Consider the following 102,521-nt stretch of genomic DNA (forward strand, 5'->3'; position numbering starts at 1 on the left):
GTGCCGTTCCCCTCACAGCTCCGTAGGCAAGCACCATGGTCTTGTAGCGGATGCGAGCTTCAACTGGAAGCCAGTGGAGAGAGCGGAGGAGCGGGGTGACGTGAGAGAACTTGGGAAGGTTGAACACCAGACGGGCTGCGGCGTTCTGGGTGAGTTGTAGGGGTTTAATGGCACAGGCAGGGAGCCCAGCCAACAGCGAGTTGCAGTAATCCAGACGGGAGATGACAAGTGCCTGGATTATGACCTGCGCCGCTTCCTGTGTGAGGCAGGGTCGTACTCTGCGGATGTTGTAGAGCATGAACCTACAGGAACGGGCCACCGCCTTGATATATATAGTGTGTATATATATACATATATATATAGTGTATATATATTGTGTATAAATATATATATATATATATATATATATATATATATATATATATATATATATATATATATATATATATATAGACCCATACACTATATGGGACTTCTATTAAAACGCATTATAGAACTCATGTAAAACATGAAGAAAAGGTCTCAGATCAGGTCACACTTTGCACCTGTTTTTTCAGTAAGGGATTTAACACCTAAAACAAGGCTAAAACGTTCTTAACCTTTCTGCAACTGTAGTAATCTTTCTCTTAATCCTTAACAGTCTATTGACGCACCCAAGCATCAATCAAAGTAACATCATGGGGAAGAAAAAAAACTTTAACATCAGTCAGTTTAAAGGTTTAGTTAACTTTTCTGAAATGTAAGAAAATGAACTGTAACTTCAAGCTTTATTTTATGTTTTTGTTCTGTCCTTAAAGCTGCAATATGTAACTTTTTGGGCGAACCGACCGAATCCATGTAGAAATGTGAGTTAAAGATCTGTCACTCATTGAAAGCAAGTCTAAGAAGCGCTATTTCTATGCCTCCCATTCTTAAGTTTGTTTTTTGCGTCTTTTACTTTCGGTTTTGTACACCAGCTTGAAAATGATACACCACACTTGAAAATACGACATTTGTGGTTCTGGAAAATATATTTCACAGCGGTTTAGTTGGATCAATGATTCTCAACACAAGTTCTTATTGATTTTATTTAACCTTCATTTAACTAGGCAAGTCAGTTAAGAACAAATTCTTATTTACAATTACGGCCTACTTGCTCACATAAACTGAAATTAGGCGAACTATTAGAATTATAGCAACCAGGAAATGGCGGAGTAATTTCTGCATAGTGCACCTTTCATGTTTATTAATTCCATTATGAAAACACAGGTGCAAAGCAGTTGCAAATGCTTAGCTAAACCAATCTGACCCACAGTCTTTAGGAATTCATGGAATTATACAGAGGGATACCTCTTTCATCAAGCTGTTGAAAGGGGTTGTTTGTGAGCAAACTGTACCTCCAAAATGAGGAGCAATGTCATTTAACTGTTTGGATGGTTGTTGTGTAAGCCACTTTAAAGTTGGGATGTTTTGCATACTGCATTTCTCGTTCCTCAATCTTGGTATAACAATGGCACCCGGTGGCAGGGGTTGTAATTGCAGCAGAAGTAACCAAAGCCATGAGTTCAGAACATGAACATTACACACTACAGGCTTTTGAACAACTAAGTGCACGTTTATTTGAATTAGGGGATTTAACTAAATCATTAAGGAATCCTTTCTGTCTGTTTCCTATGGAGCCCAGGAGGTGACATTGATTGAGATCTTTTTTTAACAAGCTCACAATATTCCTAAAACGTGCATGAATTGATAATAAACATGCTCATGATTTATAAAACGAGCTCACGAATGATGAAACATGCTCACAAATGACTAAAACCTGTGCATGAATAGATATAAAACGTGCTCATACTTTATCAAATCAGCTCACGAATTGTGAAACGTCACCCAAGAGGCTAGGGAGACCATCTCAACCACCACCACCCATTCCTGAATTCTGACCAACAGGAACACACACAGGACAACTGACACACAACACAGACACACAACATGCATGTGCTGCTTTCCAAGGTAAGAATTTGCGGTCGGCTATTACATTGAACCTTCCATCTAATGTTATCCATTGAAAAACGTAAGTCCCGAAAGCAGCTGCTTCATGTTCTTATTAATTTGCTATACTAAGTTGAGTGTGGCAGTGGTGGTACCTCTCCATCCATTTCCTGCTCCTTCAGTAATCAAGGTGCACATCTTAATCTTACGAACTAGCTACATGGTTTCTCTTTATGATTATGTCCATTGTGTGGCTCTTACTAACTCCTTTGTGTTGTATCTGTCACACGGACTGACGCTGGAGAGACGAAGCAGGTACGGAGAGTTAACATTTAATAAACAACGGACATTGACGAGACAGGAACAGCGTCATAAACAAATAGAAAGACAAAGACAATCAATGCAGCAGCGGGGAACAGAGCAGGGAACTGACAAATATAGGGGAGGAAATAACCGGTTATAAGTGAGTCCAATAACGCTGATGCGAGTGACGAGGGAAGGCAGGTGTGCGTGATGCAGGGTAATCTGGCGCCCTCAAGCGCCAGGGGAAGGGAGGAGCGGGAGCAGACGTGACAGTATCCACTCAATGGAGAGACTCTGTGTGTGTGTGTGTGTGTGTGTGTGTGTGTGTGTGTGTGTGTGTGTGTGTGTGTGTGTGTGTGTGTGTGTGTGTGTGTGTGTGTGTGCGTGCGTGCTTAGGATGCTCCTCCATTGTCCATTCATTCACTCACAAATACTCAACATATACAATGTCCTCCACCTGAACTCAGCCATGTTGATGCTGTCCTCTAATGATTTGAGCATGTTCTTTATTGAAGCTGGGTCGTGCTCATTAGAGCACAAACCATAACAAAACCGGTTGCAACAACAAGAAAAAACATTTGATATTGCAGTTGAGATACTCTTCTACCTCCCCGTGACACCGTGTTGTCTTTTGTGTTGTGCCTTGTGCACATTACCCTGTCCTTTATTGACTTCTCCTCTGTCAAAGCAAACCAACAATCAAATCAATGAAAATGGTCTTGGTTGTACACATGTTTAGCAGATGTTATTGTGGGTGTAGCGAAATGCTTGTGTTCCTAGCTCCAACAGTGCAGTAATATCTAACAATACACACATCTAAAAGTAATATAATGCAATTGAGAAATATATCAATATTTGGACATGCAATGTCGGAGTCTGGAGTATAACTATATATATATATACAGCGTGTACAGTACCAGTCAAAAGTTTGGATAGACATACTCATTCCAGGATTGTTCTTTATTTTTACTATTTTCTACATTGTGGAATAATAATGAAGACATCAACACTATGAAATAACACATGGAATCATGTAGTAACCAAAGAAGGATTAAACAAATCAAAATATATTTTATATTTGAGATTCTTCAAAGTAGCCACCCTTCGCCATCCAGGCTGTATCACATCCGGCCGTGATTGGGAGTCCCATTTGGCGGCACACAACTGACCCAGCGTCGTCTGGGTTTGGCCGGAGTAGGGCGATAAGAATTTGTTCTTAACTGACTTGCCAAGTTACATAAAAGTTATAAAAATAAATAAATGCCTCGATGACAGCTTTGCACACACTTGGTATTGTTACCTACCTTCACCACCTGGTGGGCGGCCCGTCAGGAAGTCCAGGACCCAGTTTCACAGGGCGGGGTTCAGACCCAGGGCCGCAAGCTTAATGATGAGCTTGGAGGGTGCTATGGTGTTGAAGGCTGAGCTGTAGTCACAAACAGCAATGAACAGCATTCTTACATAGGTATTCGGCTTGTCCAGATGGGATAGGGCAGTGTGGAGCGCGATGGCGATTGCATCATCCGTGGATCTATTGGGGCTGTATGCAAATTGCAGTGGGCCTACCATTTGAAAGGAAACACTTTGAAGTTGTGTGGAAATGTGAATTGAATGTAGGAGAATAACACTATAGATCTGGTAGAAGAAAATACAAAGAAAAAAAAAATCAACCAGTGTTTTTTTTACCACCATCTTTGAAATGGTTGTAATTTCAAGTGTCCACAAGATGGTAGCAGTGTATGTGCAAAGTTCCAGAAGGATAACTTGGATAATGACGGATTCTCAATACTTTTACTGTGAATTCCCCATGTACATTTGGTCAAATCGTGAAGGACACAGTCGCATTCATATTCCATTTTTCTGCAAGAATATCGTCAAATCTGTATACTTGGACTTTGATTTAGCTTTCCAAGTATTATTAGCAGCCATATTATAAGTTCAACAATAGCAAAACAACCAGTTTTCATAACTTCATAACTCTGAGTATCCTTATAATTTTTGTCCAAAATGAAAAGGCATGCTGTTGTACAAGGTTAGAAGCTACATTTGACAAAATATACATTGTTTCCTAGTACTCCCGTAAAGCCCAGCTCATTGTCTATTGATACAGTCGTTCAAGAGATGGCCGCCCGGGTCATTGGCGTGCCATTAAGGCGTCGCTCTCTGACCAAATATTGTGTCCAATAGGATATACCACACCCCTAATGAAATTGTGAAGTCTTGTTACCTTATAGGATCTCTGAGGAATAGATAGATACGTACTGTACATAGCACGCTGGGTATGTACATAGTCAATGGTAGGCTTCGAGGGGACTCCTATGGTAGGTCACTGACCTCAACCCAGATTCTCTCAGAGCGTTCACAGTCAGCCCACTGACATATCAAATCACAGTCTACTTGAACAAAGCAATACTCAATCATGAGGCATCAAAGCCAAAGGAACTGAGTAACATTAAGAAATGCTATAGATGGAAGGAATGCAGTTTGGAAACCTACCAAAAAACAATTAGGCAACAACAAATTCAATCCCTTTTAGACAATTTCCTGGGTAAAACGTTCCACTGTAATAGTGAAGGTGTAAACTTGGCAGTAGAAAATCTCAACAGTATATTAGACCTCTCTGCTTCTCTGTCAAATCTAAAAATCTCAAATAGAAAACTGAAGAAAATGAACAACAATGACAAATGATTTGATGAAGAACGCAAAAATCTAATAAAGAAATTGAGAAACCTGTCCAACCAAAAACATAGAGACCCAGAAGACCTGAGTCTACGCCTTCACTATGGTGAATCACTAAAACAATACAGAAATACACTAGGAAAAATGAAGAAACAGCACATCAGAAATCAGTTCAATGTAATCGAAGAATCCCAAGACTCAAAGCACTTCTGGGAAAATTGGAAAACACTTAACACAAATAATTATCTATCCAAAATGGAGATGTATGGGTAAACCACTTCACCAATTTATTTGGGCTCTATAACAAAGAACAAACACCAAAAACATATACATGACCGAATACAAATCTTAGAATAAACTGTTAAAGACTACTAGAACCCACTGGATTCTCCAATTACCTTGAATGAGCTACAGGATAAAATAAAAACTCTCCAACCCAAAAAGGCATGTGGTGTTGATGGTATCCTCAATGAAATGATCAAATATTCAGACAACAAATTCCAATTGGCTATAGTAAAACTCTTTAACATCATCCTTAGCTCTGGCATCTTCCCAAATATTTGGAAACAAGGATTGATCATCCCAATCAACAAAAGTGGAGACAAATTTGACCCCAATAACTACAGCGGGATATGCATCAACAGCAACCTTGGGGAAATCCTCTGCATTATCATTAACAGCAGACTCGTACATTTCCTCAGTGAAAACAATGTCAAATTGGCTTTTTACCAAATTAACGTACTACAGACCACGTATTCACCCTGCACACCCTAATTGACAAACAAACAAAACAAAAAAGGCAAAGTCTTCTCATCTTTTGTTGATTTAAAAAAAAGCCTCAATTTGGCATGAGGGTCTGCTAACAAATTGATGGAAAGTGGTGTTGGGGGAAAAACATACGACATTATCAAATCCATGTACACAAACAAGTGTGCGGTTAAAATAGGCAAATAACTCACATTTCTTCCCACATGGCCGTGGGGTGAGACAGAGATGCAGCTTAAGCCCCACCCTCTTCAACATATATATCAACGAATTGGCGCAGGCAGTAGAAAAGCCTGCGGCACCCGGCCTCATCCTACTAGAATCTGAAGTCAAATGTCTACTGTTTGCTGATGATCTCGTGCTTCTGTCACCAACAAAGGAGGGCCTACAGCAGCATCTGTATAGATTCTTCCAGACCTGGGCCCTGACAGTAAATCTCAGTAAGACCAAAATAATGGTGTTCCAAGAAAGGTCCAGTAGCCAGGACCACAAATACAAATTCCATCTAGACACCGTTGCCCTAGAGCACACAAAAAAACTATACATACCTTAGCCTAAACATCAGCACCACAGGGAACTTCCAAAGCTGTGGTGAGCGATCTGAGAGACAAGGCAAGAAGGGCATTCTATGCCATCAAAAGGAACATAAAATTCAACATACCAATTAGGATCTGGTTAAAACACTTGAATCAGTTATAGAACCCTTTGCTCTTTACGGTTGTGAGGTCTGGCGTCCGCTAACCAACCACGAATTCACAAAATGGGACAAACACCAAATTGAGACTCTGCATGCAGAATTCTGCAAAAATATCCTCTACAACGTAGAACACCAGATAATGCATGCAGAGCAGAATTAGGCCGATATCCGCTAATGATCAAAATCCAGAAAAGAGCTTTTAAATTCTACAACCACCTAAAAGGAAGTGATTCCCAAACCTTCTCAAAGCCATCACCTACAGATATGAACCTGGAGAAGAGTCCCCTAAGCAAGCTGGTCCAGGGGCTCTGTTCACAAACACACCCCACACAACAACACAATTGGACCCAACCAAATCATGAGAAAACAAAAAGATAATTACTTGACACATTGGAAAGAATTAACAAAAGAGCAGAGCAAACTATAATGCTATTTGGCCCTAGAAGAGAGTACACAGTGCCAGAATACCTGGCCACTGTGTACAGACTCAGTGAGCATAGCCTTGCCGCCGTAGGCAGACCTGGCTCTCAAGAGAAGACAGGTTATGTGCACACTGCCCACAACATGAGGTGGAAACTGAGCTGCACTTCCTAACCTCCTGCCAAATGTATGACCATATTAGAGACACATATTTCCTTCAGATTACACAGATTGTAACGGCAGATTTCCTCCTCTTCGTCTGAAGGAGGGACAGAACTTGGACAGTGTTTTTTAAACTTGTACTTTTTTAATGTATGTCTGCCATTATCATCTCTGTATTTCTGTACATGTTTTTTTATTGTCATTATCCTTTCCCCTTGACAACATAGAAAGGATTGATTCACATACGTAACCTGCATGATCAGAGGACAGGTAGACAGGTCCTCATTGCGTGTGTGGTACCACCCATTGTGGAATCATTTCTGTACAACAGATAGTGTAACTAATACCTCACGAGAGATGGATTTACATGCAGGGCCGTTCCTCATTGTGTCACACCCTGATCTGTTTCACCGGTCTTTGTGATTGTCTCCACCCCCCTCCAGGTGTCACCCATCTTCCCCACTATCCCCTGTGTATTTATACCTGTGTCCTCTGTTTGTCTGTTGCCAGTTCGTCTTGTTTGTTCAAGCCAACCAGTGTTTTGTGTCTCAGCTCCTGTCTTTTCCAGTTTCTCGCCTTCTTGGTTTTGACCCTTGCCTGTCCTGTCTCCGAGCCCACCTGCCTGAGCACTCTGCCTGCCCATGACCCTGAGCCTGCCTGCCATCCGGTATTGTTTCCCCACCTCTGGCTGCCTTAACCTGCCTATTGCCTGCCCCTGTTGAGATATTAAACTATTGTTAATTTGATGTGGTTTGCATCTGGGTCTTACCTTCATACCTGATGCAATGAACTAAGAATAGGTCTCAGATAACCCATAGTTTTACTCCATGATGTTTTAAACAACATTCTAATCTGAAGGGGCAATACGATCCTGTTGACAGACTCTTTTGGGGGAGAATTTCAGCCGGGCTTTGAACTGGTCAAAATTTCATGACACGCTGAGAGAGCGGCCATGTACACTTTTAAAGTGGATAATGCTTGAAAAGCTCCTGTAGGAACATGAGGATGTCCCTCACAGAGCACTGAAAAAGAACACGTCCTTTAGCACCAGAGATCAAACGCTTGCTACTTATACGCATACAACCCTCTCATGGAGGATGCCTTTGCAGACTGAATGGTAGCAATAACATTCGAAGGTAAACCTCTAGCCATCAGATTGGTCCTCTTAGTGGCCAGGCCATTAGGAACCAAATCTCCAGCCTCGCTAGTCAAACCTGCCCATGTGTCTGGGACAACCGGTCCCTGCGCAACGGGAGTTTCCATGGATCCCCACCTGAAAAGGAAATGATCTCTGCGAACCAAGGCTGCCTGGGCCAATGTGGAGCCACAAGAATCAATGGTAAGCCCTCCCGGCAAACCCACTCCAATGTGGGCTGAATCAGAACAACTGGCAGAAACATTTAAAGGAGGGTCCGAGCCCACTGGTGTACCAGAGAGTCCGTTCCCAAAGGGACACTCGGATCCATGCGTAAGATCTACATCAGCCCTGCCAAAAATGTCCCATACATGGGAGAGCCTCCACTCCTGAGAGATAGGGTCTCACCTGGATACAAGTTCTGCACCCAAGTTGAGGCAACCAGGGACATGCATTGCCCAAAGGGAAAGCATATGCACACTGCTCCCCAACAATAGGGAGCGAGGTTAGGAGGGAGAGAGACAGAGCAACTCCCCATCTATTCATGCACGCCTGAACTGACATATTGTCGGTTCTGACCACCACAAGCCGGTCCGACAAAAACAGTGGGAATCGCCTGAGTGCCAAACAACCCCGGCTAATTGACATGCAGTGCACTCTGCACCAGTGTCCATACCCCCCCACACACACATTCGAGTTGCCTTCGTACAGTGCACCCCACCCTCGGGGGGAATGCGTCTGTCATGATCATCTTGCGGGAAACAACACCTGAAGCGACCAGCTTATTTTCCCTGAGGGGCCCCTATATTATTATGGGGTATTGTGTCTAGATTGATGAGGGCAAAAAAATATATATTTGATCAATTTTAGAGTAAGGCTGTAACGTAACAAAATGTGGAAAAATTCAAGGGGTCTGAATACTTTCCGAAGGCACTGTAGATAGCTGAAGTATCGCCAAATTGGAGTAGGCCAGGACATTTGTGATTCTAATTTCCAAGAGCTTAGAAAGTAATATATGCCATTTAGCAGACGCTTTTATCCAAAGCGACTTACAGTCATGTGTGCATACATTCTACGTATGGGTGGTCCCGGGAATCGAACCCACTACCCTGGCGTTACAAGCGCCATGCTCTACTGAGCTACAGAAGGACCACGTACGCTACGGTCACAAGACGCAGGCCTCCTAATTGTCCCTAGAATTTCTAAGCAAACAGCTGGAGGCAGGGCTTTCTCCTATAGAGCTCCATTTTTATGGAACGGTCTGCCTACCCATGTCAGAGAAGCAAACTCGGTCTCAACCTTTAAGTCTTTACTGAAGACTCATCTCTTCAGTGGGTCATATGATTGAGTGTAGTCTGGCCCAGGAGTGGGAGGGTGAACGGAAAGGCTCTGGAGCAACGAACCGCCCTTGCTGTCTCTGCCTGGCCGGTTCCCCTCTTTCCACTGGGATTCTGTGCCTCTAACCCTATTACGGGGGCTGAGTCACTGGCTTACTGGGGCTCTCTCATGCCATCCCTGGAGGGGGTGCGTCACCTGAGTGGGTTGATTCACTGTTGTGGTCATCCTGTCTGGGTTGGCGCCCCCACTTGGGCTGTGCCGTGGCGGAGATCTTTGTGGGCTATACTCAGCCTTGTCTCAGGATGGTAAGTTGGTGGTTGAAGATATCCCTCTAGTGGTGTGGGGGCTGTGCTTTGGCAAAGTGGGTGGGGTTATATCCTTCCTGTTTGGCCCTGTCCCGGGGTGTCCTCGGATGGGGCCACAGTGTCTCCTGTCCCCTCCTGTCTCAGCCTCCAGTATTTATGCTGCAGTAGTTTGTGTCGGGGGGCTAATTCGGTGTCCTGTGTGAATCTAAGTGTGCGTTCTCTAATTCTCTCCTTCTTTCTTTCTCTCTCTCTCTCGGAGGACCTGAGCCCTAGGACCATGCCCCAGGACTACCTGACATGATGACTCCTTGCTGTCCCCAGTCCACCTGGCCATGCTGCTGCTCCAGTTTCAACTGTTCTGCCTTACTATTATTCGACCATGCTGGTCATTTATGAACATTTGAACATCTTGGCCATGTTCTGTTATAATCTCCACCCGGCACAGCCAGAAGAGGACGGGCCACCCCACATATGCTCTCTCTAATTCTCTCTTTCTTTCTTTCTCTCTCTCGGAGGACCTGAGCCCTAGGCCACCCCACATAGCCCGGTTTCTCTCTAGGTTTCTTCCTAGGTTTTGGCCTTTCTAGGGAGTTTTTCCTAGCCACCGTGCTTCTACACCTGCATTGCTTGCTGTTTGGGGTTTTAGGCTGGGTTTCTGTACAGCACTTTGAGATATCAGCTGATGTACGAAGGGCTATATAAATACATTTGATTTGATTTGATCTTTGGAGGGAGCTGAAAGTCCGTATTGCCCAGCGACAGCCCCAAAACCTGAAGGATCTGGAGAAGGTCTGTATGGCGGACTGGGCCAACATACCTGCTGCAGTGTGTGCAAACCTGGTCAAGAACTACAGGAAACATATGATCTATGTAATTGCTAACAAAGGTTTCTGTACCAAATATTAATTTCTGAAGTATCAAAAACTTATGTCATGCAATAAAATGCAAACTCATTACTTAAAAATCATAGTGTGATTTTTCTGGATTTTTGTTTTAGATTCCGTCTCTCACAGTTGAAGTGTACCTATGATTTAAAAAAATGACAGACCTCTCTCTACATGCTTTGTAAGTAAGAAACACTGCAGATTTAGCAGGTTATCACATACTTGTTCTCCCCACTGTATCTACAGTAGCTTTGATTGGACTGATCATGTCAACATCATACTTTCACAATCTTAGCTAGCAAGTGTTGGTTAAACTTTTCTGAGCTCTGTTGTTTTCTTAACAAATAAGGAATACTCAAAGTGCATATATAAAATTAATATATTTTCATTAGAATACAGCTGTACACAGAAGATAAACATCAGACCTACAACTGATGTCTCTCCTGAGTTCTGCCCCGAACAAAAGAAAGACAGGATCTTATATACCCACCTTATGGTGTGATCTCCTATGTCAAACCCTGCATGTGCAGCTCAAAGACCAAGTTATTCTTAACACAAGGTTTCTGAGAACCTGTCTCAGTGGCATGCAAATCTGTCCTTGTTTCAGAGAGAAACCGACGCTGTCTCTGTCTCGCTATCACCCTCAGTCCCTTTTCTCAACTTCTCTCACAGACGAGAGGCTGCGGGTTTTGGCAGAGAGCTAAACACAGACCGAGGCCTCAAGAGTAAGCTATACAGTGAGCATAAAGTACAATGGCACGTAAGCAAATGAATAACAACGCAATCAATGGTGGGGGTCTTTAGAGACTCCCCCATTCCCCCCTTTAGAGACTCCCCCATTCCCCCCTTTAGAGACTCCCCCATTCCCCCCTTTAGAGACTCCCCCATTCCCCCTTTAGAGACTCCCCCTTATTCCCCCTTTAGAGACTCCCCATTCCCCCTTTAGAGACTCCCCCATTCCCCCCTTTAGAGACTCCCCCATTCCCCCTTTAGAGACTCCCCTTATTCCCCCTTTAGAGACTCCCCCATTCCCCCTTTAGAGACTCCCCATTCCCCCTTTAGAGACTCCCCCATTCCCCCCTTTAGAGACTCCCCATTCCCCCTTTAGAGACTCCCCCATTCCCCCCTTTAGAGACTCCCCCATTCCCCCCTTTAGAGACTCCCCCACTAGCATATGCTGAGTCTGAGTAGACAGTAAGTGCTTTTCTTGCCCCTAATTCACAGTCTGTTTTCAGAACTAATAATTCTGCCTGCTGCGCTGATAAATGTTCTGGTAGGGGCTGTATAACCTCAGCAAATCCTACACGTTTCTTCCCTGTGCTTTGATCTATATAAGCAGAACCGTCAACGAACAGCACCATGTCAGAGTCAAGCAGAGGTTCATCAAACAAGTCTTCGTCCAGTACACATTCCTGGGCTGTTCATTGTTGATTCTGGGGGAAATGGGAACTGTTGGTTTTCTGATTTCCCATTGGCCATGGCTGTCCTCTGTCATTAACTTGTCCTCCTTGTCCATGGGGCATACGTGGCCCCGGGTGAGCATTTCCAGCTCTGTGGCTGAGTTTCAGTGTCACGCGGGACTAGGTGTGTGTGCAGGAATCAGACGCAGAGAGAGAGGAACGGAGTAAAGTGCTTTACTATTGCACACCAAACTGATAAGCCCAATAAAATACAGGGCGCAGGACACTATACCAGACAACCCAAAACCACAGGGTGTCCAGTATAGAAAACAAAATACACCACGACCTAATATGTACACACGTAAAAAAAAGACAATCCCGCACAAAACAAGGGCGGGTCAAACTACTACATATAGGGAAGCTAATTAAACCAAAATACACACAGGTGAAACTAATAGCTGCTAGTAGGACGGTGACGACGACCGCCGAGCACCACCCGAACAGGCAGGGGAGCCAACTTCGGCGGAAGTCGTGACAGCCAGACCCAAAGTTTCCTCTGCAGCTCGTTCACACTGCGAACTCGCATGCCCCACCTGCCCACAGGTCCAGCATTGAGTGTTGTTCCAGTCATGCAGGTCTCTTGCTGGGCCCACCTCTTCCTTCAGTCCATGTTTGTGGATCCCCATAAGGTTGAGTGGTGAAAATCACATACCCTGCAAGCACCAGGTTCATGGGTGTGACTGATGTAGGCTGTGGGGAAGCTGCAGGCCGTGGTTGTGGTGAGCCTGTAGAAACAACTTTGAGCAGCCATCATATTGTGAGTAAAACCACCACTTCCTTTCTCGATCCGTGCAAGCTGGGCCTTCTTCAGTGCAGTGTCTAGCCCTCCCTTTCTTTCTCTCTGAATAGGTCACTCTTGGATGGTGGCACATTGTACTTTTCTTTTGCTTCTTTAGTCGTTTGTGGGTTTTTTCTTCTTCTTTTCTTCAGGCGGCCATATGTCTTAGGGTCTTTCAGTCTGTTCCTTTCCTGTGGAGTGAGTTTGGGTGGACCATACTTGGAATATTCCTCCCTCTTGGAACTGTGCTTCTTTTCCCCATCCAATTCTATTGTTCTCTCACGTGGCTTGTTGCTGCTGTTGTGTCGTCCACCTCCTTCATCAGAGTCCCCTTGAGGATAATTGTGGTCGCTTCTCCATTTTCTTCTGTCAGTGGTATGAGAGGGTAGACCTGTATATAGTCGCCCGGGGGTCCTCTGGGTTGATTTTCATACAGCCGCAGACTATCTCCTCATTCTGGTTTGACTGTGCCATGGTGTTCCGGCTTTTTATTTAGATAGTCTGCATGTAAATGTGTTTTCCCATTTCGTTAGGGTTATCCTAAAGTGGGTGTAATATGTATGAATATGTGCATATAAATTCTTCTCTATCCCCTTTCAGCGTGTGTTAAACAACAGTAAGTGATACTGTAATCCTAATTCTACTCTCACTTATTCCAGGCTATAGAAAATGGTTCTACTAAATTCAAATATATTTCACATACGGGCCTCACAGAGACAACCCCATGATAGACTTCAATTCCTAATATTATATCATAAGCATGAAGAGTAACAGTAATATGTTATTCACTAGTGTCCCCTGGTGATAGCATCACAAAGTCATTTTCTATGAAAATCTCTACAGAACACAACTTCCTTGTAATAATTGTACTGGTATATTAAAGGTTGTGCATCTCCTATACTGTCCTATGGTAGGAAAGTGTCACTAACGAATATGTTCAACCAAATAACTTCTGTCCTACTCCTAACTTTTTATTCCACCATTGGGCCATTACCTAATAAAAAAAACGTTCATCCACAAACAAAACAAACAAATAAAACTTACAACACACTATTCATAAACAACTCAACACTGGGTAATTCTCACAGAATTTCCTCTAGAAAAAGTACAAATAAACCAGTTCTCAGGTCATTTTCGTTGAATTACCTCAACAAAATAAAAATAAAGTAATATTTGGGTATTGTATGTTTTATAGGTATTATCTTCATCAAACCCGCCTTTTCTGATACAGTGACAGAACTCCATCCTGCCGTCTTCACTTCCAAAAATCAATTTCTTATACTATTCCGATCATTCCAATAATGCCTTTATCTATATACTGTTCCTCATCCTCCTCTTTATCAAAAATCCACTTATAACGGCTCTCAGTCCTCAGACCAAATAACCAGTTCTCGATTCGTTTATCACCTCACCCACTGCTTATTTCACTCACACCAAACACATAAGGACAGACAACATATTATTTCAACATATTATACAACATATTATCTTCCAGGTGTCGTTCTGTTATCACCTGTTCCAGAACTGTTCACGCTGGATACAGCTTCTGCTCCCTAACTAAACAATCTATCTTCCAGGTGTCATTCTGTTATCACCTGTTCTTAGTACATATAACAGATAACACACATTGACATACAGCAATTACCACACATTCATTGACTTATACATGCACATTTTTAGGTTCCTTTGTTTTTATAATTACAAAGAGGGAGGTGGTGCTTTTACATACCAGCGAAACACTCAACACCCACTTCTTCTAAATTACAGACTTCGATATAACAGGTGTCTGCTTACCTTGTATTTTGGTGATCAGAGAAGGGGGTTCAGGTTGTCGTCTTCCTCTTCTGAGGAGGAGTAGGAAATATCGGACCAATTTGCAGCGTGGTAAGTGTTCGTCATATTTAATGCACTGAACACAAACGAAACAAAACAGTCCCGAAAAACACAAGCGGAAAATAACCACCCAGAAAAAGAAACCAGGCTGCCTAAGTCTGGTTCTCAACAGTCCCACAACTAAAAAACACTGCCTAAGTATGGTTCTCAATCAGGAAAATAACTACCCACAACTAACAGGGAAACCAGGCTGCAGGGTTCTCAATCAGAGACAACAACTACCCACAACTAACAGGGGGAAACCAGGCTGCCTAAGTATGGTTCTCAATCAGAGACAACGATTGATAGCTGCCTCTGATTGGGAACCATACCAGGCCAAACACATAGAAATACAAACATAGAACAAAACATAGAATGCCCACCCCAGCTCACGCCCTGACCAACCTAAAATAGAGACATAAGAAAGGAACTAAGGTCAGGATGTGAGAGTAGTATAACACTTACACTTACACCCTTCTGGCAAGCTTGTTTCAGAGAAAAACAGACACTGTCTCTCTGTGTCTTGCTATAACCATTCAAAATTTGGCCATGTTGTCAATCCAGCATGACTTCTGCCACACACTGGTCCCTTTTCCCCTCGTAATTTAGCCTACTGTTCTGATTTGATGGTGCACATGTAGCCTATAACTTGTTTTAGAGAAATGGAATAATGTAATATTGTAAGAGCTTTCATTGTCTACTTATATGCCCCCTTTATTTATCCTCCGGTTCTGACTTAGTGTGCAGGGAGAATACTATCAGAACGACCCATGTTCTGAATCCTGTCGCTGTATATTTCAAAAGTGCTGAACAAATAGTTATATTGACTACGTCCATCCTAGCTCGCTCATTAATGTCTTAATCAAAATTACGGATTGCCTCTTATCTGATCGTCGTCCCCTATACTTTGTACATCTCAATTGTCAATAGAAACCACATTTGTTTAAGCAAGTCAGCCATATCCACTATATCATCTAAAAATGGAAAGAGCATTGACGACGGGGAGAAAAAAATCCTGCAGTTTGAGGTCATGTGGCAGAAAGTGATCAGTACAATGGAGGAGATATGGGTTGAGGCTTGTGGGTCTGGGCAAGTGTGATGTAGTGATGCTTGTATAAATGTCGTTGTTTGTATGTGTATGTTTTGTATTTTCTCTAAAATATCAAACCCAATCTTTTTAAAAAGTAGAGAAGGCTGAAAACCTAGCATGGGTGGATTTCTCAGAGTTTCCTGTTCAGCAACTTGCATCTGAAGAAACCACAGACATAAACTGCAACAAAAAAAAGAACCGCCTTTATCTTTCCACATCCAGCTCTGACAGCAGTAGCAGTTTAGTGTCAGTTCATGCTAGTCCTCCAGAGATGACTAACGCCACCTGCAACATCACCCACTACAGGTACCCTCTCTTCACGGCCACCTACAGTGTCGTGTTGGCCCTGGGTCTTCCCCTCAACACCCTCTCTCTCTGGCTCCTGTTATGCCGCTTGAGGGTCCGCTCGGTGCCCTTGATCTACATGGCCAACCTGGCCCTCTCAGACCTCCTCTTCACCCTCTCCATGCCCTTTCCGGATCCTGTACTATGCCAGGCGCCACTGGCCCTATGGACACCTGGCCTGCATGGTCTCTGGGACTCTGTTTAATGTCAACCTCTACTCCAGCTCGTTCTTCATCATGTTTATTAGCGTGGACCGGTTCCTGGCTGTGGTCTATCCTCTGCGCTCACGCCCGCTGAGGAGGATCGGTGTGGCTTGCAAGGCATGTGCGGCCGTATGGGTGTTGATTGGTGCCATGGCGGTGCCAGTGGCACTGACTCACCATGCCAGACAGAACCAGTGCGTAGGGTGGAGTTGCTTCGAGGGCTACACTCAGGACGAGTGGCACTTTGGGTTCAATATCATCTGCGTGGCTGCTATCGTGGGAAATGTCATTCCGTTCGCTGTCATCGTGGGCTGTACGGTGGTCGTGGTGCTTAAGCTGAGAGTGCAGAAGGCCTCCTCTTCTTCATCCTCTTCCTCTATGGATAAGAGCCAGATGGTGTGGCTACTTGTGATCAACCTTTTGATCTACACAGTGTGTTTCATCCCCTTTCATGTTGCAGTAGTCCTATATGGGCTCCACAAGCTACGATTCCTTCAATCCCAGTTCCCCTTCTTTGACTTCCTTATTGGAACTATCTGCTTGGCTTGTGCTAACAGCTTCCTGGATCCTCTCATCTACTACTTCAGCTCCAAGATTCTGAAGATAGGGAGAGGGAATACAGGAACTGGAGTTTAATTCCATGGTTCTGCCTAGTAGTGGAGGACTGGCATTAGTAGTGGTGAGAATGCTAGAGATGGTCTTGAACAAGTTAATGGTGGACTTTGTTGTTCTTACATCTTCTATACTGTATTCATGTGTGAGTGTGAGAAGTCAAATGGCAAATGGAAGGCAATTAGATTGGTTAGGGTGTTGACTTAAGAAGCACCCTCATTTGTCCGGTATCGCTTAGTCTCATTTTTGTGAAAACTTCTTTCTTCTTTCTATTATGAGTGTGATGGGGAACGAAATGTCAGTTGTGGTGTGTGTTCGTGCGGCAGGAAAGAGAGATGTCACTAATAGCCCCTGAAGTATCGTAGATACATAATTAATGTACCAAATGTTGTATATGACTGTTAAATTGTAGCTTCGTCCTTTGTTAGATTTTATAAAGCCGTTTTATAAACCTGTTGATTGTCTTCCTCTGAAGGGAGGATGTAGTTGAAACGTAGCAATGTTATTTTCTCTGATTATTGGTCATTGGTCTGACTTCTGTGCTTCTTCTTTGTGGATTTGCCACAATTGAATGATGGATTGTGGGAATGTTTCTTTTTATATAAGAAATATATTCAATGTTTATTTAGCCTTTGTATTCTCATCTGTCATTCTGTTTCTCTAAAACACACACACACAGGACAATGACAATTAAAAAGATAAAAGCAGTGTAGTTATAGATATGTAGATATAAGCAGTGTAGTTTAATTGTTTATTCATTAGGTACTGTGGTAGGATAAGCAAGTCAAATGACAGTACAGCATGGCGAGTCAGAAGAGAAGGGGACAGATCATGAAAATATACAACATACGGTAGGTCCCTTTAAAACAGCAACAGAATTCCTTCATATCATCCAGTATAGTTAAAAAAATGTTAAGAGAGCAAGACAGGCAAGCAATGAAGAGATAGTAGATCAGGATAGCAGGTATGGAACCTGGCTACGAGGATTCAACTGCAGACAAGAGGCTGAACCCACTAGACAGAAGGAAGAGGACAACCACGTCCCAATGCTCCACCCTTCTCCTGAAGTGTTCACTTGCACACAGAATCAGGAAGTAGCCAAAGACACTCAGAAAGAAAGAGTTGAATTCTAAAACCTGTCCCACCGTAGGTAAATTTATAAAGCTAGATCCATCCCCAAATATGCCTAAGTAACACTCTCACAACTCCACATAGCGTTACTGACTATATATTTGGTTCCGTTGGCCCATTGAAAGCACTGCTACTTCAGTCTAAGCCATGTGAGAGCCAGACAGAGTCAATGAGTGGAAGATACCACGAAGAGGGACAAACCATCGAGAAATGATCAGTCAATCACAAAACAAGTTTAGATTTAAAAAAATCTATGCATATACAGTATATATTGCTTATAGGATAATACATATACACAATTCATGATTTACATAACAGGCGAAAAAACGTTAAAATATACGAGGTATGTTTCGGGCATTTCTGGACAACAAGAAATCCTCATGGGTTCACTTTGGTTGAACCGAGAGAGCAATAAAAACACGTCTGTCTGCACAGCGCATGAAGCAGCATTATGCCCAATTGTCTTCACTGTTACGCACACTGCACAGGGTTACAAAGAGAAGAAAAGTCAAATACACAAAGGATAAACATGCCAACTCAATCTGAATAGATTGAAGTAAAAACCCGAGACAACTCATCCGATTATGCTGGCGTCGACCTCAAATTAAAGACGTATCAAATCCCAAAGAAACATCTGTGCGACATGACATTAAAACCCAAGGAACAAAAAAGCTAAGGATTCACTGCATTACCGGCATTATCAAACTATACAGACCATTGGAATACAAAAAAATAAATAAAACCAACACCAGAGCAGTAAACAACCCTTCAACTTGGGACAAAATAAGGAATAAAAGAAAACATTAAAACCAATAACTATTTGGACAAACAAAATCTTTTTAAAGTGCAATGTAACGCCTAAGGGAGGTGCGAGGTATGGTTTAAGAGTTGGCTTGGTGGTGTAGGGAGGCCATCTTGCCATCTTCTCCCTCGGAAAAGTTAGAGCCTGTCACAGATCACCGTCTCGACAACAAAGGTGTTCTCAAAGTGACGGATGCTGTGGCAGTTCCTCGCCTCGCGCTTGTCGATGCCTGGAGAGAGGGATGGAGAAGAAGAGAAGATAGGTAAAAGCTTACATGTCACGTTCAATTATGTTCTACCTTTAACAAACTTTTGATATGATATGGTTTGGGATATCTATTGTGCTATTGCTGTGCTGGGTTACAGAGGTACTGGCCACTCCCCATTTGTGTTCATATATCCACATATTAGGCGCCTAATAACCATTATGATACAGTTTATGAACAGGCATCCTCATAACACTAGATAGCTATAGCCCACTGCCTACCTCACTCACTGTTACCATGACTACCGGTACCAGCCTCATCTTGGATCAATGGAGTCGCCTATCAGTCCATATGTGTTCAGTGTCAAGGAAGCATGTTACATCAATGCTCTGGTTCTATAACTGGCCAATCACAGAGCCACATGGAGTGAATTCCTACTGTGCAACACTTCCTTCCCCACGCACGCTGCCTGATGGTGTGTTGGAGAAATGACTCACAAACACACACGCTATGTCTCTGACATGATAATCATACAAGGCTGTGTGTGTGGAAGTTTGCCAAACAACTCATATTGTGGGAGGCTAACGCCTGGCGGAGCCCACACACATACACGTATGTGCATGCTCTCACACACACACACACACTCCCTGTCTGAGCCCACACAGGAAGCTCCAATATCGACATGGCCATCTCCATTTCCTCTGCGATTATGGGTTTCACATGGAGGCTTCTTGACGTTTCAGTGTTCCTCCCACCACACAGTCAGTCAACCCACGGATTCTCTGTTGACTCAGTGACTACTGTGAAAGCACACACTCTTCTGTTCTCCTCTCCTCTGTACAGGAGAGGAAGTGTCTAACTGATAGCATAGAACTTACATGCATCTCACGTTGACAAGGACATCAGTATGGGTGTGAGTGTGAAATTGTACGCGGGTGTGTGAGATAGAGGGAAAAAGATTATGTGTGTGTGTAGTACTTACGTCGGCGTGCGTCGCGTCGGCGTTTGAGGCGGTAGGTGTCTTTGCCGTAGCAGAGCCGGTGGATGAAGGGTCCCAGCTGTCTCATGTTCCTCACCCTCCCAGTCACCACCATCTCCTCCTGGATGATGTAGGTCTGGGGCAGATACGTCCCCCTCTTTTGGAGAGGAAGACAAAACACACTTTATATCACAGGGCGTACACAGATTAAGTCAGATATGACCGCAGTGTTCTACTGCAGGATACATACGCAAACACCCAAGCAAAATGTCTTTCTGAAGGATACACACACACACACCTCTGACATACATAACACAACAGCATACCTTGACATTGACCAGCAGCTCCCACAGGTTCCGTGGTGGCATGACCAGGGTGGTGTTGAGCTCAATCACGTAACACTTGTCCAGGGCAATGTCATGGTACGCAGTCAGACCCTGGAATTAGAAATGACAGCAACATTTGTATCATCCATTCAGAGGTATTGAATAACTTTTTACCTTTGCAGAAAGTTATTTGATAACCACTCCTTGCAGCAGAGCTGGAGGAAGGAAGTGTCAGCACTCCGGTCCAGTCTGACACTTCCTAACTGAAAAGGTCTCATAAAAACTTAATTGCCTTGTAGACACATTCTTCAGAATCATATGCTCATATGTATACCAATTGGCAATGGGTGAGTCTTCTGGTACAAAATGGCTACCTTGTATCATACTCCACATTGGCTGTGTGTATTGACATAGGGATGACTGAGGTTCCCTTGGCTCTTACCCTGTGGAAGTCGTGGATGATGTCTGCTGGGTCGCTCCCTCCAAAATGGGGTACGGGCACGCTGATCTGCTCGTAGTTGTCGTCCAGGTAGATGCCCACGTTCTCCTCCAGCTCCTGTCTGCCGTGCATGGGGGCGTGCACAGAGTCCTCATACAGAACCCTGCAGTGGAACAGACTATCCTCTGGAATCTAGAACACACAGGGAGAACAGATCAGAATAGGGTTAGGATAGTTAGGGGGATATCTATCTGTGGTATATCTATATCATTGGTTCAATCAGAACCAATCTGTCTGTATGATTGAATATGTGAGGTATGATGTAGCAGGTAGTAGTAGCTACTACTATAGGTTAGCAAGGTGTGTGAGGTAGTATGTAGGTAGTATGTAAAAGTAATAATATTTGACCTGTCGTATGAAAAATAAGTGACTAGTCGTAGTTGTGTAGTATCGTTGTATTATATATATACCTGTGGTATGAAGTAATAGCGATAGACATATATGGAGGCCAGCACCAGTCCTGACATGAACACCACCAGGCCAAAGGTGGAACAAAGCAGTCCGTTCAGATGAGACTTCTTGGGCCTCAGAGGAAGAACCAGCTCCTGGTGGGAGAAACAATGCACAGGTCAGTCCTACAGGCCAATGTTAGATAAGAGTGATAAGAATTATCGGCAGGATGCTTCCACTATGAAACTGCCGTTTCCGTTTCACTCAAGTAGCTAAGCAGTGATCTTCACCCAAGAAGAAAAGCAGGACTGTGAAATCATCAAGTTCATCTGAGCAGAAATAATCAGTCATATAATATCTTAAGAGTGAACTCCTCACACAGCGACACTTTCCTGTGCTACACCCCTACCAAGCCATATCTTGCTTGCTTAGTCTCTGATGAGATGACTCTTGTCCTTGCCAAGTGGTTAGTCAGAGAGGAATTCTCCAAGACGTACTGTAGGCTGAAGATGGCTCCTCATCCCAACAGCCCACCCACAGTCTATCAGCCCTACCGTCAGTCTGTTCGCTATTAGCGAGACGCTAGTTAGAGACGGTACCCACACGCGGTTGCTAGGGACTACGGAGGATCAAACGGGATGAGACGGATTGTGTTGTGTGTGCCGAGTGACGGCGAAGGAGGCTGGCACGGTTGTCTGGGAGCTCTATTCATAGACCTCTACTTCCAAGTGCCTTATTTATAGCTGTGACAGCTGTTACATCACCACCTCCGGTAGGAGGGAGATCAGAGCGATTGCGTGGAAGAGGAATCTCAAGCCGGAGATCGTATTCATAGGCTTTATACAGATTTGGTATATACACAAATCCTATGACGCCTTTGCAAGAATCGCGTCTCCCACCCAATGTAGGCTATTTCTAAATCTGATGGAGGGTAGAGTTATCAAGCTCATAGGCCTACAGTTGCTCAGAGTTTGACAGTCCAACTGCAAAACTCACAATGCATTTATTCTGCCACCTGTAGAAATACAATTCAATGGTTGCCACAAATGGCAGGAAAACACTATACTATCCAGGTGTTCTCTAACGACACAGACCTACAACTGTGGTGTCAACGCTAACAGAAACAACACTAAGAGTCAACACTTGGCAAAGGCTTTTTTTTATGCAAATCCAGTATGGCCACCCTTTTAGCAGCTCTCTGACAGTTATGTAACCAAATGCATATGTCTTATGACCCTCTACAGTGTGACTTCATTTCTTTCCTCATCTCCTTTTCTTCATCTGGCTTGAATAAACAGAACATATGAAAGCCACCCGAAGTAAACCTATATTGTACCTACCATATTGCATAGATTAGGGTGATCATGACACAAAGACAGCAAATCACATTACACTATGTAAATAAATGCATTGCGTCCTCATTTACATTAAAAAATAATAATAATACAACAACCCCACTGCGCAGGTGGCCCTCACGCGCTACCTTCTGGATTGGCCGGGGAAACCACTTCGGTGACGTAACCATAGCGCAGCAATAACGTCCCCATTTGTATGCACAATTTGCATGGAAATTATTGATGTGATATAACTTCACAATGTCAACCTATAAACGTTTTGTCTTGAAAGCTTTTGATAAACATAACTATTATTCGACTTAAATTGTATAGGAGAGCTCACGATTCGTGGCTACATCTGTGGTGTATTCATTACGGCAACTGTTTAACGGAAGCAAACAGCAAAACGAGAGTTTCTATTGGACTAATTAAGGTAAGTCCCGTCCCATTTCGTTCAGTTTAAGAAACGTTTTGCAACAAAAATCAGCGGAATGAATACACCCCTGCAGTGTATTCCGCTAGCCTAAGAAGGTGACGTAATGTCAACATCCTCCGGCTGTGCTGTCTAGCTTGTATCGGTTTTAAAATGTTACTTTGGATCCGTGTTTCCAACGCTTTCACTGCAACAGTGTATCATTGCTGGTAACAATAGTACAAATAATGCAATATATGCGAATTGACCTACTGCCGCTTTATGTTCTGTTTTGGAAAAATAGCCTTGATATAATCTAATTATTGCATCTTGGTCAGAAAAAAAAATCCCTCTTTCTCCACAACGGTATGTCAAAACACTGAACATAGAAAAGAGATGCTGAACTCACGTGTTCATGGGGCATGAGAATCTCGGCTTTGTCTCCATCGAGCTCCTTATCTGCTTTCTGCGCCGAGACCGACTGGAAAGTAATCTTCACCATCTTCACTTTTGTCTATCTTTTTCAATACACTGACTTCCTCATTCGATGCTGGTTGATTATATAGTTGCACAGTTCTCTCGCCCCCGTCCTATCAAGATCCTTTCTGACCTCAGATAAGCGTAGCTGTGACGAACAACAGCATGTGGGACTCGAAAAAAATCATACCCTTATCACTTTTCAAAATAATTGTCGACATCCATATGAGGTTGATTCAAATGTTGCTTTTATTAGCCTGTTGTTTATGTTATTGTGTTTTATAATAATTGAGTTTGTATAGATATTGCTGTATTTATAACAGTTTGCACCTAAATGGACGTTTTTCACTGCATGAATTAGATTCAGAATATGGTGTTTATTTGCAAGATTCGTTAGGGGACCTTTATTTTGAAGGTTTGCACCAGATATGGGTATACCTTCCTCATCTTATTTTTAGCGCTTTTTCTCTTCTGATTTGCCCGAATAAACTCTGATCATCCGGAAGTCTATAATGATACGCCTATACAGGAATGATACTGAAATTATCTCTTTAATGACGTGAAATTTGATATGTGAGAGAACGCTATGTGAATGTTAACCACACATGTATAATCACTACGGAGTCTGAGTTTACACAGTGGGAAATGTACTTTGTGTTTAATTTAGCTGTTTAATTATTCTAAAGGCCATACTATAATGTATACGCATTAATAAACTATTCATATGAGATAACAACCCCTATAGCAATGTATTAGCTGTCTGTCTGTCTGTCTGTCTGTCAGATCGTAGCAATAGAGTGCAAATGGAGAAACATCTTCAATTAATTTCACAACTCTCAATAAAGATAAGCATTGGAGCCCATGTGCCAAAGGTTGAGTTGGCCTCCAATAATATATATAAACATTTTGATTTTGTAATTTTAGCAGATGTTCTGTCTGGACGTACAGTACAATCGAACCCACAACACCGGCATTCCAAGTGCCACGCTCCACCAACTAAGCCACATGGTGTTGAGAATACTTTCTTTTGCCTATTCAAGACTAAGGGTGGACGATATGTGACACATTTTCCGATTCAACTTTGGCCTAATGTCCCATTCTGTTAATTGTCTTGAATTGGGTTGAAATTGGCCTCAACTTTGGACATGACATGTATTAAGTGCAATGGCCCAGAACTAAACTTGAAATACACGTAAAGGTGACTAATTGCGCAATGTGAGAATTGTCTGTTAATGTTGAACGATTCAATAGGCTAATGGTGTTTGCTAATGGTTTTGCAATTTGCTTAAGTGTTTGTTTGAGTCAGAAGGTACAATGATGAGTACAAAATCACACATTTACAGGGCACATTCAAAATGATCCTTTAGGAATATTGTTTACTTATTGTTTTATATTTCATAATCCCATAAATATCGGTTTTATGTGTTAAATTATGATTAATTTAATTTCCATTTATCTTTCAAAGCATATTGGTCTCTGGAGCAGACTAGAATTGTGGGTTATAAAATAAAAACTTATTTCGGGCTGGGACAGAAGTCAAAGAATATCCCTCTTGTGGTCTAGCCAAATCCTCTCCCTCTGCAGACAATTTCTATGGTGCACAGAGGACAAAAGGCTTGATCAGCGATTGGCTGATTCGCAAGTGCGCTGAACAATCTCTTGCTCGCGCAGTCAGCCCCTCTATTCACATTTAAATTAGGCGTTATAAATACCTACTACTACTGGCACTATCGTTGCGCTTGAGGCTGCATAACAAATCTAGTACCCGTCTGCGCAAAAGTACAGCTCGGCTTTGTTTGCAGCAGGGACCGGCGGCCATCTGTCCCATTTACGGAGTGTAACGGTCGTGTGGATTTACCAAACCTCGGGCAGTGTCTGGGTTAAACATCAACAACATGGCCCCCACTCACAATATCAAAAAAGAACTGAGTAGAGACGAAGATGAATACTATGGCATTAAAGTGGACAGAAAGGTAGGCCAAAGTGACGATAATTGTCGTGTATTGAGTGGTCTTTGATTTGACTAAATGTAGCCTAATTTATTAATGTGGCGGTGATTTTTATTTTTCTAGATCAGAAAGCCGTTGGTTGAGAAAAAGAGACGGGCTCGCATCAATGAAAGTTTGCAGGAACTCAGAGTTCTTCTCGCAGACACCGATGTATGTTTTTGCACATCTTATGTCACTTTATATCACATGCCCCCTCTCTTTGTGTGGCCTATTGTCGTTGCATTGTAAACCAGTTATTGACATTGTAGCCTATCAATATGCCATTCACAGTTACAATCAAAGATGGAGAATGCCGAAGTGCTGGAAATGACCGTAAAACGAGTGGAGAGTATCCTTCAAAACCAAGGACAAGGTAAACTATAGGATTATGCACATTGGACATTTTCACCCAACTGGTAGAATGTTGTTTGTGTAAGGCCTATCTATGTTCAGTGTGTCTCATTTGTGCATCTCTCTAGCTCTGTTTATACCTGCCTCCAACATGCGTCCTTGATCCTGATCTGGATCTGATCTTGTCTGTTTACACTTATAAGATTTGATCACAATCAGATCACAATGCCTCTTTTAATCGTCAACACCTGTCTAAAAATGTGGGAAACATCAGAATGTGGACAGGATCAGGACAAATAATGAATGTTAGAGCCAGGTATAAACGGGGCTTCTGTTTGTGCTTTGTCAGAGGTAGACCCAGTGAACCAGGAGGCGAGTGAAAGGTTCGCTGCTGGCTACATCCAGTGCATGCATGAGGTGCACACCTTCGTGTCCAGCTGCCCGGGAATCGACGCGACTCTCGCGGCGGAGCTCTTGAACCACCTCCTGGAATGTATGCCTCTGAACGACGAGGACAGACTCCAGGTGATGCTCCAGGATATTATGGCGGACTGCTCCACTAATGGCAGCAGCACTTGGCCCAGTTCTGAGGGAATTTACGCAGCATTGGTCTCCCCTGGAGGAAGGAGCATCCCCAGCGAAAGCTCCTCAACCCTCTCCCCAGCGCCCTCCACCACCTCCAGCGATGACCTGTGCTCGGATCTGGACGAGACTGACTCTGAGCAGAGCCACATCTCTGTGGACGCTGAAAACCAGGATGTTCTGAACATGCCCAGAGTGGCCTATTCCAAGTCCATGTGGAGACCTTGGTAGAGCCAAATTACTGTAGACCTACAACTGTCAGTTACTAGAGGAATAGCCTGAAAAAGTTATTGTATATTGTGTTTTATTCTGTATACTTGAAGATACAATTCCTTGTAATCTTGTTAGACTGTTGGATGACAGATGTAGGAATAGCATGAGAAGTGGGACATTATCACTACAATGACTATACTTGGTAATGCAAAGTCTGGTTGCAAGTAGGCTAGAAGTGGCATCATTTAAAAAAGCCATTTTTGTGTCTTTTAGCCAGAATTCTAGGTTGTACAGATGTAAATATGTATTTGTTGATAGTATGGCTGTATAGAAAGTACCATGTCCTAGTACACCACACTCAGTAATGCCGTGTTGTGTGTAAATTATTTTATTTTTTATTTGTGTAGGTTTAATCAAATAAATATTTTATGTTATCTGTAACATTGTAATAACAAATGTTTTTCAGATAAATTGTCATACACTGACGTAGATCATTTCATTAAATTGATTTTCTCTTCATATTGGACTCAGTTTATCCAATTTACTCAGCTGTGAACATTTTCACATGAAGTAATGCACAATCTGTCTGTTGTTTCAGAGAAGTATATATTAGGGGGCTCCTGGGTGGCGCAGTGGTCTAAGGCACTGCATCTCAGTGCTAGAGGTGTCACCCTGCTTCAATTCCAGGCTGTATAATTGGGAGTCCTGTAGGGCGGTGCACAATTGGCCCAGCATTGTTAGGGTTTGGCCGAGGTAAGCCATCATTGTAAATAAGAATTTGTTCTTAACTGACTTGCCTAGTTAAATAAAATACATATTGCTGTAGCACACTTCAAAAAACAGGGACCAGAAATGGTTAAATGCTTTCCTGCTAAACTAGCATCAAACAGTCATTCCACAGTAATCACATCTCAGCAATACACTGTGCCGTTTGTGTGTGTGAAGGTAGGCTTTGAAGTTTAATATAGGACCACTTTAGCACAGCTGGACAAGTGGGCCTTTATCAGGTGAGAATGTCTGGGTTTGTCCTTCTTGTCTGGCCTGGCTAACCAAACTCCTTGCTCTGGTCAAACGCTAAGCCATGCCCACGGACGCTAGTTTCTTCTCCTCAATGAGTCTAGATCTGAGTTCCTCCCCAATGATTTCAACACCCTTAGCGGAGTTGCCAACAACCAGATGTATCCGGTTTTAGGGATACAGCTAATTCAACCTAGTTTCCTTTTCTACTAAAAAACGGATGTCGGAACTCCGCTCAGGCGTTTTAGAACTCGGCTAGGCATTTTCATTTTCGCCTGCCATGTTAGGTTAGAGTTCTAGAACCCACACATTCAAACCATTGTGATTGGTCCCAGAAACCGATGGGTTGGGCCAAGCCAGAACAGCGGGTAAAGCAGAGTTTTTAAATTCTCTAATTGGTTAGAAATGATTACATCGCTGATGACTTTGTTTTGTACAACACACCTAATTTTGACATCACAAACGACTTCTGGTGGCAGTGTAGACTGAAGTATGTAGGGAACATAGAGCCGTGGAAGAATTCATTTAGAGTTGTCAGGCAACTTCTTCTCAACAATGCAGTGTGAGATCTGGCACCTGGTTCATTTGATGGCCTTCATTTGTATTCTGACAGCGTTAAATTCCTCCTTGAAATGTGACAAACAGTAATACTACTAGCTACTTAGCAATTTCATGAAGTTGGCTTTAGATACCCCGGATAGGTTACATTTACATTTACATTTAAGTCATTTAGCAGACGCTCTTATCCAGAGCGACTTACAAATTGGTGCATTCACCTTATGACATCCAGTGGAACAGCCACTTTACAATAGTGCATCTAAATATTTTAGGGGGGTGAGAAGGATTACTTATCCTATCCTAGGTATTCCTTAAAGAGGTGGGGTTTCAGGTGTCTCCGGAAGGTGGTGATTGACTCCGCTGTCCTGGCGTCGTGAGGGAGTTTGTTCCACCATTGGGGGCCAGAGCAGCGAACAGTTTTGACTGGGCTGAGCGGGAACTGTACTTCCTCAGTGGTAGGGAGGCGAGCAGGCCAGAGGTGGATGAACGCAGTGTCCTTGTTTGGGTGTAGGGCCTGATCAGAGCCTGGAGGTACTGAGGTGCCGTTCCCCTCACAGCTCCGTAGGCAAGCACCATGGTCTTGTAGCGGATGCGAGCTTCAACTGGAAGCCAGTGGAGAGAGCGGAGGAGCGGGGTGACGTGAGAGAATCACCCAACCTCATAACTAGCTACCAAGAAGGCATTTCAGGCTATCAATCAAGTTAGTGTAGCCAGCTTGACTAACTGTCTTAGCTGGCATGCCTGTGGGCAAGGTTGCTAGACTTTAGAAAAACAAGCAATAACTAAATGTACTGAATCTTCTTTTACCCAGATGTTAGCAGAGATGCAGAGATTATTTTGTTTATTTAAGAAGAACCACAAGTCAGGGGGATACAGACAGCTCAAGAGTTATGCTTAGAGTTAAGCATAATGATTATGGCTCTAGATTGCAGGAAAAGCTATTTGAACATGTTTTTCAATTCTGAGATCACAGCATAGCCCCCTCTGGCCACCCTCACATATGTTGTGCCTTCTCATATTTTTGGGCTGCATGATCTCAGACATTAGTATTATTTCATTTAACTAGGCAAGTCATTTAAGAACATCTTCATATTTACAATGATGCCGTACCTTGGCAAACCCTCCCCTAACCTGGACCAATTGTGCTCCGCCACTCGGGAGCCATTGAACATGTACTTAGTGCCGAACAGGTAGATGGACACCAAAATAATATTTCTCTCTGCTCACAGCTTTTCTTCTATCCTTTCAGACAAAACTGGCACTCTTTTAAGAAGTAAACAGTTTTAACATGAAAGATGTCGCAGCAGCACACCACATCAAAGGCACCTAAAATCAATACCAAAGCCCCTCTCCTCGGTTCAGTGGCCGGCCTGTAAAGTGACATCTTGGATGTTGCTCTGATGTCCTCAAGTGTCACTTCTGACACATCGATATTTACTTATCGCTGCCCCATACACAACGCAGCGTGCGTGTTGGTTTGTGACAACTCAACAAATAGGCCTACTCTGTAACATAGTCAAGCCAAGGTGGCTCAAAAACGATTGGATAAATTGTATTTTAATTCTGTACCTGAAATCCACATTATTAGGGGACATTCACAGACTGTTTTCAGTTTGTGATGGAGCCGACTCCGGATTAGCGGAACCCCAGAGGTGGCGTCACAGCAGGAGGGGAGTTGTCCAGTTTCACACCTGATCCTCAAATTGGGAGAGGTGCGAACTGCGAGGGATGTGAATTACGGTGGTCGCTTTGATCCACGCTGCTAATAGCCGTGGGAGAATCTTCCCCACCGTCTGCCTTCCTGTCCAGTTTCCACTGATAATCTAGCCATGCTGTGGGTTTTTATTTGCAAGCATGAGGATTTTATGTGACCCTCTCCTCTTGCATTTTTAGGCAAATATTACGTGTTCTTTCTAATATATGCCATTTTCTATACTGCAGGGGGAAATGGAAATACTAAAATAGCCTACAGTGGTTGATATGCCTATTTTGAAATGGCACACATTCGAACGTGCAGGCCTAGGCTACTGAAGTGAGCATATGGCCAATTCAATCAGTAGCCCATCTGTGTGCCAGAGACTATAAACCCAGAACGCTCCGATTTAAACTCCAATTCAGCAGCTCTGCAAGTTAAAATGTCAAAATTACGTTCCTTGAACACCAAATAGAGGTTCGCTGAGAAACTATTTCCATTTACTCACTCCCATTACATACGGTATGTACATCCAAGAAAGGTCCAAAGATAAATGTACATACAACCGAAAAAATGCCTCTTCGGAGCGGTTGTAGACTTCCGACCTGTGCGTTTCCACATACGGAGTTTGGAGGTGCCGAATAGGCATTGTTTTAGGTTGCTTGTCAATTTTATATTTAGACCTTTTTGGAAGTACATACCGGTCATAACGAGAGTAAATTAAGATAGTTGCTCAGTGAAAATCCATACTTGGTGATCAAGGAACGTATTTTGACATTATAACGGTTGCAGAGCTGCTGAATGAGAGTTTGAATCGGAGCTTTCTGGGTGTCAGAGAGGTCTCTAACGCACAGATACTGGTTCAAATGGCCAATCATCTCACCAAAGGTCAATTTCTGTAACTGCTCAAGTTGTTCACACAAAGTAGGCCTACTTATTACCGAGGCCCTCTCAATTCTCAAATTAAGAGCGTGCCATTAATCATCTACCTAAATTAACCTAATTAATAAAGAACTAAAACCACGATGAAAGAGTTGCAGTGAAATTATAGGAAAATCATAAAATGGGCCTTTTCGGTTAAAGTTATAGCAGGTTGTGAACGTCAAAATAAGCACTTGGGAGTGGATCTCCTTCTTTATAGACAATAGGCTATTTCCACTGAAAGGTAATAACCACTAGGCCTAATATCCACAATGGCCTGCTTCCTGAATACACACAAACACGAAAAATGTACCCTAACATTTGGCATGAAATAAATACATGTAAATGAACCCCTACTTGATTTTATTACATTCGTCAAATTTTTGTGTTTTCATAAAGTAGCATAGAAAAGTGTGAATATATTGAAATCTTTAATTTAGAAACATTATCAACACAGCATATCCTTTTTTTTTCAGAAAGAGTAGCATAGAAAAGTGTAAATATATTGAAATTTTTCATTATTATTTTGAAACATTGTCAAGACAGAATAGAAAAAAAACATTTTTTAAATGTTATGCTTTATATTTGAAGAATAGACAGGAGTCTTGACAAATGCCTTCGACATCTGTTCCAATTGCTTTATGCCCGTGTAATAAACTACGCAGCTGTAAATGAGAACTTGTTCTCAACTGGCCTACCTGGTTGAATAAAGGTGAAATAAAAATAAATAAAAGTGCTTTGATTGCTATACAGCTCCAAGGCCAGCAAGCCTGATAACGCTACAGTCCCAGTCGGTATTCAGGTAATAATAAGAAATTCCCCTTGACCACCGCAACAAACTGACGAAAATCAACATACTTTCATATCGACCCTCATTGTAAAAGAGACAACTTCGTTGTCGATTTTTTGTTATATAACAAAAATGCTGAAAAGATGCTGTGTTGTTCAGTGTACATGTGTACATGCTCCCAGGTAAGGAACTAAATCCTATGAGAAGAGCCCTGTGGCTTCAGGCTATTCGGTGTGGGAGTCGGGGAAATGTGGGGACCTGGGGTCCATGTGGGCAGGGGCACAACTTTGGTTTTAGAAATAGGTGTGTGTATGTGGAGGGGAGGGGGGCTCATCTAAAGCTCATTTCCTGCATTTCTACACAATCCAATATGACCCTTCAGGGGTCACTTTTATTGTAAATAAGAATAGAATATGTTTCTAAACACTTCTACATTAATGTGGATTCTACAATGATTACGGATCATCCTGAATGATGAGTGAATAATGACGAGTAAGACATTTTAGACTGGGGCATTCAAACATATCTGTATCAATTCATCATCATCATCAATAGTGTCTCTCAGGTCTTCCTCACATTTTTGTTTGACATGTTTAGTGTCATTGGGAAAACCTCTATCAATTTTAGAGGTTTGTCAGACTCCCTTAAAATAGTTTCAAGCTTCTGGATTGTCCAGTTTGCTGCAAAGAGAGAATAAGAGCCAAAATATTATGCTTGGTCCGAAAATGTGTTCGGAGGCTCCGTATGGATGGTGTGACACAATTGCGAAGCATCCGAAGGCACGCAGAGGCCAAATTGCGCTCTGCACTGCATCACCGTTCACCTCTCAAATGTTGTAACAATGCAGATGGCTCCGTATAGTTCTGCATTGACACGATTGTTGACGGTAGGTGAGGGCGGGAGGTCCTGTATAAACACAAACTCACTTCCTTGACAACTTCCTTCACAACAGCTCTGCGCTGCTCTGCGAAGCGCAATAAGTATGAACGCCTGGACTTCTGCAGAGGCCGTGTCACCGTAAACTGTCACCGTAAATGCTGCACGGCCAATGCAGACATCAGAATGACTGTGCTGCACCTTTAAAGTGTAGCATCTGCAAAAGTTCACCTGAGGGTCGTCACAGACTGGCCTTCTCTGGTTGCCTGACCCTGCTGAGACCCCTGTCACCACCTGATCCTGCTCAGATGAGGCATGACAAAGAATGACCTTGGTATACCTTGATACATTATATTGTCCAAGAATAGTATCAATGGTTCAATCATTGAAATTACCATTATTCCCAGGTCCCAGACTGTAGCCTACCCATCACCTCAAGATAGAATGTTGTATCCATTCACTGGTTGTTATAATATACTGCAACAACAAAAAAATCACCTGAGCTCCGTAGACTGGCCTTCCCTGGCTGTCTGACCCTGCAGGGACACCTGTCACCATCTGATCCTGCTAAGACATGATGAGCATAGTGTTGTGTACTCACTGTGCACCATGACCGTGAAGCCTGTAACATTAGAGCTGTTTATACCAGGCCAGATAGAAAAGTAGGGAATTAGCTAAGGAAACTGACATAAATAAATAACGTAACATTGCTCTACTGACTAACAAAAGTTCACATTACACTTTCAAAAAACATCAGAATATCGGTCTTCAATTGTTTGGCTGCTGGTTTCATCGTTTGATTCAGGTCTAGTGTGATTGAGGCAAAAATAATAGCTAAAGTTAGTGAGCTCGTTAGCTAGCGAACGTTAGCCAACTTTTGGCTAGCTCAATTTATTTATGTTGAAACAGGACAAAACAAAGAGTTCAAAACATTTCCAAACACACAACAGCTGTTAGATACTGCTACCTGACAGATACAATAGATAGAGGCTAGAGCTGAACTGGCTGTGGTAGCTATTAGCTAGCTAGGTAGTTCAATCCCTTCAGACACAATTTCAGTCGAGAGGGGATGAAACATGTAACGTTAATGCATTAGCTAAGGCTGCATGTCAGTTACACTACTAACTCTAAAAAAAAATGTAACAGCAGTTGCCTTTCCAGCTACATCAGCCAAATAAAGAGTATACACAACACACACAGACAACAGCTGTTTCTACACGCTCTATGGTGTCGTGTGGTCCTAAATTAAACTGCCAAACAGCCTGCCCGACCGTTCTGAGGTGTGTGCATGGTCTTAAAGCACACCCATGCTGCTTTTTGTATCACAGTACAATGATAAAACTGGGCAGGGGACAAAAATGCAATTTCAGAAAGTGGGGTCATGCCCCCCGTCCCCAGTGAAAGTTGCACCCCTGCAAGTAGGTACACGTAGCTATGTGTGTGGCAAACATTTCATCACAGGTAAGCCATTTAGCCTGTTTAGTGTAGTCTGCTTAACTCCACTCACTACTTGTAGCTGTATAGTCTGTTTGTTTGGGTTGTTGGTCTTGGCGAGCTAGCTGTAACACTCACTCATGTGACTGCTAGCATCGTCATGAAAAGAGGCTTGAGGGAAGCCCTTACAATTTTACGTCTTTCTAAGTAGTGAGACTGCTCGGGAGCAGGCAATGTTGAAAAGTAATAGACATGTTGTACTTTCCTTAAATGTAGTTGTGTAATTGACTAAAACAAGTAGACAAGAAAATTGCGTTTGAAAAATGTCAAGTTTTCCCTCTGTCTAATAGGGTAACCTATATCCTCGGTATCCATACCGACTGGGGAAATGATTAGTGTTGTGTTTGGGAAAGCTGATCCTAGGACACTCTTTCCTCAAACGCGCAAACATTGCCGCATGAGAGCGATGCGCGTAAGTTTATGACAGAACACGGGGGACGTCTTATAGAATGCCAGCAAAAAAATACTATGTACATGTTGCTTATGAGTGCATTTCACACTACGTTTGGATTTTAAGGCTCGTATGAATGTCCTGTTTAATATTATGTTTGCGTCCTCATCGCAAATCAACTGCATTAAATGTAAAAAAAAATATAAAAAATGTTTAAAACACCACCAGTAAAATGGCTCCTTGCTTAGCTTTTGCTACAGCCTGTCAATGAGCGTTAGCATTCTAGCTAACAACTGCTGCATCAAAAATGTTTATTTTGCAAAGATCACAACCAAATATAAATTTTAGCGACTGTTCATTTAGAATTAAAACATAAATTGTAAGTGTATGAGAACCCAATAAAGTTATAAGTACTAAAAAGGTCAACCATGGCTATGTTGAATGGGCACAGATGGTGATGGCTTTCTTACTGCAGTCAAGAGTCACGCACATCTGTGCGTGATATCAGTGTGTCGTGTACTGGAAAGGGCTCTATGAGAACATTCAACCACAGGCTAGAAAGAAACTGGTGAAACAGAAAGCAACTTCTCTACAAGCCTCTTCTGCCACACCTTTTAGTCAGCCAACATAATAGAATAGAAATCCTGTAAGTGTTTTCAACAACAAACAGTTATCAACATCATCATGTTATATATTGGATATGCAACTAAATATTTTGCTGTGTGACCCTGAGTTTTATTTTGGGAGCACTGTGGGCCTAGGAAAAAAAAGAAAGAAAAGAAATTGATGTAATAATGCTTCGCTCTGACGTATTTTCCCGAGTGCCCTTAGAGTCATGGTTGCACCATTACCACAGCGAAAGCTTCCATTTCAATCAAGTGCCTCGGGTTTCCCCAAAAGCATCTTAACGTTAAATTCATCATTAGAACCATTAAGCGCCATGGTGCTAACAATGAACTTAAGTCTTAAGATTCTTTTGGAAAACCGGGCCTACGTCAAAAGATCTGAACCAGATTACCTGCGCAGCATTTTTATCTTCCCATAGCGGGTCGCTGGGACCGCATTTTACATTCATAAACCATGTCGTTATCCATTTGTTTACACTTCAGTCATGTTACCTCATTGGTTAGCTAGCTAACAACATGGGAACGTTACCAGTATATCCAAACATTTGGGGGCATAGAAAGAAAGGAAAAGGGATAGCTGCTTCAGGAGATCAGTGACAGTAGAAAATAATGAATGTCAGATCTTCTACCATTTTTGAAGAGACATTATAAAAGTTTCAATGTAATGCATCTCAATAGTGCTTTTACACAATGTAGAAACCTGATATTCCACACATTACGTTGTAATTTCGATGACAATTATTCCTTTCAACATTTTGCCAGGTTGCAGTTGATAAATGAGAACTTGTTCTCAACTGGCCTACCTGGTTAAATATTTTTAGCTTTTACAATACATTATTATCTTATATACATATTACATTATTTTCTAGGGAAAATCATGTCCCTCAAAAGTACCTTGAATTCATATAGGCCCAATATAGGCTGTATTACAATAAAACATGATATATTCTGGTGCTCCTACATTTCATGTGGTGCTCCTAACTTTTTGAAATTGGGAGCATCAGTGTTAAAATGTTGATGCTAGCCCCAGGGCTCTAAATTAACACAAATACAAGACTACTACGGTCAAAACGTTTTCAATGAAAACATACATTTCAATAAGTGAAAAAAAAACATTAATTTCAATAAATGAAAAAACAATTGATAGAACATGAACTGTGTTGTGGACACACTGTAACTCACTCTTCCTTTTACACACACACACACACACACACACACAATGAATTGACCAGGTGGGATGTAACAGTCTGTATGTTCCCTGGTCTCTCAGGCTGTAGAAGAATTTCAATACAGTTTAGTTTGTTGTAGAAAAGGTTTGTACCCGCAGGGTGCAAGCGGTACTAGGCAGTCTAATATGGGGCGGCAGGTAGCCTAGTGGTTAGAGCGTTGGGCCAGTAACCGAAAGGTTGCTGGATCGAACCCTCAAGCTGACAAGGTAAAAATCTTGTCGTTCTGCCCCTGAACAAGGCAGTTAACCCACTGTTCACCCGGTAGGCTGTCATTGTAAATAATAACTTGTTCTTAACTGACTTGCCTGGTAAAAAATTTTAAAAAATGGTCTTGTCAGGGACAGCTGAGGGTGGGACTTGGTGAATAATTTATGTCGCTTGAGAATGAGCCTTTTGCGGAGGTGATGCTGCTACAATTAACAGGGGCAGATTCAGGGGGTGGATGTGGCTGTTATGATCCAAGGCCAGAAGAGGGACAGGTGTCCATGTTAAAGGGCTCCTCGCCGGGCTTCCTGTAGGGGCTGACCTCCTCAGTCTCTGTGTCTCCCATATCCAGGCCAGGCTGCTCCTCAGACAACAACACCTCTGGAGTGTCCTCCTCACAGCCCACACTTAACAAAAAACAACACATTTCTGTTAGTTACTTTCAGACTTGCTTTTGACAAATGTGAATGGCTGCCTGTAGTGTAAAAGAGAGAGAGAAAGGAAGATAGAGTGATTGTGAGAACGAGAGCGGGGGGAAAGAGATAGAGAAAGAGAGCTCACCTTGGCATCCATGACCTTGGGCAGTCCTCTTCTCCTCATCCAGGGGTGGACCTCCCCCAGTTCTATCTGCTGCTCCCCGGTGAAGCACGGCTGGCTCTTCTGCATCACACGTAGCTTCTCTCGGTCTTCCCTAAGCACACAGTCGATGCCCCTGAGTAGACCAAGGAACATACACACTCGGTATACTGAACTATGTGACTTATATGACCAGGTGAAAGACATACAGTGCCAGTCAAAAGTTTGGACACCTACTCATTCAAGGGTTTTTCTTGATTTTTTAAAAACTATTTTCTACATTGTAGAATAATAGTGAAGACATCAACACTATGAAATAACACATCTGAAATCATGTTGTAATAAAAAAAAAAGTGTTAAACAAATCAAAATATATTTTATATTTGACATTCTTCAAAGTAGCCACCCTTTGCCTTGATGACAACTTTTCACACTCTTGGCATTCTCTCAACCAGCTTCATGAGGTCATATGGAATGCTTTTCAATTAACAGGTGTGCCTTGTTAAAAGTTAATTTGTGGAATTTCTTTCCTTCTTAATGTATATGAGCCAATCAGTTGTGTTGTGACATGGTAGGGGTGGAATACAGAAGATAGCCCTATTTGGTAAAATACAAAGTCTATATTATGGCAAGAACAGCTCAAATAAGCGAAGAGAAACGACAGTCCATCATTACTTTAAGACATGAAGGTCACTCAATGCGGAACATTTCAAGAACTTTGAAAGTGCAGTCGCAAAAAAACATCAAGTTCTATGATGAAACTGTCTCTCATGAGGACCGGCACAGGAAAGGAAGACCCAGAGTTAACTCTGCTGCAGAGGATAAGTTCATTAGAGTTACCAGCCTCACTCCTCTTTCTTTTCTCGTTAGAGACAGTTTGCACTGTTCTGTGAAGGGAGAAGTAAACAGCGTTGTACGAGATCTTCAGTTTCTTGGCAACTTCTCGCATGGAATAGCCTTCATTTCTCAGAACAAGAATAGACTGATGAGTTTCAGAAGAAAGTGCTTTGTTTCTGCCATTTTGAGCCTGTAATCAAGCCCACAAATGCTGATGCTCCAGATACTCAACTAGTCTAAAGAAGGCCAGTTTTATTGCTTTTTTAAATCAACACAACAGTTTTAAGCTGTGCTAACAATTGCAAAAGGGTTATCTAATGATCAATTAGCCTTTTTAAAATGATAAACTTGGATTAGCTAACAACGTGCTATTGGAACACAGGAGTGATGGTTGCTGACAATGGGCCTCTGTAGATATTCCATTTTAAAAAATCCTCAGTTTCCAGCTACAATAGTCATTTAACACACTAACAATGTCTACACTGTATTTCTGATCAAAATGTGATGTTATTGTAATGGACAAAAAAAAAGAAGCTTTTCTTTAAAAAAAAAAAGGACATTTCTAAGTGACCCCAAACTTTTGAACGGTAGTGTAGCTGATGTTGAACTGATTTTCAGGGTCCACTAGATATGATATCTGGAATAATTCAAAACTAGCCTTGAAGAAATCACACATTTTCTCTCAACCCACTTTGCCTGACAACTTGTGCAAGTGCCCCATCTTATACATTAGAACTGCAAGCCAGCAACAAAAGACCTCATACGCTTTCATCATCATAAGATGCATCACACAAACATACATAGATTTTTGGGATCTATTGTGGACATAAATCCAGCAGGTAAATACAGGGACAGAGTAGGTGGGAGTGGAAGGGAGTGGGTAGTATCTATGCGGTGCAATGTGTGCTGTGCAATGTATTTCCCAAAGATGCTGTGTTCCATCTGAAAAATGTGTAAATAAATAAACCAAATAAAAACCAACAAATATTTCTAACCCCAGCATTCATGGGCACTCATCATTTTGGGAAACATTGCACTAGGACTCATGCTCTGGGTAGAAGTTGTCTGTGGTCACAGATCTAGGATCAGTTTACCCTCCCCTTATCCTTCCCCTAAGCCCACCCCTTCAAAAATCCCAAACTGACCCAGATATGCATTCACAGACTACTTTCTCATATTCCAAGGCACATTGCGTGCCGCCTCTCTCCTGTCTCCTCCCACTCACCGGGAGGGCATCTGATAGGTCAGCATGACCTTGTCGTCAGCGTTGGCGGTGACTAACCACGGCGGATCCTGCAGTACATACTTGTCATATTGGCTTTCCTCTACCTCCATTGGCCGCCCCTCACTAGCGCTACCACCACTCCCGCCGCTGGAGTGCACTTTGACCTGCTGGCAGCTGTTCTGGGAGGAGTCCATGGTGCCAAAGTAGTTGCTGCTGTTGTTGTTGCTTGTGTGTCTGCTGCTTACTGTGGGGGTGAATGAACGCACAAAACAGAGTTAGGATCTCTTACCTCAGAAGCACCAGCGTGCTGGTCTCAAGTGCTTCATACATGAAGCAACAAACTGCTGGATGTAATGTCATGCTGCCATGTTAATGTCCTTCTATCTTGTGTTCGTTCTTGTTCTGCCGGCCTTGTTGATCAAATATGTAAACCCTCAAGGCAGTTACAGGAGTGAGGTTTGGTACAGTGGAAGTGACTGGTATATAATAGGAAAATAATTCTAACAAATGTACAATAAGGCTAGGGTAGGTGTGTGTACAGACCTGTGCCACTGCCAGATACTCCGCTAGCTGACGTTCCACATCCCAACGTTCTGCTGTTATTAGACATTCTGCTGTTAGACGTTCTAGCTGAGGTTCCGCAGGCATTAGAGCTGAAACCCATGGACCCTGAAGTGCCTGAGCTGGTGCCTGAACGAGAGTCTGAATGGAGCAGGATGTCCAGCAGGTCACTCGATGATGAATTGACATCGCTATGGTTACCGTTGCCCGGCGAGCCCACCTGCAAGACAGAAGTCAAAGGATAAGGTCAACAAACAGAAGCTCCACTTTCAAGTCGTATTGCTCCCTCTCTTCGGGCATCAGTCCCATCCTTTGTTTTTTTGCAAATCTCACTTCTCCCTCAAGGTCTAAGAAGCGACTCAGTCATATTTATTTAACCTTTATTTAACCAGGAAAAGCCCATTGATACCCAGAGTTTCAAGGGAGACCTGGCCAAGAAGTCATCAACAATCAATACATTACATAATTAAAACATACAACAATGTGATCCAGCCTATAAAAAAAAATCATTTACACTCCTCTGTAACAGAGTCTCCCATCAATATTTTAAATTAATTCAGTGGCACTAACATAGTTCGATGAAGCATGGATTGTAGATTATTCCATGCGTCTGGGGCACAAGAAGAGAAGGCAGTCTTGCCTCATACTGTGAATGTCCTGGGGACTTTAAGTAGCAACCTGTCACGAATTCCGCCGAAGTCGGTCCCTCTCCTTGTTCGGGCGGCGTTCGGTGATCGACGTCACCGGTCTTTTAGCCATCGCCGATCCACTTTTCATTTTCCATTTGTTTTGTCTTCTACACACCTGGTTTCTATTCCCCAATGACATGTTCATTATTTAACCCTCTGTTTCCCACATGATAGTGTGCGTGTTTATTGATTGTTCATGTCGGTTCTTAACGGCTGGTTATTGATTGCCGGGTTATGTATTTACGCCCGTTATTTTCGAGTGACCGGTATTTCTCCGCACCTTAAGTATTGTCTGTGTACTGGTGCTGTCGTGGGATGAAATACCTTGTACACTCACCTCTGCTTTCCTGCGCCTGATCTCACTGCACCAGTTACCCACCACATGACACAATCACCTAGCAGACCGGGTATGGTAACTGCTGTTGGTGAAGGAGATCAGAGTATAGAGGTAAAGAGGGAGTTTACCAAAAAGGGCTTTGTAGATGAACACATACAAATGTATCTTTATGCTCATATAAAGTGAGGTCCAACCTACCATTTGGTACAATGGTGAGTGAGTGACTTGGCATTTGTAATAAAGCGCAAGGTTGCATGGTAAACAGAGTGCAGTCTCTGTAAGACGGAGGAGGTTGCATGGTAAACAGAGTGCAGTCTCTGTAAGACGGAGGAGGTTGCATGGTAAACAGAGTGCAGTCTCTGTAAGACGGAGGAGGTTGCATGGTAAACAGAGTGCAGTCTCTGTAAGACGGAGGAGGTTGCATGGTAAACAGAGTGCAGTCTCTGTAAGACGGTGACTTGTTGCATGCAACCTCCTCCATAATCAATTACAGAGAGAAAAGTGGCCTGAACAAGCTTCTTTCTAGCCATAAGCGGGAAGAAAGCCTTATTACGAAAAGAAAAACCCAATTTCAATCTAAGCTTCGTCACAAGATAATCCACATGAACTTTAAAGGACAACTGGTCATCCAACCAAATACATAGGTATTTGTAGGATGACACTTTTTCAATGGAAAAAGCCACCAGATCCTCACTGAACTTCTGGAGAGAGTTTGCTGCACTGAAAGTAAAGGGGCTGAATAATTTTGCACGCCCAAATTCAGTTTTTTATTTGTTAAAAAAGTTTGAAATATCCAATAAATGTCGTTCCACTTCATGATTGTGTCCCACTTGTTGTTGATTCTTCACAAAAAAATACAGTTTTATATCTTTATGTTTGAAGCCTGAAATGTGGCAAAAGGTCGCAAAGTTCAAGGGGACCGAATACTTTCGCAAGGCACTGTACACCCACACAGATACACTCACACACACCTACTTCTGGCACTAATTATTTTGACTAAATACTGAACAATTTAAACATTTGCCCCCCAATCGACACATCCCCAATACTCATGTAAATATTGGACTATAAATTGTGCCTTCCTGTATTATACTTATGCTAAAAAAAATGATTCTATTCTACTGAACTATTTACTTTATGTTCGTATTCTTATCTTTTACTATTTCTTGCGTTGTGGAGAAAGAACCTGCAAGTAAGAATTTTGTTGGATTGCACATACCATGTGTATCTCGTATGACTTGAAAATGAGTATCATACCTGCTGAAGCTCCTTGACCTTCTCCATGGCTTGGCAGACCATGCTCCCTCCATTCATGTTGACGGTGTTATTCCCTGGTGTGCCAACGGAGGGCACCACCACCATGCGGTCCTGTCTCTCCAGGGAGCACCACATCTCCTCCAGCTGCAGGGGCGAGCTGCACCATGATTGGACCACTGGAGGGGAGGACGCTTGGTCCCTGCCGCCCATGGTCCCATGCGGGGAGCAGCGAGACTGGGTGGTTTCCCCAGGTGGCTTGGGAGCCTCCATGGGCATGGAGAGTGGGAAAGGCTGGGCGGGGATCGGGAAGGCCGTCAGTAGGGGAAAGGCCTGTGGCTGAGCCGGGAAAGGAACATGAGCAGGTAAGGTGAGGGATGTCTGTGGGTGGAAGGGCTGTGACTGAGAGGGGTAGCCGGCTTTCTCGGCCTGGTAGAAAGGCTGCTGTCCTGGAGCCCCGCTTCCCATTTGAGGGAACATGCAGCTGGGGAAAACCAGAGCCACCACGGGGGTCACCATGGGAGTAGAGAAGGGCGAGGGCTGGATGTTTGGTGGCTGGCATTGGGGATCCTGGTTGCCCTGGCAGTCACCAAAGCCTGCCAATGAATTCTCTGGGCGGGTAGGCATGGTGCCAGCCATGGTGCCCGCCCCAGGGTAGACCTGGAGGGGGTAGACTGGCACCACGGTGGGGTAAGCCAGGGGCAGCAAAGTGGACTGGGAAGTGTTGGAGGGGGACCAGGAGGTCTGGTTGAGGCCCTGGTTGAGAAGGTGGGGTCGGGGCTGCGGCTGTCTTCTCCTATGAGACACGGAACTGTCGGACGACTCGTTCTGTTTCACCCTCTTAGACTTGGTCTTCTTGTTGCGCCCACTTCGACGGGCAGCGGGCTCGTCCTGCGTGCATGGACGCACAGCGGGCAGAGCTAGAGAAGGGGACAGCGAGGGGAAAGGGACAAAAAGAGGGTGTGATTACATCATGTATTTGACAGTGAGAGGTTGAGTGTATTAAGGTACTGTGTGAGTCTGTGTTGAATTGCACTAGCCCAAGTCTAACGACCTATACTGAGTTTGTATTGTAATGTGTGTAGAACATGTTTGCTACTGTACCATCAGCGGCGCCCTGTCCCTTCTGGCGCTCCAGGTATTGGGAACAGTTGGCCTGGAAGGCCTGGACTCCCCTCTGTTCCCTGAAGCGACACAGGAAGGTCTGCTCCTCCTTCACGGTGTGGGCTACTAGGACCTGTTTGGTCAGACCGAGCTTCTTATAGGGCTCCCTCTCCAGGCTGGGAGGTGAAACAGCATTGGGGGGAGGCCCAGGAGTCTGGCTGCCCCACTCCACCTCAACCCGAGCCACAGATACATCTACGATGATCTCTGTACAGGGAAAAACAGACAGAGAAACAATTATACAACATATACATAAAACACCCAACTGCTCAGGACATACAGAGATGAGACGGTGTAATACCCTTAGCAAAATTGATAAACATATATACATTAATATTCATTACAGGGAAGCAGAGATGCAGAGAGAATGGTATAATGCACAGCACATTTAGACACATAGCTTTGGTGTAACATACATCATGGTATAGTCTTGAGGAACCAGACGACTGTGAATCTCTGAATATAGTAAAATACATCTGATACATTACACAACATCAAGCTACATCCATACAACACACACACCCATGTACGTACGTACGCACGCACGGACCCACACAGTCCCCACCACCACAAACTGAAGACCAAAAAGAGTAGAACAGAAGAGTAGAATGAGACATGTCAATGTCCCTGTAGTGTATACCTGACCCGGGCTGCAGTTTCTTATCTCCTACATGCACGACGGTGCTGCTGTAGCTACACTGGCTTGCTACTGACACCACGCTCTCGGCATTGCCGCACGGTGGCCCTGCGAGGGCCGCCAGGGAGGAGCCCACTGCCCCTGTGGCGGAGGTCGTAGCGTCTGTCGTTATGTCTGCGATGACGTCATGCACAGGGGTTAGACCAGGCTGATGCTTAAACAGTGCAGGGTCTGCCAGGGTGACAGGGAGAGACTGAGGGAGGGTGACTTGGAGAGTCACATGTAAAGTCCCATAAATGCAGATTATAGAGAGATAGACAAAAGAGAGTTTGGCTGTGTCTGATTCAGTTGGTGACCTGTCCAACAGAGCCTTGGTGAGACTGATAGTCTTTCAACTGAATGAGTCTTTAAACTACATGAGTATTTAAACTCAATGAGTCTTTAAAAATAAGAGTCTTTAAAAATAAGAGTCTTTAAAAATAAGAGTCTTTAAACTACAGTGGACAAAATATAAAACGCAACATGCAAAAACTTAAAAGATTATACTAAGTTACAGTTCATATAAGGAAATCAGTCAAAATTAATAAATTAGGCTCTAATCTATGGATTTCACATGACTGGGAGTACAGATATGCATCTGTTTGGTTACAGATACCTTTTTTAAAAAGTAGGGGCGTGGATAAGAAAACCAGTCAGTATGTGGAGTGACCACCATTTGCCTCATGCAAAGAGCTGATCATGCTGTTTATTGTGGCCTGTGAAAAGTTGTCCCACTCCTCTTCAATGGCTGTGTGGAGTTGCTGGATATTAGCGGGAACTGGAACACGCTGTCGTACACGTCGATCCAGAGCATCTCAAACATGCCCGACGGGTGACATGTCTGGTGAGTGTGCAGGCCATGGAATAAATGGGGCATTTTCAGCTTCCAGGAATAGTGTACAGATCCTTGTGACATGGGGCTGTGCATTATCGTGCTGAAACATGAGGTAATGGCAGAGGATGAATGACACAATGTGCCTCAGGATCTTGTCACGGTATCTCTGTGCATTCAAATTGCCATCGATAAAATGCATTTGTGTTCGTTATCTGTAGTTTATGCTATGGGGCACTCTGTTCACCATGGGGCACTCTGTTCACCATGGGGCACTCTGTTCACCATGGGGCACTCTGTTCACCATGGGGCACTCTGTTCACCATGGGGCACTCTGTTCACCATGGGGGCACTCTGTTCACCATGGGGCACTCTGTTCACCATGGGGGCACTCTGTTCACCATGGGGGCACTCTGTTCACCATGGGGGCACTCTGTTCACCATGGGGGCACTCTGTTCACCATGGGGGCACTCTGTTCACCATGGGGGCACTCTGTTCACCATGGGGGCACTCTGTTCACCATGGGGGCACTCTGTTCACCATGGGGGCACTCTGTTCACCATGGGGGCACTCTGTTCACCATGGGGCACTCTGTTCACCATGGGGCACTCTGTTCACCATGGGGCACTCTGTTCACCATGGGGCACTCTGTTCACCATGGGGCACTCTGTTCACCATGGGGCACTCTGTTCACCATGGGGCACTCTGTTCACAACGTCGACATCAGCAACCCGCTCGACCATACAACGCCATACACGTGGTCTGCGGTTGTGAGGCAAGTTGGACTTGTTGCCAAATTCTCTAAAACAATGTTGAGACAAATAAGCTTTTCGTGCATATGGAACATTTCTGTGATTGTTTATTTCATGAAACATGGGGCCAACACTTTACATGTTGCGTTTATATTTTGTTCAGTATAAAGGAGTTTAAATATAAATACTGATATTTTGATAAATTGGTATGTGTATGTGGAGCCAGACAGAATCTGCAGGGTGTTTTCCAACCAACACATTTTCAACGTTGTCACACTATATCTGTGACTATTAATCTAGCAGTATTATTTGTTTTAAATTCAATTAATCCCACAGGTATATTTAATTTGAATTAGAAGTTTGCAGGTTCCATCTAGAATGAGACATCTAATTTAAGTACAAATCACACCGGAGCCAAAGGTGTCAAAATGTTCGCGTGAGAGTAGAGAGCGTCAATACACATTAACGCGTATGCCAATTTAATTGTCACAATAATCCATAACAAACAGTCGTATTTGTTACGTTCGCTATGTAGCCCTTGTGAATTATTGTTATGTTCCTTATGACTCACCTTATATGTCCTACGGGAGCCACCGTACCTGCCTGCTCGAAACAGTTGTTATGTTTGGTCAAGAACGTGAGGTCAGGTGTAGCTAATACACCCGATGAGTTTATAAAGAATTTCGCTTGTCTCGTTCTTTCTACGTCGCAGTATTCTCTCTTAGCCTGCCTAGGCTTTATGCCTGTGATCAAAATCAACACAAGTAGGTATAACGTTATTGTTTTCAAATATGTATTTTTGGCACTGGCCGTATTGTTGTTATAGTAACGACCCATTATCAACACTTAAATAGACATGTCACAAATCCAGACGTAACAATGCACAAACAAGTTTATTTTCTGGCAATTTATCGGCTCATTTTACTAGCAATACTTCGTGTAGACGTGAGAAAAATAGATTTGCTTTCTAATTTAACGCGCGGTCCGTCTGTGTTCTCTCACTCACAACCTTGCATTCTAATTCCGACTGGTAAAAAAAAATAGTGGTGTAGAAGAGTTCACTTGCAATATAGGATACATTCAACTGTAGCAATAATACCGAAGTCAATTGTTGAACATCTTTTATTAATGGAGTGATAAAGTAAAAATAGATTACGACCAGTGGTAGAACGTACCTTCAGATAATTGCATGGGATTGTCCCCTCCTTTCTGCTTGTCCTCATCTGAGGACATAGTGTTGTCAGAAGAGTGGCACCTCCTCTTCATAGTGATGGGAACATTACAGCCATCTAGATATCTGCCCAGAGAGGGAGAGAGATGCACACAGAAGGATGAAAGACGGATTTACTTTATATCTTAATCAAAAACAATAGCCCGTGATGTAACTACTACCATGTCAATGGGTAGCAGTAAGTACATACAGAATAAGTAACAGTCTCCTTTCCACCTATCTACCCAGAAACAATGCCCATAACAGGACAACTAGATTAATAAACAAAAGACCCAAGACTATAAATAGGCTAGATGACCAGAGAGATGTACAGATACGTGATTAGCAAGATGAATAGGTGACTAGTTAGTAGTTGTTCTGACCTGATGACACTGTCCAGACAGCTGATCTGTTGGTAGGAGTAGACCGTCTGGTCGTTGAAGGCCAGCTGCTCCTCCTGTACTGCAGTCCTGCTGCTGCTGTCCTCCAGGCTCAGCCCACTGACCCCAGCACTGACCCCACTGTCCCTCCAATTCAGAGGGGCCACAGGGGCTGCGGATTCCTTGGAACGCACCCCTGCTGGACTCTTCTGGAGGAACTCTGCTGAGGGAAAAGGGAGTGTGTCAAGACTGGGATGGGCATGGATTTGTACATTCTGTATACGCCAAACTACACCCATGAACTACACCCATGGATATGTGTGTTGTCTACATCTCTTCCAACACACAGAAGTGCATTCATATCTGTACATCCACACATATGTACACTCCACAGTTCACATTATCCAATGCACATGCGAACATATCTCTATGCTTCCTGCAGACTGTAAACATTTCTGTGCTGGTTTGCTTGTTTGACTTACTGCCAGGGCTCTTCTTGGTCTCAGGCATGGCTGAGGAGGAGGCTTGGTAGATCTGCTGTTCCTGACTCTTCTGGAGGTGGATACCTTTACAGATCTCCTGGAATGACCTCTGCTGTGGAGGAGAGAAGAGACATGTTCACTATCACGGAGAGGTAGAAGAGAGTGAGAGCGAGTGATAAGACAGGGAAAAGAGTGTGACAGAGAGGGTACTTACAGGTTTGGCCCAGCTGCTCTCCCCCTCCTCCTCGATGTGTGTCCTGCTTGGGCTGCCCTCGCTGGTCATCACCTGAGATGCTGCAAGGTGGTCGTTGCTTTCCACACTACCGTAGCCACTGGAGCTAGTGTTGTGCACCGGCTGTAGTAGCAATCTGTGGATCTGCTCAGTGATCTCCTGGACTTCAGAGTCCATAGTCTCCATGAGGGCAGGGAGCGGGGACACAAACACATCCTCATTCACCGGGCCTCTAGAAGTGGGAACAACTACATGATCCTTATTCAGTCATACAGGCTTCTTATATTAGAGATTTTTCTTCTGTCTATTTCACAAAAAAAAAATGTGCCAAGATAACACAATATAGTGCTGAGCAGAGAGTAGTGTCAAGATAGAAAACATTGTGCTGGGCAGACACTCACATGCGGACTTTGTGCCTCCCGATAACGAAGGAGACCTTGCGGCTCCAGGGGTTGACGAAGCTGGACCAGCTGGTGTCGACGATGACGTACTCTCCGTTCCGCGTGCAGAACCTGATGGGGGAGTGGTCGAACGGCTGGCCAGCGTACTGAAGGACTATGGGTAGGAGAGAGGACATAGATGTCAGCAAAAGACGGAGTAACGCTAAAATGGAATATATTCTATTATTAAAGGGTCATACAGTGTGTTGTATGCAGTCCAGAGATAGAATAGCACTACGTTAATTAAGTAGTATGTTAGAAAGTGTGTTCGAGTTTCTCTTACTCTTCTTGTGAATGGCCAACATGACAGGCCTGTCATCGGGATGCATGAGAAGAAGGACTGGGGTGCCAATCAGATCCTGGGGGAAGTACCCAAGAAGTGGAACAGCTCTGAAAGACAAAAAACAATCACTTTGTGAGTCAGCCTATAGGTTTCATAAAAGCACTGTACTCTTCTGTCAGATAAAAACAAAAGTGTATGGGAAGAAAAGTGCAAATGTGTCTCACCTCTCATCCACATCCTGGAACACACAGCTAGGAGTGTGTGTGGTGGTGAAGATGCGCTTGTCACTAGGGATTCTGGGAGCTGTAGGCAAAATGAAAACACTACTGTTCCCACACACTATATTTCACATATACCTATTTCACTAATATACACTACTGAGGATGCGGTTTCAAAAGTATTCAAACAGTCACGACTCCGGCATTGTGACGGCATTATCATTGGTCCTTACCCTCGTATCCGGAGTGCACCTTCTCAGCCACTAGGAGGCAGCAGAACTGGTCCTCAGAATGGACCTTATCCTGCACCTTCATCAGGTAGGGGGTCATACAGAATGGGTAGTACTGCAGGTCCCCCTCACACTCCTTACCCCCACTACAGAACACAGGAGAGAGAGGACAAAGTCAGCAAGTCACTAAAAGCAGCAACAAAACCATGAAAATATAGTGTCCTTATGATTGTCAGCTGTGTTAGTGACTCACTTCATTAGCATTTATTTCACAGATTGAGTTGCTGCTTGGGTGTTTTTCTGCCTCTTGGGGGCAGAGTTGAGCTGTAGATCTACTTTAACGGCTAGTGTGTGTGTGCGTGTGTGTGTGCATGTAAATGTGTACGTGTGTGTCAGAGAAAAGAGCGAGAGCTTCCTATTTATGAAACCAGCCGAGAATCCAACTAATTTAAACTGGAAAGAGGGAATGAATAGAAACATGGAGAGCAGCTGACTCACGGACGCAGCCACACACACACACACACACCTGATCCGACAGAAGAACGATTTTTCCTGCATGCAGTCCGACCGGGATGACTCTGAAAGGGGAGGAGGGATGGGGATGAAAATGGTTTTAATTCAAAATATGTCTACTTTATTGGCTCAATGCTGACCCTCTTCATTCAACTGAGATACTATTTCACGAGCCACATCAGCTTTCAACAACACACCTATTCAGAGAAATTTACAAGATGAATACAGGACAAAGATATGATCAATTTAGAGTAGGAGAGAAGATCGGTGTCTTATCTGGTGCCCTTGCTTCAATGCATACACTATGTATGTTTTCCAAGCTCTGGTTAACCCCCTGTATTGACTGGTTTCGCAGGAATCTGTAATTGATTTGATTAGGGTGGGGACGACTAGACTCTTATACAGGTACATTCATGTTTTACTAGCAACGGCTTCGCTTGTGCTGTTTGAAATGGATTACTTTTCTGATCATTATAACTACATGGGATTTGACTGAAGAGTGTCTCGAGAAGCGCTATATATTTAAAATGGGACAGGCGGACCACTCTTATAGCCAGGTTTAATGGGTAAACAAGCATGTTCTCTTTTTCCATCCTACCATATGCCTTTAGTGCATGTGTGATGTAGCTCTGTTGTTCTCCTGTCTAAAACGGTTCATAGACGGTCTATAAGAGGTTATAAGTTAAGGAGTTTTCGCTACCTTCTCCAGGAGGGCAGGTGGTATGGCATGTTTAGAAGTGTTTAGATTGTCTATAAGTTGTTATACGCGCTCGTAGAGGGGTCATTACCTGCTCCGGTGCACATGCTCCAGGAGGGCAGGCGGTAGCGCGTGGTGAAGCTGTAGAAAACACTAACGTCCTGGGGAGTCAAGAACTCCACAAACTTGGCATCCTTGAAGATGCCCCGTTTACAGTTGAGGATGGAGGCGGCCTGGTCTGAGATGTAGACAATATTTCCCGTGATCAGAGATACAGCTACAGCAAAGATGTCCTGGAGGGACACAGAGGCCCATGTGAGAAACTGGCATATACAGTACACGGACAGCTGCAAGTTTGGATTACTCATACGTTACTACATCACTGGGATATCTGATCTGTTGTTGGTCAGACACCATGTCAAATTGGGACGGATGGCATGGATGTGGTAGGCATAAACTCGTGGCTGTTATAGTGTTAACTAAGCATTACTGTTGGGTTCCATTTGTTTTTGAGGATGTATTCAAGGAAATGTTTTTTTTTGTGTGTATTCAGAAGTAATACTGTACTACTAAGGAATTTACATTGTTTTTGAGGGTGTACTCTGAGGTGATGCTGTCTATCTCCTCGATGGTGTAAGAGGACACTTCCAAGCCTGATGGCTGACTGTCATTGGTCATCAGCAGTTGGTAGTACTCCTCATTGGCTGAAACACAACACAAACACACATTGGTTTCCTTGTTGGACTTTTAAGACACATTCATAATACAATAAACTATAATGTAATGATGTTAAATTCCTAATCTTCTCATATGTTCAGGACTGCCACCCAGAATGATGTGCGGTTTGGTTGTCTCTTACCTTCCACCTGTTTGACGCAGCGCAGTGCGTATTTCAGGGTGTTTAGGGAGCTGGACTTGTTGCCTTTGTTCCTCTTGTCAGCAGGCAGGAGATGTCTGAGCTGCTTGGCGGTCCTGAGCAGCTCCTTCTGGGTCTTGGTCTTAGCGGACTCCTCACTACTGCAGCCGCTGGTGGAGGGGTTGTCCTGCTCAGAATCCAGCAGGCTGAATGCATTGGAACTACTGGGAGGAGATGGGCTGTGGGAGTTAGAGCGACAAGCGAGATAATTATTAATAACACATTTCTATTAGAGAATTGTTTCACGCCACTAGAATTACATTGTTGCAAGCCGAAGCTACACTGTAACAAGTCTTCTACCGAGCTGTATACTTTTGAAAAACAATAAAGGGACTGAAAGTAGGCTTGTTATTGTTGATGTTTCAGCTACAATGTCTTTTTCTTGAAAGGTAGCCTCGACTGAGGTTAACAAGAAAAGGTCTACTTTCAATCATATTGTTTTTGTTTTCAAACGACACTGAGGCCTTTCATTAAAATGCTATTCCTCTCTTGGACAACAACAGGTGAATTGCGTTCATTGCAGGCTAAAAGTTTCTCTTTCACAATATCCGATTGAAATACATCCATTGAACACTGAAATTACATTTCAAAACAAAGTCTGAGTTTTTCATGAAATTAATGAGTTAATTTATTTGCACAGCTGCTACAATGTCTTGGAGTTCTCTACTCTTTTTGGGTTCAAGAGAGTGCAATGCTACAATGGTACATGGACACCAGAGCACTTTCGTAGGAATCTGTAATTGATTTGATTAGGGTGGGGACGACTAGACTCTTATACAGGCACATTCATGTTTTACTTAGCAACGGCAGTTATCATTATAACTGCATGGGATTTGACTGAAGAGTGTCTCGAGAAACACATTTAAAAATGGGACAGGCGGACCACTCTTATAGCCATGTTTAATGGGTAAACAAGCATGTTCTCTTTTTCCATCCTACCATATGCCTTTAGTGCATGTGTGATGTAGCTCTGTTGTTCTCCTGTCTAAAACGGTTCACAGACGGTCTATAAGAGGTTATACTTTAAGGAGGGCTTTTCACTTCCTGCTCCAGGAGGGCAGGTGGAATGGCATGTTTAGAAGTGTTTAGATTGGTGTCATATTGTGTCTTTGGGGCACAGAGTGGCCCATGCCACGTGTGCGTTTATTGTGGTTGTGAGAATTTGCAGTAAGTAGGAGCCATTGTGCGTTTTTGGGCCACGAGCATTAGCTTACAGGCTTCGCGAGAGCGCTACTACATCCAAAGGCTATAAACTGCCCCCTTAAGGCAGCCAACTCTTCGTATATAACTCAGGTGTGTTTAAATAACTAGCTTAAGTAGCTGAGAATATAAAGCGGCTTCAGAAATAGCCTCTCTAAGCGCCAATACAGATCTAATTATATCGAACAGTTCAATTACATAAAAGAGCTGTTGATAGTATCAACGGCATCTGCTATTGGGATCAACAGATTGGTTTGGCATTAGAGTGGCAAGTTAATGGTGAATTATAGAGGTTGTTAATAATAGTATAGGCCTCCTAATGATAAGAATAGGCCTCCTCACTGTTAAAGTGGAGCCCATAGGAACATACTGTATTGTCACAGAGGTGGGAGGTGGACGGGAAGGAGGAAGCGGGGGACAACTTCACCATATGTCTCAGTTCTTATCTGCCATATCTCAGCAAAGAATGACCCTGATAACTGTTTGCTTTCATTGCCAATTTTACGCAATCAAGATGTGCGTCCTCTGAAAAGAGTGTTCAAGGTGATTTCAGCCCAGTTGCTGAGGAACAAGGAGAGAAAGGGGGGGTGACAAGAGTGTCATCAGGATGAAGTGCTGCCATTCAGGGTCCTAATTGGAGCCACTCCATTGGCAGCTTCTTTAGTTTCTCACTGGGGTCCATCATTACTTTCTATGGGCTTTTCACTGCTCTCTGTGAGGGCCTCACTTCACTATGGAGCAGGCTGCATGGGCACCACGGGAAAAGACACCACAGGAAAAGAGGTGAGTGGTGGGTGAGAGACAGGGCGCCGCTGTGCATCACATACATCTATTATCTAGGGCATGTCAACTCTGACGCCGGGACAAGTGGAGGTACAGAGTAGGGATGTGGGCCAGCATGTGTCAACAGAGAGGAAGAAAGAGGGATGGGTCTCTAGAGCTTCAGAATGGGCTGCTAGTGACAGTCATATTGATGCCAACTTACCATACGTCCTAAGGAGAGAACGGGGACACCCAACAGAGGACACATGGTTTTGTACACGCATATGTGGGATATGTGATAACGTACGTTGTCGGATCAACTAGCACGGTCGACTGTATATTCTACTGGGCTGCCATCGATTTAGGAAATAGGACCTACGACTGGACTGGTAAAACTTAGTAATGGTAAAACGTAGGAATGGTAAAAAGGTACCCATAAAGAAACGTGATCTACTCTAACCCCACCCACAAACCACTTAAACCCCCCACTGACCTCTTGCTACCCCCAGACGACTCCAGGAGAGCGGAGTCCTTGCTGTTGCCGTTGGAGCTACCTGTCGACTCGTTACCATGGCTCTCGTTTCCATGGCTTCCGTGGCTCTCGTTGCCGTGTGACTCGGTCTCGCTCCCGCTGGATCCACTGCTCTTCATCTCCACGTCGTCGTGGCGGGAACGTGAGCAGACGTTCTTACGCCGGATGCTGTCACTGCCCTCTGAGGCAAGACCCAGGTCTGGACCACCCTGGCCGTAGCTGCTCATACGATGGAGCTGGGCCATGGAGCTGCACGAGGGGGCCCCCCTGGGCATGGAGCTGCACGAGGAGGCCCCCCTGGGCATGGAGCTGCACCCCAGGTCTGAATCCTCTGACATTAGGGAGGTGTGGTGTGTTGAGGGTTTGACACCAGAGATGTGCTGGGTAGAGAATGGAAGAAGCCAAACCCAATCACACCATCATCTGCAAGACGCTGGAGAGAATGGGTGGATTAGAGGCCGAGAGTTCTGTAAATGAAGAGAGGAAAAAGAGGGTCAGTTACGACTTCAAACAATAATAAAACCCTTTAGGAAAACCTTGTAAAATGAAATAAATCCCTGGAACAAAAATATTATTAGATACAGTAGATTTCCCTTTGAAGCTGTCAGACAAAAAACACAGACAAGTGTTTGCCCCTGTCTGCTGCCCTTCCCACAAAAGTGCTAGCTTTTTTTTAGACATCGAAGCTGTAGTACATGACCTTTGAAATCAACCCAGGGGAGGACCAGGCCAGCGGATGGTCCATCAAAGTGGATCCACCCAATAGTGCTCCCTACTGGGATCGCCGCCTGCCCTTTCTCCCATCTCTGGGGGGCTAAGTCCCCTTCAAAGGTTGAAGCTTTATCTTGGCTAGACAGTGCTAGAGTTAGCCCAGCTCAGTGTACAGTGCTGTACAAACAGGTAGTAGTCGAAGCGGCTGCTCCTGCTCTGTGGAGGAATGGGCACGTTGCCAGCCAGGAGTCTATGAGATGTCAAGTAATTTAACGACTGACTTTAACCGGCTATTAGTTATATAACAGAAAGCATTACACAGCAGCTAGTCAGGACTCATTATCTGACTTTAATTTGAATACTCAAATACAACTCAGAATACCTTAATGGTATTGGATTAGAAGTCAATTGAACATACTGGATTCAATTCCTCTGTGTTGGGAACAGGACAAGTGCTGTTGTCATCATAGGACAATTGTTATAGAACAAGGTTGTATGTTTACTGAAATACCCAACACTCAGACCCATTTTCTTCACAATATATTTTACTCAACTCCAGCCACTTTAATAATGTAAAACATGTATCACTAGCCACTTTAAACAATGCCACTTAATATAATGTTTATATACCCTACATTACTCATCTCATATGTGTAACGGCCGTCGTCGGTGGAAGAAGGTGAGGACCAAGGGGCAGCGTGGTAAGTGTTCATGATTTTTAATATAATCAAAACTGAACACTAAACAAAATAACAACTAGGAAGAATGAACAAACGAGACAGTCCTGTCTAGTGATGACACACAAAACAGAAAATAGAAAACAATCACCCACGAAACACAATAGAAAACAGGCTACCTAAATATGGTTCTTAATCAGGGACAATGATTGACAGCTGCCTCTGATTGGCTCTACACGGACAAGTCCTGCCCTGGTTTAGATCTTATCTGTCGGAAAGATATCAGTTTGACTCTGAATGGTTTGTCCTCTGACAAATCAACTGTAAATTTCGGTGTTCCTCAAGGTTCCGTTTTAGGACCACTATTGTTTTCACTATATATTTTACCTCTTGGGGATGTTATTCGAAAACATAATGTTAACTTTCACTGCTATGCGGATGACGCACAGCTGTACATTTCAATGAAACATGGTGAATCCCCAAAATTGCCCTTGCCAGAAGCATGTGTTTCAGACATAAGGAAGTGGATGGCTGCAAACTTTCTACTTTTAAACTCGGACAAAACAGAGATGCTTGTTCTAGGTCCCAAGAAACAAAGAGATCTTCTGTTGAATCTGACAATTAATCTTAATGGTTGTACAGTCGTCTCAAATAAAACTGTGAAGGACCTCGGCGTTACTCTGGACCCTGATCTCTCTTTTGAAGAACATATCAAGACCATTTCAAGGACAGCTTTTTTCCATCTACGTAACATTGCAAAAATCAGAAACTTTCTGTCCAAAAATTATGCAGAAAAATGATTCCATGCTTTTGTCACTTCTAGGTTAGACTACTGCAATGCTCTACTTTCCGGCTACCCGGATAAAGCACTAAATAAACTTCAGTTAGTGCTAAATAAGGCTGCTAGAATCCTGACTATAACCAAAAAATTTGATCATATTACTCCAGTGCTAGCCTCTCTACACTGGCTTCCTGTCAAAGCAAGGGCTGATTTCAAGGTTTTACTGCTAACCTACAAAGCATTACATGGGCTTGCTCCTACCTATGTCTCTGATTTGGTCCTGCCGTACATACCTACACGTACGCTACGGTCACAAGACGCAGGCTTCCTAATTGTCCCTAGAATTTCTAAGCAAACAGCTGGAGGCAGGGCTTTCTCCTATAGAGCTCCATTTTTATGGAACGGTCTGCCTACCCATGTCAGAGACGCAAACTCGGTCTCAACCTTTAAGTCTTTACTGAAGACTCATCTCTTCAGTGGGTCATATGATTGAGTGTAGTCTGGCCCAGGAGCGGGAAGGTGAACGGAAAGGCTCTGGAGCAACGAACCGCCCTTGCTGTCTCTGCCTGGCCGGTTCCCCTCTTTCCACTGGGATTCTCTGCCTCTAACCCTATTACAGGGGCTGAGTCACTGGCATACTGGGGCTCTCTCATGCCGTCCCTGGAAGGGGTACGTCACCTGAGTGGGTTGATTCACTGATGTGGTCATCCTGTCTGGGTTGGCGCCCCCCCCTTGGGTTGTGCCGTGGCGGAGATCTTTGTGGGCTATACTCAGCCTTGTCTCAGGATGGTAAGTTGGTGGTTGAAGATATCCCTCTAGTGGTGTGGGGGCTGTGCTTTGGCAAAGTGGGTGGGGTTATATCCTTCCTGTTTGGCCCTGTCCGGGGGTGTCCTCGGATGGGGCCACAGTGTCTCCTGACCCCTCCTGTCTCAGCCTCCAGTATTGATGCTGCAGTTGTTTATGTGTCGGGGGACTAGGGTCAGTTTGTTATATCTGGAGTACTTCTCCTGTCCTATTCGGTGTCCTGTGTGAATCTAAGTGTGCGTTCTCTAATTCTCTCCTTCTCTCTTTCTTTCTGTCTCTCGGAGGACCTGAGCCCTAGGACCATGCCCCAGGACTATCTGACATGATGACTCCTTGCTGTTCCCAGTCCACCTGGCGGTGCTGCTGCTCCAGTTTCAACTGTTCTGCCTTATTATTATTCGACCATGCTGGTCATTTATGAACATTTGAACATCTTGGCCATGTTCTGTTATAATCTCCACCCGGCACAGCCAGAAGAGGACTGGCCACCCCACATATGCTCTCTCTAATTCTCTCTTTCTTTCTCTCTCTCGGAGGACCTGAGCCCTAGGACCGTGCCCCAGGACTACCTGACATGATGACTCCTTGCTGTCCCCAGTCCACCTGGCCGTGCTGCTGTTCCAGTTTCAACTGTTCTGCCTTATTATTCGACCATGCTGGTCATTTATGAACATTTGAACAGCTTGGCCATGTTCTGTTATATTCTCCACCCGGCACAGCCAGAAGGGGACTGGCCACCCCACATAGCCTGGTTCCTCTCTAGGTTTCTTCCTAGGTTTTGGCCTAGCCTGGTTTCTATCAGTTTGTGCATTAATTCTTCGGTTGTGCAAACCCACAGTTTCATCAGCTGTCCGGGTGGCAGGTCTCAGACGATCCCGCAGGATGTGGAGGTCCCGGACTGGCGTGGTTACACTTGGTCTGTGGTTGGACGTACTGCCAAATTCTCTAAAACAACTTTGGAGGTGGCTTATGTTAGAGAAATGAACATTAAATTCTCTGGCAACAAAACTGGTGGACATTCCTGCAGTCATGCCAATTGCACACTCCCTCAAAACTTGAGACATCTGTGGCATGGTGTTGTATGACAAAACTGCACATTTTAAAGTGGCCTTTTACTGTCCCCAGCACAAGGTGCACCTGTGTAATGAACATGATGTTTAATCAGGGTCTTGATATGAAACACCTGTCAGGTGGATGGATTATCGTGGCAAATGGTAAATGCTCACTAACAGGAAAGTAAACAATTGTGTGCACAAAATATGAGAGAAATAAGCTTTTTGTGTGTGTGGAAAATTTATGGGATCTTTTATTTAATCTCATGAAACATGGGAACAATATTTTACATGTGTTACTATTTTTGTTTAGTATATTTAAGCAGCAGTGTTACGATGCTACGCTAATAGTACCTGCTAAATTCACATAAAGAGTTATGCAATATCCCTATTATAAGGTATTAATTAACAAATGTACTTACGCAATCATTTCCACTGGTGCACTCCATAATTTGAATATTCATGGGAACAGAATGAAACACTGGTAAATATTATAACCATTTAGTCACAAATACATTATACTTATGCGACGTTAAGTGTTGCCACTGAACATTCAAGTTAGAATGTTCTTCTTGGAGAACCATCATGTAGAATAGTGAGTATTGTGAAGCAGAAGTAGGGAAAACTAGCAGGAAGGACTCACTGTTCACATGTGTGGCCTATAATAGTGGCCTAATATGTGTTTACTGGATGCCTTTCACATGCATTTTATTTAACCAGGCAAGTCAGTTAAGAACAATTTCTTATTTTCAATGACAGCCTAGGAACAGTGGGTTACCTGCTTTATTCAGGGGCAGAACGACATATTTGTACCTTGTCAACTCGGGGATTTGATCTTGCAACCTTTTGGTTACTAGTCCAATGCTCTAACCACTAGGCTACCAAGAGATTAGATTATGTATACATCATATTATATCTAATACAAAATAAACAGGTGAGCTGAGGGCTAAAGTGACATTTCCAAATGTAGACACAGCAGCATTGACTAAATTAAATGAAGGTATTTGGTACAGTCCATATCAGGACTAGGCCAGATATACAGCAGAAGGCTAATAGCTAGGACCAGGAGTTTGATTTTCTGACCATGCAAGAACTACTCAGGGCCCTCGATCTTCACAGGGCCCCAGAGTTTCCCCCCTGGTCGTGTCCCATTGGAAAACTCCTGGCCGAAGCATGTGTTTTAAAAGATGCCGCCACAAAACTGCACAGCACAAAGTGAAAGAAGCTCTACCCAGCTCATCTCTCGCTCTGAGAACTAGCTATGGGTATCAGGTTACATGTAACGTGTTCTAACGCAACCTATGTGACCGGTCATTGTATATAAATGGATGATGCCTCTCTTTACAGATGCATTCTTTGTCAGATTGAAGATAGGAGTGTCATGCCGGATGCAGCTTGATTATGAAATTATATAGTTTGAGTATTTGACAGACAGTATAATGAATGGCAAAAACGAAAAGAAAAGTTTATTTTCACAACAGTTAATTCAAATCATTGTGTCATGCCTGCAGCTGAATAATTACATTCATTGTTATTACTCTAACAATAACAGTGCGTTAATCTGGCAAAAGGGCTGATATGCTCCATTTTTCAACAAGTCATTGCAATACATTGAAACACAATAGATCTTTGAGGACTACCATAGCCCACTGCTACATAGCCTACTGCACATGACCATGCGGATGTCAAAGTCTTCATGGCAATAGTAAATAAAGCAAGGAAAGTCAACTTAACCTAAGCATCACTAGAGAAAGGCATAACGGCCCTCTTACAAGATGACTATTGGAGGAAACAACACCAGTTCCACGTGCTGGGCTTTTTTTATGTAACGAATGTGTTATAAAACCGCACGGCACCCAGCCACTGCCTGACTTGATACAATGAAAACAGCCGCTTGCTCTGTTCATCCTCTTTTCCTAAAAACGTTTCAATGACAGTAAACACCACAATAGACTCCCCTTTCAATACACTAAGCAGTTTTGGACAGATCTGACTCATGCAATGATTGAATCATTGTTTCTATGTCTATGGCACAGGCAGGAAAATTATAAGAATATAGCTTTTGTCAAAATGAACTTTTCGTAGCAGGTTATGACAACGTACGCAGCAGGTAAGGATAATTAACGTAGCATGTTAGGAAAAGGGTTTTCAAAAATTAAACTTTTGACGTCAATTGGACAAGCTGTAATCAATCTAGACATGACCGCATAGGATCTTTAAAACAAACACTGCTGTCATGTGGGCCGGGCTGACGGAAGACTACTGACCTATTATGAACCGCACACTGACACAGTTATGCAATGCAACGTTCAGACAGACTCCTTATAAACCATTTCAAAGCTCGGTAAAACCCACAAACCGTGTTATAATAAAGATGTATATGTGCTCCCACCACAGAGTTTCGAAGATTTAGGCTTTTGCTATACAGTGGAAAATCAAGATCTAGCCAAGTCACATTATAGTGAATATGATCCAATGCGTTATACAGCATCGTTCCATAACGCACCCGCAAACACCAAACTATGTAGGAGTCAACAAAACCATGCCAAATTCACCAACCTGTCAGGTAAAGTAGTTCCTCGTATCTTTTCTTTGATTCCAAAGACTTATGTTGGTTTTCAAAAGGAATAGTTGTATCTTGCTGGAGCAGTGCAAAATGCCAGCAGGCTTTTGTTTAACACAATGCATTTGTCTCCGACTAATTCGTTTTCTTATAGACCTCTTTGCAGTAACTTTATTTTGAGCTCCGCCCTTAGCACCAGTTAGCCCCACCCTATACCATGAGGTCCTTGGCTTAGATAATTGTTTTTTCCAGGGCAAGAATATGGAAACAGCCCGAGACCCGCGACCATTGGTGAAAAACGACGACAGTCTCTTTATATAAGGACGTCATCGCCATAACCAGCGGAACACGGGGTGGTCGAATCACTACAAAAGACTGGAAAATGAATGGAGCGTCGTCAGTGGTTGGTTCACAGGGGCTCAAACGGCTGGCTGTTATCTAAACGGTTATACAAGTGTGTGTACTGTCAATGTGGGTGAATTACTTAACCATATCCTTGCATGGTGATACGCATAGGTGTTTTCCAGCATTACACGTATGTTTGGCAGTATGAACTATCCCGTTTGTTAGAAAATGATACATGTTCATAAACATTATTAGACAATGCTTTGTTTTTAGAAAAGTTGCAATTATGCACGACTGTTAATGCGTAATAATACGCTATTTTATCGTATTTCAGCATAGGGTAAAAAAACAAAAACAAGATACAAACATTATACGAAAGCATGTTGGAATGTCAAATAAATCTCCATGTCTTCTTTTAGGCTGTTGATGTAAGGTTCTGTATTTATTTTCTTAGTCAACCTTGTGTTCTGTTTCGTTGTGTTCTTGATTGTAGCCCTGTTTTTAATTTTTGCTCATTGATTTCACCTTGTGTTAGTTACTCACCTGGTCTCATCAACTCCTTATTTAGTTCAGTTCATTCTGTTTATGCCTTTGTGAGGTATTGTTCTTTTTGACTCTACTAAGCCTTTTCCTAGCTGGTTTGTGAGAACCAGTTATAGCCTTCAGTCCTAGTTGATTCACTGCCTGTTTTCCAACCTGTGTATTGCCTGCCTGTGACCACGAATCCTGCCTTCTGAGAAGGCGAAATATCCACCTGCCGCGCTCTGCGCGTGAATCTACATATTTCTCTCCCTGAATATGCATTACACTTGAAACAGTGAACGTTTATCCAGACGCAGAGCAAGCAAAGCGTTCCTAGAAAGTTGTTGGTCCATTTATCATGCGATGATGAAAATTGTCTCTGGAATATGGGCCTACTACTGTTGCACAAACGGGAGACAATCCTGCTCTTTGTCAGTAAGAAGTACCGTGTTCGCAATTACAAATGTACTATTTTCCTGTGGGCATATGTCAGCACACGCTTATGGTGCAACATAGTAGACTTGACATTGATTAAGGAGCATGTGTTGTGTACATAATGCAGTGTGTTTCAATCTCATCCTTATGTAAAAGCCTGCCATCCAGGGAGGCCAGTTGCTGTTTCTGCAGTGCAACAATGAGCCGGCAGATGCCAGGATAAGAGGAGGGAGGCATGGATCACAATGAGCTGTTTACACACTGTGGTTCTACAAGTGTAGCCATCAGGATCGCATGACCATTTCCGTTGCATCATTTGTTTAGCAATGTGAAGATAAGAAGCTCAGGGAATATGGAATTTGGAGTATTCTATGGAATATAGATGACTAAAGACGTCACATTTCCTGCATTCATTCCTACCTCTACTACATGCAAGAAAGAAAGGAGAGAGAGTGAGTCGGCACTTGGCAGCTCCTGTCATGCACCTGGTTACTCGGTCATCAGTTTGACCCAGAGGAAAGTCAAGATAAACTAATGGATTGCAATGAAAATATTCCACATTGCTCACGTGAATTGGAAAAACACTTGCTATTAGAACATGTATCAAGTGCATTTCCCTCTCATCTCCCCTCAACACTTATTATCCTCTATCTACCCTTCCTCCCACTCATCGGGGCTCAAATTAAAACGTCCCTCAGCGTCTATTCTGTTTCCATACTCCTCAACAATATTCTAGCAGGTCACTTGGATGCTATTGAGACTACAGATTAAAAATATGCAGAGCCACAATCACAGGTTGTCTCTCCATCTGCTTTAGACGAGACATGGGAATCAGAAACCATCAAGCTCTTTAAAGGTCCAATGCAGCTGTTTTTATCTCAATATCAAATAATTTCTCTGAATTAAGTATCTTACTGTGATTGTTTTCAAGAAAACATTGTCCGCGAAAAAAAAATGCTTCTTAGCAAAGAGCAATTTCTCAAACAAGAGTTTTGCTAGGACTGTCTGGGAGTGGGCTGAGTGGGGAGGGGGGAAATGAAAACCAGCTGTTATTGGCAGAGTTTTGGAACTCTTTCTTAATGATCTATTAACTAATGTGCCGACTTGGTGATGTCATCAGGCTGAATTTTCAGGCCAATTTTTAAACAGCTCTTACACTAAAAGGACATTATCATGATTTTAACAATTTCACAGTATTATTCCAACCTCATAGTGTGGAAATATATACAAAACACATAAATGTTTTGTTTTTGACTGCACTGAGGGAGTGCAGTGCAACATGAATAAAAGTCTCAAGTCAAGTTTGTCATATGCACAATATAAATCAAATCAAAACGTTATTGGTCACATACACATGGTTAGCAGATGTTAATGCGAGAGTAGCGAAATGCTTGTGTTTCTAGTTCCGACAGTGCAATAATATCTAACTATCTAAGTAATCTTAACAATTTCCAAACAACTAACTTATAAACACAAATCTAAAGGGGTGAATGACATATACATACAGTGGGGCAAAAAAAGTATTTAGTCAGCCACCAATTGTGCAAGTTCTCCCACTTAAAAAGATGAGAGAGGCCTGTAATTTTCATCATATGTACACTTCAACTATGACAGACAAAATGAGAAAAATAAATCCAGAAAATCACATTGTAGGATTTTTAATGAATTTATTTGCAAATTATGGTGGAAAATAAGTATTTGGTCACCTACAAACAAGCAAGATTTCTGGCTCTCACAGACCTGTAACTTCTTCTTTAAGAGGCTCCTCTGTCCTCCACTCGTTACCTGTATTAATGGCACCTGTTTGAACTAGTTATCAGTATAAAAGACACCTGTCCACAACCTCAAACAGTCACACTCCAAACTCCACTATGGCCAAGACCAAAGAGCTGTCAAAGGACACCAGAAACAAAATTGTAGACCTGCACCAGGCTGGGAAGACTGAATCTGCAATAGGTTAGCAGTTTGGTTTGAAGAAATCAACTGTGGGAGCAATTATTAGGAAATGGAAGACATACAAGACCACTGATAATCTCCCTCGATCTGGGGCTCCACGCAAGATGTCACCCCGTGGGGTCAAAATGATGACAAGAACGGTGAGCAAAAATCCCAGAACCACACGGGGGGACCTAGTGAATGACCTGCAGAGAGCTGGGACCAAAGTGACAAAGCCTACCATCAGTAACACACTATGCCGCCAGGGACTCAAATCCTGCAGTGCCAGACATGTCCCCCTGCTTAAGCCAGTACATGTCCAGGCCCGTCTGAAGTTTGCTAGAGAGCATTTGGATGATCCAGAAGAAGATTGGGAGAATGTCATATGGTCAGATGAAACCAAAATGTAACTTTTTGGTAAAAACTCAACTCGTTGTGTTTGGAGGACAAAGAATGCTGAGTTGCATCCAAAGAACACCATACCTACTGTGAAGCATGGGGGTGGAAACATCATGCTTTGGGGCTGTTTTTCTGCAAAGGGACCAGGACGACTGATCCGTGTAAAGGAAAGAATGAATGGGGCCATGTATCGTGAGATTTTGAGTGAAAACCTCCTTCCATCAGTAAGGGCATTGAAGATGAAATGTGGCTGGGTCTTTCAGCATGACAATGACCCCAAACAACCGCCCGGGCAACGTAGGAGTGGCTTCGTAAGAAGCATTTCAAGGTCCTGGAGTGGCCTAGCCAGTCTCCAGATCTCAACCCCATAGAAAATCTTTGGAGGGAGTTGAAAGTCCGTGTTGCCCAGCAACAGCCCCAAAACATCACTGCTCTAGAGGAGATCTGCATGGAGGAATGGGCCAAAATACCAGCAACAGTGTGTGAAAACCTTGTGAAGATTTACAGAAAACGTTTGACCTCTGTCATTGCCAACAAAGGGTATATAACAAAGTATTGAGATCAACTTTGTTTTTGACCAAATACTTATTTTCCACCATAATTTGCAAATAAATTCATTAAAAATCATACAATGTGATTTTCTGGATTTTTTTTCTTCTCATTTTGTCTGTCATAGTTGAAGTGTACCTATGATGAAAATTACAGGCCTCTCTCATCTTTTTAAGTGGGAGAGCTTGCACAATTGGTGGCTGACAAAATACTTTCTTGCCCCACTGTACATATATGGATGAGCGATGGCCGAGCGGCATAGGCAAGGTATAGATGGTATAAAATACAGTATATACATATGATATGAGTAGTGTAAGATATGTAAACATTATTAAAGTGGCATTATTTAAAGTGATTAGTGATCCATTATTAAAGTGTCCAGGGATTAGTTCTCAATGTAGGCAACGGGCTATCTGAGTTGGTGATTGCTGTTTAGCAGTCTGATGGCCTTGAGATAGAAGCTGTTTTTCAGTCTCTCGGTCCCTAGTTTGCCCGCGGTGATGCGTTGTGCAGACCGCATCACCCTCTGGAGAGCCTTGCGGTTGAGGGCGGTGCAGTTGCCGTACCAGACAGGATGATCTCGATTGTGCATCTGTAAAAGTTTGTCAGGGTTTTGGGTGACAAGCCACATTTCTTCAGCCTCCTAAGGTTGAAGAGGCGCTGTTACGCCTTCTTCACCACACTATCTGTGTGGGTGGACCATTTCAGTTTGTCTACGTTGATGAGCTTAAAACTTTCCACTTTCTCCACTACTGTCCCTTCGATGTGGATAGAGGGGTGTTCCCGGTGCGTCCTTTATTTCAAGAGGGAGATCAAGTATTCTCTCTGGTATGCAATCTGGTTTCCGCTCAGGTTATGGATGTGTCACTGCAACCTTAAAGGTACTCAATGATGTCACCATTACCCTTGAATCTAAGAAATGTTGTGCTGCTATTTTTATTGACTTGGCCAACGCTTTTTATACGGTAGACCATTCCATTCTTGTGGGCCGGCTAAGGAGTATTGGCGTCTCTGAGGGATCTTTGGCTTGGTTTGCTAACTACCTCTCTCAAAGAGTGCAGTGTATAAAGTTAGACCATCTGCTGTCTCAGCCACTGCCTGTCACCAAGGGAGTGCCACAAGGCTCGATCCTAGGCCCCCACATTCTTCTCAATTTACATCAACAACATAGCTCAGGCAGTAGGAAGCTCTCTCATCCATTCATATGCAGATGATACAGTCTTATACTCAGCTGGCACCTCTCCGGATTTTGTGTTAAACGCTCTACAACAAAGCTTTCTTGGTGTCCAAAAAACTTTCTCTGCCCTTAACCTTGTTCTGAACACCTCCAAAGCAAAGGTCATGTGGTTTAGTAGGAAGAATGCCCTTCTCCCCACAGGTGTGATTACTACCTCTGATGGAGCTTGAGGTAGTCACCTCATACAAGTACTTGGGAGTATGGCTAGACGGTACACTGTCCTTCTCTCAACACATATCAAAGCTGCAGGCTGAAGATAAATCTAGACTTGGTTTCCTCTAATCGCTCCTCTTTCACCCCAGCTGCCAAACTAACCCTGATTAGGATGACCATCCTACCCATGCTAGATTACGGAGACATAATTCTTAGATCGGCAAGTAAGGGTGCTCTCGAGCAGCAGATGTTCGTTACCATTCGGCCATCAGATTTGCCACCAATGCTCATTATAGGACACATCACTGCACTCTATACTCCTCTGTAAACTGATCATCTCTGTATACCCGTCGCAAGATCCACTGGTTGATGCTTATTTATAAAACCCTCTTTGGCCTCACTCGCCCCTATCTGAGATATTTACTGCAGCCCTCATCCTCCACATACAATACCCGTCACATTCTGTTCAAGGTCCCCAAAGCACACACATACCTGGGTTGCTCGTCTTTTGAGTTCGCTGCAGCTAGCGACTGGAACGGGCTGCAACAAACACTCAAACTGGACAGTTTTATCTCAATCTCTTTTTCAAAGACTCAATTATGGACACTTACTGACAGTTGTGGCTGCTTTGCGTGATGTTTTGTGTGAAAAAAAAGGGTGAAAAGGTGACTGACATAAACAGATGCTCTGTTTTACCATCATGTTTCAACCGTCATATGCTGTAATTGAGCTTCTTTTAATTCCCCAATGTCAACATTGATTATATTCAACGAAATGGGAATTGTCATGGTATCCGGAGAGTATTACATTGCAGAAGCCCAAATAAGGGTGTTGATCTGAGAGCAACATCCTGGCTATATCCATGTCACTTCTCCCAATCACGTCCATTATATCCTGGTAAAACATTTATTCGTGCTTTAGCCAACTCCACTGACCAAGGAGGTAATCTAGCTGTCTACCTGCTCAGACCTGCACCTTAGAGATGATTTGCATAGACTCTTTGCACACATCCAACTCTTATATACAAGCACACACACACACACCCACACCCACACAACACTTATATATACTATTTACTCAACTGTGCGACCAAGACACTATCCACTTTATATTTGTAAATGCAGTCTTACTGTACTTGACATTGCACATTCATAATGTATACTGTATCTCCTATTGTGTACATATCTGTTACGGATACAGTTATCCTGTGTGTGTGTGTGTGTATCCTGTGTGTTTCTTTTCTCTCCTTCTCCCCTCACAGGTGAAAATCATCACTCCCCAATCAGTCAACAATCAATCATCAATCAGAAGACACACCTCCTCCTATTTCCTAACCTATCACAGTTCCTTCCCCATGGTTTAAAAACCCCATCATTTGTTTGTTCTAGAGCTCAATCTCTCTGTAAATGCCATGTCTGTAGGTCTCTGTGTTTCACTCTCGCTTTGTGTCTTAACCTCTCTTTTGTTTAAGCATCTCATAGCACTTTGTCATCACCTTTGAGTATTGTTTTTGGTTATGGTGTTTGTTTGTTGCTGGTGGGAAAAGGGGGAAACCAAGACAAAATCGCCCATGGGCATACACTACCCGTAGGTGAACTTTGTTAAATACACTAGTTAGAACTGGGCGGACCACCCACTATTTTTGGTTAGTTTGTTAGCTGTTGTTAAAGTAGGCTAGTCTAGCTTAGGGGTGTTTTTGAATACTTATTGTTTCTTTCCTTGGGTCCAGCTCAGCCCCTTTTCCTGCTCCCCCCATTACCGTGTGTTTATAAATAAACCTGGAGTTTGACGGTAGATTTCTGTTGTCGTGGTTATTTCGTTCACACTTTTACTTTGTCACAATAATAACTTGCATGAGTTATGTTACGGGTCTCATTACCATCCCCCCTAGACTGTCGGGCCAAAAGGGATTCGTAACAATATCAGTTTTGTTAAGTACATACTACTATCTTCTACTACTTTTTTTATTGTTATTGATATTGATATTGATATTTGAACTGCACTGTTGAGGGAGCTTGTAAGTAAGCATTTCTCTGCAATGTTTATTCCTGCTGTAACTGTGTACGTTTCGTGACAAATAAACTTCGATTTGATTTAGTCACTGAACAGGTCTGCCTTAGGCGTTGGCTAAAGCACATAGCAACAGATCTGGAATCAGTCTACATCTCCCCTCATGTGTTCCAGGTAGCTGTGGGTGGAATAAGGAGGTCAGGGATCTAACTGGTTGCTCATCAGTATTCAGTATGGGTGTGGTAGTGGACATCAACTAGACAGCCAGCCAGCCATTGCATCTTCACTCCACTGATGTCACGCCTTGGTCTTAGTATTTTGTGTTTTCTTTAATTATTTGTTCAGGCCAGGGTGTGACATGGGGTTATTGTATTTTCGTATTGGGGTTTTTGTATTATTGGGATTGCGGCTGAGTAGGGGTGTTGTATGGGCTTGGCTGCCTGAGGCGGTTCTCAATCAGAGTCAGGTGATTCTCGTTGTCTCTGATTCGGAACCGTATTTAGGTAGCCTGGGTTTCGCTTTGTATGTCGTGGGTGATTGTTCCTGTCTCTGTGTAGTGTTCACCAGAGGCGGTAATAGGTTTCACATTCCGTTTTGTATTTGTATAGTTATTTCATGTATCGCTCTTCCTTCATTAAAGACATGAGTAACCACCACGCTGCATTTCGGTCCGACTCTCTTTTGACAAACTAAGAACGCCGTTACAACTGATTGCTGTGGTTTCATTCATTCATTGTACTCATAAGTGTCTGGAGGATAGACAATACAGGCGCTTCATAATATTTCAAATACAATTGAGGGAAAGCACAGGTTGGAAACCAAATGGCTCCTGATGAAAATACTAATCTGTCTGCTTAGGCTATAAAAAATAATTGATCAACTTCACCCCTTGTCTCTGGGCTTGGGGTCAAAGGTGATGAGTCATGAACATGACCTGGTCCTGTGGATGTCTGCTGACCTCTCCACAGATTGATAAATCAAAATCAATCCATTGATCAACTGATTGGTTGATTGCTGGAAGGAGTATGGCTGGTTTGATAACTGTGTAAAGAAAGATTAAACAAATGCTTGCCAATGGAACTTCAGAGTGGGAACATAGCTAAAATCAGAAATCCACTTGAATTTACTGATGCAGAAAAAGCATCCATGGTTTCATCACATCCCGTCTAGATTACTGTAACACCGTTTTATCAGGCTGTACCGCCTCCATTCTGAAAAATATACAAATTGTACAACATGCTGCTAGAGTCCTAACAGGAACCATCAAGTCTTAACACATTATCCCAATTCTTGCCTCTCTCAACTGGCTCCCCATACAGTCCCGTACAGACTGCAAAGCCCAGATCTCAACCCAATTGACCACTTATTCGATATTCTGTAGTGGCGCCCGAGACGGTGTTTTCCACCGTCGTGAACAAAACACAAAATAGAGTTCCAGACACTTGTCGAATCTTTGCCAAGATGCTTTGAAGCTTTTCAGGCTGGTGTCCCAACGCCTTATTAACACTGGTGTTTCCTTTATTTTGTCAGTTACCTGTAGATCAAAATACACAGCTGGATGCAGGGCCCACTCAACCATCCACCCTGTTGCGCTACCCTGCGATTCCCTCCACCTTCTTTCTGGCTATAAATGGACTCATTATCACTGCTGCCCTACTGGACTCCCTCGTGTTTTGCTGTCATGTCTCTTGACCTTGTGTGATGTCCCGGTGCTTAGGTCTTAGATAACAGAGCACAGGGACAAGAATAGATGGTCTGATAACAAATTAAGTAGCAGCACAGAATAGAATAACTTTATTTTTCACAGTCGAACTTCAGCATCTCTTTATGTAAGAATTTCCTATAATTTCATAACCATGTAATAATGTATCCTTATTATAATGGTATAACATGTAGTGTAAACAGAGCTGGCCTACAAACATACTTTCCCTTTTTTTATTTTACGTGTCTCCCTCTAACTGGTTCAGGGTGGTTGTATAGAGGATGGATGGTTTGATAACTAAGATTGAATGAAATAACAGCATAGAGTAACTGTTATTCCCTATGAATGATGAAGCTGTTCAAACAATACCTCTAAAGGTTGCTTTATAGTAATGACGTAAGGGGGGAAAAACAGTGTCCTTGTAGAAATGCTAAGTGGTGGTATGTGGATCTGAAATAGTTATAAAAAAAAAATAGGTGGTTATAGCACTACTAAAAATGAGTTGTTTTCTTTCTTTTCAGACATGGTCCAAGAGTAGACCTACTGACCTTCTCTTCCATTATGGAAAATAACTCCCCAGCGTACCACTGTCTGAGTGCCCCTAACCTGAAATAAAGAAATGAATAGAGATTGAAGAGAAAGAAAAGGTTTCCGTGAAATCAGTGCAGATATGTTTTACTGTACATTTCCACACTAATGTTCCACACCCTCCTACAATGCAACGGCCATTGTCGGAAGTGACTCACAGTCGTCTCCTCCTCCGCGATGGAGGGATCACCCTGAAACATCAGCGGATCTTCTCGGCGGTTTAGGTGGGTACACTCATCAGGGCAAGTTTAAGTGCACTCGCTCTCCCTCTGCCAATGACTTCCATGGCTATATAAGGTTAGCGTGAGGCCCTAAGACGAGGTGATGAAAGGAAAATGCAATATGCTTTCAAATTCCATTTGCATTGAATATACACGATCGTTCAAAAGTTTGGGGTGACTTAGAAATGTCCTTGTTTTTAAAAGAAAAGCAATTTTTTTGTCCATTTAAAATAACATCAAATTAATCAGAAATACAGTGTAGACATTGTTAATGTTGTAAATGACTATTGTAGCTGGAAACGGCAGAGTTTTTATGGAATATCTACATAGGCGTAAAAAGGCCCATTATCTGCAACCATCACTCCTGTGTTCCAACACCAGTGTCAACGTCAACAGTGAAGAGGCAACTCTGGGACGATGGCCCATCTTAATCTTTTATTTTTATTGGCCAGTCTGAGATATGGCTTTTTCTTTGCAACTCTGCCTAGAAGGCCAGCATCCCGGATTTACCTCGTCACTGTTGACGTTGAGACTGGTGTTTTGTGGGTACTATTTAATGAAGCTGCCAGTTGAAGACTTGTGAGGCGTCTGTTTCTCAAACTAGACACTAATGTACTTGTCCTCTTGCTCAGTTGTGCACCAGGGACTCCCACTTCTCTTTCTATTCCGGTTAGAGCCAGTTTGCACTGTTCTGTGAAGAGAGTAGTACAGAGCGTTGTACGAGATCTTCAGTTTCTTTGCAATTTCTCACATGGAATAGCCTTCATTTCTCAGAACAAGAATAGACTGACGAGTTTCAGAGGAAAGTTATTTGTGTCCAGCCATTTTGAGTCTGTAATCGAACCCACAAATGCTGATGCTCCAGATATTCACCTAGTCTAAAGAAGGCCAGTTTTATTGCTTCTTTAATCAGAACAACAGTTTTCAGCTGTGCTAACATAATTACAAAAGGGTTTTCTAATGATCAATTAGCCTATTAAAAGTATAAACTTGGATTAGCTAACACAACGTGCCATTGGAACACAGAAGTGACAGTTGCTGATATTGGGCCTCTGTACGCCTATGTAGATATTCCATTAAATATCTGCCGTTTCCAGCTACAATAGTCATTTACAACATTAACCATGTTTACACTGTATTCCGGATCAATTTGATGTTATTTTAATGGATGAAAAATGTCATTTTCTTTCAAAAACAAGGACATTTCTAAGTGACCCCAAACTTTTGAACGTTAGTGTTTAAGCATTCATATTACATTTTCATAACCCTGGCTGATATAACCAGAGAGAATGTAATCGTTTGATACAATGGGAGTCTATCCATTTCATTCTCAAAAAGGTCATCCCAGGCGTAGAACTAAACTGGAACACTTTAATGTATCTCCGATCCGAGGGCTGCACAGATCATAATGGAAACATTTATCGAGTTCAGTATTTTTACATCATCATCCTCGCCATTTTATCCCATGTGTAACTCTGTTGTTTTTGTCGCACTGATTTGCTTTATCTTGGCCAGGTCGCAGTTGTAAATGAGAACTTGTTCTCAACTGGCCTACCTGGTTAAATAAAAAAGGTGAAATAAAATAAAATCATGAATTAAAACCAAGCTGCACTTCGTGCTATTCAAGTCCTGTAAAGCGGAAGCCATAGAAATGGAATCCTTTTCCTGTATTGGCTTGGTTATGTCTACGCCCACATACCCCATTGTTATCAGCACACCCACATATGTGAATTCATGGAGATTTTCTGTAGCAAACGTGACGCAGTTGGGTTGCACGTCTCACTGGCAACCAGGCCTTGTCCCATTACTGCCTGCTGGAGGCGTCGATGCCCACTGCCAAGTCACCCACCATGTGTTAACCAGTGACGTGGATCGGCTGGGTATTTCTGATCCTCGCCATCATGTGTACAATGACTGTGGGTTGTAAAACCAATGGAAACGTCAGATGGGATGTGGAGGTGAAAAATCACTTATGGTTAACTTCACAGCAGTGCTGTTTGAGTCAGTCTGTGGAATATCAACTGGTTTACAGTGACCACCGTATGGCATAAAACACCAGATTATTAGTTTGTAGACTAGAAACTTCCCTGTTAATCACTCGACTGGAGACAACACTGTTTATGGTCAAAAATGATCCCAATAGATGAATAATTGTTGGGGGGAGTCTTTGGTGAGAACAGAAAATATATTGTGACATTTGTGGCTAATCAAAAGAGAACCATTGAATTCAGACAAACAAAGGTGTAATGGGTTGGCACTAAAAAATGTTGCATAAAGCTTACTTCATTACTACATTTTTATCAGGGATAGCGTACACGGACATTTTGGCTTTTGCAGCCTTCTTCAGTGTGGCTTTGTCAGCCTGTGTCAAAATGTCAGGACATAGACGGCGCATGATGTAGTGCACATGCCCTATAACTGTAAAGTCACTGGTTCAAGACCTGCCTCCGCTGTTCCCCTTCAATCACTACAGTAGAGTTGTCATACTGTGGCTCTGGTGAGGTTTCTAAGCAAATATCGCCCCCTTCTGGTCTGGAAATGCATTATCTGCACATTGATAGAGAGAATGATTCCATTATTGAAAATACCATATATACACATTTATTTTTCTTTAGTGATACAGACAAAAAAAATTGAATTGTGCCAATGATGCCAAGTGATGATGTGACCTCCTGGACGGTTGTGTTAAAACCTGCCCCACACCTCTAGTAAAACCTAGTGTGTAATAATCAGAACATCCACACCAGAACAGCAGGAGTGCGTCGGTCAACCAAGATCCATATAAATCAGACAAACATACACACATCCTCTTGCCCCTCAGCTTACACTATTAAAGTGACTGGTGTCATTCACAAAGAATGTATATAGGAACATAAATCACTGGATATGGGAAAGGGTCAGGGGGTAATGATGCAAAGATGATCTATTGTATTGACAAGATATTTGCCGGACTGCTCTAACAATAGAAATACATTTCCTCAACTATGGAAGACAGGCAGGAGGAGGAGATCAGGTGGGGCCATTCTAGCCTATGAGAGAGCAGATACGCATGTAACCAACAGGCAAGAGCAACTAAGTTGTTTTTGTCAAAGTTGCCGGAATGCCACGCGCAACAACTTAAATGAGTACAGTTGTAACAGCCTAAACATTACGAAGCTTCTATTAGATCAAATAAGCCTCACATAATGCAACACTCTCATAGAAGTTGATACAAAAAACAGCTTCTCACAGACAGATTTTGGGTGGAGTAAATCCTCTGGCTTTGTCTCTTCCTCTCTGTAACAGGTGTACCCCCATGGCTGGGTGGGGTCAAGCCAAGGTCTCTACGGAGCAGGTCCAGCTGGTGAAGGGGTCAGAGCCAGGTGAGGGATAAGGTGAATGGGGATACAAGTGAAGGCTCAGGGGTTAGAGGTCAGTGGTGACAACTGGCATTACCCCATGGATGAGCACGGTGGGGCCAAGCTCTCTACTGAGCAGGTCCAGCTGATGCAGTTAGGAGTATCACTGCATGTCTGCCGGTGGGCGGGGAAAATGCAGGAAACGCACGGCAGGGGGCGGGTCTCCGTGCTGGCGAATCAGATTGTTCACAGCACAGAGGTAGTTGTCTGTCAGTTGAGCGGCGTTACTGGGGATCTTCTGGCATTCGTCAAAAGTTTGGAAACACCTACTCAGGTAGCCTAGTGGTTAGAACGTTGGACTAGTAACCGAAAGGCTGCAAGTTTGAATCCCAGAGCTGACATGGTAAAAATCTGTCGTTCTGCCCCTGAACAAGGCAGTTAATCCACTGTTCCTAGGCAGTCATTGAAAATAAAAAGTTTGTTCTTAACTGTCTTGCCTTGTAAAATAAATAAAAATCTTCTTTATTTTCTACATTGTAGAATAATAGTGAAGACATCAAAACTATGAAATGACACATATGGAATCGTTAAATAAATCATAATATGTTTTACATTCTTCAGAGTAACCAGTGTCCTTTAGTAATGGTTTCTTTGCAGCAAATCGACCATGAAGGCCAAATTCAGAGTCTCCTCTGAACAGTAGATGTTGAGATGTGTCTGTTACTTAAACTCCGTGAAGCATTAATTTGGGCTGCAATCTGAGGTGCAGTTAACTCTAATGAACTTATCCTCTGCAGCAGAGGTAACTCTGGGTCTTCCTTTCCTGTGGCGGTCCTCATGAGAGACAGTTTCATCATAGCGCTTGATGGTTTTGCGACTGCACTTGAAGAAACTTTTAAAGTTTTTGAAATTTTCCAGATTGACTGACCTTCAAATCTTAAAGTAATGATAGACTGTTGTTTTGCTTTGCTTATTTGAGCTGTTCTTGCCATAAGATGAACTTGGTCTTTTACCAAATAGGGCTATCTTCTGTATACCACCCCTACCGTGCCACAGCACAACTGATTGGCTCAAACACATAAAGATAGAAATAAATTCCACAAATTCCAAATTAACTTTTAACAAGGCACCCCTGTTAATTGACTGTGACTACCTCATGAAGCTGGTTGAGAGAATGCCAAGAGCGTGCAAAGCTGTCATCAAGGCAAAGGGTGGCTACTTTGAAGAATCTCAAATATAAAATATACTTTGATTTGTTTAACACTTTTCGGTTACTACATGATTCAATGTGTTATTTCATAGTTTTGATGACTTCACTATTACTCTACAATGTAGAGAATAGTAAAAATAAAGAAAAACCCTTGAATGAGTATGTATGTATGTATGTATGTATGTATGTATGTATGTATGTATGTATGTATGTATGTATGTATGTATGTATGTTCCGGAAATAACATATTCATGTAAGTATTCAGACCCTTGACTAGGCGAAAAAAAACAAGCTATGAGGCCAAAGGAATTATCTGTAGAGCTCCAACACAGGATTGTGTCGAGTCACAGATCTAGGGAATGGTACCAAAAACTTCAGCAGCATTGAACGTTTCCAAGAACAGTGGCCTCCATCATTCCTCAATGGTTCTTCCTAGAGCTGGCCACCTGGCCAACTGAGTAATTGAGAGAGAAGGGCATTGGTCATGGAGGTGACCAAGAACCTTGATGGTCACTCTGACAGAGCTCTAGAGTTCCTCTGTGGAGATGGGAGAAACTTTCAGAAGGACAACCATCTCTGCAGCACTTCACCAATCAGGCCTTTATGGTAGAGTGGCTAGACAGAAGCCAATCCTCAGTAAAAGGCACATGGAGTTTGCCAAAAGGCACCTAAAGACTCTGACCATGAGAAAGAAGATTCTCTGGTCTGATGAAATCAAGACTGAACACTTTGGCTTGAATGCCAAGTGTCACGTCTGGAAGAAACCTGGCATCATCTCTACAGTGAGGCATCATGCTGGGGAGGTGTTTTTCCATCGGCAGGAACTGGGAGACTAGCCAGGACCCAGGAAAAAAAAAAATTAGCCAAAGAAAGTACAGAGAGATCCTTAATGAAAATCTGCTCCAGAGCGCTCACTATTTCAGACTGGGGCGCAAGTTTGGGGCAGCAGGGTAGCCTAGTGGTTAGAGTGTTGGACTAGTAACCGAAAGGTTGCAAGTTAAAATCCCCGAGCTGACAAGGTACAAATCTGTCGTTCTGCCCTTGAACAGGCAGTTAACCCACTGTTCCTAGGCAGTCATTGAAAATAAGAATTTGTTCTTAACTGACTTGCCTAGTTAAATAAAGGTAAAATAAAAATAAAGTTCACCTTCCAACAGGACAACGACCCTAACCACACAGCCAAGACATTGCAGGAGTGGCTTCGGGACAAGTCTCTAAATGTCCCTGAGTGGCCCAGCCAGAGTCCGGACTTGAACCCGATCGAACATCTCTGGAGAGACCTGAAAATAGCTGTGCAGCAACGCTCCCCATCCAACCTGACAGAGCTTGAGAACATCTGCAGAAAAGAATGGGAGAAACTCCCCAAAAGCAGTTATGCCAAGCTAGTAGCGTCATACCCAAGAAGAGTCAAGGCTGTAATTGCTGCAAAAAGTGGAGTCTGAATACTTATGTAAATGTGATCAGTTTTTTTTATCTGATAAATTTGCCAAAATATCTAAAAACCTGTTTTTGCTTTGTCATTATGGGGCAATGTATGTAGCTTGATGAGGGGAAATCACGCATCTGCAACAAGTCATTTTTCCCTTCTTCAACTCCTGTACGGACTCAGGAAAGGTGAAGGTCGTGACACTCGCGTCCCCCGAAACACAACCCAGCCGCGCTGCTTCTTGACAACGCCCGCTTAACCCAGAAGCCAGCCACACCAGTGTGTCGGAGGAAACACCGTACACCTGGGACCGTGTCAGTGTGCATTGCGCCCAGCCCGCCACACGAGTCGCTACTGTGCGATGGGACAGGAACATCCCTGCCGGCCAAACCCTCCCCTAACCCAGATGACGCATGTCCAATTGTGCGCCATGGGTCTCCCGGTTGCGGCTGGCTGAGACAGAGCCTGGACACAAACCAGGATCTCTAGTGGCACAGCTAGCACTGTGATGCAGTGTCTTAGACTACTGCGCCACTCGGGAGGCTCTCAACAAGTCAGTTTGGTGGAAACACACACTTGGCATAAAAATGTTACTTGCACCATAACAAATAAATATACATAGCACTACATCCACATTATCTGCCTGTAGTTATTGAACTCAACCTGCAGGTGGTTTGTTTGTTGTGACTGAGTGGGGAGGAAACAGCTGCGGGCAAGTTTCTGACAGATGGGTGTGTCTTGGTGGTGGCAAGGACACACCCAAGAACCCATATCAAACCACACCCCCAAGTCAACTCATGTTTGGCTTCTGTCATGGCCGCCAGCATTTCTTCAGAAGCCAAAAAACAAGGCCATATCAGTTTTCCAGATCTTACTGTACTGTGCTGTAATAGCCTAGTGGTTAAGAGCGTTGGCCTGGTAAACAAAAGGTTGCTGGTTTTAATTCTTGGTGACAAGGCACTTAACCTTAATTGCTCCTGTAAGGTGCTCTGAATAAGAGTGTCTTCTACATGACATGTACAAATAAGAGCATTGAACCAATTAAGCACTTAAAGGAATAAATGGATGACATTGGGGCTGCATAATACCCTGAGCATATCCATACCAATAAAGCAGAATGGAACAAAGTGAGTCTTTGGCTCAATTAAACACACATTTCCCAAATAACATAAGGGCTTCTCTAGAAGACCTCTGTAACTTCAGTCAACAAACCATTCCGTTTTTTGCAAAGCCAAGTGGCCTTTGAAATGGACTCTCGGTCAGTGAAGTGTCTGTTTTAAAATGTCAGGGCACCACTCTTATTACCTCCCTGATTCCTTTAGTGGGCCGAGTGTGTGAAAAGGACACTAGGTTACTGGCCTTCTTGTTTTATGTGCCCATAGAGATTTGGCCTTCTTATTCCACTTTGTCCACAGTTCTGTTCTTATGGCCACTCACTTTCCCCCAGCCGTGACGGCTTGAAGTGTTTGATGGTTGGCAGCTCTGCTCAAGGGCTGCAAATGGATCTTGGAGCTGGGCTGGAGTTGGTCCAAGTTTCTCTTGACTTATACTGTTTCTGTCATCTCATCCAGAGATATTTCTCTCCCAGCTCTTTCTTGGTGGTGGTACCGTGTTTTCTGGGAAAAGACTGGGTGAGTTCGCTTTTCATGGCCTGGTGCCGCAGGCGGGTGGAGACCTCTCTTTAGGAGGACCGATGGAAGGGTTGAAAATGAGTAAACTCCCTCCACCCAGCGCACTGGTCCATGCAAAATGAATTCCCCAGACAACACAGTGTATCAGCTTGATATGCAATGCACACATTGATTGGGACAATAGCTACTCTAGTGAAAAGGGGCTTCCTTAAAGTTCAGATGGCCAAGATATAGATTACATCCCAACGCTAGCTGCATGTTCTGCATGCTGTCAACCGTCAAACTTGAGACTGTGCCTGGTGTTGTTAGTGACAGTGATTTGATTACACTAGCTTGCTCGCTACATTACTTGATAATGCTCGTGAGTAACAAGGGGTTGTAGAACCTTGCCTCTACTTTAACCCACACACAGAACTGAATTAGCCCACATTTGGTGTGATTGAATGGCAAAGACATACCCCCCAAAAAAACACCCACATGAAACCACACCCCAAAGACAACTCGTTTGCCTTCAGTCATGGCCCGCTTGCAATTCTACATTTTAATCTCCCCCTGCTGGTAGGACAGAGGTAGTGCATGAGCAGAAGCAACATGTAGGCCTTGCTAGCTGAGCCGTAGATGGAGATCAGGAACATCACCACCAGGCAGCCCACTATGCCCCGAGCACACGTGTGCCAGGTAAAGCAACAGAACTACGGCCTGAACACAAGAAGAAGAGGTGGACGAGGATGACTGCATGTATGGCATGAGTGGCTTTTTTCTTCTTCTTTTACTTAGCCTCTGTTGTGGAGGTTGAGTTTTCAAAAGCTGAGCACAAATGTGAGCATAATGGGCTATCAATATCTAGAACATATTGTAGTGTAGTATTGGACTATTTTGTATGGTATTATACTGTATCGTATACCTGTTGGGTGCAGAGGCCCATTCCAGAGCCAGGCAGGCCAGATCCACAGCAGCATAGACAAGGAAGAAAAGGGTCACTGTGTTGGCGATGGTGTTCAGCTTCCCTGAAAACGCCACCTGCACTAGGACCCATGAGATGAGCACGGATGCCAAGGGGTTCCAAATTTGTGACTGTCTTTCTTGCCAGAGCCAGGACCCCACCTGTAAATATCAATGCAGGACGAATAGGATTGGCACCATGTAAATTAACATTACGAAAAAAAACATTGTGACACCAGTAGCAATCTTACACGTTATTTTGGGATTAAGGCCCATTTCTGTGTACACATACAGATCCTACTTCATCTACAAACTACAGATTGTGTGGAATAAACTCATCAGCTTAAGACCCCCCATTTAAGAAGTTAAAATCATGATGAACTTAAGTTGAGGTAAATTTCAGGGAGAACTCTCCCTTTAACCCAAACAGGACTGATCATGTCTGGTTAACCACACATATAGGGAATCTGATTATCTGGTTGAAAACGGCCAATGTGGCATCGATAGTTGTCCTAAACATAAATTCTTGTGGCAATATTGACTGAAAAGTGTAAATAGGAGTGCTCAGAGGATGTGGGAGGCCCCGCTAAGGTTACTTACGGCAGCAGACAGGGTAGAGGAGTACACCCCCACTGTCACCAGGGGGCCCCTCACGTCGATGTCCCCCAGGAAACTGTAGTCCCTCTGGAGAAGATGACTGGGAGAGAGGGGTACATTATCACTGCACCACAGATACAGTGCATTCGAGAAGTTCAGACCACTTGACTTTTTGGTACGTTACAGCCTTATTCAAAAATTGATTAAATTGTTTCACCCCCCTCAAGGTTCTACACACACCACCCCATAATGATAAAGCAAACACAAAAAAATGTAAATCTTCCATTTACATAAGTATTCAGACCCTTTATTCAGTACTTTTTTGAAGCACTTTTGGCAGCAATTACAGCCTTGAGTTTTCATGGGTATGACGCTACAAGATTGGCACACTTGTATTTGGGGAGTTTCTGACATTCTTCTCTGCAAACGCTCTCAAGCTCTGTCAGGTTGGATGGGGAGTGTTAATGCACAGCTATTTTGAGGTCTCTCCAGAGGTGTTCGATCGGATTCAAGTCCAGGCTCTGGCTGGGCCAGTCAAGGACATTAAGAGACTTGTCCCAAAGCCAAATATGAGTTGACTTGGGGGTGTGGTTTGATGTGAGTTTCTTTAGTTCATCTTTGCCACCACCAAGACACACCCATGTGTCAGAACCTTGCCCAAGTCTTTGAGTTCCCGTGCCCTCTGGAGCAGGTTCTCATTAAGGATCCCTCTGTACTTTACTTGGTTCATCTTTCCCACAATCCTGGCTAGTCTCCCAGTCCCTGACGCTGAAAAACATCCCCACAGCATGATGCTGCCACTACCAAGCTTCACTTTAGGGATGATGCCATGTTTCCTCCAGATGTGATGGTTGGCATTCAGGCCAAAGAGTTCAATCTTGGTTCCATCAGACCAGAGAATCTTGTTTCTCATTGTCTGACAGTCCTTTAGGTGCACTTTGACAAACTCCAAGCGGGCTGTCAAGTGTCTTTTACTGAGGAATGTCTTCCGTCTGGCTACTCTACCATGAGTTCCTGATTGGTGTTAGTTGCAGAGATGGTTTTCCTTCTGGAAGGTTCTCGCATCTCCACATAGGAACTCTGGAGCTCTGTCAGAGTGACCATCAGATTCTTGGTCACCTCCCTGACCAATGCCCTTCTCCCCTGATTGCTCAGTTTGGCCGGGCGGCCAGCTCTAGGATGAGTCTTGGTGATGGAGGCCACTGTTCTTGGGGACCGTCAATGGTATTGCCAGTAGTGCTGTCCCAAGAATATTGCTGAACTGAAAGAGCTTTGTAAAGAGGAATGGACCAAAATTCCTTCTGACCCGTTGTGCAGGTCTGATCCGCAACTTCAGAAAACGTCTGGTTGAGGTTATTGCGGCCAAAGGAGGGTCAACCAGTTATTAAATCCAAGGGCTCACATGCTTTTCCCACCCTGCACTGTGAATGTTTACACAGTGTGTTCAATAAAGACATGAAAACGTATAATTGTTTGTTAATAGTTTAAGCGGACCGTTTGTCAAATGTTGTGACCTAGATGAAGTTCAGATCAAATTTTATGAACAATTTAAGAGGAAATCCAGGTATTTCAAAAGGATTCACATACTTTTTCTTGCCACTGTATGTGCTTGTGTGTAAGCCTGTGTGTGCGCATTTGTGCTGACCGGTCACAGGAGTAGGCCACCAGCAGGCTGAGCAGGAATACTGTAGGAGATGAAGGTTAAGATGACTGCTGCCAGGGTTCCCTTGAGGATAGAGTAGCTTGGGCTCTTCAGGTCCCCTGGAGTAGAGTAAGAGAGAGAGTAAGAGAGTCCACGCATGAATAAGTCATTTTGGAAAAAACATCTGCTGAATGAGAGAGCGAGAGACACACACACACACAAAACATTAGGAACACCTTTCTAATACTGAGTTGCACCCATTTTGCTCTCAGAACAGCCTCAATTCATCGGGGTGTGGACTCTACAATGATTCTAATGCGTGCCACAGGGATGCTGGCCCACAGTTGTGTCAAGTTGGCTGGATGTCCTTTGGGTGGTGAACCCTCCTTAATACACACGGGAAACTCTTGCCACAAACAGTGCGCCTGACACCTACTACCATATGTCGTTCAAAGCCACTGAATCTTTTGTCTTGCCCATTCACCCTCTGAATGGCACACATACACAATCCATGTCTCAGTGCTTGAAAATCCTTATTTAACCTGTCTCCTCCCCTTCATCTACACTGATTGAAGTGAACTTAACAAGTGACATCAATAAGGTATCCTAGCTTTCTCCTGGGTTCACCTGGTCAGTCTGTCATGGAAAGAGCAGGTGTTCCTAATGTTTTGTACACTCAGTGTATAATAAAAATGGCTTCAGTGACAAAATATTATGTCTAAACACCAGACCGTTTTTTTTTTTAAATGGTATTTGAGTATTTGTTATTTAAATACTTATTTTCTGTGTATTTAAGTACTTTCAAATAATGTGGCCCCAGGCCGGCCAACTTCTTTTGGAAGTATTTTGAAATAATTTCCTATAAATAGCCTACTATTTTAAAGTATTTTCAAATACTTATTTTAAATACTATTTTCAAATACCTGGTTAAATGCAAGGGAGTATTTGAATTAGTGTATTAGAGTATTTTAAAATACATTCATATACTCTACTTGTCTTCTCAAATAAAAAACATATCTAAATAACAACTTCCAAATGTCTTTGAAAGTAGTTGAAATAACCTAAATAGCATTTGAACTCAGGTCTGCTAAAACACTCACATCATGTACGCTGAACTTCTGCCGATGTCTGCCCTTAGTCTCATCTGACACGTTGGAACTAGAACCATGATGCCTGTTGAACATGACAGCAAACACGGTGTAAATGTCATCATGGTGCCTGTGGTGTAGTCTCCTGTGTAGTCAGCTGGGAGGGGGAGAAGAGATCACAGAATACATTAACATCTATCAAGACAATCTCCAAAGACAAGATATTGCTGATTTGGATTTCTGAACTATTATGGCTGCGTTTACACAGGCAGCCCAATTCGTGGGGTGTTCTGTGGAATTGGAACAATTCGGAACGTTCAGATAGAAATAGGCTTTGTAGATCAAACTTATTTAGAATAAGGAAGCACGTCAGCTCTATTCATGGCATTTCTATCTGCAATGTTCAAGAATGTTTGGCATCTGAACGTTGCCCTGATCTTCATCCAATAATTGGTGTTATGACCAATCAGATCAACTCTTGAACAATCAGATCAACCCATTTGTCAAAAATTGGACAAAAGATCAGAATAGGGCTGCCCGTGTAAACAAAGCGTATAGGATTACAGGTCTACGGTGAATACCAAACCAGCCCTCATCGGTTTCATAATAAAACACAAATGAAAATGAACAATTTCCCGCTGTCATTTTACAAGATCTAAACCTCAGTAACAGATAAACATTATTTGGGAGGTATTTGTTTATTTTTGTGTTATTTTGTATGAAAAAAACATACTGCAGTGCGTGTTGGGATAGCACTTCGATCTGGAGCGTGCAGCCTTGCTGTCTCGGTCTAGTTAGCCCCTACACCCTCTAATTTGGGTAACTTGTGCATCAAATCAAATTTTATTTGTCACTTACACATATTCAGCAGATGTTATTGCGGGTGCAGCAAAATTGCTCCAACAGGGCAGCAGTATCTAACAATTCACAACAATACACACACATCTCAAAGTAAAACAATGGAATTAAGAAATATATAAATGTTAGAATGAGCAATGTCAGAGTGGCATTGACTAAAATACAGTAGAATAGAATAGAGTATACACTATAAAGCAGTTGAGTAAAGCAGTATGTAAACATTATTTAAACAGTATTAAAGTGACTCGTGTTCAATTATTAAAGTGGCCAGTGACTCCCAAGTCTATAGGGCAGCAGCCTCTAAGGTGCAGGGTTGCATAACCGGGTGGAAGCCAGCTAGTGATGGTTAACTTGTGCATATGGAGGAGGCAAAAGGGGCAAAAGAGTGGTTTGGGATGCAGCCCTAGTGAAAATGGTGTTTAGGTACTTTTGGATATGCTCAAAAGATGTCCACCAGACCTCTACATAGCCCAACCCCTGGCATGCAGCAACACCCCAACAAAACATCCTATACTCCCCCCCCCACAGGTTGTCCCTCAGGGTTGCCAGGCAATGATCAGTGAAGTTGGCAGTGCCCAGGCCGGTGGTAGCGTTGGCACCAGGAGCGTAGGGAAGCGCGATGTCCTGCGGGCCCACAGCGAAGAAACTGAGGATGAAGGTGGCCAGGACCGACATGACGATTATTGAAAATTAGGAAGACGGCCTTGGCATAGATGTGAGCGCTAATCTGAAATGACAGTATATGTAGATGTCATCATGTATAGTCTGCAAACAAAACGTAGTACATTATATAGGAAATAGGTTATAATGCATCCCTAGGAAGAGACACACTGCATCACATTTCTCTTTCCTTTCTCCCAGTGTGTACGGGCTAGGGAGTTTCCAGCATGCCTCTAAGGAAGCAGAGGAGAGAGAGAAAACTATCTTACCCGACAGAAGAGGCAGAGAAGAATGGCCGTGCCATAGAGCAGAGACCACCAGTATTCAGCAGGTAACACCTGGTCCAAGATCAGTGGTGCTAAGGACACAGTAGGCGCAGCCAGCATCCAGAGCCCCGCTGGCGATGGCACTGAACGACAGAACAGTCAAACTGATGAGGTATGCCACTATGAACATGGCTATGGACTGGTACATCCCACACTGGTACATCCCACACTGGTACATCCCACACTGGTACATCCCCCATGAACGCTACACACACAGCCCGGAGAAAACAGTCAAATACTGTAGGTGTGTGTGTGTGTGTGTGTCAGCATGTAAAGTCCCCCATATTCCCCTATTTTAATGTAGTCAACAACGCCAAACATCGACAGTAATGTTAGAATTACCACGCCGGAATCCAACAGAACTGAATTTCAATACCATTTCTTTGTAACCCCAACAACAGCATCACTTTTTGTAACCATACATCCTTACGTTCCAACTTTCCAGATCTTCAACGACACAAAACGGATGCAGAGTCTGCACCATTACTACTCTTCTTGGTTGCGCCTCCTCTGTCCATTGCAATCGAACAACAAATCGCAACCATTTCTGTTGAATATACAGATAAATCATTTGTCAGTCTGTTGCATAGATTAATGTCGAACTCAGGAAATACACCTGCATAAATACACCTGCTCCAGTCATCCCATTCATGGGATCCTTTGAACCGTCTGTATACACTGCAAGACAATAATACAACCGATTACTCATTTATTGATCCACTAGTGCTCCTACATTATCTTCTTCACACCACGGTTTCTTTTCTTCGGTCAGGCTAAGATCAACACGTGGTCTTGAATAAAAGCACAATGGCACATTTCCTACTGACACAGGTGGCCTTATTACAATATCTCCGAGTCCACAATTCATCAATCCCTTTTCCAATCTCTGGGCCAGATCCCCTCTTTTGATATTGTGCATATTTCCAGCAGTCTTCCAATACTGTTAGCGTAGAATGATCTACCATACTACCCTTCAGTCTTGCCCAGTATGCCAGGGTTACCTTACCTCTTCTAAGGGATAGTGACATTTCCCCAGTAACTCAAATCAAAGTTTATTTATCACTGCGCCGAATACAACAGGTAGACCTTACAGCGAAATGCTTACTTACAGGCTCTAACCAATAGTGCAAAAAAGGTATTAGGTGAACAATGGGTAGGTAAAGAAATAAAACAGCAGTAAAAAGACAGTCTATATACAGCAGCAAGGCTACATACAGACACCGGTTAGTCAGGCTGATTGAGGTAGTATGTGCATGTAGATATGGTTAAAGTGACTATACATATATGATGAACAGAGCAACAGTAGCTTAAAAGAGGGGTGGCCTGGAGGGACAGATAGCAGATAGCCCGGTTAGCCAATGTGCGGGAGCACTGGTTGGTCAGCCCAATTGACGTAGTATGTACATGAATGTATAGTTAAAGTGACTATGCATATATGATCATCAGAGAGTAGAGGCAGCGTAAAAACAGGGGTTGAGGGGGGGCACACAATGCAAATAGTCCAGGTAGCCATTTGGTTACCTGTTCAGGAGTCTTCTGGCTTCTGGTAAAAACATTTTTTTTTGTCCTAGACTTGGCACTCCGGTACCACTTGCCATGTGGTAGTAGAGAGAACAGTCTGACTGTGGTGTCTGGGTTCTTTGACAATTTTTAGGGCCTTCCTCTGACACCGCCTGGTGTAGAGGTCCTGGATGACAGGCAGCTTAGCCCCAGTGATGTACTGTAAAGCCTGAACCGGTGTAGTTTTAAATGCACCATCGCACATCCTGAGTGCCCTAGCTTGCATCCTATGATGGCACAACAGCGATGTAAAAGCAGCATAACCATATACAAATAAAATGTGAAATAAATAAATTAAATAAAAAGCACCCATAAAATGTGGACAATCAAAGTACGATAAATATTCATGTTCAAGATAATACACCAATATGCCTACAATAACCTGTTCCACTGATTTACAGAGATTTGACGTAAGTGCAATAGGTCTATAACGAGCAGGACAGGATGAATCTTTACCAGGATTCACAAAAGGCAAATCCACAGCACGTTTCCATCCTGATGGTAGCTCTCCTGTCCTCGATATTTTGTTAAATAAACTCCAAATCGTTCCCAAAACTTCCGTAGGCAGATGTTTAAACATAATGTAGCATAATGGATCCTCGCCTGGAGCAGTACAGCCACACCCCTCGTTATTTCAAACAATGGTTAATCCAGCATCCAGTCATTCTCCAGAATCCCACTTCTTACGCTATACATCTTCATGCATTCTTAGATTTTCTTCCTTACATTCATCACTGAGATTGTCAACTTCAAGCACTGCTGCAAAAGCTCTATGATAACATGGCGGTCCGCAATCAAACGTTTAAAGTGCATGCTGCCACCTACTGTGCTGGATTGCATGATCAATCATGATCTTCCAAATTCTGTGCGACCATGAAAATCAAATTAAAAACCAAATAAATCCCTAACTTCTACCACACCCTTCCTCCTCCCCAAAACCCCCTCCCCAACTCCATTAAACGTTATCTATATCATGCTGAAACAACCAGCTGTCAACAGCATGTCAACAACCGTTTCAACGGTAACACATCTGTTACCCCCAATTTCTCTTTTGCGGTCTCCACAATAACTTTCAACCTGACATTTCTGCTTTACACAACCCGAGTCGTATTGATAACCTTCCCAATAATTTTTTTTATTATTATTTTTTTATTTCACCTTTATTTAACCAGGTAGGCTAGTTGAGAACAGGTTCTCATTTGCAACTGCGACCTGGCCAAGATAAAGCATAGCAGTGTGAACAGACAACACAGAGTTACACATGGAGTAAACAATTAACAAGTCAATAACACAGAGAAAAAAGGGGAGTCTATATACAATGTGTGCAAAAGGCAAATAATTACAATATTGCAGATTAACACTGGAGTGATAAATGATCAGATGATCATGTACAGGTAGAGATATTGGTGTGCAAAAGAGCAGAAAAGTAAATAAATAAAAACTGTGGGGATGCGGTAGGTGAAAATGGGTGTGCTATTTACCAATAGATTATGTACAGCTGCAGCGATCGGTTAGCTGCTCAGCTAGCTGATGTTTGAAGTTGGTGAGGGAGATAAAAGTCTCCAACTTCAGCGATTTTTGCAATTCGTTCCAGTCACAGGCAGCAGAGTACTGGAACGAAAGGCGGCCGAATGAGGTGTTGGCTTTAGGGATGATCAATGAGATACACCTGCTGGAGCGCGTGCTACGGATGGGTGTTGCCATCGTGACCAGTGAGCTGAGATAAGGCGGAGCTTTGCCTAGCATGGCCTTGTAGATGACCTGGAGCCAGTGGGTCTGGCGACGAATATGTAGCGAGGGCCAGCCGACTAGAGCATACAAGTCGCAGTGGTGGGTAGTATAAGGTGCTTTAGTGACAAAACGGATGGCACTGTGATAAACTGCATCCAGTTTGCTGAGTAGAGTGTTGGAAGCAATTTTGTAGATGACGTCGCCGAAGTCGAAGATCGGTAGGATAGTCAGTTTTACTAGGGTAAGCTTGGCAGCGTGAGTGAAGGAGGCTTTGTTGCGGAATAGAAAGCCGATTCTTGATTTGATTTTCAATTGGAGATGTTTGATATGGGTCTGGAAGGAGAGTTTGCAGTCTAGCCAGACACCTAGGTACTTATAGGTGTCCACATATTCAAGGTCGGAACCATCCAGTGTGGTGATGCTAGTCGGGCATGCGGGTGCAGGCAGCGATCGGTTGAAAAGCATGCATTTGGTTTTACTAGCGTTTAAGAGCAGTTGGAGGCCACGGAAGGAGTGTTGTATGGCATTGAAGCTCGATTGGAGGTTAGATAGCACAGTGTCCAATGACGGGCCGAAAGTGTATACAATGGTGTCGTCTGCGTAGAGGTGGATCAGGGAATCGCCCGCAGCAAGAGCAACATCATTGATATATACAGAGAAAAGAGTCGGCCCGAGAATTGAACCCTGTGGCACCCCATAGAGACTGCCAGAGGACCGGACAACATGCCCTCCGATTTGACACACTGAACTCTGTCTGCAAAGTAAATGGTGAACCAGGCAAGGCAGTCATCCGATGGTGATTGACAGAGTCGAAAGCCTTGGCAAGGTCGATGAAGACGGCTGCACAGTACTGTCTTTTGTCGATGGCGGTTATGATGTCGTTTAGTACCTTGAGTGTGGCTGAGGTGCACCCGTGACCGGCTCGGAAACCAGATTGCATAGCGGAGAAGGTACGGTGGGATTCGAGATGGTCAGTGACCCGTTTGTTGACTTGGCTTTCGAAGACCTTAGATAGGCAGGATGGATATAGGTCTGTAACAGTTTGGGTCCAGGGTGTCTCCCCCTTTGAAGAGGGGGATGACTGCGGCAGCTTTCAATCCTTGGGGATCTCAGACGATATGAAAGAGAGGTTGAACAGGCTGGTAATAGGGGTTGCGACAGAAATAGAGGGTCCAGATTGTCAAGCCCAGCTGATTTATACGGGTCCAGGTTTTGCAGCTCTTTCAGAACATCTGCTATCTGGATTTGGGTAAAGGAGAACCTGGAGAGGCTTGGGCGAGGAGCTGCGGGGGGGCCGGAGCTGTTGGCCGAGGTAGGAGTAGCCAGGCGGAAGGCATGGCCAGCCGTTGAGAAATGCTTGTTGAAGTTTTCGATAATCATGGATTTGTCGGTGGTGACCGTGTTAAAAGCTATGAAGTCAACTTTATTCATTATCAAAGTGTCCTTTGACACCACACATTCCTTTACACTGAACAGCTTCATGTCCCATTCTTTGGCATTTAAAACACTGCAGTGCATATGGACAAAAATTCTCTAACATTGAAACTAAGGAATCCTATCTGTACATGTCCCAGCAAGACTTCCTCAAACCTCAGCGTCACTGATAAGCTTTCACTACTTTGATCCTCTTTCCTACTGATCAACTTTTTGGCCTCAATCACTCCCTTCACATTTTCTTTAATATCATCTGTGGACAGAGACTCCAGTGATGACTCCCCTTAACCGATCACAGTGGTTTCCAGACTTTTTATAGTCCCGTACCCCTTCAAACATTCAACCTCCAGCTGTACCCTCTCTAGCACCAGGGTCAGTGCACCCTCAAATGTTGTTTTTTTGCCACCATTGTAAGCCTGCCACACACACACACTTATTAAACATAGGAACGAATGCAAGTTGTCGTCACAACCCGGCTCGTGGGAAGTGACAAAGAGCTCTTATAGGACCAGGGCACAAATAACAATATAAGAATAAATACATTTGCTCTTTATTTAACCATCTTTCATATAAAACCTTATTTGTTCATCGAAAATGGTGAATCACTCACGACAGGTTAATGAGAAGGGTGTGCTTGAAAGGATGCACATACAGTAACTCTGTAATGTTGGGTTGTATTGGAGAGAGTCTCAGCCTTTTTGCACACACAGTCTGTGCCTGTATTTAGTTTTCATGCTTGTGAGGGCCGAGAATCCACTCTCACATAGGTACATGGTTGCAAAAGGCATCAGGGTCTTAAAGGCAGGATATTCTGAGCACAGCCCAATCCAGAAATCTGATGAAATAACATTTTCACAGAACCGCTTGTCGCAATTTCGATGCGCTCTTTTTCAGATATCAGTAAGTGGACTGGAGGCAGGGCATGAAAGGGATAACGAATCCAGTTGTTTGTGCCATCCGTTTCGGGAAAGTACCTGCGTAATTGCGCACTCAATTCATTCAGGTGCTTCATTATATCACATTTGACATTGTCCGTAAGCTTGAGTTCATTTGCACACGTATCATACAACAATGGAAAGACCTGTGTGTTGTCCTTGTTAATGCAGACAGAGAAGAGCTCCAACTTCTTAATCATAGCCTCAAATTTGTCCGGCACATTGAATATAGTTGCTGAGAGTCCCTGTTATCCTACATTCAGATCCTTCAGATCATTTTTGGCAGTGAAACGAGGCTACTCATGCGAGAAATTTCCTACCTTTCAGTATCACGAGCTCTTCTTCATATGTCTTTCCATTACAGTCCATTCAGATTCTTGATCATCATCATTCCACTCCGTATCATCAAAACAATCACCCATAGTGATCGCACTCCAGCACAGCTGTTGCTTCTCCAAGCTTTTCTCCATTTCTTCCATTTCATCCACACTACTTGCCACCATCCCTGCAAAAGCTCTTCCTATCTGTCAGTCTTTTATTGACCACGCCCATGTGTAACATTTTGTTGTTTATCCAATTAGTGATGGTCCCTCCTTGATCACCTCGTGACTCCAAAATTGTACAACAGCTGGTTGGTTTCAGCGAGTATTTGTATTACTTTCACTGAAATTTAATTAAAACATTATGCGTAAAACTTGGCATTTTATGAGACAGGATTTTTTGAGTGTAGGCAGGCTACAATTTCATTTGTGGGTTTAATTTGAATAATTTCACACAAGTATAAGGAAATATTTATATAGCCTGATTAATGAATGAATGAAAATACAGTTTCAAAACCAATGTTATGTACAGTGAACAATATATTAAAATACTAAAAGCGGACTAGTATATGATCGCATCCAAATAAGGACTCCAATTGCTTCACACTTGTTCCAAATGCTCTGTTGGTAGGTGCCATACATTGCAAGCCATCAAATAGTCCTTCATTTCATCAATCATGATGTCATTGTGTCAACACATACATTCTTCTTATTCCTTTTGTCCTCGTAGTAGTAGTAGTGCTGCAGAAACATCCTGCAGTCCACGCTGAAGCCTGAAAGAGTGAACTCTAGTTCCAAATAATAACCAGCAGAGGGTAACGTATCTCCATGTTTCATCAAACATGTTTTCATTATCAGCCAGACAAAAGGCTGCTTGCTGTGTGGCAGGGGGTTGTTTCATTTCTCCTCTCCTCTCTGAGCAGCTCCCCTCTCCTCGTCTCCTCTCCTCTCTGGGGGCATCTCAATACTCTAAAGCAGCTCCCTCTTTTTGTCTACTTTTCTCTTTGGGCCCGTTTCAATACTCTAAAGCAGATCTCTCTATGTGGCTGCATCTCAATACCCTTAAGCAGCTTCCTCTCCTTGTTTCATCTTCTGGGGCACCTGTGGGTCAGATCAGCCATAAGCCACTCCAGCTTGCCAGTGAGCAGTCTGCTGAAAGTCCACAGAACAGTGCTCAGGCTGTGGGTACTCTGAGGGGTACAGGACAACACTGGGCTCTCCACAGACCCCTGTAGGACCAGGGGGTAGAGGGACAAGGTGGGGTATAGGTAGGATGGAAAGAGCGGGAGAACGGGGGGGGGTGGAGGAAGAGAGATAGTCAGTATAACAAAAATATAACACACCTGGGTGATTCCTCACTAAACGAGAACTAAAAAGACCTTAATATTTTTGATTTTCACTAAATGTAATCCATAGAAGGGTCCTTACACTTCTTAAGAGGAATGATTGCATCTGGTACCAGTACAGTTGAAACTGGGATTCACCCGTGAAGAGCACACTACTCCAGAGTGCCAGTGGCCATCGAAGGTGAGCATTTGCCCACTGAAGTCGGGTATGATGCAGAACTGCAGTCAGGTCAATGATGACGAGCACCTAGATGAGCTTCCCTGAGAAGCTGTCTGACAGTTTGTGCAGAAATTATTCGGTTGTGTAAACCCACAGTTTCATCATCTGTCTGGGTGACTGGTCTCAGACGATCCCGCAGGTGAAAAAAACGGAAGTGGAAATCCTGGGGTGGTGTGATTACACATGGTCTTGCGAGACCGGTTGGTTGTGAGACCGGTTGGACATACTGCCAAATTCCCTAAAACAATGTAGGAGGCGGCTTATGGCTTCCTCAACACTTGAGACATCTGTGGAATTGTGTTGTGTGATAAAACTGCACAGTTTAGAGCGGCCTTTTATTGTCCCCAGCACAAGGTGCACCTGTGTAATGATCATGCTGTTGAATCAGCTTCTTGATAATCCATCCACCTGACAGGTGTGGCGTATCTTGGCAATGGACAAAAATACTCACTAACAGCGATGTAAACAAATATGTGCACAAAGTTGGAAAGAAATAAGCTTTTTGTGCATCTAAAAAAATATTTGGGATCTTTTATTTCAGCTCGAGAAACATGGGACCAACAATTTACATGCTTCTTTAATATTTTTGTTCAGTGTATACTATTTCTCAATTATGTAAAGATACAGACGTCACATATAGCCTACACAATCCTTCTTCCTTCTATGGGTTTACATTTTGAGGAATCGCCCACATGTCCAAATATGGAACCTGTACATTCCCAACAAGTTTCCATTACAAACGCTATTAACTTTGCCTAAGCATTTGTTGATTTAGAGCTGGAGTCTGCATTGGTAATTTGATAATACACATGAAAGCCTTTTGTTGACATTGTGTGATGAGAATGAGTGTGATGAGAATGAGACACACTCAAGACACACATTGTGAATGCCAATTGCAAAGAAACAACTGTTCTGTTTTGCTCGTTTCTAGCTAGTCTTATGACAAATGTTGCTGGTGAATGGCCTGTCCCTTGCATAAGCACTCTAGGCTCGGCCTACGTGGCTGTGCCTCTGTCATGGGGAAGGTATGCCCTGCTATCTGCTTTTCTTCCTGGGGAAGGAAGAGCAGGGGTCGTCGGGGTCACGGCTACATATGAAATGAGAGGGAGTCAATGAGAGATTCCTGGAAAAAGACAGGATACTGCCTTTTTCATATGGAAACGATAGTGACTAAGCAACACTGATAGGCTAACTATGTGTGGGCGGCGAAATGGATGTGTTTGTTTACAAAATGAATCAAATTGCATGTGGGTGTGTTTGTACACACAGTGCATTCTGAAAGTATTCAGACTGCTTGACTTGACTTACATCTTGTTACGTTACAGCCTTATTCAAAAATTGATTAAATATTTTTTTCCCCTCATTAATCTACACACAATTCCCCATAATGACAAAGCAACAGTTTGACATTTTTAGTAATGTATAAAAAAAAAAAGTAAATATCAGACCCTTTACTCAGTACTTTGTTGAAGCACCTTTGGCAGTGATTACAGCGTTGAGTCTTGTTGGGTATGACCCTACAAGCTTGGCACACCTGTATTTGGGGAGTTTCTCCCATTCTTCTCTGCAGATCCTCTCAAGCTCTGTCAGGTTGGATGGGGAGCGTCGCTGCACAGCTATTTTCAGGTCTCCTGACATGTTCGATCTGGTTCAATCCGGCTCTGGCTGGGCCACTCAAGGACATTCACCGGCTTGTCCCGAAGCCACTCCTGCGTTGTCTTGGCTGTGTGCTTAGGATCATTGTCCTGTTGGAAGGTGAACCTTCGCCCCAGTCTGAGGTCCCGAGTGCTCTGGAGCAGGTTTTCTTCAAGGATCTCTCTGTACTTTGCTCCGTTCGTCTTTCCCTCGATCCTGACTAGTCTCCCAGTCCCTGCCGCTGAAAACATCCCCACAGTATGATGCTGCCACCACCATACTTCACTGTAGGGATGGTGCCAGGTTTAGCTTTCAGGCCAAAGAGTTCAGTCTTGGTTTCATCAGACCGGAGAATCTTGTTTCTCATGGTCTGAGAGTTTTTAGGTGCCTTTTGGCAAACTAAGTGGGCTGTCAAGTGCCTTTTACTGAGGAGTGGCTTCCGTCTGGCCACCCTTCCGTAAAGACCTTATTGGTGGAGTGCTGCAGAGATGGTTGTCCTTCTGGAATGTTCTCCCATCTCCACAGAGGAACTCTGGAGCTCTGTCAGAGTGACCATCAGGTTCTTGATCACCTCCCTGACCTGACCAAGGCCTTTCTCCCCCAATTGCTCAGTTTGGCCGGTGGCCGGCTCGAGGAAGAGTCTTCTTCAATTTAAGAATGATGGAGGCCATTGTGTTCTTGGGGACCTTCAATGGTGCAGAAATGTTTTGGTACCCTTCCCCAGATGTGTGCCTTGACACAATCCTGTCTCTGAGCTTTACGGACAATTCCTTTGACCTCATTGCTTGGTTTTTGCTCTGACATGCACTGTCAACTGTGACTTTTATATAGACAGGTGTGTGCCTTTCCAAATAATGTCCAATCAATTGAATTTACCACAGGTGGACTCCAATCAAGTTGTAAAAACATCTCAAGGATGATCAATAGAAACAGGATGCACCTGAGCTCAATTTAGAGTCCCATAGAAAAGGGTCTGAATACTTATGTGAATAAGGTATTTCTGTTTTTCATTTTTAATACATTTGCAAAAAAAATGTAACCTGTTTTGCTTTGTCATTATGGGGTATTGTGTGTAGATTGATGAGAAAAAAATATTTAATTAATTTTAGAATAAGGCTGTAATGTAACAAAATTTGAAAAAAAGTGAAGGGGTCTGAATACTTTCTGAATGCACTGTGTATATATGTATATATATATATCTCTGTGTATGTATTTATTATTATCTCTTACCGTGATGTCCAGGTGTGTGACTATGTGTAGGTAGTTGTTGACAGTATGCTCCAGCCTCTCCAGAAGAGTTGAGGCACAGCCAGGCTGGCTCAGTGTCCTAACAACCCTCACACTCCCAGTCAGAGCACCCAGAGACACAGCTATGTCCCTCCTCTTCTCCTGAGCCTGTGGAAAAATACACACACATAGATAACACATGCAAACACACACACACACACACACAAACACACACACACAGAGAGAGAGATACAAACATCAAATTATTGCCACAATTGGATGCTACTGAACCGAGGAAAACAAATCATCTGCCTTGAGAAGCAGAAGTTGAAGTGTTTGATAGCGTACTGATTTCCTCTCCCAAGAAGCCTTGTGAACCTTGATGCAGGGGAGCTGAATGGGGGACGGCAGGGTCTTCAAGACATCACAATCAGCCTGAAGAGAGGAGAGAAGCATACAGACATTAAAGGAGAGAGGTGAGACAGACGGACAGATGGACAGACAGACAGACAGACAGACAGACAGACAGACAGACAGACAGACAGACAGGCAGGCAGGCAGGCAGGCAGGCAGGCAGACAGGCAGGCAGACAGACAGACAGACAGACAGACAGACAGACAGACAGACAGACAGACAGACACAGCTACTCTCTGTGTTAAAGGTAACGTATATGACAGATTGTTTAAAACATACAGGTTTAGCCTCACCAATGCAGCCTCCATGTCTGCCACAGTGTTTAGGTCCCTCCGGGACTCTCTGTCACACACAAAGTCTATGGGCCTGGTCTCAGCATCCCACACCTCAGAGGCTACCATGCACAGCAGCAGCAGTCCTGGACACAGAGTTGAAGTCGGAAGTTTACATACACTTAGGTTGGAGTCATTAAAACTCTTTTTTCAGCCACTACACAAATGTCTTGTGACAAACTGTAGTTTTGGAAAGTCGGTTAGGACATCTACTATGTGTATGACACAAGTAATTTTTCCAACAATTGTTAACAGACAGATTATTTCACTTATAATTCACTGTATCACAATTCCAGTGGGTCAGAAGTGTACATACACTAAGTTGACTGTGCCTTTAAACAGCTTGGAAAATTCCAGAAAATTATGTCATGGCTTTAGAAGCTTGTGATAGGCTAATTGACATAATTTGAGTAAATTGTAGGTGTACCTGTGGATGTATTTCAAGGCCTACCTTCAAACAGTGCCTCTTTATTTGGAAAAATCCAAATAAATCAGCCAAGACCTCAGAAAAAAATTGTAGACCTCCACAAGTCTGGTTCATCCTTGGGAGCAATTTCCAAACGCCTGAAGGTACCACGTTCATCTGTACAAACAATAGTACGCAAATATAAACACAATGGGACCACGCAGCCGTCATACCGCTCAGGAAGGAGATGCCTTCCGTCTCTTAGAGATGAACGTACTTTGGTGTAAAAGTGCAAATCAATCCCAGAACAAAGGACCTTGTGAAGATGCTGGAGGAAACAGGTACAAAAGTATCTATGTCCACAGTAAAACGAGTCCTATATCGACATAACCTGGAAAACCACCATAAAAAAGCCAGACTACGGTTTGCAACTGCACATTGGGACAAAGATGGTACTTTTTGGAGAAATGTCCTCTGGTCTGATGAAACAAAAATAGAACTGTTTGGCCATAATGACCATTGTTATGTTTGGAGGAAAAGGGGGGAGGCTTTCAAGCTGAAGAATACCATCCCAACCGTGAAGCACGGGGGTGGCAGCATCATGTTGTGGGGGTGCTTTGCTGCAGGAGGGACTGGTGCACTTCACAAAATAGATGGCATCATGAGGTAGGAAGATTATGTGGATATATTGAAGCAACATCTCAAGACATCAGTCAGGAAGTTAAAGCTTGGTCACAAATGCGTCTTCCAAATGAACAATGACCACAAGCATACTTCCAAAGTTGTTGCAAAATGGCTTAAGGACAACAAAGTCGAGGTATTGGAGTGGCCATCACAAAGCACTGACCTCAATCCTATAGAACATTTGTGGGCAGAACCGAAAAAGCGTGTGCGAGCAAGGAGGCCTACAAAACTGATTCAGTTACACCGGCTCTGTCAGGAGGAATGGGCCAAAATTCACCCAACTTATTGTGGGAAGCTTGTGGAAGGCTACCTGAAATGTTTGACACAAATTCAACAATTTAAAGGCAATGCTACCAAATAAAAATTGAGTGTATGTAAACTTCTGACCCACTGGGAATGTGATGAAAGAACTAAAAGCTGAAATCAATCACTCTCTCTACTATTATTCTGACATTTCACATTCTTAAAATAAAGTGGTGATCCTATCTGACCTAAGACAGGGAATTTTTACTCGGATGAAATGTCAGGAATTGTGAAAAACTGAGTTTAAAGGTGTATGTGAACTTCCGACTTCAACTGTACATACATATTAAACCCATTTAAGAAAATTGGTCAGTGGCCCTGGCTGGGCAATTCAATTCAGTCAACTTCAGTCAACTTGTCTTTGTCCCCAAAGACACACGCTCATGATAGTTTGATTTGACCCATTAGTTCAGTTAATTATGAAACCCCTGTGAATGGTCACTCTCTGAATACTCACTGCTTAACGCCATGCCCCTCTCGGTTGCTTCTGATGTCCATTCATGTGGTCCATTTAAAACAAATCTGGTTAACTGTCTTCAGTCGCAATATATCCTTGCCATTCCGAATTACCTTCTGCATGTCTGAAGTACGTTGTGTCCCCTCTATCGTCCTCGCGCCCTTCCTACATTTTCATGGCCGGAAGGGCGCGCATTATCAAGTCCCAGAGCGTTACTCAACTTTCCTGTTTGCACGTCATTTCCATATGCCAAAGGGTCACGAGAACAAATATCAAGGTTCTCCTATTCTTTCGTCTGTCCCCTGTCATTTAGTAACTTTCTCTCACTCTCTCTCTCTCTCTCTCTCTCTCTCTCTCTCTCTCTCTCTCTCTCTCTCTCTCTCTCTCTCTCTCTCTCTCTCTCTCTCTCTCTCTCTCTCTCTCTCTCTCTCTCTCTCTCTCTCTCTCTCTCTCTCTCTCTCTCTCTCTCTCTCTCTCTCTCTCTCTCTCTCTCTCTCTCTCTCTCTCTCTCTCTCTCTCTCTCTCTCTCTCTCTCTCTCAATGACAATGCCTCATCAACAGAAATATGTCATCCAATGTTCAGAGGATAATATGTTGACGGGCGACCTAGCCTACTTCCACCAGAGTTAAGGTTTATTATTGTGAAATGGTTCAATCTAATTCTTTGCTGTGCCCAGCTGATCAATCAAGCGATTGGAATTCTGCTTTAGGCATGGAGTATAGAGGACCTGAAGCTTAGGATTCTATTGTATCAATTTTATATATTTTTCATCACTGACAACATAATCTTCTATACTACAATTTACATAGTCACTCAAGTATGCAAACCATGTAAAGCACTTTCACTTTCAAAGAATTTCCCTCCCAAAAATCTCTCTCACACTCTCACACACACACACACACACACACACACACACACACACACACACACACACACACACACACACACACACACACACACACACACACACACACACACACACACACACACACACACACACACACACACACCCCCCTCTATCTCTCTCTGTCTCTCTTACTCACTCACTGTCTAGGACCGGTGTTTCGTTGTTGTTTTAGCTACATGCTTAGGAGACCATCCATCTTAGGTGTGTGACCATCCAGAGAGGTACGGTACATTCGGAAAGTATTCAGACCCATTGACTTACAGCCTTATTCTAAAATTGATTCAATAAAAAATGTCCTGCTCAAAATCCAAACGGAAAATATTTACACAAGAAGCAACCTAAATATAACACAGTCAAACTCTCAGTCATTTAGTAAGTTCACCATTCTGCCATTCTCACTGTTAAACATCGCACAGTGTTTCAACACGGCTCTTCAACACAACACAATAACCCAAAATGACAAAGCTAAAACAGGTTTTTAGAATTGTTTAAACTGTATTAAAAATGTTACATAAGTATTCAGACCCTTTGCTATGAGACTCGAAATTGAGCTCAGGTGCATCCTGTTTCCATTGATTATCCTTGAGATGTTTCTACAACTTGATTGGAGTCCACCTGTGGTAAAATCAAGTGAAAGGACTTTATTTGGAAAGGCACACACCTCTCTATATAAGGTCCCACAGTTGTCAGAGCAAAATCCAAGCCATGAGGTTGAAGGAATTGTCCTTAGAGTTCCGAGACAGGATTGTGTCGAGGCACAGATCTGGAGAAGGGTATCAAAAAATGTCTGCAGCATTGAAGGTCCCCAAGAACACAGTGGCCTCCATCATTCTTAAATGGATGAAGTTTGGAATCACCAAGCCTCTTCCTAGAGCTGGCCACCCGGCCAAACTGAGCAATTGGGGGAGAAGGGCCTTGGTCAGGGAGGTGACCAAGAGACAGGTCAGGGAGGTGACCAAGAGACAGGTCAGGGAGGTGATGAAGAACCCAATGGTCACTCTGACAGAGCTCCAGAGTTCCTCTGTGGAGATGGGAGAACCTTCCAGAAGGACAACCATCTCTGCAGCACTCCACTAATCAGGCCTTTATAGTAGAGTGGCCAGACGGAAGCCACTCCTCAGTAAAAGGCACATGACAGCCCGCTTGGAGTTTGGCAAAAGGCACCTAAAGGACTCTCAGACCATGAGAAACATCTGGAGGAAACCTAGCACCATCCCTACGGTGAAGCATGGTGGTGGCAGCATCATGATGTGGGGATTTTTTACAGCGGCAGGGACTGGGAAACAAGTCAGGATCGAAGGAAAGATGAACAGAGAAAAGTATAGAGCACACAGCCAAGACAACGCAGGAGTGGCTTCGGGACAAGCCTGTGAATGTCCTTGAGTGGCTCAGCCAGAGCCCAGAATTGAACCCGATCTAACATCTCTGGATGTCAGCCCAAACTCTTCCAGTCGCAGAAGGGACTAGGCAAGTCAGTTAAGAACACATTCTTATTTACAATAATGGCCTACCCTGGCCAAACCCGGACGACGCTGGGCCAATCACGGCCGGATATGATACAGCCTGGATTTGAACCAGGGACTGTAATGACACCTCTTACACTGAGATGCAGTGCCTTAGACCGCTGCACCACTCGGGAGATTGAGTCCCAGTATCAGCCTCTAGGTTACACCGTCATCATAATCACTGCAGCCCTAGCCAAACTGAATAGACACCAAGGCCCGGCTACTGTGCAATTCGCCAGGAGAGGAAATTGCTTTAAGTAGCCTTGTTAAAAATATATTTCAGTCATAGTCCTGAGCTGAGCTGACTGCAGAGGTATCACACAGTGGGGGCTGTTTAGACAGCATGCCATCAGGTGGGTCACCAACAGGACCAGTGGCAATTTTAGCATGTAAAACTTGGTGGGTCAAAAAAAAAAAAAGAAGTGGGATGGATGCCAACAAAGCCACAACACAACACTAAACAATACATTAATTGCACTATAATGTCGACAAACGGTGCCCACAAACTGTTATGGCCTCCATAAAGCTGTCCCAGCAGCAGAGTCCCAACAAATTACCACTGCTACAACTGGCTATCAGCAGGGCCTTGTCTGGCAGCGAAACAGTTAATTCTGCCTCATTTACTGCCTTTAAAAAAACATAGCTGATATGGATGACTTGCTTAAACAAATGTGGTTTCTAATGACAATTGGGATGCACAAACTATGCCATAAGGGGACGACAAGTGGATAAGAGGCAATCCGTAATTTCGATTAAGACATTAAGGAGCGAGCTAGGATGGACGTAGTGAATATAACTATTTGTTCAGCACTTTTGAAATGTACAGCGACAGGATTCAGAACATGGGTCGTTCTGATAGTGTTCTCCCTGTACACCAAGTCAGAACCATAGGATAAATAAAGGGGGCATATAAGCAGACAATGAAAGCTCTTACAATATTAGATGTTTACATTTTTCTAAAATAGGTTATAGGCTACACGTGCACCACCAAGTCAGAACAGTAGGCAAAATTAGAGGTGAAAATAGGCTAAATTATTAGGGTGAGGCACATGTGCTACTAAAAGCTTACTACACAACATACACTTAGTATTATTTTCTTAGCTACAGTATACATATCTCCCTGGCATATTACATCATTTATGCATCCGCATACAATACATTTTTGGACACACCTTGTTGTGCTGTGCTCACTTGAACAGGAAGGTGGCGCGGCGGTCCTTTGTGGGCAAATTTTGTCATCAAACTTTGTCATCAAAGTCTGCATTCTCTGGATTTATGGTGCTTTCAAGACAATTGAGAACTCAAAAAGCAAATAGGTAAACTCATGATGACGTCATTGATCTTCAGGGCATAGCTCTAGAAAGAGGTCCGAGTTCCAGATTTACAATTCAAAACGTATTTTCCCGAGTTCCCAGTTGTCTTGAACTAACTAAAGTCAGAGTTTACAGTTTCGGGTTGACAGTTGTTTTAAGCGCAGCACAAATCATGCTTCATCAACAGCATGGCCAACGTTGAGTGTTAATTTTAATGTCATGTTCTGACCTTTATTTCCTTTGTTTTGTCATTATTTAGTATGGTCAGGGCGTGAGTTGGTGGGCAGTCTATGTTTGTTTTTCTATGTTTTGGGGTATTTCTATGTTTCGGCCTAGTATGGTTCTCAATCAGAGGCAGGTGTCATTAGTTGTCTCTGATTGAGAATCATACTTAGGTAGCCTGGGTTTCACTGTGTGTTTGTGGGTGATTGTTCCTGTCTCTGTCTTTGCACCAGATAGGACTGTTTAGGTTTTCTATGTTTATTGTTTTGTCGTGTACATTTACGTATTAAAAGAACCATGGACACTTACCACGCCGCATATTGGTCCTCTGATCCTTTTCGCCTCTCCTCTTCGGAAGAAGAGGAGGAAATCCCTGACATTTAAACTAGGAAAAGAGACCCTTAAGCTTAGACTTTGTACCACACAGCCACTCACCTGAATAGCAGGCTCATGATTCCTAACCACTCATTAGGGCGGTAGGTAGCCTACTGGTTAGAGCGTTGGACTAGTAACTGAAAGGTTGCAAGATCAAATACCTGAGCTAACAAGGTAAAAATCTGTTGTTCTGCCCCTGAACAAGGCAGTTAACCCACTGTTCCTAGGCCGTCATTGAAAATAAGAATTTGTTCTTAACTGACTAGTTAAACAAAAAAAAAGGTAAAATAAACATGTGTAATTTCCAACATATTGTGTAATGTTTATATCCGATGAGCACTGATACATTTTATCTATAATTTCTCTTCATTATTTATGTTCATATGACAAGGAATAAAAAGGATTTGCCAGTAGATTGTCGAATTGATCCATGATGATGACTACTAGCTAAGGTTTTTCAGTCCAATCAATGCTACTATAGATATAATGTAGATATAATGTGATTTGACGTCATTTTATCTGTGGCCAATGATCTTGAGCCTTCTTGGATGGGCACTTCTAATATAACTATATCGCAGCACCCAAGGGCCTTGAATTTTCGAGGTAAACCCTTAGACTTGGCGGTGACGTAGTGTCCCCATGAGTGACAGAACACTGAGCCAATCACAGCCCAACGCGCCGTATTTCTGCTGGCTTGCCCCACCACCACAGAAAGCACTGAGCTAGGCTGAAACACCTGCATTTTGGAGCTGCCTTAATCAAGAAAACAAATTAAAATACCATGTTTTATCAACTCAATTATATATATATATATATATATATATATATATATATATATATATATATATATATATATATATATATATATATATATGCAAAACAGGCAAGCCCCACCTGCTCTGAATGACGGGTCGCCACTGAATGGGACTTACAGGATGACATTGATTGGCTAACGTGAACATTTTGACCCGCAAGGCCTATCATAAATAATGGGCAACTAATAAAAATGTGATGAATATTCATCCCACTAGGCTATATGTGTTTGAAAAGGGTGTAGGGCTAATTATCTGGATTATCATTAGAATAATGTTAAGTCTTTTCTCGAGAATACTTGACTGTTCCAGTGTTTTTCATGCCAAGGTGAATTCAAGATTTCATGAATTACACACACACTGGTGGCGGTCCTGCTGAAGCTTTTATAGCTCAGTAGCCAACCATTAGGTCTACTCTGTGTATTTATATTTCAGGAACAGAAGAGAACGACAAGTGTTAGTCATCACCTCGGATTC

General features: G+C 43.2%; 4 protein-coding genes and 1 long non-coding RNA gene across 8 annotated transcripts; 3 read left to right on the forward strand and 2 right to left on the reverse strand.

Annotated features, from left to right (window-relative positions):
- Window positions 1–16,095: 16,095 nt before the first annotated feature.
- On the forward strand, window positions 16,096–17,470 carry lpar5a (lysophosphatidic acid receptor 5a). The gene is given in 2 exon segments (XM_035800191.2): window positions 16,096–16,325; window positions 16,327–17,470. Coding segments are annotated over 2 exon segments (912 nt in total). The 5' UTR covers window positions 16,096–16,127; the 3' UTR covers window positions 17,041–17,470.
- A 283-nt stretch (window positions 17,471–17,753) lies between these two features.
- itm2cb (integral membrane protein 2Cb) lies at window positions 17,754–23,718 on the reverse strand. Its single transcript, XM_035800192.2, has 6 exons — window positions 23,504–23,718; window positions 21,369–21,503; window positions 20,902–21,090; window positions 20,460–20,570; window positions 20,137–20,290; window positions 17,754–19,178 (listed from the first exon to the last, which is right to left on the reverse strand). The coding sequence occupies exons 1-6, from the start codon at window positions 23,594–23,596 to the stop codon at window positions 19,087–19,089; spliced, it is 774 nt and encodes a 257-aa protein (XP_035656085.1). The 5' UTR covers window positions 23,597–23,718; the 3' UTR covers window positions 17,754–19,086.
- Window positions 23,719–25,171: 1,453 nt separating this feature from the next.
- LOC118401699 (transcription cofactor HES-6-like) lies at window positions 25,172–27,224 on the forward strand. The gene is made up of 4 exons (XM_035799277.2): window positions 25,172–25,544; window positions 25,644–25,730; window positions 25,851–25,932; window positions 26,260–27,224. Exons 1-4 carry the CDS (start codon window positions 25,467–25,469, stop codon window positions 26,721–26,723), a joined length of 711 nt encoding a protein of 236 aa, XP_035655170.1. The 5' UTR covers window positions 25,172–25,466; the 3' UTR covers window positions 26,724–27,224.
- Window positions 27,225–31,319: 4,095 nt separating this feature from the next.
- On the reverse strand, window positions 31,320–83,638 carry LOC118402188 (period circadian protein homolog 2). 4 transcript variants are annotated; one of them, XM_052477052.1, is made up of 24 exons: window positions 82,920–83,638; window positions 82,074–82,218; window positions 80,977–81,092; window positions 79,335–79,431; window positions 78,697–78,896; window positions 53,465–53,970; window positions 50,953–51,188; window positions 50,676–50,797; window positions 50,185–50,386; window positions 49,410–49,461; window positions 48,887–49,029; window positions 48,660–48,738; window positions 48,436–48,542; window positions 48,114–48,267; window positions 47,695–47,944; window positions 47,481–47,592; window positions 47,002–47,218; window positions 46,584–46,705; window positions 43,088–43,354; window positions 41,987–42,903; window positions 39,686–39,923; window positions 39,143–39,386; window positions 37,066–37,216; window positions 31,320–36,911 (listed from the first exon to the last, which is right to left on the reverse strand). In XM_052477052.1, exons 6-24 carry the CDS (start codon window positions 53,839–53,841, stop codon window positions 36,900–36,902), a joined length of 4,002 nt encoding a protein of 1,333 aa, XP_052333012.1. In that variant the 5' UTR covers window positions 53,842–53,970; window positions 78,697–78,896; window positions 79,335–79,431; window positions 80,977–81,092; window positions 82,074–82,218; window positions 82,920–83,638; the 3' UTR covers window positions 31,320–36,899. The 4 variants fall into 4 exon arrangements, with proteins under 4 accessions (XP_052333012.1, XP_052333013.1, XP_035656090.1 ...); XM_052477053.1 differs by having other exon boundaries at window positions 39,224–39,386; window positions 47,002–47,221; XM_035800197.2 differs by having other exon boundaries at window positions 47,002–47,221.
- Window positions 59,787–61,483, forward strand: LOC118402189 (uncharacterized). The gene is made up of 2 exons (XR_004829449.1): window positions 59,787–60,094; window positions 60,344–61,483. It is a non-coding gene; the product is annotated as an uncharacterized LOC118402189 (long non-coding RNA).
- Window positions 83,639–102,521: the final 18,883 nt, after the last annotated feature.

This window comes from Oncorhynchus keta, chromosome 23, assembly GCF_023373465.1.
Source record: "Oncorhynchus keta strain PuntledgeMale-10-30-2019 chromosome 23, Oket_V2, whole genome shotgun sequence".
In the NCBI taxonomy this organism is placed as follows: Eukaryota; Metazoa; Chordata; class Actinopteri; order Salmoniformes; family Salmonidae; genus Oncorhynchus; species Oncorhynchus keta.

Excerpts from the sequence above, each read along its gene's own strand:
- itm2cb (XM_035800192.2), bottom strand. The coding sequence starts at position 23,596 with ATGGTGAAGATTACTTTCCAGTCGGTCTCGGCGCAGAAAGCAGATAAG. Across the intron at positions 20,571-20,901 it reads TCATCCACGACTTCCACAGG|GGTCTGACTGCGTACCATGA; the intron begins GTAAGAGCCAAG and ends TTCTAATTCCAG. Across the intron at positions 19,179-20,136 it reads CCGACGCGACGCACGCCGAC|GCATCGACAAGCGCGAGGCG; the intron begins GTAAGTACTACA and ends CCCTCTCTCCAG.
- LOC118401699 (XM_035799277.2), top strand. The coding sequence starts at position 25,467 with ATGGCCCCCACTCACAATATCAAAAAAGAACTGAGTAGAGACGAAGAT. Across the intron at positions 25,545-25,643 it reads GCATTAAAGTGGACAGAAAG|ATCAGAAAGCCGTTGGTTGA; the intron begins GTAGGCCAAAGT and ends TTATTTTTCTAG. Across the intron at positions 25,933-26,259 it reads CCTTCAAAACCAAGGACAAG|AGGTAGACCCAGTGAACCAG; the intron begins GTAAACTATAGG and ends GTGCTTTGTCAG.
- LOC118402188 (XM_035800197.2), bottom strand. The coding sequence starts at position 53,841 with ATGTCAGAGGATTCAGACCTGGGGTGCAGCTCCATGCCCAGGGGGGCC. Across the intron at positions 46,706-47,001 it reads TGTCTGGACAGTGTCATCAG|ATATCTAGATGGCTGTAATG; the intron begins GTCAGAACAACT and ends CTCTCTGGGCAG. Across the intron at positions 43,355-46,583 it reads TCCCATGCAATTATCTGAAG|AGATCATCGTAGATGTATCT; the intron begins GTACGTTCTACC and ends TTCCCTGTACAG.